General features: G+C 38.3%; 5 protein-coding genes and 1 pseudogene across 7 annotated transcripts in view; 4 read left to right on the forward strand and 2 right to left on the reverse strand.

Annotated features, from left to right (window-relative positions):
• Positions 1 to 4,163, forward strand: part of LOC145785740 (ileal sodium/bile acid cotransporter-like) — an 18,797-nt gene extending 14,634 nt beyond the window's left edge. Inside the window, exons 8-9 of the mRNA XM_082597441.1 lie at positions 1 to 81; positions 2,531 to 4,163. The exon at positions 1 to 81 is cut by the window's left edge and continues 77 nt beyond it. Coding sequence (XP_082453567.1) covers positions 1 to 81; positions 2,531 to 2,774 — 325 coding nt within the window. The 3' untranslated portion in view covers positions 2,775 to 4,163. The remainder of the gene's footprint in view (positions 82 to 2,530) is intronic.
• A 1,685-nt stretch (positions 4,164 to 5,848) lies between these two features.
• LOC145785734 (uncharacterized) lies at positions 5,849 to 6,566 on the reverse strand. Its single transcript, XM_082597433.1, has 2 exons — positions 6,480 to 6,566; positions 5,849 to 6,333 (listed from the first exon to the last, which is right to left on the reverse strand). The coding sequence occupies exons 1-2, from the start codon at positions 6,554 to 6,556 to the stop codon at positions 5,862 to 5,864; spliced, it is 549 nt and encodes a 182-aa protein (XP_082453559.1). The 5' UTR covers positions 6,557 to 6,566; the 3' UTR covers positions 5,849 to 5,861.
• A 16,727-nt stretch (positions 6,567 to 23,293) lies between these two features.
• On the forward strand, positions 23,294 to 28,381 carry LOC145785896 (ileal sodium/bile acid cotransporter-like; annotated as a pseudogene).
• Positions 28,382 to 34,009: 5,628 nt separating this feature from the next.
• LOC145785662 (kelch-like protein 26) lies at positions 34,010 to 60,239 on the reverse strand. 2 transcript variants are annotated; one of them, XM_082597347.1, is made up of 12 exons: positions 60,017 to 60,239; positions 58,513 to 58,663; positions 58,044 to 58,208; positions 57,305 to 57,506; positions 47,326 to 47,467; positions 45,717 to 45,916; positions 44,779 to 44,909; positions 43,758 to 43,901; positions 43,371 to 43,501; positions 40,186 to 40,430; positions 35,373 to 35,596; positions 34,010 to 34,875 (listed from the first exon to the last, which is right to left on the reverse strand). In XM_082597347.1, exons 1-12 carry the CDS (start codon positions 60,089 to 60,091, stop codon positions 34,715 to 34,717), a joined length of 1,971 nt encoding a protein of 656 aa, XP_082453473.1. In that variant the 5' UTR covers positions 60,092 to 60,239; the 3' UTR covers positions 34,010 to 34,714. The 2 variants fall into 2 exon arrangements, with proteins under 2 accessions (XP_082453473.1, XP_082453474.1); XM_082597348.1 differs by having other exon boundaries at positions 34,011 to 34,875; positions 60,009 to 60,147.
• A 5,454-nt stretch (positions 60,240 to 65,693) lies between these two features.
• On the forward strand, positions 65,694 to 104,839 carry LOC145785476 (calpain-A-like). Its single transcript, XM_082597124.1, has 11 exons — positions 65,694 to 65,909; positions 70,503 to 70,661; positions 71,082 to 71,213; positions 76,205 to 76,398; positions 81,663 to 81,794; positions 83,882 to 83,999; positions 84,339 to 84,427; positions 85,718 to 85,891; positions 87,602 to 87,717; positions 95,639 to 95,775; positions 104,056 to 104,839. Exons 1-11 carry the CDS (start codon positions 65,739 to 65,741, stop codon positions 104,275 to 104,277), a joined length of 1,644 nt encoding a protein of 547 aa, XP_082453250.1. The 5' UTR covers positions 65,694 to 65,738; the 3' UTR covers positions 104,278 to 104,839.
• Positions 104,840 to 136,738: 31,899 nt separating this feature from the next.
• LOC145786014 (serine/threonine-protein kinase TAO3-like) overlaps positions 136,739 to 144,179 on the forward strand; it is a 19,844-nt gene continuing 12,403 nt past the window's right edge. For both annotated transcript variants that reach the window (XM_082597701.1, XM_082597703.1), the window contains exons 1-7: positions 136,739 to 137,154; positions 137,906 to 137,977; positions 140,592 to 140,693; positions 142,288 to 142,392; positions 142,801 to 142,952; positions 143,220 to 143,447; positions 143,792 to 143,858. In XM_082597701.1, coding sequence (XP_082453827.1) covers positions 137,011 to 137,154; positions 137,906 to 137,977; positions 140,592 to 140,693; positions 142,288 to 142,392; positions 142,801 to 142,952; positions 143,220 to 143,447; positions 143,792 to 143,858 — 870 coding nt within the window. In that variant the 5' untranslated portion in view covers positions 136,739 to 137,010. The remainder of the gene's footprint in view (positions 137,155 to 137,905; positions 137,978 to 140,591; positions 140,694 to 142,287; positions 142,393 to 142,800; positions 142,953 to 143,219; positions 143,448 to 143,791; positions 143,859 to 144,179) is intronic.

Consider the following 144,179-nt stretch of genomic DNA (forward strand, 5'->3'; position numbering starts at 1 on the left):
CACAGCCAGGCGAACTGTTGCCATAGAAACAATGATGCAAAATGTTAGTCTAGCCATTGCCATCACTGCTGTGTCTTATGAGTAAGTCGAGATTTGCTTCAGCAAGTTAATTTGCAACATCAATTTATGAGATAACTTTAATACTGTACTTACATATTTTGTTTTCGACTTTGCTTTACTGTCGTCTCACGCTATGACGGGTGCAGAGGTTTCTGGAGGGCAATTGTTCGGCCAGGTTGATAAACTCATTTATGCCAATAACCAACGAATGAGTAGCAGAGGGAGAAGAACAGTCACCTTCACGCGGTCCCTCCTGTAAGTAGACTGTCAAAACCGAACCTCGACCCGAAACGCTCAGAAAACTTTACTGGAACCGCTCTTTTCAGACCGCGACAGTCCCATCGTTAACCAGTAACGTCTTCCCACCATCCTACAGCTGAACGATGAAAGCATCACATCCAACAAAATCGATGTGGTCGAGCAGCTTGCTCATAAGAACCGAGCTCTTGTCCTCCTCCTCTTCCAAGAGACCCACTGCACTTCTGCAGACAAGCTTGTAATTCCACACTACTCACTAGTTGGGTCTACCCGAAGCAGGAAGCATAGCCTTGCCACGTTTGTCTACGAGAAATTGAACTGGACGCTCGCGAATTTCTTCGCCAATGAGGAAAAGAATGGATTTGCTTGAACATTGAAAGTTACTTTACAATATCATCAATGTTAGGGCTGCCATATGACCTTTTCTAGAAGGATTTTTCTACTTTTTTCATAAAAAATTAACTGGTTTCTGAGGACACTTAACTATATTTTTAAGTTTCTTGCTTATATAATTTAGGTAGAGAGGCAACTTTTTTAAATCATAAACAGACATACCGGTCGCTCAGCAACAACATTACATTTAACATTATAAAAATAAAAATAAAACAATAAACGAACGTTTTCGTTTAGTCATGGGCTACACTTTTCAAGAACTTTCAAACAATCCCGTTTATTGGCAAAGAATCTGATAAATAAATTTGTTTCGTTTAAACCGAAACTTTTGTTGCATAGACTTATAATTACCTACTGTCAGTTACTTGTTGTTACTTATATTCCATGCTAACAACCCCCCTATCCTCTGGTACCACGCCCAAAATATCTTTTGAAAGCAGCCTTCTGCCTTATTGACAGCACGTTGGAATAACCAGCGACAAAAGAAAAATGACAAATGGAGAATATGAAAGCATTGTAGAGTATACTTATGTTTCTGAAGAAATAAAATTCATCACCAACTTTTTCTGTGCTTGCTTTGACAAAGTACATAGTAGGCTATGTAGTTGTTATTCTTAAATTCGTTTTGATCAATAAAATCTGTCTGAAGGTAAGACAATGTGGCTTTTAAAAGATCGGAAAAAAGTTATGACAAAATCTTGAAACTATTGAGAAAGTCCAACCTGATTCATATACCAACCTTTCTTCCCTTCAAGCTAACACTCTTGAGAAGATCTCATCTCAAGTTTAACACGAGATGGCGCTCACAATGTGTATATGTAAAATTAGAGCTGAAAAGCGAGTTATAATTTTTCAAAGAACGTTTTATTAAGAGAGCTGATGTAAACATTAACTCAAAAAACAAACCATAGCTTACCATGAATCTTGTCTAGGCTTAGATGCTAAGCAATTTTACTCGCTCAAGTTTATATTTGCAATTAAGTGAAAAATTTAAACTCATGACAATTAGAAACCTCTGTTGCTAATATACCAAATATTTTATGTTTATTCATTAACCTTAAGCTAAATATTTTGTATCATAAAGTGTTAATTACAAAAAGTAATGGCTAAACCTAAAAGAAAAACACACTGATATAATAGATTTTAGAAAATGAAAATTTGGTGTGAACAAAAATGGGTGGCCTAATGAGAAAACGATTAATGGCCACTGTGCCAGATGATCCATTGAGGATGGGCAGGCATCCAATCAAAACTAACCAAGCGTCATACTGGGAAGGCGGTGGAGCTGTATGTGCTGGTTGCACTACCAAACCTGCAGGCACTGTACAGTGTGCAGTGTCATATGCGACTGTGTCTGGGCCTGAAAATAACGAACGCAGAAAACTTACATGAAAAAGGACTGACATTTATTTTTACATGAGTTTATGCCAAAGTAGGCCTATATCTGTGTTAGTCTAATTTTACTCTGCAGTGGAAACAAAAAGCAGACTTGCAACAAACTTCAAAATAAACCTACAAGTAACGTAGCTTCGGTAGGGAAACTTTAACAGTTTTCCCCTAAGATCTCACTGTATTTATTTTGCAGAAATGTAAATTTCAGTTCTTTCAGCGTTCGTTTTTCAGCGTTCTTGCGTTTTTCAGCGTATATTTTAAATTTTGGCTTCATGATTGATTGATTGTAGATCTAATTGAAACCAGAAAAACAAAGGCCACTCTTTGTTTTTTTTTATTAGTTTTACATATTTTACATATAGTTTTACATATTTTTTGCATATGTTTTACATATAGTTTTACATACTTTTATAACCTATGTTTGCAGCATCAGAAACCCGTTCCTTCGTCAGATTCTTCCATTCGTCTTTATTTACGGATTTCTTCAGATAGGATTTTTTGTAGTAGCTATTGCCTTTTACTTGATAATCAAATGGAGGGGCTGGTGTATGGTTCTACAAATTGAAGAGAAGGAAACTGAAAAAGAAAAGATTGTGAAGTCAGAGATGAAAGGAAAAGTCAATAACGGCCTTGAGATTGATACGAAAGACAAAGTGTCTACGATCGCCTGAAGCAGGCTAATGTACTGTATTAGGCTTATGTATGCTCCTGTGTACGATAAAACAAATATCTGCACTTTAAACACAACAAACTAACAAAAACTTGTGGTACTTAAATAGAAACATCAAAATAGGTGTACTTACCGTTTTGGTCATTTTGAATTGGAATTGGTTTAATAATTTTTGCATGTAGAAAAGTTGCCTATTAGCAAAGTTCGACAGAACAGCACCATAAAAGTTGTTAATATTCACAACGTTTTCAATTTTTGTGCGTTTAATTTGAACACACCGACACTTGGTGTCCTCCAGGGGCGTAAGCAGCACAAAGCTTTGGGGTGACAAATAAATATTATTGCACTTGTCAATAGATGCGGCAATGAGTCCCTAAACGCAGAGCACCACAGAGCGGTGTAGACTGTAGAGGGCTCTTTCCGAGGCTCTTCCACAAAAGTTTGAAAAAAATTAATCAAAATTGTATATTCTGAGAGTAATTTCAGCCTGAGTCAATAATAAAACTCTGTCAAATGATGCTCTAACAGAGTGTGAAATGCTTATTAAAACTTGTCTGGGGTAGAGGGACAATTGTCCCCATTGCCTCCCTGACTGCGCCCCTGGTGTCCTATATCGTGTAAACTGTAAACTGTAGACATTCATCACGCCGCAATATCGCATATCGGGCAAAACGTTCTGCATGGCTGATTTCAGCTAATTTAATGACATTTTGCAGTTAAAGAGTATTCATTTTGAAATTCCATGTTAGTTCTGTTTCTTTTCGCACTGACCTTTGCAAAGTAGTAAATTCAATTTAAAGTGAGATATTGTTTGAAATGAAAAACAGCATGTTTACATTAAGTCATTTACACCCTGTAGCATTAAATGTTGCAATATTCTGAAAGGTCCAGTAAAAATGCGGCTTTGCTTCAAGGACTTAAACAAATACATGCATGTTTAACTGTTTATTCTAAGTTTTAGATTGTATTGTTGAAGGCCTGAGGAAAAACTACTAAGTTCAAAATACGACTTCTGAGATAATTTAAAGCAGGTTAATGTTTTTTCAATGTTGTTTAATCATTTATTTTATTTCTATGCAAACATCAGCGTGTTTTATAGCGAAATTAAACCGTTTTGTTAAATTTGCTTGGGGATATAGGCATAAACCATCATACAACATATTTTGGTGAAAACTCAATTTCCACAAAATGTGACTTGAGTAGTTCTACAACAAGTCTTTAATTGTAGTTGCTGTTGCTTTTAACCTTCATAACTACGGGGCGTTACGATATTTTACTTGTGAGCTTATATTACTGTAGTTATCAGCAACAACAAAATGGCTACCAAGACTAACATTCATCTATTCCAGCTATTGCAAACATGCAACTGCAACTAAGTATAACCTTCGAAGTTACGTCATTTGCTTTAAAATATAATTTGTGTATTTGATATAAAGTTTGTTTGCAGAAAGACTGTCCTACATTTTGCTAGGGTAGCCATTTGTAGCCTATGTCTGCTTGCGCGAAGGGTTATTTAGGCCGGTTAGCCTCTGTGGCATTGCTTTGCCTAAGCACCATGTCTTTGGATGTAGTAGACCTGCTTCAAATTGAACATATTATTAGAATAAAATAGTTAATAGACCATGCCGACAATGCAGAAGGAGATCTAAAAAAAAAAATTGAGAAGTGACCAAAGTTTTAACAAAGTAAAATTTATAATAAATGAACAATGCAATGCAAAACTTATTGTCCGAATAAATAAAACGAAAGGGGTGTGGGGGCTTGCTCTCCAGAAAAGTTTGATAAATAAGTTACAATCTTGTTTCGGTCACTTTTTAGGCACTTTTAGAAGCAATATTCTTTTTATCGAGACTTTGTATGCAGCCAAATTCACCAAATTAAAATTGGATTGGGATAGACGTTTCGTTTAAAATTTACATTAGCCCACCATTTCAATTTTTTTTTATTTACAACCACCAAAAGAGTTCAATAATTTATTTCTCGAAAGTTTGTATAATGTGTTGTAGCCTTTCAGCAGGGTAGAACTTCGAAAATTTTGCCTGAGGTTTCCCTATCTTCCCAGATAACATTTTCACTTCATAACTTATCTCAATTAGCTAATATTACATGTGCTTTATTGAAAAAAAGTGTTTTTTTATCAATCCGATTTTTCGCGATATCTAACCGAACAAGATTTTTCGCGATATCTTCAACTTTTCTAGACACATTTTGTGAATGACATGATTTTATTTTCTGTAAACACAAATTGTACAGTTGACGAAAACTTTTGAAGTTTTCGTAGAAACATTTTCAAGTAGTTTTATCAACATAATTATATATTGCTGAATACGCAAAATGGTTTCCATGTTCTGAATCTTCTTTTCCAATGTCATTCCAGTTTCTTGAAAAAACACAACATAGAGTGTCGTTAATTTTTAAACTAAAGATAAGTTGTTGCTTTTCTAGAAGCCAAAAGGTGAGTGTTCTGCACGACACTTGGCGGCATCTAGCGGATGGAATGATTTACAAACCATAAAAATTCGATCAATCTGATTAACAAAGTTTGCATTAATACTTCAAAGCATCTACAAGTATGTAAAGTTGCTTGTGGGATGAAGTTTTTAAAGAAGCATTTTCGTCTGATGATGAGCATTCCAAGAACCCATTTTGTTAACTTAAGAAAGTTAATCTGATCTTAACTCTTTTCCTTTCACATATATTATTGAGGTGAAATACCAGTGTTACATCATTGTGACGTAGGCTAGTTACTATCCACGCTTTTGTGACGATTGAACAACTTTTCATGACATCGCAGCATTTGATCAACTTTCATCAAGTTTATTGCTTGTTAGATCTAAAGTTTCTAAGTATACAGTTGATAAACTTGTTTGAGGCTTTCACTAACTAAACATAGTTCGAACTTTAAAGTAACGTTAGTCTTTGTGAATACACATTTAAAAAAATATTTGAAGCAGCGGTTTTAAAACTTTTTCATACTTAGTGAATTATTGTCCGTCAACTTGTAGCTTAATGTCCATTTACAGATTCAACAAATGAATATGAAAAACAACTGTTTCACTATTTCTAAACTTACCAAAATATTCGTTGGTTAATAACCCTCATCAGCGTCAGCATCCTCGTCACCAAATTTCCCCTGTTCATCACCAAATTTCCCCTGTTCATCACCAAATTTCCCCTGTTCATCACCAAATTTCCCCTGTTCATCACCAAATTTCCCCTGTTCATCACCAAATTTAAACTGTTCATCACCAAATTTACCCTGTTCATCACCAAATTTACCCTGTTCATCACCAAATTTCCCCTGTTCATCACCAAATTTAAACTGTTCATCACCAAATTTACCCTGTTCATCGCCAAATTTCCCCTGTTCATCACCAAATTTCCCCTGTTCATCGCCAAATTTCCCCTGTTCATCACCAAATTTCCCCTGTTCATCACCAAATTTCCCCTGTTCATCACCTCGGCGGCGGCAGTTGTGAATACATCTGGCTCGTCGTATGTGACAACGCCGATCGTGTCTATGGCACCGTATTCGTAGGCATCGTTGCAAGCAAGACGGTCTGAAAAATAAAAGTTCAGTGATCAGGCAATGCCATCAAATGCGACATTTCAAAATTCTACAAACCTCATTGTGTAGTTTATAATTAGGCAAAGTGGGGTTTAAACAAATTAATAAAGAAACTAATTTTAATTAAATGTTACAAACCTTCTTCTTCTTCTCATTGCGTCCGCAGACAGAAGTAGCACGGCAAAGAGCAAAGCGAAGACAACCAACTTATTCATTGTTGATAGTTTTGTATTTAACTTAATGACAATATTCGACTTGCCACGACTTATAAAGCTAGAAGCGGGATGTTCAGGGCAAAACTAATTTTCCTGTTCCTGTCATGATCATTGATTTCTCGTTCGGTAGCTAAACAACAACTGCACGGACAATTGTTGATAGTTCTGGAGGAAATATTAAAGATTGTACATAAACACTTTATCTGCAAGCTCGTTTCAACATATTTCGATATTGGTGAAGCATAGAACTTATTGTTGTAAATTTGGGTTTATTCTACATATGTTTCTACATTATGGTTTCTTTGTTCGGCCAGTGTTACCTTGATTGTTTTCTCTGTTCGCACCGCTTGGCTTATCCAGCAGTGTCAGCACAACCCAATTAATGGTCGTCTCACATATTGTTACACTCTTTATTCGATTGAAAGAAAATACTGGGAGTTACCGTGTACATTTTTACGTTCATCCATAACAACTCTGCCGTGATTAGGCAGAACCTAATATCCGCCATTTTCAAGTTTTCGAGATAAACGACTTTTTGTTTTTATAGCTGTAAAATTATCGAGGTAAAACACTCGAAGTTGACTTTTGGAAGGCTGGAACGGAGAACTAAACAAAGTATTTAAGAATGAAATTTGAGCCAGGGTTTTGTTTGTTTATTAAAACATGGCATATATTTGGTTTTGCCAAATAACTAGTTATAAAAAAAGTATTAGGTTTGTATAATAAAACCTAATATATACTCTCGATGTTTACTTTAACCGCCTTATTGGCTTATTTAATGTTATGTTTTTGTGTGATAAAGCCTCATATAAGCTAAATGTTGGCTTTGACCACACTATGTTGGCTTTGTAAGCTTAAATCAAACTTAAAGTACAGGAAAGCCTCTGCATTTCTCCCAGAACTGTGTATCATTTCGTCACTGTAATCTGTAGATAACTTGGCTGATTTCACAGAAGCCTGCTAGGTTAAAGACTATCGCCGATTTAAAATCAGTTGCTGGTAGCCTACTTATTAACCATGCCTTCATTTAAGCCAACCGTACTACATTGGCTCATTGGCTACACAGCATCTGGTAGCCTATACGGTTGATTAAAAATGACCAAACACACTGAGTAGCGTACTCCCGGGCCTCTGCTTTCAAATCTTAATAATCGTAAGCAAGCTAAGTTATTTAGCGTACCGTAAAGTCAACTAAGCCATCAGTACACCAGCAGGCTACGAAAAGTTAAACTGATCGGCGAGACGTAAATATAATGAAAAGAAAAGCTAATTTGTTCGGATGGACATTTTTAGGCTAGCCTACATAATTAAGCATACTAAATGCTCAACAGAATTTTAGCCCAATCTACTTTATCGAACGCTTTTAAACCCGCTTCATGCAACTCAAGAGATGTAAGATGTGGTGAAGTAGCCTGCTGAAATTATGACTGTCACGTGACGATATCCTGTTACGTGATTGGAGTAGATGAATATGTTAGGTTTCAGAAAATTATTCTTGCACAGATTAGAATAGGTTAGGTTTTACATTCCAATTATCTCGAAAACCATACTGCACTGGGCCACAAATTTTTGTCAGGAGATGCATGAAGTCTTTAAACGTAGAAAAATGCAACAAAGTCATTTTCGACAAAATGGCGGATATTAGGTTTAACAAAATCACGGCAGAACTGTTCAGAGCTGCAATAAAAATTTGTTGACGTCTTTTTTGGGAATTCATTTCATTTTCACCCAACAATGGCCTGCTGAAACCGTGTAGATTATACTTTCAACAGCCGCTGGGTAGCAGTAGAGCCAGTTATCACACCAACCTCTGGAGAAACAACATTCACTTTATTTGTTTGTCATTAACCTGTGTTCTCCGAAACCGATAGACTAATATCCAGTTGTTTGAGACCAAACTGGTCTTAAGCAGCAGAATAATTTTCAAAATGTTTACTTGTTAATAATTTTTAATTTTTATGTTAGTTGTCACTTAGTGTTAAGCATTTTGAAACAAGAATTTGATCGAAAATATTATTGGCAGTATCTGAATTTATTAATTTACAAATTAATTGCATTTTAAATTATGTTTTTTGTTAAGTTTACAGGTATGTATCCATTTACAGTAGATGCGCAGCAGCACATACTTAGCATTCATTTATTTTCTTTGAAAGTGTAGTGTTCTTTGTTATTTACACAATACAATGTTTTATAACTCTTGCAATTTGACACGAATAGTCGCTTAAGTAGCAACAATGCAATATACCAATTTTACTGTCTTGTCTCACAGACTAATGTGCTAATCTTTTGCCCTCTAATAGATCATTATTGTACAAAGATTAAATTTTGAGATGACGTCATTATGGCTTTTTGTGACCTCATATTGACGTCATCGTCACAATTAAATCTGAAGTATCTTTCTGTCAGACTAGACCCATTGAGAAATTTCAAAAGATGTGTATAGGTTGCCTGAAATAAGCAAAATGCATTCTCATTTCTAGTGGCGCTGAATGATGCTTCTTAATGTCCCCACACTTCTCAAAATTATGCCAACTATTGAAAAGTTAATTTTCACTTGAGAGCTTTCTGTAAGGCATTAGATCAAAGTATTTTCAGAAATAAAGGGATCAACTGTCAGGATCACGGCTTAATAGATCACAACTGGGTGATTTGGGCATAAATGGACATGTTTAGCCCTCTTGAGGCAGGGTATCCCATCATCTGAGAGCAAAATGGTTTTTATTTTCGAACTTCTCTTGGCCAAAATTATGGAAAACAATGCGAGAAGCTAAACAATTTGAAAATTTCTGATTTTTGAACTGGTCTACTGTGCATGGACATTGGACATTTACTAGATGAACAAAATAAATAACATTGTCCGTTCAGACACTGAGACACCATTCATACTTTCAGTATCAAAGTAAAAATAAACCTAGGTAGTGATCCAGGCGGGTGTGATGTTGGGCCACGTTTCTGAGCTTCATATCTTATTTGTTTGATTTTTGAAATCTAACGAAGCCACTTATGCACGCTTTAATACAGAATACAAATGGTGTATTTCAAGTGAAGTCACTTACTCACACTTAGCCCATATCATAATGGTTACGAAAACAGGAAATTAGCACGTGGTATTAGTGTTTACTACTTAATATACACTTTGTTCATTAAACAAAAACAAACCAAAGTTTGTTTTGTCCAAACCTGAATTTTTTTTGGCAACACAAGGATTTAAAATCCATCTTGCATTATATTCTTCCAAGGTCTAGGCCTGAGCTACAGCTTTGGAGCAGTAAACCTTCATCGTACCTTTCCTTTCTGGGTATGATTGTAACAGTGGCCTTCACGGCAAAAGAAATAATAATGTGAAAATTCACATGGGGAGAATTACAAGAAATGAAAACGCAAGGATGGATCTGCAACATCCAGTAGCGTTGATATGGGGGTCCAGGGGGTATGTTTTACTCAGGCTCAAGTTGAGTTTAGAGGCTCGTAACGTTTTCAAGGGGCCCGAGAGCTCGTAACTTAAGTTGGTACCACAGCATATTGTTTAGATATAATGAGTTTTTTCTGGACTTGTCTTCATTTAGGGCCGGAGGATCTCATTGTTACCCGCCTAAAATATCCTATCAACGGCTCTGGCATCAGGCCACAAGAGATCCAATACACCAGCTCAGGCACTCTATATGCCGACCTGGCTTGCCAAAGGCAGAGGGTGTCCTATACGACTCAATTAACCGCCTCCGGTGGTTTGGACGTGTTGAAAGGAGAGCAACGGATGGATTAACAATTGCCGAGATGTACTAGTTCTTAGCACGAAGGCCCAAGGAATGAATCAAGGTTCAAATTTTAGTTCATGTATAAAGTTAATTTTTTGCTAATGTGTGTAAAGAGGTACAGTAGTTAAGTTGGTTACAAATTTGTTAAGGATTTCTGTAGGAATTGTTTTTGTACGATAAGTTCATTAAAAAGAGCATTTTTTTTCAAGAATTTGGATTACAGATTTCCTTGTTTTTGATGAATCGTGTTTTTGTTTTTTGAAGTGCTGCTTTATAATATTTGTTTGAAGTGCTGCTTTATAATGTTTGTTTGAAGTGCTGCTTTATAATATTTCTTTGAAGTGCTGCTTTATAATATTTGTTTGAAGTGCTGCTTTATAATATTTGTTTGAAGTGCTGCTTTATAATATTTGTTTGAAGTGCTGCTTTATAATATTTGTTTGAAGTGCTGCTTTATAATGTTTGTTTGAAGTGCTGCTTTATAATATTTGTTTGAAGTGCTGCATTATAATTATATAATAATATGAGGACCCGGAATGGTTTCATGGAAGCTTGGAACTAAGAAAACACGAGTATTCTTTAATGTTAATTTGTTTAGATTTAGGCCTATGTTGTTTGGAAGCTCCAGGCTCCAAATTATCATCTCAAAGGATTTGATGATGAGAGGCACAGTTTGGGTTCTTTAAATTACGTCGACGTATTATCCACAGCAATTCCAACCTTGTTCATTTAACTGCCATCGTCCTGATATGATAACGCTGCCCATGCATCCACCTCAATCAACCATCCAAGTAGGTGTTCCAGCAATTGACTTCAAGGCACCCGTTTGTTCCAGCTGAGATCCAACTGCTAAACTCATCCACCAGGCTTCGTTTCATTAGAACACCTCTTCCAGCTTTCCAGTGTGGTCAGGGAACGTCGTGAAGCTGGGGTAGTAAAAGGATTGACCCTCGGCCCCAGCAGCTCAAACGGCAAATAAAAAATTATAAATAATCGATAGCTTGCTTGCAGCCGGCATTGATGTCTATAGGTGACAGCACACTTTACGGCTTCACGGCTTGCATCACCTTTCATAGGCTTTATCTCAATTCGATAAAGTTGAAATGTTGTTTGCTACCAATTAGTCGCTCCAACTTCATCATTCACAGAAAGGATTGGTGGTTTCAAGTATTGATGATGATGATTATGTGCCTGATCTGATACAGACGTTGGCGATCATGGTCTTCCAAACTTCTCTGTCATTTGCCATTCGTATAAAATCGTTCGTTTTAACTGTTGTGTTTGTGGCCCATTGATTCAAGCTGTTTAAATAAGTTTATCTTTGTCGACCTCTGCTTCGTTTTTTCTGTATCATCCCCAATAAAGCTAATTTTTCCAAATCTCCATGTCTGTGAATATGACCTACAAATTGCATCTGACGCCTTCTAACTGTTGTTATATAACTAACTAGACGCTCTCCTTTCTGCATTTGCCAATTTCATAACTTCGTCATTACTCTTCTTTTCAGTCCAAGATATCCTCAACATCCTTCTGAGAAACCACATCTCAGCAGCCTCTAGTCTTTTCTTCATATCTTTACTTATTGTCCAGCATTCACATCCGGTTAGAATTGATTCTACATATGCTTTTAAAACTTTACTTTTGGTCTTTATTGTCATGTTGCGATTCCTAAAGACTGTGCTCATTTTACTGAAAGTATCCTTTGCTATGGCGATTCTCTTTTTAATTTCAGTGTCACTTTTGCCATCGGAAGTTATAATGTATCCAAGATATTTAAATTTATCATACTGTAACACCATTGAGTGTTAGGTTGCAATTTGGATAAGTTTTGTTTTTTGATACCGTCATGCATTCTGTTTTTCTTGAATTTAACTCTAAACCATTGCTTTACTGTTATTGACAACAGAATTTAATATGTCCTGTAGATTGGTTGCAGATTCTGCTATCAAGACTGTATCATCAGCGTATCTCAAGTTTGTTATCTTTTGTCCGCCAACCTTTACTCCATTCATATTTTCGATGTCTCTCAAAATCATCTCACTGTAAACGTTGAAAAGGTCTGGAGATAGGACACATCCTTGTCTGACGCCACGTTGTATCGGTTTGAATTCGCTAAGATCGTTATTTATACGTATTGCAGCCGTTTGTTCCCAATAGAGGTTTCGTATGACTCTGAGGTCTTTACTGACGATATCTAAAGAATGCAGTATATGGAATAATTTGGCATGTTGAACCTTATCAAAAGCTTTAGAAAAGTCTATGAAACACAGATAAAAATCCTTGTTCTTTTCTATACATCTCTCTGTTAACATTTTTAATGTAAAAATTCCATTTCTGGTCCCTTTGTCTGGGACAAATCCAAACTGTGCTGTTGAAATTTCCGGTTTTAGTTTTGGACTCAATCTCATCATCACGATTCGGAGTAGGAACTTTGTTAGGTGACTCATAAGGCTAATTGTTTTGTGGAGTGAACATTCTGTTGCTCTAGTTTTCTTTGGTAAAGCTATGAATATGGAACGTACCATATCACTAGGGATGTTTCCGGTGTCATAAATATGATTTAAGATCTCAGTGGTAAGGTCTAAACCCCACTCATCTAAAGCTTCGATAATTTCAACTGAGAAACAATTCAAAGTAGTTTTTATTCAAAAAACAAATATAGTAATGCGCCCCTCAAAGAAGTCTTACGTTGACCACTGCCCCTGTCTTTACCAAATTAAGATTAATGTTTATTTGCAAAATTGTTTTGTTTGCTTTTGAATCTGTCTTGCAGTTGGCTACACACATCAGGTATAACCATTGCAAACATATTGTCACAATAATTACAATATGTTGTAACATAAAAATGAAAAGTAAATATCAGATTTGTCTGCTTGCTAAGTTGTATGATAAGATTAGCCTGATTAAAGTATGCACGCAATAAAAGCATACGAATGGCGTGTTTCAAGTCAATTACAGTAAGCTATAGTATACACTTAACGTCGTGATGGTTGCGGATACAGGAAATCAGCACACGCTAGATTAGAAGAAGCACACACTAAAAGTTTTTACCACTTAAAAAGTCCATCTTTTGAAACAGAAACATCCGCAATGAAAGTTTGTTTTGTACAGACGGAAACTGTTTTTGGCGGACGCTGTTTTGAAATCAATTTTGTGTCACAATTTTCGAATGCTATAATTGCTTCTGTGTGACATTTTACCCTAAACTTTGAAACTGCATATTTTTGGCAGCCGATTTTAGCACGAATTGACAGAGATACCCACTGGCAAATGTGGCTGTAATTCAGGCGTCCTATGAAGTATCGCTACGACGTATCTAAGTGAAAGTGGTTTTTCAGCTCTTCTGCATATGAAAACGAAGGAAAGAAATAGAATGGACGTGGTAGACGACATGAGATTGGCTCTGTCTAGCACGCAACCTCGAATTTCACGGTTAGCTGCAGACTTACAAGGTCAACCATCGCATTGATTTGTCAATAAATGCAAGAAAAACATTTTTAGTGCTGCCTTTTGTTGTACTATTTGTCAATAGTAAGTTATACTTGCATTTAGGAAAGAATATAAGTTGGGGGTCGCGGTATCTACGAATTTTTTTTAAAGGGGGTCACCAAGACAAAAAGGTTGGGAACCACTGACCTAGAGTACTAATTGTGGCAAACGCACCACCATAACAAAATCATCTTCAGTGAAGTGAAGAGAACATATACGACTAGTTTTGTATGGCCCGTCCCACTTTCGAACACTTGAAGAAAACTTTGACCGTTTTCTTCTCAGCACCTTGTTTTGTGGGAAAGCGTGAAAAGACAGCACACGGTCTTTGTCACTGACACTGTCACATAAACAGCAATTTGTAGGCATTGCCTCAACCATAAATTAAGGGTACTGTTTGTGAGATACTGTTGTTACACTGCAAATGGCTATAGCCAGTTTAGGACAAATAAAAAATTATCAAAATTGTAGCCCTACGAAACAGCAATTTCAATTGAATTGAGATGCTGTTTGATAAAAATGAACTCAACCTATTTGCTCTAAACCTGATAGTAATAATAAGTTCACTTTTTCATTTCGGTAATTCTTAATTTGCACATGCTTTAGACCAACAGAGCCCCACACATTCACATTTTGCAGTAGTCGTACTATACCTTACCATGTAACCACAGAGAAAGAATGTATCCTTACCACTTATGGTGACGTCACAGCGGTGTTGTCGTTTTTATTTTCGCATTTTCGCATTGAGTATTTTCGCATTGAGTATCAGATTCGCCGAAAGTCAACGAAAGTTTACAAGCGTGTAGCTTAGTAGCCTGTTAGTATTTTTTACAATTTGCTGGTGAGGGAAGTTTGTTAGTGTCATCTTTTTGGTGTCTTAGGTAAATTTAGCGAATTTATTTTCCTGTCCGAGGCACTTTAAGTTTAGGTAACAATTTGTGATGTAGTTTGCGTTAGGTTTGTTGATTTTTTCTAGTTGTCAGAATGTAGAAGTAGACTATATGTTGCAACAATTTGTTGTAGGCCTATAGCTGTTAATTTGGGCGTTCTCATTGCATGAAGGGAATGTTGATTCATTTCCCTATCTAATTGAAGGCTATTGTTGGAGAACAAAAACGAGGAAGGAATAAACAAGTACAAGTGAAATGGTTAGGTTATCCACCTGAATTCAACACTTGGATCAATAAAAAATATTTAATTGCTGTGTAACTTCGCTTACAATTTCTTCGCTTGTGCAGTCCAATAAAACAAACTGTTTACAATTTGTGTGTGGTATATTTCGATAATACAGAAAACAACACCGACGGTATAATATTTATTTACACGATTTATTAACGCTCCAAAATTCATCACTAAACAAATCGGGTGAGGCTTGAGGTGGAGTTTCAACCTCCTCAAACAAGTCAAAAATCTCACAGAGGCATTGGGCGTCACATCCTCGATGCTCACATCTCTTAGAATCCCACTCATCAGTAGTTTGAAGGGGGACTTCGATGCTTTCTTCTTGAAGAAGAATCGAATCAGCTTCTTCATCACTTTCGTCCACATCAAATATTGGAGAAGGGGCTAAGGAAGGATCAAAGAGGGTGGGTAGAGGTGGAATGCATCCTTCGCAATCGGATAGGTTGAACCTTTCAAAAACACCTTCTCCTTTAGGGGTTGAGCTATCTAAAGGGATAATATATCTTGGGCTGTCGGGTTCATTTTCGCCATTTTCATCATCACCATTAATCGGTTTGAAGTGTTGGGGGAAAAACCCTTTTGAAGATCATCATCATCCCGTCTCATCACACGCTGAAGCGTTTCATAAGACATTATTTTACCAAGTACTCCTTTTGTGTATACAAACATCAGAGTAAAAAAAAATTCATCTGCTCACTCTTTATAGAACACAAGCTTTGTTTTGCCCACCTCTATTATGTTATGAGCATTTTTCAATTCCCTGCTTATTTCATAGTGCCTTTTTATCAGTATCCTATCGTGAGAATTATGAAGCGAACCCGGTTACACAATTATATCACTTCAGAAATATGAATGTGGTGAGCTAATTTCTGTGAGAGTGCCATTTGTGGGGAAGCGTGACCTAAGTTCCGTGAAAACAGAATTTAGGTTTTGAATTCTGACATAAAATCAAATGTGCTTGTGGCACACTGAAAAATTATAAAATTAAATGTGTTTGTGGCAGGTTGTTACCGGTTAATACCGAGGGTTATTACATTTAAGGGTTTTATCTTACATATAATACTACTCAGCAACTTTGCCTGATGACATTTTGCATTAAAGAGATTTCACTTTGGAATTTCATTGTTAATTTTGTTTGTTTTCCTACTGACCTTTTCAATGTTGTAAATTCAATTTAAAATGAAACATTGTTTGAAATGAAAAACAACATGTTTACATCAAGTCAATTATATCCTGTAGCATTACATGTTACAATATTCTGAAACGTCCAGTAAAAATGCGGCTTTGCTTGAAGGACTTAAACAATTAGCCTACAATGCATGTTTATGATAACTTTTACATTGTATTGTAAAAGGCTAATTAAAGGCCTGAAGAAAAACTACTCAATTTCAAAATACGACTTCGGAGATAATTTAAAGCAAGTTAAAGTTCTTTCAATGTTGTTTAATCATTTATTTCTATGCAAACACTAGCGTGTGTTATGGTGAAATAAAGCCTTTTTTTTTTGCCTGAAGGCAGACATTGACCAATGACCATCATACAATATGGGCTATTTTGGTGATAACCAACTTCCACAAAATGTGACTTACTAGTTCTGGTTCTACAACTTGGGTTTTCAATTGTAGTTGTTGTTGTTTTTTTACCTTCGCAATTACGGTGCGTTAGAATTTTTTACTTGTTAGCTTATATTACTGTAGTTATCAGCAACAACAAAATGGCTACCAAGACTAACATTCATCTATTCCAGCTATTGCAAACATGCAACTGCAACTAAGTATAACCTTCGAAGTTACGTCATTTGCTTTAAAATATAATTTGTGTATTTGATATAAAGTTTGTTTACAGAACGACTGTCCTACATATTTTTAAGGTATAGTCATTTGCAGTGGCTCCGAGAGGGGGGGAAAGTCGGGCCAGTTTCTCCCCTAGCAAAACATTGCAAAGGAAAAACAAGTAGTTTTTTGTTTTTGCACTTTTGAGGGGGGCCCATTTTTAGTATTAAAGTAAAAATGTACCAACTAAAACTTAATCAACAAATTCTTAAATGAAGTGCGTAGTTCCAAGTATTTCTCAATCATTGTAAATGTCACTCTCGATGTTTCTCATCAAGAACAAATCATTTTCGTGTTAAGGTAGGCGATGTTGAACAGCTTCAAGACGTAAAATCTGAAGCTGGAATGATTTTTGTATCACTGAACGGTTTCGATTGTACTGATAGTTTCAACTTGAAAACTGGTGCTGTTTTAGCTAAGCGTGAACTATTTTTGCTTGACAACTGAACCTTAACTTCAAAATCTGCTTTGGCCAGGCATAGGATGTTGTATCCAATATAAGTTATCTGGGAAAGTTAAAGGTATCAGTCCAAGCACGATTAAAGAAAGTAAATCCTGTATATTTTTTGTTTATGGATCATCATCATCACCTTCGCCTGCAGAAGATTGCGCATCAACATGAGTTATTTGCTTCCAAGAGTGGCGATTTTGAGCCAGCTCGCCCAGTGTCGCCAAATTGAGTCCGGTCCATGATTAGATGTTGTCTTGCCATCGTTTTGGTTGTCTGTCAAGAGTTGATGCAGTTTCGTTTAAAATTAGGCAAACTTTGTTTTAGAAACATAGAGACTGAAAGCATCATTCTCAATATCGTGACGTCACATGCGTGCCAAAGGGGGGTTGTAACCCCCAAACCCCTCCTCTCCCTTGGCTACGCCACTGTTTTGAACGTTGCCATTCTGTTGGCTTTTATTTTCCGTGTACTTTTGCATTATCAACAGAGATAATCGGAAAGAAACTGAATCAACTTATTGTGAGTACGTTTACCACATTAGACATCATTTTGGTATTTGAGGTATTGCGGAGCTGAAGTCCGAGAGAAAACAGAATTTAGCTTCAAATAAGGAATCTTCGACTGCGAGCAATGTCGGCACTCTAATTTGTAAATCATGACACAACTTTATGTCGATGTAATTCGAGCCTCAAAAATCTTTGTTCTGTATTTTAAAAGTAAACAAACACTGCCTCTCTCGAAGATGCTCAAAGTGCCCCTAGTTGCAGCACACACGTAATAAAGCATAGTCCATGAGCGCTATGGATGACCATTGTTCCTACCTTGACATCGACGCTTCTATAAAATGGTTTGATGAAGTTTAACACCAGCTCAGTGGCCAAGCAATTTTTCCTTCATCTCTAGTGCAAGTAGATCTGAAATCGATTCCAGGTCGGGTCAAACCGAAAACTTTTAAAACAGTAGCCTACCGATTGTGTTTATTCTTGCATAACGCATTGAAGATAAATCGGGCAATAATGTGATGATATCGTAAACCTGGTATAAAATTGAAAACTGATCCCTGTTGCTAAAAGATCACAGCAGTTGTAGAGCAACAATAAATAAAAATATAACATTGTTTCGTTTGTTTTGAATCCTTATCCTCGGACTGACAAAACCTTTGATAGGTAGTTTCGCATATTTCTAGAGGGTTTTGGCACAGGAGCGATTACCAAGATTGACGAGTGAAGTTTTTTCCAATTGCTGAAGTGTTGTTTCCAGGGAATTACTCCATCCATTAAGTGCTGCTGAATGAAAAGCAGTCCTTGAAATGCGTTGCTCAAGCGCTCACTCCGAGAGTCGAACCAGCGCCGGTTTATCTTAAAGCATTTTCATTCTCGAAGTCACGCCCTAACCAACTGATATTTCGGGGCGCGTTAACATGTGAAGTGAAGTTAAGAGGTTTCCAGTTTACTTGGTGCGTAACGTTTTCTTTGTTAAAATAAATTGAAACGACGTTATCTTTTGGAAGCAGTGATAGACTCATGTGCTCAGTGACAAACAGCAGCCGGAAAGATATTTGATGTGGAAGGGGAAAGATGTCAAGTATAACAAAAACTTCCTTTGACAAGGAATCACTTTTTAATGAAGCTTACAGTCAGATTGATAATTCTACACTGAAGTTCACATAGGTTTTAATAATCTTATTATAATCCTGATTATGTCGCTCAGTTCATTATATTTATCACATAAAATATATTTGCTTTAGACTTAGCATTCATTGGTCATATCATTGAGTTATGATTAATGTCACACAAGCGTGGGCTACTATACCATACCACCACGAAATGGTAAGAAGCAGAATTGTTACAATGACCTATCTGTTGCTTTGTGTTATAAAAACAATGTTGTTTGTAGTCAGGACGGTATTACTGCGCAGTTTGTAAATATAAGTCAAGTGCCTTTTTTCGTGGACTCTACCTCCGAAATGGCCCGTTTCGGAGAATCCGATTCGGAGAGGCCAAATTGGAGAAATGCCACTTCGGAGACAGTCTTTTTTAGAGAAAAGAGAGATTTTGTAAGGATCATTTAAGTAGGTTATTGTTTCAGTGAGGTAGATGTAAATTAGCTGATATCTTGCGGGTATAGATCATAGCAATATCTAGCAACAATTTTTTTATAAGTTAGGCAATTAACCTGACCTATATCGATGATGTCACAGTGGTGGACTGGTGGGCCAGTCATGCTGGTCACGTTGAAGAAATTCAATTTCATTCATCTGATAAAGAAAAGTAGTTGTTTACTAGTTTGTTTACTTAAAGAAAAGTTTACTAACCTGCGGGTTAGTAAAGTTAAGGTATTATGTTCTAAGGAAGCCATTGCCAGATTTGCCACTGGTGTGTCGATCGTGGTAATGATTCATGTGTAACAATTTTGAAAGGACAATTTGGAACCAAATTTTTGCATACATGTCTTAAACCATGATGGTTTTGCCACCTTTTCTTTTTGTTGACTCTGTTACTGTGTTTTTATTTCCACAATATCGTTTTTCTACATTCTGACAAAGAAAAATAAATTGAATGGAATTTAAAGTTAGCGAAAAATAAAAAGCGAATTAAAATCTATTTTTGAACTAATAAATTAAAATATTTGCTCACATAAAATTGGCATGTGTAACCTACTGCGTTACATAGCCTACTATTTCAGCCATCATCACGCTTAATCAAACGTGCTAATACTTGTTTACAGTCCAGTAAATACAAACAAAATAACTTTTACATGTGAGTCCTCACTAAAATATTATTGAAGCAAAAACGCTATTTACTGTACAATACGCGTATTGCAAGGAGAAACACTTAGTTACATGATGATACTTTATAATGTAATTAACTGCATTGAATCCACGTTTGTTGACGGTTATTTACATTCACCGGTGCTTTCCAGCTAGCCCATTTTACGCTCAATCGATGTAAATGTGAATTATTTCCAGCTCGGTGCCACGCATGCGGAAAGAATATTAGAGACTTGTCGAGAGATCAAATTTCGCTATTTCGTGTATCGTGTATACACGACATGTGTAATTGTGTACATATCGTATAAACGACATTGATGATATCGTATAAGTCGATTTTTGATGTTTTTTTCCACAATTTATACATTAATACACAATTTATACGGCACTGCCGATGCTGTATAAATTGTGGGAAAAATTCGGCAACCATTTTTATTCAGTAATTTTCTAGCCGACAAAACTGCGCTGTTATTTCGTCGATTCAACGATTAGCGACAGCTATTAGGTGTAAAAACATGAAGATCGGCTGACGGATATCATCAGTGACGAAGGATTGCCAAGCTGTAAGCAAATATAATTTATTATTCAAGTTCAATGGGACTTGATTCTAGGTGGCTGGTAATGCTCAACATTGCCAGATTTCAACGTCCTCAGTTGTCGAATTTACGTAAATATAACCAATTTTGTCGGCGGACATATTCTTCCTGGAATAACCTACTTCAAAGTTTGGTTGCTTTGTCTATATCAGTTTTTCGTCTTTAGATGTACCTCTAATGTGAAATTGGGGAAATGAAGCAAATATCGACAGAAATCTGCCTACATCTCAAGCAACAGTTGTTTCCGATCTTCGCATCTTTCCAAACAAACTGAAGTCAATGAACAATTTTCACGTCTAAGCACTGTGGTCAAACGTTGAGTCGATATAATAATGTCGCACTTTTGCCGGCTGGATAATTACAGAGTAAATAGATTCTCGGCAGTTGATGAGCCGTTACGGTTGTTAGTGTGAGAGACAGAACGCAAAGTGTGACGCGAGATTACAGTGACGTGATTATCTCAAGCAGAGCAAGCCTTGTTTCTTTATTATAATTTACATCTAACTTTGGCGATTTGACTGCTGTCCAATAAATCCATTACAGTTATAGATATACACATGATTCGAAGACAAGTTTGAATTTGTTGGATAGTCAGATAAACTTTCTTTCACTTGGTAAAATATCTAAGTGACAGCATGCGTATCAAAGGCGTAACAATCGTTCAAAAACCGCGGGCACTTTATGCCCCCCCAACTCCAGGAATACCTTGAGAGCCCAGTCTTAATACGGTTAATGGGGAGGCTATAATTTTTTGTGGTTTAATTTTTGTGAATAAATAGATGCAGTTGTAAGATTTTAGAAATCTCCGAAAAAGGGTTTCTTCGACAAAGACTGTCTCCAAATTGGGATTTCTCTGAACCGGCTTCTCAGCATCGGATTCTCCAAATAGTAGCAGACCGATTTACCTCATGCGAGTCTGTGTGTTGCCAACGTAGCGCAAACTTCAACATAGAATTACTCATGGAGGCTTAATTAGTCTACTCAAACGAGGTATTATCACAGACATGTTTTTTAATGAAACGACATATCAAAGCCAAAATGAATGTTGAAAAAGTATTGACATGTACCTTTTGATGTAATTTTCTTAACCACTTTTTGCAGGGTCGTCTCTTACAAGACTTCGCAACTTTACTGAGTGCTTAGTTGGGCCACCTGGTGATAAAAATCTAGCGACTGAGATAGCAACACAGTAAGTTTGAAACCAAGCTCTATATGGATTATTTACATACTACGGTAATTAGGTGACAAAGCATGCATCAATTCAGTCTATGATTAATTTCTTGTAGACTGCTTGAGGACAATTACCTTGGTCCCCCGAAATTGCTGGAACACAGCACAGGCCACCAGTGTTGTACGTTGACTCCGTCAATTTGACAGCGTCAACTTTTTGTTGACGCTGAGGCTAGCGCCGTCAGTTTATTTTTTAATTGACGGAAGTGATGGCGCCGTCAACTATTTTGCCAATTTTAAGCGTCACGGGCTATGCGTCATTTTTGCTTTTCACGAAAAATCTCGTTTCACAATGAGAGTTTCACAATGTATTCTGGCCAGCGCGACTCATCCGAATTACCCGCTTTCGCGTTGGTTATAATGGCTCCCTGGAATACAAGCGGAAGACGTTCGCCAAATGGTGATCACTCATATCGTGAGCAGTATCGAGAACGAGGGATCAGAGAGAGAAAGCGAAAAATCAAGAGCTCTATGCCTCTGAAAAGAGCGATGTTGGTGCAGTGGGCCTCATTAAAGGATTTATATATGCTAAGCCATCACAGCACGCTTGGAACAGTGATACCTTTCCGAGTGGGATAAACGTTTTCAAGACTTGTTTTTGAAATACAACACACCAATACCATCCAGCGCTGCTGTGGAACGCATGTTTTTACTTGGAAAGGACATTATATGTCTCAAACGCAGCAGATTGTCAGACAAACGTTTTGAAATGCTTATGCTTCTACAAGGAAATAACTAATTAGCTAAGCAGCTAATTACAATACAGTCTCACAACATAGGCTAATACCTGGTCTATTTATAGCTATTGTTAGCCTAATCTTGGTTGAAATACTTCCGTTTTGTGATATCTTGGCCAAAATAGCGCTAGAAATTAGTGCTGACGCTGACGCCGTCAATTTATTTCATTGACGCGTACAACACTGCAGCAGGCCACACACAGGCAAACGTTCCCTTGTCGCAATGCTAAAAGTGGAAAGAGTTAGGCCTACCGATGCCGTACATTATTATCGTCCACTGTCATGATATTTGCTTAAGATGTTTTCTTACTTTTATAACTACACTTTTTTACTTTATCTGTTATTTTTCTATAGTAGACTAGCCTATTTTTTAGGCTACCGTACTATTTTTAAAATACCCTGTAACAATAATATGTCAAGGATAGAGAGGAACGGAAGATTTGGATGATGGGATGAAAAACAGCCTTCGATTCTTCCATCATAAACGTTTTAACACCGTATGAAGGCATACAACCTTCGTAAAATAAGTTTACCAGTAAGCTAGTACCTAAAAATTTCCATTTAATTCTTACACTGAGATAATTCGATTTTCAGTTCGTATTAAACTCGACTTTGCAAATGAAGAGCGGACAACATGCTATACATTCTATCCAAGTTCATCGACACTTCATATACAACTGCAGAAATCACGTAACATGCCGATCGAAGAATATTTTTTAGATGGAATGGAAGATGGAATGGAAGATGGAATAGAAATGGAATGGAAAAAAATCTCAAAATGGAAGGTGGAAAAAAACTTTTTAACGTACCCTGGCCGTGCTAACAGTTTAACAGCCAAAGAAGGCAAGCCATTGGTAAAACAGACTGCTTGTCTTTTACCAACGCAATATACTGTAGATCATAACTATTAATACAAAATTACTTAAAGTAAAACAAGATTTAAAACAAGAGTACGTACTCTCATTTCAGGTGAATTACAGCTCTCCTGATGTTTGGCCTGGGTTGTACTACAAATCTTAGGGCTATGTGGAATTATATGAAACAACCAAAGCAATTCGTTACGGGTCTTGTTCTACAGCTCGTTTTCAATCCTTGTGAGTGCCTGTGAGGTCAATGGTTTGTTAGTCAACTGTTGATTGAAACAGATAACTTGTTTCAAACAAGAATTCGAACAAGCAACGTAAGTGTTTGTTCATATACTTGACATTGTCGTTTTCGCGTTGTTGTCTTCCCAATGTCGTCTTCGTGTTCGGAAACAGCAAAAAATTAAAGGGGCTGTAACATGTCTGATACGAAATACTTAATCTTCCGAAACAAGGAATCCTTGCGAACAGGATATCTCAGTTAGAAAGACGCTGTTGGTGTAACAGGGTTAGAAAACAAATGAATGTTGGGTTTGCAAGATCTGAGTTGAAGCTTTTGTAACTAAGGTTTGCATTACGATTGTAGGTCCTCACTGCAGCAACACCCATCACATAAAAGATAAGTGCAAACTTCTTACCCTCACATTGATAAATGAATATTTACCAGCACAAACTTTTAATTTCTAGTCCTTGGATTGGGTCTTTCCCAAGCATTTCAGTTTACATAAGCGCAGACAATGGGAGCCATCATCACTGCTGTGTGTCCTGGAGGAGCGTACAGTAATATAGCAAGCTACTGGTTAGATGGTGATATGAATCTTAAGTAAGAAAGATCTGTCTTTTAACGAAAATTGCGTGAATCAGTTATTTATTTTGTTCGAATGCAAAACAAAAAGTACATACAAAAAATGAAAACATACAGGTCTTTATAATTACAAGATTCAATCAAAAGAAATTCACAAGAAAATACAAATTGTTAATTGCCTTTTCAGAGGTCATGTAACACGTATTGTTGTTTCAGTATTATCCTGACATTTATGTCAACAGTGCTGGCCATAGGAACCATGCCGCTGTGGTTGTACGTTCTTCCTTTAATTGTTGATATCACCAATAAATGCTTGAAAATTCCATTTCATGAGATCGGTGAGTAAATAACAAGCAAGGCACTTGTGTGATCTAAATGTATTGATTTTTGAAGTTCATCTTTATTTCGTAAATATGTTTTGTCGCATTCCAATGAGTACGCTAACTAGTTGAGTCTTATTAGCATAAAGTAGCCAGTCTCCATGCTGAAATAACAGTAGCTGCTGGAAAATTGATAAGCCATGGACTTAGTGTTCTTCACTAGAAAACTACCTCAGACAGTAACGGATCAAAAGGGAGCATTTCGTCACGTGCCCCACAAACACTGAAAAAAAACATGTCATTTTTTCTATGTTCTTGCAAACCTTGTCTCTCGCTCTGCTTGCTCAAATGCTCCACCATGCCATATTAATCAACCCATTGTCATATTACAAGACCGTTTTTCACAGTCATCAACACAGCCATTTCTTACATTAAATCAATGCAAAATGTAAAACATAACTTACAAAGAGCAAGTGCATGTATTTATGTTTTTCATTTTTATCTTTTTGGGGGATGGGAGGACGCTGGTAGCACGTGTCTTAGTTGGAGTACGGGCAGTAGGCTGCGGGGAGACTGTCTAATCATCACCCTGCGTGCAGGCAATTGTGAGGATGTAAGCTATAGTGCAGCTGTTGAAAAAGTTTATCAAAATTGTGTCCTCTTTTTGGTGATAAAAATATGGTAGCCCTATAACATCACGTTACATTGTGTTCTTCATGCATTTTTATATTCCATTGATGTGCAGGATATGCCTTCCTCGTTATTGTGGTACCAATCATAATCGGCCTCGTAATAAAACACAAATTCCCCAAAGTCGGCAAGATTTTGACAAAGGTAAGAGAAGTTGCTTTCTTGTCTTACATCAGTGATAGGTAGCATACGCTTAAGTATAGCTATGACAGACCAGCGCATTTTTTTAAATACTAGCATCACCTATAAGGAAACGCATCATTCTCAATTGGTTGCACGGGGAAGCCAGCACAAAATTTCCGGGTGCGCAAATGCGCATTATTGCACATGTCAGTGGGCCCGCCAGCGTGTCGCTAAAAGCGATAACCCCGTGGCGTTTTCTCCAGAAAAAAAAATGATAAAAGTACTTTAAAATTGTGCTTTTTGAAAGTTCTTTCAGGCCAAATCAACAGCAACACTCTGTCAAATGAAGCTGCGACAAAGGATAAAAAGCAGAAATGTCTAGAAATCCCTGGTAAAAAAGTTTATTAAGTTAAATAAAACCAAAACAGCTGCAAGAATAAATAATGATTGGTTCAATGGTAGGCTCAGTTTGTCAATAGGCTTTCACACAAAATACAGCAAATTAATTATCTAATGTTTATTTTAGGTCTGAGATATAGGCTAGCCTGTGGGGTACGCAAAGAGGGCATTGGGCCATGCCCCCCATCTCATTGGGCCATGCCTCTCAAATGTTGATTTTTTTAGCGTTGTTGTGATAGTGCAAACATATTATTGTTCAAAAGTGGTCTTGAGTAACAGCGCTGTATTATAACCACCCCTTGTACCCCGGCTGAGGGGAAGGAAGTTGGCAGGAGTGTTTAGAGACTTACTCGTTTCAGTTTGCTTGAATTGCTTAAATCACGCAAGGCCTAATTTACAGCTTCCAAAACTGCGGTTAATGGACCCATATTTCTGTTTAGCGGCCAAAATGTGCCAATGCTAATCAAAATTTAACAATACTAATACAAAAAATCAACATTTTATAGCTAAACTGCATCCATCGGTTTTGTATTTTTGATCATTATTTGGAATGACTATTTTAAATCAGCGATACCAGTAAATCTACAGTATGTTATTTTGCTGGAGTTTATAGAAGAAATAATGCTACGCTCTTGCTTTCCTGAAACATGTCTTTCAACGGTTGATAGCAAAACATATCCAAAAGTAAATGCTCGTGAAACGACGAAGATGTTTAACAATGGCATCCAGAAGCGTTGACCGTGATGTTTGTGATCAATTGATTGTGAAGTCAGTCTGATGTTTGTCATCCGAATTCACAATCTTTGGTTTGATAAAGATTTTAGGCATCTTTACCGAAACGTGGATGCCCACTAGTAAATTTCGGAGGGAGGGGGAAGGGGGCGAGATGATGCTAACACAGCCCTGTAAAGTACACCTTCTTTTTCGATATATATTCAGAGTGCGATAATTTTTATTTAAAGTACGGTAATAAATTGCATTCGATATTTAAACTTTCCCAGAAAGGTTCGATTTATGCTTTAATCTGAAGACATTGCCGGTTAGTCGATACAATACAAGCTGAGTATGGTAGGCTAATCTTACACAATATGACTTATGCTACTGGTTGTTATTAGCAATTGGGCATGTTTTCAATTCGTTTTCGTTTCGGTTCGGACAAACTTCGAGTGCGTCCTGGCATCCCCTTTCGCCTATTTTTACCAAATACTAAATTCAACACAAAAAGTAAGTGGTCTCACCACACACAACGGCTCCCGGTACGCTGCAGAAGCGACAATTAGGAGTGAAACGCTTGAGCCCGCAGGCAGACCACGTCGCGGAGAATAAAGAAGAAACAACGCAAACTCAACGCCAGCACAATTACAAATCAAGAGGGCAATCGAGCCCCCGGAACAGAAGTAATTTCAAGTGCTCTTTAGACCAGACAAAACGAACATAATTTTTAAACAGTTTGCAGATGGATGTCTTCTAGAATATTTGACAGTTTAAGGCAGCTTAATTACCGGTTCTTGCATGTGGCCTTTATTTATCATTTTATTCTACATCGAGCATGGAGATTGTTCTTTTTCGTAACTTGTTTCAGGTTTGCGTTGTCATTGCTTCTCTGGCGGTCATTGGCTTCGTCATCGTCTTCTTCGTTGCAATCAACACGTCACTGCTTGACAACGTTTCATGGAACATTGTTATGGCAAGTAGCCTACCCCTACACAATTAGGCCTACATAGTTTTATAATTTTTTTTCTTTTTATGTATAACCATCAAAATTTCTGACTTTCAAAATGATCTCATTTACCGTAATTATTATACAATACTGCAGAACTCGCATATAGTGACACCTTTCAAAGGACCTTGGAAAAAGTGTCAACATAGCGAAATGTCACCATAGCCGAAGTCACTATTACTGTGTTTCATTGTTTTCAGGCAGCAGTTTTGATGCCGGTAGGTGGCGTTTTATTCGGATATCTCGCGACTCGGATGCCTTGGTATACAATCAGCACCTCAGCCAAACGAACCATCGCGATTGAAACTATGATGCAAAACGCCTCTTTAGCTGTAACAATTTCAATTGTTTCTTACGAGTAAGTGTTACAAAACATGAAAGCAACTGATGGTTTTTAATACGGTGAAAATAATGCAAAGATATTAGTGGTAATGTAAACTAAACAAAGTTAGGAGGGTAGGTCGATGTTAGTTGTGTTGGGTGTAAACACAGACGACTTCTGTGTAGATTCGAATGGGCTGAGCTGACAACCAGCCCACATCAGTATACTTGTAGACCACCGCAACGTTTATTCCAACATGGACATATAATCCGTAAAAGTGCAATTTTACCTTTTCACATTTTTTGACTAATTTTTGTTTTTCAGTGCAAGAAACCCAGATTTTTCTCAAGTTGTTTTGTTTGCTATTTTGTACGGTTTTGTACAAATATTGGGGTGTGTCGTTTTTGTGCTGGCCTACCTTTTCCTCAAATGGAGGGGCTGGTGTATGGTTCTACAAGTGGAAGAAAACAAAAAAGAAGAAGAGAAAAATGTGAAGTTGGAGATCAGAGAAGAAGAAAACGGAAGCTGTGTGATTGATTAGAAACTTTAAACATCGGGAACGTTCAGAATAAAAAGCACTAACTCGTAGGATACAAGCCTAACTTTTGTGATGATATCCGGAAACCGTCTTTTTAGTTTGTTTGACTTTTCGTGGGGAAGGCTAAATCTAAAGCATAATGAACACGTGGGATCTCCGTAGAATATACGCTTGAATATATTTTTGCTTCTTGAGATGTAAGATACGCATCGAATCTCGCATAAATAATCACACATCTCAAGCTGTTCGTTGATTAAAAACTTCATTTGATTTTCGATTAGTTGCTGTTTAGCGATTTAACCCTATCTTAATACGAGCTGTTTTCGTACGTGGAAAGTTCGACACGGGCTATTTTAGCTCCGTGCTAATTAATCGCTAATAACGGGAGCTATGAAAATCACAGAGCCACAACATTTTGCAAGATAATAGCCATGTGTATTGTGAGTATAGAAATTAAAATTTTACCCCACAAAATTATTGAAATAAAGTGTTTGAGATGAAAAAACGATAGAAAGTCGGTTATTATTCTAATTTTCCAAAAATAGCTTCAAAATTGACCGTTCGAACGCATATTTTTGAATTACAACATGGAGTAATATGCTAAACTAAACAAAAATTTACTTTTCTTCATAAATATAAAGCATTTTTGGCCGTTTTTACATTACAAAGCAATTGCACTAATATTTATAATCTACCATATAATTTGTTTGCTCAAATATCAAGCAGCGAAAGGTCAACTCTGGTTTACCGCTCTTGTCCTGACCTAATTCTCATCGTAGAGAAATAAGCACAGCTTGATATGTCCTATCGTGGCATTGTGAGTGCTAACAGCTTATAGATACTTTGCTTATGTCGATACAACGTTCAGCGGTGTTGCGATACAACCTAAGAAAGTCATGCGTTTGTTTCAAATTGCATTCCTCTTGAATGAATGCTTTTTTGTTACGCAAAACTTTCGCAGGAAATATCGACCGCTTTACAACGGTTCACCGTCGTTAGACGTTGAAACAGTACAAACATTTGATCTGTGAAAGCAATGCCTATCAGCGAAAATGGAAACACATAATGTCATCCAGGCACTGTTTATTGAAAATGAAGACATGCTGCTCGTCATTGCATTGAGAAAAACTGGCTTATCAAAATTCTTCGAAGACAAGAAATTTCAGTCACAAAAAAAATATGACTTGTGCGAAATGTTGTACAAAACAGACCGTATTGCAAGTGTAGTAAATTAGCACCGTCAAGTATAATGGTAATGAAATTGAACCGCACAGCTTTATAAGTAATATTTCGATCAATTTATAGATAGAAAAATACCCCGCTTTTGAATAAAACGGTGATGACCAAATACTGTGATTAAAATATATAATCCCATAATCAACGATAACATGATAAGAACAAATCTTATGATAGCCCGCTATTTCATTATGAAAACCACTGGTAATAGCAAATTTGAGTTTGCTGTTAATCTATGGTTTCGTCCCAAAAATATTGACATTGTATGGCGGAGTGACCCACGTAGAATAGGTACATCATCCAATCGTCTAAACATGTGTGGTTTGACTAATGACATGGCTAGCTGCCACCCCTCCACAAAACTTTCGTCTCCATTGGCTTGTGAAAAGGACAACTCGCGGTTCAAGTAACTAATGGTCATCGCATTGACCCGCGCAACGTCTAAAATGTAAGAAAATGCAGACACAGTCCATTTTGCTGACTTCGGCTTGACGCTATAATATGGCATCTTCTGGTCGACGACATCAGTCCCTTGGTAAAATCGTAGAGCTTGATTATTGCAGGTTGTTTCTTTCCGTCATCTTTGGTTAATCCAAGGATTGGCTGCATAGTTGATAAGACCAGAACATTGCGTTTACCGGTAGATTTTGGTTTGACTGCGTACGACGTAACGGTAATGTGGTTTCTCGACTGCTCCCATTAAATTTTGGTACTGAAGGCTTCCCAATCAGTGAGAGATTTTAACTCGCTAACCCCTTTTCTCTTGCTTTGCCATTTTCCAACTAAAGTTATGTTTTTGTTCCAAAGCCATTCTGCCTAATCAAGTGAAGTGTAAAATCGATCAAGGGATATGTTTCGTCCTTGAAGCGAAGAAACTCTGTCCAAATTGTGTACCAACGTTTCCACATATTCCATAGTGGAAGTCAGATAGTGTGGTCCTGGTACACCTACTGGCTTACCCGCATAAGCTATGGCGGTATAGGTGAATGACATACGCGCACTATTTATGCTTCTTAGTAACAAATCATATTTAGCAGGCTTATTTTTTGCCTGAAGCTTATTGCCTGAAGGACACACCAACGCGGGATGGAAACAAAGTCTCATCCAGTGAAAGGAAGTCTTCTGGTACTATTAAAATCTTTTCACAATTTCCAGTAAAATATTGGAAAAGTTCTCTGATCGCTGTAAATCGGTCACTTTGCCAGCGACTGGCCCTTCTGCTTTTATCATCAAAACGAATATTTGCAGACAGAAATTTGAATCGGTTCAACGACATTGTCGCACTAAAGGATGTCCATATAAATGGGAAAAGCAATGTTAATTCGGTGAAACGTTCGCTTGAGCAGTCCTCTAATATACCACAATCCAATGAATGTTTCTAGTTCCGTGGCATCAGTTTGCTGAAAATGTGAAGCATGCCAAGATGTTCGTTGAGCTTCCGATATTCGCGATAGCCGCTCTCGTATACATGTGCTGGTGCTTGAAACAATGATGTAGATCATCTCTGCTGTAAATAAGAAACGCCATGCATCATACGACGTCGTTGCATATTGATAATCGCGCTTTACTCCTGGTAAACTGTGAACCACATTAGCAGAGTTTTGTCTTCTTCTTACTGATGGTTGCTTGGTACTCCAAACAACTTTCACTCTACTTCTTTGATCAGCAACCACCGACATTCGCTCCTCTTCCCGGTCAGACAATGTATGGTAATTTTCCTCATCCAAGGCGCTATCTAATGAATTGACGGCATGGCTCCTACGACGTTGGGACTGCCTATGTCTGACGGTCACGACCTCATCTTCGTTACTCTTGTCAGATGTTAGCGGACCACCTTCACCATCAGATAAAGACAAATCAACATCACTATCCGAAAAATTTGCATCTCTTTCATCTTCGGTTGCTAATAAATCTGCTGTTTGCCTTGCATCATAATACACATTCGAAACCATAATTTTGAACTGTGGTATAAGGTACACACGGGCCGCTTGCTGAAACAAAATGACTTCATTTTACAAGAAAAATAAATCCAACATAGGGTGTGAGAAGATTGTTTTCTTCAACTGTTCGTGTTTTGAGCAATTAAGAAGTTAAATTCAATAATACAATAATTGGAGGAAAGAGCACACATTCGTTACAATTATTATTCAGACGCTATACTATCCCTTGCTGGCAGAGTCAGCCATTTGCATTGATTCAACGTTGGCAGATGTTGAATCGTTGTTGAGTGACTGATTTTGATAGCCGAGGTGACTCAACTACTGTATCGCATTTTTCGCTCGATTTTGCCATTGTAAAAACATAGCTTCATTTTTACTTTTGACAGACGATGAAAACAGCAGTTTTCGAAACGTTTGAATAAAATGTTCGCTAATGCTAATGCAAGGGCTTCAGCATCTTCTAAGAAACCTATGACTTCGGCAATGTCGTCGAACAAGGGTAGAGCACATAAAAAGAAAAATCGTAATGTTTGATTTGGAGTTTTGATATTCATAGTCCGAATTTCCTCTAAATCCTACAGTTATGCTCCGAAGTTTATTACTTTACTTCTGGCCTTTTCACTATCAAATTAATTGGGCCATAAAACATATTTTTTTCATGTAGTCTAATGATGTAACCTGACTTGTAATATCGCCATGGTATTATGTGCATTTCTACATTACTCATGTACGCAACGTTGGTCTTTAGCATACTAACATATCGTAGATGTCGTTTTATTTGGACAGTTGCTCATAGTACTCTCAGAGCTAAATATACTGTCAGATAATCTATATCGCACCTTTAGAGGAATTCATCATTGCGATTTTACGTAATTCAAGAGTTTGCCGCAATAATGAGGAATGCTTTGTGTCTTATTCAAAGTATTCTTCATTTTATAAATAACAAAGTGCCATGAGACATCAAAATGACGTAGAATAGCTGTAAAGTTTATAAGTTTTGCGCAAAGAAATTAAAATGAGCCAGGATACTTTGTTTTCTGTCCGATATAAACTCATCTATATTTGTCTAAATAGGTTGAATGACAGTGAATTGGCATAATTTGACGGTTACAACCGATTACACAAATATGTGAAACGTATAATGATTTTTAGCAATGATGGGACCGCTTGAAGTACCTCTCATTTTTCATTGTAGGGACGCTATGAACTCATAACGAAAATCAATGACCTAGAATTCATTACACCGTGGTGCTGACAAAACACGTTATGTATGTAGCATGACAGGTGTTATATTATATTGTATCGACGCTCTACGAGATAAGTATAAGTGAATATACTTATCTCGTAAATCTAAGGTACGATAAGGCGTTGTGAAATCAATAATCGGGCAATTTTGTTATAATTATGGGAATACAACATGCATCAAAAAGAATCAAATCAAAAATAATTAAATTTGGGCTTCAGCATCTTCTAAGAAACAAGCGTATTTATGACTTCGGCAATGTCGTCGAACAAGGGTAGAGCACATAAAAAGAAAAATCGTAATGTTTGATTTGGAGTTTGTGCGATAGGCTACAACCAAGTAAGCAACATATTGTTACAATAATGATCAAGCATTTCACGTTGATTCAACGTAGAAATGCGTTGACGAAATATCAGGGACAGACATTCTTGAACGGAATAAAACTTGTTTATTCTATCTGGAAAGCAGCGAAATGTGGAAAGCAGTCGCAATTCTAAGGGCATTGTTCGAACACACGCAAGATTGTAATTAAAACCCCACAATCCTATTTTACGCTTTTGCGGCAAAGCAATGCCTCGGGGTAGGATTAGAACGAATGTCCTGAAACGATATATTGGATAATTGGATCACACAGCGGGAGAAAAACTTCCCACGACAATTAACTGCTGTAATGTAGGCAGTTTCATGAAAATGTCTAGCCACCTGGGACAAAATGCTTATTGTGAAGGGCAGAAAGGTAGAAAAAAGACCAGTTTAGGTTTAAAAAATTCGCAAGGAATAAAAACTAAAAGTCAAGAAATTTCACATTTCTAGCACATTTCCTTCTGTGAAATATTTCACTACTAGAGTGGGGCGTCCTCATTTGACCCCGTGTCGTATTAAGATAAGGTTAAATACTATAAAAAATAAAACATGTCAACGTGTAAACCTCCATGTGTTTCGTGGCTCTTAGGTTGAGCCAGATAATTGTAGTTTCACTCAAGGATACTAGTTCCAGCATAGCAACTCTGGTCAAAGTAATGTGAGCAGTTGTACTAATGTTCCTCACTGGTGCATTGCGTCATAAACAAGGACTGGCAATAGGTAGGTTATAAACTCATGGTCCATAGTTGTATTTTCAAAAAGTTCAGCAGTTTGTTATAAAAACAAATATTAGGCTATGCGTCATTTGTTCAAATCCAATGTTTAGCGCTAAGTATAGAAAAAGTTCAAAGAATGTCACAAAAAAAAATAAATTCTTTGCAAGTGTGCTGCTACAGAAAAATGTTAAAATTATTAGACAAACATTACAAACGAAGCATAAGAAAAGTAAAGTGCAAGATACTGTACAGTGTATGGGCAAACGATTTAGCAAAACAAAAAATGAAATTTGCCAGGCGTATTTTGAGAGGATCGGCAGGACAGCTACATCAATTGGTTACTGAAGGTATGGTGGAAGGAAGGAGGTGCAGGGGAAGGAAGAGACGAACTTGGGGAGATGATGTGAAACAATGGCCAATGGGTTGACTTGTAATGGATAGAAGAAGCAAAAAAATAGTTGAGAAACGTGACGTATGGAAGCAAACGACAGCCAACAATCGGCTTGGTGACGGCACATGATGATGCTGACAGAAAGAAAAACGTCCATGTATGAAAAAAAAATGAATAACTGTAGGCCATGCGCATTGTGAAGTTAGAGATAGGCCTATATTGAATAAAAACATCGTGGTTCTGTATTTTTAGCTATTGACTTAAAAACGTTTTGTAGGTTAAGAAAGGTGGCGTTTGGTTTGATGAACCTTTCACACCACAAACTGACCGACTCACGTTTGATTGGCTGGCATCGATACCGTTGGCCTACTCTGCAGCGTATCCTTACAAAATCACTCAATACAAAGTTGTGGTGGGGATACACAATCATGATTAGTCAAATTATACTTAGTTTGTATAAGTTATTGCAGGTCCTAATAGTGGGAGGGGAAGAGGTGTGATTCCATCTATCCAATCATCTTTCTCTACGTCGAAGCATTCAACCGTGTCAAGATTCTTGATTGCGCCATCATCACAGTGTTTGCCGCCAATTATGTAAATTCGAGGACCTAAAAATTCAAATGTTTTCAGCTTTGTAAAAAAATTATCTTAAATAAAATTACACAAAAATCAAAACTCGTTTCCAATCCACAAAGTTAGTTATAGCCCAATTGAACGTCTCCGAAATTTTATGATAAGTGGTTAAAAATTATTCATCCGTAGACTTGCAAATACTCCGCGATTTTAAAAACTTGATAATATTTGACCAACAAAAGTAAATCTCCGATAACAATAGCCCGTCCTATTACTGGAGAGCTATATCGAAAAACGTTTATTAACATGCATAGGAAAATCAAAGAAAGTAATTTCCGGACCATCGCGTGATTAACTGTCTGGCGATTACATGATTGTATGGTCGTTGGACTTTTTAACAATATGTTGAAAAAAAAACGCAAAAATTAGTGTTATACTTGTAGTCATCAAAACAACATCACTGGTATGTTCTAAAGATTGTCTTTCACCATTTTAAAAAGAACTGAACGCTATAAGTTTGTTTGCTTCTCACCTAGAACGGCAAGTCCAGCGTCGTGTCTCCCGACCCTCAGAGCTGTGATTCCCTCCCAGACCTTGCTTGTCTCGTTGTAGATGTCGACGTCATAGACGCTGCTGAAATTGCTGCATTCCATCTCCGCATCCAGCCAGGCTCCCCCAAGGACATAGATGTGCTGATTGCAAACCGCCGCGTTGGCGAAGCATCGTGGAAAGCGGAGCGATGGCATCAGCTCCCAACTGGAACAAGCAAAGAGCGAACCATCTTTTTTGTTTTTGTTTATTTTGAGATAATTAGCAACGACAATAAGCAATCGGATCAATGTCGTTGAAAGTGATTTCAATTGGTGCAGTGTATAAAGTGGATTGTCAAAATCACTATTAATGCAAGCATAGCGTATAGGCTACAACGATCTTCGACAAGTGAGTTCTAAAAGCAATGGAGGAGAAAACTGAAAGTATGCGGCATAACCAATATTGTAGCGACATTATCTTCGGGCACAATGTCAGTTAAATCTGAATAAGATTCATAACCTTCTATGAAAATTGTGCTTAACCTTTGTCAGGCGGCAAAGGTAAAATAGTAATAATTGCGTTTTTAAATTGTGATAACTATTTTAGTGAAAGCCGCATTGACCTGAAATTTTCTGACATCTTTTCATTTTTAAGTTACAGTTGATTGCGTAGGACAAATTTCAGAAAAATTCTCTACACGTTTTAAAGATAGGGGTCGTTGTTTTTACACCTTTAACAAGCTGAATAGGTACAATTGTACCTTCGCATATTTGGCATAGAATTAATGCAAGAAAACAAAACATTTCTTTTATTGTTAAAGAAATAATTTATTGTTGTAACAAAAGAATACAAAACAGCTTATGTACAATTTCAACGATAATTTAGGAAGCTAACTGCTCTTGGCTGATGCAAAAATAATTTAGGAAGCTTTTTTACTCATTTAACAAAAAGCACACGTTGTTTTGCATGTGAATGTTTGTTGCAACCAGGTGGGTTGCAAAACCTACCTAACTTTTCCTATAGTTTTACGTTGTTTCCGCTTCTAGTCTCGGCAGACACAGCAACTGCCAACAATCATAATAATATGATATACTGTCTGAGTAGTGTATTGAAGCGTTTGGACCAATAAAAACCATTTAGAAAGTATACCTACGCTAATTGTCATGCAGCATAATAATTTTATCTAAGTAAATTCATCTAAAAACAGTCCTATTTTGGCCTAGTTTAAGATTACTTCAGGGATTTAGAAAAGTACAGGATGACTAACTACGTGACAAGCGAAGAGAGGGTTAACCCTTTGCTTTTCAACGTTTTTTTGGAAGTTAACTGCTCAAGGGGGGGCCGTTTTTGGATCAAATTCAATCAGCTGTTACGTGTTATCCGCTGATGCTATTTGAACAGAAGTTGCACTGGTGTGAAAGCAAATCATTTGTATATAAGTTTGAAAAGTCATTATTTTAAAATTTTATATGTTAAACTTGATATTTCAATTTTTGCAAAGGTACCCAAAAACGACAATTTTGATTTAACTTGCCGCTATTTAATTACCGTGCTAATCCGATTTCATGCAAACTTCTGAATAACAAAGAGCTCGATCGAACGCACGAAGTGTGTGTGCGGTGTGCCGAATCATTGCATTGATTAGAATTTACGACTTGCGAGCAAATCTTATTGTAAGCTACTCACTGATTCTAAAATAGTTACAATCAAAGTAACATTGTTACACGAATTTGAAAAAAAAACAAAACTGCGTTTGTTGTCTTACATTTTTATCCTAAACTAATGCATTCCCAAACTCATGGCTAGCTTCTAGTTTTATGGAACCAAATTTCTCATAAGTAACACCTTAGCCTGCTTGAATAGCTGTTTACATCTTCGTTTGTGTATTTAGGTCTACAATTGAGTTTGTAGTATGAATATTTTTAGTAGAGAGAAGACAGTTGAACAAGTTGTTGAAATTATCTGAAATTTCTAAGTTCAAATTAGGTGCTTTTGAAATTGTGGATTTGTGTCAAGTCGCATCACAAATATCATGCAGGCCACATCATAAGTCATTTCGCTTACGGGTGTTTATAAACATGACTCATAAATTACATCCACAAAAAATACAGCATTTATATCAACAAAGCTAAGTTCGAAGCTCACTTTTTATTGAAGATTGTGTCAATCAATTCGAAATAATGCAACAGCGAATTGCCGCCAGCGTCGAAATAATGCAACAGCGAATTGAGGAACGTGCGTAAACAAAGGAAATGTGAAATAACCCACAGTCAGCAAATCTACATAAATTTAACGTTTACAAATGTTGAATCAATGTAAAAGGACTGGATTGCTGACTGGGTCCTTATTGTTTGAAGCACTAAAAATACGCGTAATATCGACAACATCAGCAAGGCAGTGATTATGTTTCTGGCCAAAAAAAAAAAAATAACTTTTGACTTCAAAGATAAAAATGATTATAACGAAGCTTCAAAGTTTGTCGTAAAACATTTTACAGAGATACAATAAACATAATCATTTTGTGCCAGATTGTGAGAAGACTTCCTAGATTCTTTCCAACCATTTGCATGATTGCAAATTATTTTCTATAACTCTATATTGCTAAAAAATGGCTTCTTTGTTGAAACAACGTGGCTACAATTCTATAAGAAATTCTTAGGCCTACTACATTGAAGTAATGAAATTTTTTTTGTGATTTTGCTGATGACGTTTTACAATATCCGAGAAGTAAAAAATAATAATGATGAATTATTTTATAAAACCGTGGTTTGCAAGTGCTTCACAAAAAATTGTTGAGGGAAAATTTACTATTAGACGTAAAACGTTTGTAAAAGAAAATTGTCGGTTTACGTATTTATAATGTTTATTGCGCTGTTATCGAATTATAAACTGCCTGTATTGTCTACCTTTGTGGTTGCCGGCCAGCTTAGAGCAGCATGCAAACCATGCGTTTTTGGTATTTGCATCGTGTTATGATTCTCGAAAATCTCCCACAAGGTCTTTATTTTTATCGTGATATTTTTGTGCCTTGTCTGTCCTGAACTTGAAGTCATTGTGCAGCACAATCCACATCGGTTTTTAGACTCAGTCTTCATTGAAAATCTTTTGTGTGGTGCATCATTTCAAGTAGTGTCTTCCCCTAAACTGTTACACAAATCGCCCAGAACCAGAACCATCGTGTTATCTTACAGCAGTTGAGAGCCCGTTATTGTATGTGTGGAATTATTACTGTAGATGTCTGACTAAATTCATGCCAAAGTTGAGCAAATTCTGCTTTCGGGATCCTTGCCGTTATTTACGGTATTTTTTGTTGATAAGTTTGGGCAGCATTTTTCCAAGATAAATGAAGACATCGGTATTGTTCGTCACTTAGATTTAGTTTTCTCAGCATTGTTTATTCATTCTTTGATCCACTAGTTTGTCCCACTTTTGGTATAATCGGATCGTTTATAGCCTAAATGGCGGGTCTTCACAATAGCCGGCCTCTTATACATTGGCGCAACGTATTCAGATGTTGAATCAATGATGAAGAAAGCTGATTTGTTGTTTGTCTTATGTGACGCCTAACTTTATGCCTCGTCTACAGTACAAAATATTTTGTAATGTACATTGTGTACATTGTACATTTTGTTTGTAGGCCTACATTACAAAATATTTTGTAATGTAGATGAAGCATTATCATCTTTATTTTGCGCTCTTTGGAACAAAACACAGTGCACTGTGAAACAAAAATACAGGACATAACAACAAGTAGGCGACATAAATCAGTGAAGGGACGCCATCGAGTTAGCTGCTACGTGTAAATGAAGCCTATCTCATAATTTTGAGTATCTCACAATTACTGTTTGCAAAAACGCTATTTCTCCGGCTTCTCCCAAAAGCATTTGCAGTGATACATTTCCTCAATTGCAAGTTTTGTCAATGAGAGCATTTCCATAGAACGTTTATTTCGAAACCAAGTTTTCGTGTCTTTATCCAAGAGAAGATTTCTTATTGTAACGTTTTTTATTCGTCAATGAATATTATCTGCTTGAAACAACTGTTTTGAATAGTTTGTGGCCTCCATAGTCTACTATTTTGATCGTGGATTGCTATTCTTCTTTGTAGAGCTGATAACGCAAAAAACGTTTGCTATTATTGTTTCTAATTAACAGCTTTGCGATCACTGGCTTTTCTTTGTAGCATAAGAAATAACGCGCTTTGTATTATTGAGGTCAAACCAAACAAAAGAAAGCAAGAGAATGCTTCTCTCTGCTCGCGCATATCGATGCACGAAGCAATTATGAGCTTATGGCTTGTCATCGCAATGTAATCCATTTCACGCTTTGCTGGAAGTTAGCTAGAAATAGCAAAAATTCACCAAAATCTTGAATTTACAAGAAAACTACACAACTTTTAGCATCAAATTTAATATCATCAGATCCGCCTGGCAATTTTAGGAAAAGTCAAGAAAAACCAAGTGCATGGCGTTACTGTGCTTCAAATAATTAAAGGAAATATGAGGGGGGGGCCAAATCCGGCCTCCCTTTGAGGAGCAAAGTGTTAAACAAACGTGTTGCCGAAAGTGCTACGGAACTAGGCTACTTGTATCCAATCTGATATGACCATTTCACATAATTTTTCACCTGTCTACTGTCTAGGCAAATTCACTACTCCAACATTACAGCGCAACAGATTTGACTTATAGGCTATCTTCACACGTGATTGGACGTGCAAACCGCTTCGAACTTAGTGAAAAAGATTATTCAAATCTAGTTTGTGCAAATTAATTGTCTGTGAAACGCTTCATTGTGTAAAGTTCTTTATTCACTCACTCTCCATATTCTTCATCGTAGGCTTCCACTACATCCAACACAACCCCACTCTTATGGCAATAACCTCCTATGGCCCAAAGTCTGTTGTTGAACCTGCATACAGCGATGCCTGCTCGAGCACTGGACAATGAGCCAGAATACTCCCAAGCTCCGGGCTCAATAGAGTAACGCTCCACATCTCTGAGGATTCTCTGCTTATGATCCTGTCCTCCAATGGCGTATATAAATTCACCCACACAAGCACCCTGCGGACAAAGCAATCACGAATCAATTGAAATCTGTCAGAAGTAAATTAGCCGACCAAATGGCTACCTCAAGGTACGACCTGATTTGTTACATTCTACAGACTTTTTCAGATTTCGCCAACTTTTGGTAAATCTCTGAAAGAAATCTTCTGAATTTAATATTTAAACGTCGTTTTTACTTTCATCTCCAGGTGAAAAGTCGAATTTTAACATTTAACATCACCAGGGTTTGAAAACCAAAGACAATTGGGTTCGGAAAATTTCAATCAGGCTGTAAGCCACTTGCTAACAGTTTGATTGGAAGTTTTTTAACTTAGTTTTTCTCATATTTTACTGCTTCCCCAAGGCAACAAAACATCACTACGAGTGAACAAAAAGCAAAACGCTATGAAGTTTGAGTCAGACAGTCGCGGTAGTCAAAATCTGCAAAACGTGACAAACCCGACCACACCTCCTCCGTCCTCCAGGTAACCATGCCGACCGTAATGAAAATAAATCTCATATCGAACGGAACAAATACCAAACTATCACTGGATAGTTCAAATAGACTAAGCAGGTAGGCTAGGTAGAATGCTGAAAACGTAACCACAATTTAGTTTCTAAGGAGCATAGGCGATGTACCAACAAACATCTGTGGGGTTTGACCCATGATAGACACCTTAAATAGAAGGACTAGTATCTGATATGCTCGGTATTTGGAACTTGGGTCCCAAATCCAAACTTGGGTCCATCTAAAATGTGGTATAAATTATTCATAAAACTTTGCTTTTGATGTCTTTTACAGAGTTTTGGGGGGCAAGGATTTCATTTTTCACAATTGTTTTGTTCTAAAATATCAATGAAAGGTCTTTTGAAGCTTATTAGTCTCAAAAATATTACAATTTTGGCAAAAATGGGTGTTTTTTTTTACTTAAGTCAATGGAACAAAAATTAAATTAATATAAATTTTACACACCTTTTCACTATCTTATATGATGAACACCTGCAAAGTTTGAGTGAAATTTATTGAGAAACACGAGAGTTATAAAGCATTTAGTTTGGAGGGGTCTGCCGAGGGGGCACAATTTTTTTACTTTTGGCCATGTTTGAGGTCCTATTACTGCTTAAGTAAATTAGGTAAGAACCTAATTTTTTTACAGGTGATAGTACTTCTACCAAATATTGAAAAAATAACATCGTTCACGTTGTCACTTTAAAAGGTCAAAAGTCAAAGACATCCAAATGTGGCCGTTTCCAGCTCTCGGTCAAAATTTTTCAAACTTAACCTTGCCAAGACCCTGTTTTTGATTGGTTTTGGCTGACATTTAGTAGAAATGTTGTTTACAGGATTCTCCATGAACTGAGAAAATTTCAGTACAAAATATTAAAGGGGTTGGAAGGTATTTAATGTGAAACATGGGTCGAAATGACAAAAAGCAAAAAAGAGGTCCTTTTAATATTCCGGTTACCCATGACCCCAGTAAAAATTTACACTGAAAAGTCATAGAAAATCTTGTAAACAACATTTCTATTAAATTTCAGCCAAAACCAATCAAAAATAGGGTCTTAGCAAGGTGTTAAAATTTTGGAAAATTTTAACCGAGAGCTGGAAACGGCCACATTTGGATGTCTATGACCTTTGACCTTTTAAAGTGACAATACAAACGATGCTATTTTTTCAATATTTGGCAGAAGTACTATCACTTGTAAAAAAGTTAGGTTCTTACCTAATTTACTTAAGCAGTAATAGGACCTCAAACATGGCCAAAAGTAAAAAAATTGTGCCCCCTCGGCAGACCCCCCCAAACTAAATGCTTTATAACTCTCGTGTTTCTCAATAAATTTCACTCAAATTTCGTAGGTGTTCATCATATAAGATAGTGAAAAGGTGTGTAAAATTTAAGAAAAATTGAATAGGTTGAATTTCTTGACTGTGTGAATTGACACGGAATGGCCCAATGGTAAATTTTCAAGTGGCTGGTGGCTGATCAAGCTCTCGTCAGATTACATTCTAAATTTGCACAATTAGTTTTAGTAGTAATTGGCAAGTTTTCCAACCCCAAGCTAATAAAAATCTTATAAAAAGTTTTTTTCACTCCACCCTACTACACAGCTGTGTATGTGACCTTTGTTAAACGGATGCTGTTTTACGATCTTCATTGTAGAGTGCTTCAATATCACGCCAGCGTGCAACATGCATTTTCGCCTCTTTCATGAAAGAGAGTTCTTTATTGTGCTCAGTTGCAATTTGTGAAAAGCGTTGCAATTAGTTGCAATTCACATTTCTTTGTCATGCTTTCGACGGTTTCAAACTTCGTTACGCTGCTGACCAACTTCTTAATTCAACTGTTTCATCACAAACCATTTATTTGTGCTGCAATTCATTGACAAACATTGCTTGCTCGTTAACTGCAATTGTTGTGGATATTTTCAATAGATTTAGCAACAGTTAGCCATAATAGCCTACAGTAAGTCATAGTTAGGCCTATGTTTGCGCAATTTGCGCAAATTACGCATACATAGTGTTAAGATTTTGGGACCCAAGTTTAAAAACCCTAGATTGCGAGTTACGAGTCCTTCTATTTAAGGTGTCTATGCCCATGATACAAAAGAAGAATCCACAAAGGATACAAGCGGATTTATAACAAAAACTCTTGGGCCAATTTAACACTTACATTATGGCATTTATGGGTCAATCTGATAGAGATTTAAGATGGGATCAGCTCCTTTTCTTAATATAATTATCTGTATTTGAGCCTCTGGCATCAAATTTCTTGCATTTTGGATCCATGTTTTATGATTTATGTTTTGATTTTCAAATGTTAAATTGTTGGCTATGATAAACAAAACATAATGACTGCCCGAGAAATTAGCCTACAAAAGTTCGTTCTTTTTAGTATATGTACTGCCGAAGCAAGTACGAAATTCATTCTTTTTATCTAGAAATGTTGGATTTCATACCTGTAGCGACATCCTCGGCGAAGACATAGACTCAATCTTACACCACTTGAGGGAGCCAAGACCAAGTCGGTGGCAAGTAGAGATAGGGCAAACTTCCGCTCCAGGGCCGGTCAGCGAAGGATCCGAGCCCCCTAAACAAGGTCATTTGAAAAAGAATACATACAAAAAATTGGGTTTACATATGAAGATGTGCAGTATCTCCTTTTTTCACCCTTTTACTTTGTCAACTTGTCAACTTCTTAGATTAGCCAATGTGATGCAATGTAGATATCCATTAAAGCTGGACTTTCCTATCAAGTTTAAAATGTTTCATTCTAAGAGCATTGCTTGTTAAAAAAGAATCACCTGACAAAGCACAACGATTGTGAAACATGCAAGCAAAGTTACCTAGTATGTACAGTGCTCCTTTGCAGTAAACAGCAGCATGGTGGTTTCGAGGTTGCGGCATTCTTGCAAATCGAAGCCAGTTGTTTTCTCTTTCCTCGTACTTATACACTCCATCACAAGCAACTTTCTGTTTAGTGTCGATTCCTGTCACGATTTAAAAAAAAAAAAATTAGACAAGATCACTGACCATAACCTACCAAGTAATAGAAATAGAAATGCAGCAGTCAGATAAAAATCATCAAAGGTCAGTTGTAGGTGGAACAAAATGCAGTTAGCACCATAAAGATTCGTTGTTATTTATGCTTCATACATAGAAATTACCATACAGTGGACAACCTCTTTTACAACAAGTGTAAGCAATGACGTGGAAACTCCAATTTTGCTTAACAGGAAAAAAGCAACTGACAAAACTTAGCACCTTCGTTGAAAGAATCTTGCATTTATGTAGAATCTAAAACGCCAACATCACAATATATTTGCATTAATTTGTACCTTTGTAGTCTTTTTTGATTTTTGACGACAAATATTAAGTATTTTGATATTAAATATCTTAAAATACCTGCAAACACAAAGCAAAAAACTAACACTCTTATCAACAAAATATGTCCATTTATTTGGCTATTGGGCCGCTTAAATGAATGACTAGCATCGCTTTTGCGTAACCCAGAATGAAAGAGTAAAAGATGCAAGTACAGTAGCTGCATACAAATATTGCTCCCAGCAAGAAAAGCAACAGAAACAGAATCTGTTCAGAAAAGAAAAACCTCTGGCAAGAGAGGGAGATTGTTTATTTGCCTATCAATATTGCAAGTCAAACACATACCGAGGAAATATATTACATGTAAGAAGGATGAAAAAACCTTACGCTTTTCTGGTCAGAGTGCTTCTTGTATAAAATAGCATGAATTTTTAAATATTAATTAGCCTAGACAGTTTAAAATAATGCACATATAGCCAAAAGATAAAAGCAATCCATGCGATACTTATGTAAGCCACAAACAGTGCAGTATAACGTAGTAACCTCCAGATGCCAAGATGTAGTCCGGACAGCAAGAACAAGGTCGAATGGGGCAATATGGAGCATCCTTTTCTCTTTTGACAAAGCCCCCATTTTCGTCTACTGCCCATTCGTCATCATCTGAGTCGTAGCATCTAAAACACGGGATATATTACGTCATAGAGCAAACAGCTCACCTGGCAGTGAATGGAAGTCTACAAGTGGTTAAATGCATATTCTTTGTTTTTTGTTTAAAAAAAAGAGTTGTATAGGTATGATTTTCAAAAAATTATAACGTTTATCAATTTTTAAAGTGCCACTTTAAACTTTCTTAAAAATTGTTAATGGAGTAGATCATGTCCACTTTGATTGGAATTAAGCATTAAATACGTTTTTATTGTTTAACTTTAAACAGTTTCAAAAAAGAAAAAAAAAACACTCAATAACGTCCAACATAGACTTTTTCATGAAGCTGATAATAAACTTTAGCCCTTAACTTTTCTAGTTTATACAGCGGGTAGCACCTTAGTATTGACCCGTCGGGGTTAGAGTAGACCCGGACCAGTGTAAATTTATACTCAGTTCAAAGCAACCTAACAACACAATATATCTCCTCGCCAGAGGCGTATCCAGCACATAATGTTGGGGAAGGCAAATAAGAATTACCGGTATTGCACTAGTCATTGAACCCGGCAACGAGTCAGCGAAGCACCTGGAGGGGGTTTAGGGAGTCTCCCCCAGAAAAGTTTGAAAAAATACCACAAAATTACGCATTCTGAGAGTACTTTCAGCCTAAATCTACGATAAAACTCTGTTAAAAATGCTATGATGCTAACAAAGGCTAAAATGTTTATTTGAAATAATTCGGGAGAACAAATGTATCTTTTGCCACCCCGTCCCCTCGACTACGCTTTTGCTCCTTGCAAATATCATCACTAGCATGGAACAAAAATGTGACTTACTTCAATGTTCCTATCCTTGGCTTCTGTCCTCGCGGTGCTTCCATTGTGTGCGTCATATCTGGAGTAGCTCCCTGAGCGAGAAGACAATGGTATCTGAATGCTTCCAAAATATTCACCCGACATTTTTTCTTCCTCATCAAGTAATCTTTTGTTTCCACGTGCTCTGCCAATTGCTGGGGTGACAACAACTGCAATCTTACCTGAACAAAACAATAATAGCGAGGATAAGATTTGAGTCATGTAAGGGCATAAATTCGTTGTAATATATTGCATCGATGTCTTTGTGACATGAAGACAAACTTATTTTTCTTCAGGCCAGAAACTATATTTGTGCCAACAAAGGTTAGGACACAATGAGAAGTAGTTTGCGTTTGATATGCATAATAATAATTACAATACGGTCTCCCTTTTTGTTGATGAGACCTATCAGCAAACATTACGATTATGTTATGCATTAGCAAGGGTGCATAGTATTCGCAGTCGGGTTGTATCAATCGTGTCAATGCATAAGTAAAGCTATCAAATGCAAAGCGAGTATTTAAAAAAAAGTTTGTGAGAAAGAATAAATTGTTGGAAGCATTCTTATCTTTTCCGGTATAAACTGATACTATGGAGCGTGAAAGCAACAATGCGCGAACGAGGTAGGCATGGTGTAAATAAACTTTACAACAGCGATTGCCAACCTAGAATGTAAAGGTAAAGGTGAGTCCCATACTTAAATCCAAGCATCGTGGGATGAGAAGATAAGGTTCTCATTATACTAAGCTTTCGGCACTAAGGAGAGTAGGGTGGCCAGTTCCCGTCTGTCGACCGCCTTTACTTCAGCAATTACGCCCACCCAATTTATTATACCCTGGGCAGAGGTGAGCGGTGTTTGTCAACAACCAGCAGAAGCGGGAGTCGAACCAGGATTGCGTGATTAGAATGCGAGCGCCTTACCCGCTGCGCCATTTCACCGCTGCGCCATCCCACCTAGAATGTACGGACCTCAAAACGTATGTGAAGTCGGCTGCATTGACAAGTGGTGAAACCCTTGGTTCGACGCCGCTTAACAACATGCGACTGTATCTTTGCGTGACACTTAAAGGCATGCTTGAAGATTGGCTTCCTTGCCTTCCCGTCCACTTAATTTAAATGTTGGACTCCCGTGAGTAAACATGGATACAACAAAGAGGTATGTAAAAAGTTTTTATGAGGTACAAAAATGTATTGATTTAAAGAAAAAGTAGTAAAATTTTAGCACTAAAAGGCATAGGCTACAACTATTACGTAAGACCGGTTTTGCTAAACCTTTGTCCAAGGTCACTTTCATAAGTACCGCATCCACAGGCTTGATAGTTTAGGAATTGGTCAGTGACTACACAATGTTGGAAACCACCGCTTCGTAACTATCAAAGAACAGTATAGGACTATCAAGAGTTTTGAAATTTGTGACATACGATAGTTTGATAGGAAAAAAAGTTAAGCACAAATGCATCTAAACACATAGACAATCAACCTGGTAGGCGTAGGTGTTTATCAAGCCAACGCATCTGTGTTACGTAATTTTTCTCTTGATTGATGAAACAAAAACAAAACACTGTCAGTCAATTCTTCCGATGTTTCTCACCTTTGAAAGCAAGTAAGGGGCGTGAACAAGGTGTGTCTGATCGGCTTCCAACCATTTGCAGAGAGCATTGAAAACCTGGAACTCTTCTATGTTGAGTCTATCATCATCCAGCAGGCAGGCCAGTGAATGTACCGAAGCATCTCTAATGATGATAACTCTTTTATTTGGCGTTTGTTGCAACAACGTAGCTACAGTAGGCTACCACTGAATATTCGAGAATTGCACTACCTTGCTCACATACAAAATGATAACTTAAAGGTTACGCAACACAACGGGTCAAGTACAGTATCTAAAATCTAGGGTCTAATGTAATTTGTTTTCCGTCTGTCTGTATCTTTTCCACACTATTGCTCGCTGTGTGTTTCTTGATGCTTATAGTCAGTTAGTTAGTTACCTTCAAGAAGTTTAAATTTATTGGAATTCTATAAATATTTTCAGATTCCTGATGAGGGCTTAAGTTAAGCCGAAAACGTTTGACTGTTAAACTATTTGTAAATATGTAAAATATATTGTTGTAATACTCAACCCTGTGGTATTGGTATCTAAAAGAGGAAAACAATAATTTGTTTTGCTCTACTTAGGCACTTCTTCTCTGAGCAAACATGTTTAGACCATCTTTTTGTGTTGTACCGTATGTTCTCTAACATTTCGTAGCGTATTCAATGCAAAACAATTTTTAAAGGCTTGATAAGGGCTGGATGTATAGCTGAAAAGGTTTCCTAGTTTGTTTATATTGTTAAATGTTCTGTTGTTGCTGCGTCATGTCTATTTATAGTTGAAAAAAGTAACCATGTGGCACGAAGCAGCTAAATCCGTTTTCGGGATTTTGCTTTACTTCGGTACCACAAACATAAGTTGTATCAACAGAACACAAGGGTAGACTTGCCTTCGCTGGGTAACCCAAGATTGGGAGCTCTTACCTGCATGTAAGGCAACATCGACCAACGGGTATGAGGATTAGTCACCCTTTTCCGGCAACCTCTCCACCCAAATTGTTTAACCCTATCTTAATACGAGCTGTTTTCGTACGCGGAAAGTTCGACACGGGCTATTTTAGCCCCGTGCTAATTAATCGCTAATAACGGGAGCTATGAAAATCACAGAGCCAAAATATTTTACAAGATAATAGCCATGTGTATTGTGCGTATAGAAATTAAACTTTTACCCAACAAATTTATTGAAATAAAGTGTTTGAGATCAAAAAACGTCAGAAAGTCGGTTTTTATTCTAATTTCCCGAAAATAGCTTCAAAATTGACCGTTCAAACGCATATTTTTGAATTATAACATAGAGTAATGCTAAACTAAACACAAAATGACTTTTGCTCATAAATATAAGGCATTTTTGGGCGTTTTTACATTACAAAGAAATTGCACTAATATTTATAATCTACCATATAATTTGTTTGCTCAAATATCAAGCAGCGAAAGGTCAACTCTGGTTTACCGCTCTTGTCCTGACCCAATTCTCATCGTAGAGAAATAAGCACAGCTTGATATGTCCTATCGTGGCATTGTGAGTGCTAACAGCTTATAGATACTTTGCTTATGTCGATACAACGTTCAGCGGTGTTGCGATACAACCTAAGAAAGTCATGCGTTTGTTTCAAATTGCATTCCTCTTTAATGAATGCTTTTTATTATGCAAAACTTTTGTAGGAAATATCGGCCGCTTTACAGCGGTTCACCGTCGTCAGACATTGAAATAGTATAAACATTTGATCTGTGGAAGTAATGCCTATCAGCGATAATGGAAACACACAATGTCATCCAGGCACTGTTTATTGAAAATGAAGACATGCAGCTCGTCATTGCATTGAGAAAAAATTGACTTATCAAAATTCTTCGAAGACAAGAAGTTCCAGTCACAAAAAATATGACTTGTGCGAAATGTTGTACAAAACAAACCGTGTTGCAAGTGTAGTAAATTAGCATCGTCAAGTTTAATGGTAATGAAATTGAACCGCACAACTTCACAAGTAATATTCCGATCAATTTATAGATAGAAAAATACCCCGCTTGCGAATAAAACAGTGATGGCCAAATACTGTGATTAAAATATCTAATCCCTGCTCAACGATAACATGATAAGAAATCTTATGATAACCCGCTATTTCATTATGAAAACCACTGGCAATAGCAAATTTGAGTTTGCTGTTTATCTATGGTTTCGTCCCAAAAATGTTGACATTGTATGGCGGAGTGACCCACGTAGAATAGGTACATCATCCAAACGTCTAGACATGTGTGATTTGACTAATGACATGGCTAGCTGCCACCCCTCCACAAATTTTTCGTCTCCCTTGGCTTGTGATAAGGACAACTCGCGGTTCAAGTAACTAATGGTCATCGCATTGACCCGCGCAACGTCTAAAATGTAAGAAAATGCAGACACAGTCCATTTTGGCGACTTCGGCTTGACTCTATAATATGGCATCTTCTGGTCGACGACATCAGTCCTACCCTTGGTAAAATCGCAGAGCTTCATTATTGCAGGTTTTTTCTTTCCGTCATCTTTGGTTACTCCAAGGATTAGCTGCATGGTTGATAAGACCAGAACATTGCGTTTACCGTTAGATTTTGGTTTGACTGCGTACGACGTAACGGTAATATGGGGTCTCGACTCCTCTCAGTAAATTTTGGTACTGAAGGCTTCCCAATCAGTGAGATATTTTTACTCGCCAACCCCTTTTCTTGCTTTGCCATGTTCCAACTAAAGTTATGTTTTTGTTCCAAAGCCATTCTGCCAAATCAAGTAAAGTGTAAAATCGATCAAGGGATATGTTTCGTTCTTGAAGCGAAGAAACTCTGTCCAAATTGTGTAGCCTACCAACGTTTCCACATATTCTATAGTGGAAGTCAGATAGTGTGGTCCTGGTACACCTACTGGCTTACCCGCATAAGCGATAGCGGTACCGTATAGGTGTATGGCATACGCGCACTATTTATGCTTCTTAGCAACAAATTCTATTTAGCAGGCTTATTTTTATTATATTGCCTGAAGGACACACTAACGCGGATGGAAACAAAATCTCATCCAGTGAAAGGAAGTCTTCTGGTATTAAAATCTTTTCACAATTTCCAGTAAAATATTGGAAAAGTTCTGATTGCTGTAAATCGGTCACTTTGCCAGCGATCGGCCCTTGTGCCTTTATCATCAAAACGAATATTTGCAGACATAAATTTGAATCGGTTTAACGACATTGTCGCACTAAATATAGGATGTCCATATATCTGTGAAAAGCAATGGTTAATTCGGTGAAATGTTCGCTTGAGTAGTCCTCTAATACAGGGCTTCTCAAACTATGGGTCGCGACCCCAAATGGGGTCGCGTAATGAAATTTTGGGGTCGTAATGAAATTCTAGTGCCGGTGGGTTGTAGTCTTGCCATGATGTCGATTGACCGCAACCGTCGGTGCGAACTGTCGAACGATAAAATATAATCAATCGTAACAATTGATGCATTGTTACGCTATCATTGCTGTAACGTGCTGACCAAAGTAACCTTACCTCTCGCATTATGATTTCAGAGTAGCTTATCAACTAGTTTCTGAAGGAACCAGTTACAAGATTAATTGACTATGGATCAGTGGTTAGGTTCCGTAGATTCATGCGGTAACAATTGCAAGCACAAAGAAAACAATTGATAAGTCAGAAAGAAAAAGAAAATATAATGATCAAAATGATCCGTTTTAATGTCATTAACGTGGATGTCCCCATAATGCAACAAAACTTTAATTGCAACAAAACTGTTGGTGTTTTATTTAAATCCAAGATGTTGAAACTTGACTTTAATCCGATCATATATTTAAATGAAAAACGTATCTGCTTTGAGACCTAGTGAAATATTTAGGAGTAATAATTAACGACTTGCAATCCGATGATGAAGACATGAAACGACAATTACGGTCGTTGTATTGTGCTGGAAACATGTTAAAAGCAAGGTTTTCCAAATGTTCGATTGCTGTTAAAAATGTGTTGTTTCGTTCCTATTGTATGCCTTTATATGCCTGTCAACTATGGTGCAACTATCTTTCATCCAGTAGTAATCGCTTACGTGTTGGATACAATAACTGTTACAGAATGTTGTTTAATCTGCGGAGACGACGCAGCATCACCTCTGCATTCGTTGATAACAATACCACAACTTTTCAAGCTCTCATTCGTAAAAATTATACCAGTTTGTAACACAATGTAACTTGTTTTCCAATCAATGAATTTATGAAATAATGCCAACAGACTGTTACTATCAATCTTTGTATGTGGTGCAATGCAACTCAGCTCTCCACAACTTTTCAAGCTCTCATTCGTAAAAATTATACCAGTTTGTAACACGATGTAACTTGTTTTCCAATCAATGAATTTATGAAATAATGCCAACAGACTGTTACTATCAATCTTTGTATGTGGTACAATGCAACTCAGCTCTTCGGAGTTGAGTATCTGCTTTGTTTCTACATTTTATGTTTGATTGTAAAATGGACCATGTTGAGTCTGATGTAAATAAATAAATAAATGGGGTCGCATAGAAATATATTTTTCAAAATGGGGCCGCAGAGCAAAAAAGTTTGAGAAGCCCTGCTCTAATATACCACAATCCAATGAATGCTTCTAGTTCCGTGGCATCAGTTTCCTGAAAATGTGAAGCATGCCAAGATGTTCGTTGAGCCTCCGATATTCGCGATAGCCGCTCCCGTATGCATGCGTTGGTGCTTGCAACAATGATGTAGATCATCTCTGCTGTAAATAAGAAACGCCATGCATCATACGACGTCGTTGCATATTGATAATCGCGCTTTACTCCTGGTAAACTGTGAACCACATTAGCAGAGTTTTGTCTTCCTCTTATTGATGGTTGCTTAGTACTCCAAACAACCTTCTCTTTACTTCTTTGGTCAACAACCACCGAAATTCGCTCCTCTTCCTGGTCAGGCAATGTATGGTAATTTTTTTCATCCAAGGCACTATCTAATGATTTGACGGCATGGTTCCTACGACGTTGGGACTGCCCATGTCTGACGGTCACGACCTCATCTTCGCTACTCTCGTCAGATGTTAGCGGATCATCTTCACCATCAGATAGAGGCAAATCAACACCATCCGAAAAATTTGCATCTCTTTCATCTTCGGTTGCTAATAAATCTGCCGCTTGCCTTGCATCATAATACACATTCGAAGCCATGATTTTGAACTGTATTATAAGGTACACACGGGCCACTTGCTCAAACAAAATGACTACATTTTGCCAGAAAAATAAATTCAACATAGGGTGTGAGAAAATTTTTTTTCTTTAATTGTTCGTGTTCTGAGAAATGAAGAAGTTAAATTTACAATAATTGGAGGGGGGAGCAGACATTCATTACAATTATTCAGACGCCGGATTAAAAGTTTTTCTTGTGCTAATGTAATATGAACTGCCCAGACCTCTATACTGTCCCTTGCTGGCGGAGTCAGCCGTTTGCATTGATTCAACGTTGACAGACGTTGACTCGTTGTTGAGTGACTGATTTTGCTAGCCGAGGTGACTCAACTACTGTATCGCATTTTTTTCGCTCGATTTTGCCATTGTAAAAACATAGCTTCATTCTTACTTTTCACTGACGATAAAAACAGCAGTTTTCGAAACGTTTGAATAAAATGTTCGCTAATGTGTCAGCTTTGATAGTTATTCTCCGAATTTCCTCTAGTCTAAATCCTACGGTTATGCTCCGAAGTTTATTACTTTACTTCTGGCCTTTTCAAGATCAAATTAATTGGGCCATAAAACATATTTTTTCATGTAATGATGTAACCTGACTTGTAATATCGCCATGGTATTATGTGCATTTCTACATTACTCCTGTACGCAACGTTGGTATTTAGCACACTAACATATCGTATAGATGTCGTTTTATTTGGACAGTTCTTCTTCTTGCGTTTGAGGCCGCCACAGATCACGTTGTTACATCCAGGCACAGCAGCCAATGGATTGTGTATTCATCGAGCATTGTTAGGTCCACATGTCTATCTTGTGGTCGGTATACAGGACATTGATAGATAATGTGGTGTGCAGTTTGAAAATCTGAGCCACACGCACAAGATGGTGAATCGGCGAGGCCCCACTGGAACATGTTGCTGCTGAAACGGCCCACTCCAGTCCGCAGGCGATTGAGCTTCACCCATTCCTTCCGGGGTAGTTCTGCTCCAGGTGGGGTGTTGGTATTGGGAAGGACTGCGAGTTGGGTTGGTCTCGCAACTTCTCTCCATTCACGGTTCCAAACTTCGGAAATGTGGAAGTTCGATTTGCAGATAGCTGCAGCATGTCGGGAGAACGGGCGTCGAGATTTCAAGCGCTGGGGCTTTTGGGAGTGCGAGTTTAGGACAATCTGGTTGAGGAGGTGGTCATCCCTTGACATAGCTTGTAGGACCAGGCTGTGTACGTGGTTTTCCCTACGAAGTCTACCTGGGGCGATGCCTGATAGTACCGGCAGAAAGTCAGTGGGAGTTGGAAGCAGGCAACCGGTGATTATTCTCATGGTGGTGTTGAGGGCAGTGTCAATTTTGGAAGTGTGTACGCTGCGGCACCAAGTGGGGGAAGCGTATTCGGAGGTGCTGTAAACAAGTGCAAGAGCACTTGTACGGAGTGTGGATGTACTAGCACCCCAGGATGTTCCAGCTAGGCATCTCAGCAAGTTGTTGCGTGCTGATAGCTTAGCATGAAGGGCTTCAGCATGGTGTTTGTAGGTTAATTGTCGGTCGAGCTTCACTCCTAGGTAGGTGGGACACGGGTTGTGTGGGAGTGGGTTTCCGTTGAGAGAGACTGACAATTGGCGCGTTGATTCCATGTTGCAAAGGTGAAAAGGTGTGACGGTGGTCTTTGCCAGGCTCAGTTTCAGCATCCACAGCTTCAGGTAGTCTGCGATTAGGGCCATGTCATCTGTAAGTGCTTCCTCTACCACATGCCAGGACTTGTCAGAATTGAGTAGTGCCAGATCATCAGCATAGCCGTACTGGCGTGACGTGGTCTCTGGCATGTCACTAATGTAGATGTTAAATAGTAGGGGTGATAAGCATGATCCTTGCGGAACACCGTTTTTTAAGCGACGAGGCCGGCTGCACTGCCCGTCACTCGTCTTAAGCAGAAAGGTCCGATTTGCCAGAATATTTGCGAGAAATCGCACTACCTTTTTGTCTGGGATCATGCGGAGGAGCTTTAGGGTTAGCCCTTGGTGCCACACAGTGTCATAGGCAGCAGTGAGGTCTACCAAGATTACTCCTGCTTTGTTGCCCTTCTCGAAACTTTCCTCAATATCCTCGGTCAGCTTGACTGCTTGATGAGTCGTACAGCGTCCGTGCCGAAATCCAGCTTGTTCTTTTGGTAGCTGGGGATCAACAACTGGCTCGAGTCTAGTTAGCAGGAGCCGTTCCAGGATCTTGTATGGGACGCAGAGTAGTGATATTGGGCGATAGCTCTTGGGATCATCAGCTGGCTTGTTTGGTTTAGGTACTGCCACTACAGTTGCTTTTCGCCAGATTTTAGGTATGGCCTGGAGGGTCAAGCAAGCAGAGTAGAACCTTTTCAACCATGCCAGACATTTGGAGCCACAGTGCCTCAAGAATTCTGGAGGGATGTTATCGGGCCCTTGTGCTTTCCCGCTTTTAACTTGTTTGATGGCAGACGCAAGTTCTCCGGTGCTGAAGGGGGCTGACAGATGGCCATCTGCGCTTGGGGCGTTCCAGAGCCTGCTGCATTCCTGCTTCACTGCAAGGGCGTGCTTCTTGTTTGCCACTTTACATTTGCCATTGGCTAGGAGCTGTTGTGCTATGGCGTTAGCGGTTACAGGGCATCGTTTAGGATTGGAGGTACGGCCTGTAAGACGATTGAAGGTTTTCCATGCAGCTCTGCTTGAGTGGGTGAAGTCGATGCCTTGCACTGTGTCTTCCCAACGCTGCTTGCGTTTTACGTTGAGGTGTTCCAACAGATCAGTGGCAGTCATGGATGTCTCTTCACTGGTTTTTGAGGCCAGGAACGCATCATAGCGTTTGTTGCATTCTTCGTCCCATGATGGTATAAATTGACGACGGAATCCACGGGGGATGGACTTCTTTGCTGCCACGAGCAAGGTTTTGCAGAAGGCTTTATAAGACTTCTCCAGTCCGTCAGAAGTTGGTTCTGGGAGGTGCCGGGTTTTCTTTTCAACCAGGAGTGTGAACTTGGTCCAGTTTGCCTTGCGAAAATTCCACCTCGGACAGTTTGGACAAGTTGCTCATAATACTCCCAGAGCTAAATATACTGCAAACGTGTTGCAGATAATCTATATCGCACCTTTAGAGGAATTCATCATTACGATTTTACGTAATTCAAGAGTTTGCCGCAATAATCAGGAATGCTTTGTGTCTTATTCAAAGTATTCTTCATCTCATAAATAACAAAGTGCCATGAGACATCAAAATGACGTAGAATAGCTGTAAAGTTTATAAGTTTTGCGCATAGAAATTAAAATGAGCCAGGATACTTTGTTTTCTGTCCGATATAAACTCATCTATATTTGCCTAAATAGGTTGAATGACAGTAAATTGGCATAATGTGACGGTTACAACCGATTACACAAATATGTGAAGCGTATACTGATTTTTAGCAATGATGGGACCGCTTGAAGTGTATACCTCTCTTTCTTCATTTTAGCGACGCTATGATATCACGACCAAAATCAATGACCTAGAATTCATTACACCATGTTGTTGGCAAAACACGTTATGTATGTAGCATGACAGGTGTTATATTATATTGTATCGACGCTCTACGAGATAAATATAAGTGAATATACTTACAAGAATCTAAGGTACGATAATGCGTTTGGAAGTCAATGATCGTGCAATTTTGTTATGATTGTGGGAGTACTAGCCTACATGCATCAAAAAGAATCAAATCAAAAATAATTAAATATGGGCTTCAGCATCTTCTAAGAAACAAGCGTATTTATTACTTCGGCAATGTCGTCGAACAAGGGTAGAGCACATAAAAAGAAAAAATCGTAATGTTTGATTTGTAGTTTGGGCGATAGGCTACAATCAAAGTAAGCAACATATTGTTACAATAATGATCAAGCATTTTACGTTGATTCAACGTAGAAATGTATGGACTAAAAAAATCAGAAACAGACTAACGGAATAAAACTTGTTTATTCTATCTGGAAAGCAGCGAAATGTGGAAAGCAGTCGCAATTCTATGGGCATTGTTCGAACACACACAAGATTGTAATTAAAACCCCACAATCCTATTTTACGCTTTTGCGGCGAAGCAACGCCTCGGGGTAGGATTAGAATGAATGTCCTAAAACGATATATTGGATAATTGGATCACACAGCGGGAGAAAAACTTTCCACGACAATTAACTGCTATAATGCAGGCAGTTTCGTGAAAATGTCTAGCCACCTGGGACAAAATGTTTAAAGGTAGAAAAAAATACCAGTGTAGGTTTAGAAAATTCGCAAAGAATAAAAACTAAAAGTCAAGAAATTTCACATTTCTAGCATATTTCCTTCTGTGAAATATTTCACGATTAGAGTGGGGCGTCCTCATTAGACTCCGTGTCGTATTAAGATAGGGTTAATCGACAGTAGGAGACAACGATAGATTAGTTACTTAGATTTTTGAGCTGTCATTTTCTGAAACATCGATCTCTAGTGCAATTGCTATATAGGACTATTTTATCTGTTTGATATAATGGGATGCCAAACAAAAACAAGCCATTGTATTAATTGAACAACATGAATCTTGGTGGGATAAAGATTACAAAAAAAACGAGATCTGAAGATTAAAATTGCGTCTTACAATTTTATTGTTGTCAGCCTATCCTATGACAACGGCAATATCAATTTGACTAAAAGGCAAAGCATTGAAAAATGGAATAAAATTATTTAGTTAAAGTTTGTGTCTAACTATTAATCTATGAACTGTACGTTATAGTAAGTTACTTAACATCAAACTTGTTACTTACAGAAACGAAAGTGTTTCCACAACCTCAGCAAAGTGCCTTGCAGCAAATACTTGTACGTTGCCCATGGTTACTAAGTCACCTTGGAGACGGAGTTCATCCATGATCCCAGTGACAGTGAGGCTCTTGTCTCTGGGCAGCTTCCAGCCGTGTCCTGGGTTCTTTATTTCATCCATGTCCTCTTCACTCAATTCTCCACAACAAACTACAAATAATGAAAGATTGATCATGAAGAGAACGACATCTCTTTCCCTTCACATCATCATCGGACTATATGCAAATGTCAGTTTGAGACTAAACTTTTACAACAGAATTTCACTTTAATTCCATTTATAGCTAGTTGGTGCGTTCATGAAGCAATAAAGTTTACATGCAAAGAATTTTTTTTAAATGGTGCAGAGATTTCTCCATGGCAAGGTGGCTGGTCACCTTGGCCACCTTGGCCATGGAGAAATCCTTGGTATTTTTACTTATACATTACAAGCCAGCCAGAACTTATGGCAGCACTTTATGACAACACTTAATGGCAGCACGTGGCAGCGGTTTTCCAGCAGTTGCTGTTAGTGTTACAATTGTTTGACTAAAGAACAAGAAAAATACAGATATCTACTTAGAGAAGCTTTTTCTTGTTCATTTGTATATTGTTGAAATTAGCTGATACTGCATGTATGTCAAATGAATTAAGATAAAAATGCACAATGATGACTTAAGGCAAAAATACAAAGCTTGACAGAATACTAACGAGTGTCCTTTCTGTCAGCGTTCATTTTATTTAATTCCTTCTGTCTCTGAAGATGCGCTTCCTGTACTTTGGCATTGTTGTAATGTGGCTGCTTTTGAAGATCAGTCAGTCTCTTCTTGATGCAAACATCGTTATAAGTGTAATTACCACTTCTTTTTGCATTGCCTGTGAAAGAAAAATTCTTTAGCATTGTTTTTAATTTTCAAAGATTTAATAATTTAAAGGAATTAATTTTTGTCTTTATTGCAACAACATGCATCACAGGTGCAACTCAACAGAAAACTGGGAACAATCGCGTGCTCTGGAGCGGTGTCGAATCAACGTCCTTTCCAAATTTTCTCACTGTTTGTGATTGTCAATAAAATTAAATGAACTGAACAAAACTTGTTTTCATGCCACACTCAGAAACTGAAACTAACGCATGCTACTCTTGCAATGAAGTGACATATTTTATAAGAAAATGTTTCACCGCTTTGAGTCATTGCCAACTCCCAATCCAAAACCTGCCGCATGATGGCGTCAACCATAGTTTGCATTTCCAACCGGCCAGCCGCAAGTATCAAAGGTCGAGCCGAATCCGGTTTGATTCGGATATCGGCTGTGTACATGAAGTGCAAGACCTGAAAGTGATTACGTGACATGAGAACTCCATCATTGGACAAAGAGAGCTCCTTTGAAAGCATAATTCTTGCAGTTTTACATAACGCACTTGCAGAGGTTTTGGACCACTGACTATTACCCGAGATTAACAAAGATTAACAAAATGAAGTTTTCGATACATTATTCTATCCACTAGTTGCCATTGAATGGAGGGTAGTCCTTGAAATGCGTTGCTGAAGCCAGTGCCGGTCTTAAGGTATTTCGGGCCCTGTGCGGAATATGCTTTGTGGGTCCCAATGACAATGATCCAATTCCAATTCAGTAGCGTACGTAACTAGGTATTTTGAAAGGGGATTTGGGTTTTGACGGCCGGCGGGCGATGCCTGACGGCGTGTTTGCCGAAGGCGACACCCAGCGGCGGGGGATCTGAAAGGCCTCCCCCAGAAAATTTTGAAAAGTTACTTTGAATTTGGTGCATTCTGAGAGCATGTTCAACAAAATTGTGGGTATGAATATTACTGTAAAATGGTGCTGTGCGGTGGCATAGCAAAAGGATAAGATCATGTTTTCTTCGGAATTTTTCGGAAATAAAGCGGAGTCTTTATGTTTTCTTGTTGCTAATTAATTCCTGGCTGAGATATTTGAATGTTTGCTATTGGCAAAACTCGCTCTTTGTTGCATCGTTAAAAATTAGACAAACTTTGTTTTAGAGCCATAGGTTGATTGCTGTTTTTGCCAGATTATTACATTGGAGATGACAGAAAATTACTGCATTTTCTGAGTAAATTGCGGGCCCCCTAATTTGCGGGCCCTGTGCGATCGCACGGTTTGCACACCTCAAAGACCGGCACTGCTGAAGCGCACATCCCGAGAGCCGAACCAGCGCCGCTCAATCGTGCGGTTTCTTCATGCACGAAATTGGCGATCAACTTGAGCTAGTCGGGCGGACTTGGACGTATAAATAAGTGTACAATTATTTTAAGGTATACAATTGTTTTAAGGTATACAATTGTTTTAAGGTATACAGTCTTTTTTTCCGTGCAAATTTTATTGAACTTCAAAGATAATTCCAATAACTCATCGCAATTAAAAAAATCGCTAAAATCGAGGAATCGGGATTTTGCCAGATGACCAATCCTACTAATGAAGTATAATTAAAATACATATTTTACAAATGTTTTGCAGATGTAACAACAAAATAGTTTTTAACAGGTGCTTACAGCTGTAACTAACTTAGGCTATATTGTGTCATGATTCAATGAGCTTGTTTCTGTCAATCAAGAATGTGTTTTTGCAAGCAACTTGAAACTTTGCAAGTTTAAACAAAATTAAACAACAAATAAAAAAAAAGATATCTGTACCAACCTTCTCACCTGTGAGAACAATTCACTGCTCATAAAATCTACAATGATTTCCTTCTCGCAGAGCATCGACGTTTGCACCGACATGGCTTGCTTTTTAACGAAGGCATTGCGGAAGAAAGCACTAACCGAGGCGGGAACAATCGAATGACAATGAAACTCTTCTCCTTTCACGTTGATGGTCACATCACAGAGCTTTTGTGCTTTCCACAACCGCACCAAGTTGCGCCAGCTTTTGACGCAATGTTTGTGGCTTACAGAAGTACAATTTCTCCATTGTCCTAACGACTTTGACCGATCACCAAGCTCCATGATAGAGGCAGCAAAGACTGTTCATTACGTGGATTACAAATTTATCATTTTTTGAGTATTCGTATCATTTTTGTAATGTGATGTAACAATTAAATCATTTGTTGATAAAAAATATGCTTTTATGCATTCATAAACGAAGTCCAAGTCTAAGATCCTATGGAATAGTTTCCGTGTAACTAAGAATAGTTTTAGGAAGAAATTAGGAATGTGTTCGCTCGTTGACCTTTGCACGCCGATGCTTGACATTTATTATATTAAAAACACAGGAAGCGGTGAACGCGAATACCAATATAGTCTTTCGCTGTTTCCTGTCTGTTGTGGAATCTAGATTGTTATGGTGCTACTTTATTCACATTGTTTATATTTATACCGTATAGCCTACTATTCTCGCAACATATGAAATTAAAGTTTCTCTCTCTCTCTCTCAAGATCAAGCGGCGGTGGTTTGGCTCTCGGGGTGTGCGCTTGAGCAACGCATTTCAAGGACTGCTCTCTATTCAGCTTCATATGGTGGATGGAATAATGTCCTGGAAACAAGACTTTAGCAACAATCGGAAAACTTCACTCTGCCAATCTCGGTAACCGACCCAGCGTCAAAACCCTCGTCAAAACCCAATATAAAGTAAAAAAATGACTGGCTTTTGGAGATTTTTTCATAGAAACAATGTATGAAAAAATCAAAGGAGAAATCATTTGACCATTGCGAAAAATATCAAGCCACGTTGATACGGACAAGAGTGACATCAACACCAGCCACGGCTTCGAAGATGAATTTTTTGGTGTTGTGGTGACATCGAATAAAACGTCAGTAGCCTACGGAAAGAAAAGTTAACTGTGAAGTGAAGGTTTTTTTTTCAGACAGAGGGAAGTTCTTGAGCTTTCCCAATGCCGATTTATAATGTTTCTTTATTAAATTTTACGGCTGATCGAAACAAACTTTGTTAAGACGAAACAAAATCCTTCTTAAAAATTTTTTGTTCCGAAACGAAACGAAATGAACAAAAATAATTTTAGGTCAAAACGAAATATTTTTGCAGAGAGCAGACCATTGCTTTAGAAGTAAACAAGAAATTTTAAACATCTTATTTTGCAAAAAAAGTGTGGCAATAAGAAAAGAGGTAAATAGCCAACTTCCTTTCTCTGCCAAGCAAAACAAAACACCAGATTGCAGAAACCTTAACAACCAAATTTGGTAAAAAAAGCTGATGTTTGTAGGGACAGTAGAATATCGGGATGCGCAACTACATCCGCTTTTGGCTTATCCGCAACACTAGAAGGGTTACGATTTTTTCTGATTTACAAAATAATGTACATTTTATAGGTTATATAAGAAGAATGAAGTTGGTTTTAAAGTAATTTAAGGTTTTTAGTTGAAAACAAGCGAGCAACAAAGCGTAAAAAAAAATGTCAAATTGGCAATTGACCCTTCTAATGTTGGCGGAACAACGGAGTTGCGCGTCCCGTAATCTACCGTCCCTAGATGTTTGAAACAACTCTGTTGATGATGTGTGGGTAAGCCGGTGTCAGGTTTTGAGAAGTTTTTTGAAATTAAACAAAACTTCTACTCAATACAAAAACGATGCAATAGCCAGTTACGCCAATACCTTCCAGCGCTGCAGTTGAAAGAATGTTTTCAATGGGCAAAGACACATTGAAACCAAAACGCAGCAAAATGTCAGATGAACACTTTCAGATGCTTGTGTATCTTCGTGGAAATTCAAAATAAAACTTGTTTGTTTCGAGTGGTTTATACCGTGTGAATGTTTGGCACCTAGCAAACAAAATGAGTTTACGCTAGTGCTTGCGTTTACGCTGACGGCGTCAATATTTTTTGTATACGCGTACATCACTGCAATTTAGCCATCATTGGGAAGCGAGTTTGATTCACTTTCCCTCATTGCAATGGACACTGGCTAGTTGTTGGTATCCACCTGCGTTACCAACAGCGTTGACATTCGCTTTCGAAATCGCCTACTGGCATTTTTTGTAAACAAGTATTTTCTCTTTTAACATCCCCACCCTGCAGCATTTCTTTCATTCGTTTCCGTTTCCTGAACTTTCCTCCATTTAAAGTAAACCATATCACACCAAATCAAAAAATCAATTTATTAAAATATATAGAGCTTTCTATTTGTTTCTATTTGAATAAGATTATACTGAAGAAGCCTCACTTGTGTAGCGAAAGCTCTATATTTTAATAAATTGATTTTTCTGATTTGGTGTGATATTGTTTACTTTATTTCAAATGTTTTGTCATACCGCGCATCCCAGATCATCAGTTGATTTACAGTCGCGCTCAAAAGTTTAAGACCACCAGTCAAAATTTTGGATTCTTACAATAATCTATTGAAATCATCTTAAATGTTATCTCATATTGGGTTTTATGCCATTACTGCACTGTTATGTAACAGAGCCTTCTGTTTAAGCCATTATGAATGAGCTATTTCTTTCAGAAATAAAAAATTTAAACTCTTTTTCAAGATTTGTTGCTGAAAAAAATGGGCAAAAAAGGAGCTTTTCAGCTGTGGAGAGGTCAAATATTGTTATATTAAAGGAAGAAGGGTACTCAGAAAGAAAAATATCCGAAAGACTAAAGTTCAGCAAGACAGCAGTCCATCAGGCAATAGTTAAATTTAAAAAATTTGGAAGTTTAGTGGACTTGAAAAAGGGTGGTAGACCCAGGGTCACCAGTCCAAGAGATGACCATGTGATGAGGAGGATGGTAGTGTGTTCACCCACATACTCCAGTAAAAAAAAATAGATCGGCTTTGTTGTGTAAAGGTACAAATGTAAGTACATTACCATGAAAAGCCGTCTTAGCGATGAATTTGGCCTCAAAGCATGTGGGTGAACGCACTACCATCCTCCTCATCACATGGTCATCTCTTGGACTGGTAACCCTGGGTCTACCACCCTTTTTCAAGTCCACTAAACTTCCAAATTTTTCAAATTTAGCTATTGCCTGATGGACTGCTGTCTTGCTGAACTTTAGTCTTTCGGATATTTTTCTTTCTGAGTACCCTTTTTCCTTTAATATAACAATGTTTGACCTCTCCACAGCTGAAAAGCTCCTTTTTTTGCCCATTTCTTTCAGCAACAAATCTTGAAAAAGAGTTTAAATTTTTTATTTCTGAAAGAAATAGCTCATTCATAATGGCTTAAACAGAAGGCTCTGTTACATAACAGTGCAGTAATGGCATAAAACCTAATATGACATAACATTTAAAATGATTTCCATAGATTATTGTAAGAATCCAAAATTTTGACTGGTGGTCTTAAACTTTTGAGCGCGACTGTATAAGAAAGTTTGATGAAAAGTTTAGGAACGAAGTTTTGTTTTGGAATTTTGCTGTATTTGATATTTCTCCATCCACATTGTGATGCAGTTCTAAAAGTGTTTTGGACGCGTTGGTGATCCTCGTTATCAAACACAATTAGCTGAAATCATGGATCGACACCAGTGGCAGCTTGAAATCATTTTTCTGTGCTTATATTTCGATTGGCATATTGGTAAAAACTTAAGTTTGACTGAAATATAACTTCAAATTCAATAGCATCTTCATGAAACAACCTTGTATATTTTATTTCGAACGTAGAACGAAACGCAATGGTTTGGATCTCGAAATGAAACGAAACGACATTCTTCACTCAGAAATTGCTTTGAAACAAAACGAAATTAAGACAATTAAGGAACTTTGCTTCGAGACAAAACAACAAATTTCGAAATTTCGAAATATGTTTGTTTAAAACAGCCTTATTAAATACAACACTCCCATTCCTTCCAGTGCTGCGGGGGAAAGAATTTTTATCTCCGTTGGAAAAGACGTGCTGAAGCCAAATCGGGAAGGACTCAGCTACTCGCATTTTGAAATGCTTGTGTTTTAGGAAGATGCATAACAATGAACTTCACCTAATACGTGTTTTGTGAAACGACAAATGATATTATTCGTTTTCAAAGTCATTTTGACGTCATAAACTGCTTCCTATGTCAGTTTAGGTTAAGACAAAAGTAGCGGGAAAAGTAGCGGTAACGCGCACTACTTTAGCCCGAGTAGCAGTAGCAAGTAGCTCCAGCTTTTCAACCTGAGTAGCGGTAGCACGCACTACTTTTAAAGTAGAGGATGCCACTTTTGGACTGAATTAGAAGCTTCTTCCTTGTTTGAACCTTCTTCGCCACTTCAAGGGTCGAGGGGCTCTGCCTTTTACCACCCTTAGGTAGTGGCGGCGACGCGGTCTAGATGTTTGGGCTAATTTATTTCCTTCCGATGTAAATAAAGAAAAATATTTTCTTTTCCGACTGCATAATGGTCTGATTTAAAAGTCTTTCCGCCCGAGTAACACTTTTAAGTTCAGGCATGCTTATTGTATTATATATTAGCTTGCACCTTTGTTTGTACTTAATGAAAGCGTATATGTACAACCATTGTGGGCTGCTGCCTTGCAACCTTGCAAACATTGCCGATGCGTCAGAACACCTTTGCTCAGAAGTGTCTTTACAAAAGCGGATATTAGCACAGCGCCAATAACAGTGTGGTTGTTGCAAGCCGAGACAGGCTTGCCAAGCAGATGGGAGAGAAACATTAAGTGTAGCAAACGGGACAATGAAGCAATAGAAGGGGAAAGGGGCATGGCAAGTTGAGCATGTAGGCTGTCTACTCTCGTCACCAATCGTGCTTTATAAAGTAGGCCATAGTCTAGCTTACGTTTTATTTTCTGCTTAGTTAGAGGATTGTCATATAAAACAAATGTAGCAAAGTTGCATAGTATAGTTTTGATGAGCAATGGTACACCGTGTTTGCTGGATTGTTGTCAATTTGCTTATTATGATTGAATCTGTCTTCGTTTGAAAATAGTTGAATAGGCTTCATTTGATTGCAAAACAATGCAGATCTTCCGGATGTATTTGATGTAAGCCTAAACAGCAAGAACACGTTCTACAATACAACGATAAAATAATAAAAATGATGAACTTATTAAATAGAAGCACTTTGTTTTGTGTCACTTGGTACTAGATTATATTGATTGTCTTGTATTAATACATCGTTGTTACATTTAACCTCTGTCTTTCTTATTCATGCGGGTAGGTTTAAAGTTGGAGGTTAGTAGGTTGCGTTTGTAAGAGGCAAAGTTACAGTCAGCGGGGATAGTTTCACTTTGCTAGTTATCTCCTCATTAGCGTAGCAGAGAAAGGAACGTGGAAAGGAGTGAACTCTTGTGCTCATGCAAACAATGAAATTTTCCACTACTCGTATCGGATGAGCATTTCCATTTTCAACAACGTTAGGCCAACTACGTATTCTCCTTGGTTGATAAATGGCATTCGTCAAACGATGTATTCGTTGAATTAAAACTAAAGTGTAGTTATTTTAAAGTTACAGAAAGCGAATAAAAAAAGTTAACTGTTACAACACCATATACAAACATGGGAAACACTCTTTTCAACTCCGATGAAGAGGAAAGTGATTTGGAGTTTGAGGAGACCACCAGGGATCTCGTACTTCCTCCTGAACCAACCGTATCAGAGGACACACATGCTGAAATAATTGAAAACATGGAAGGTTTGTCGTCTACTAGCATCGGCGATGCTACAAGTGTAAGTCAATTATATTTGTTGATCTATCCTTGCTTGGTTCAAATTTTTAGTTTGGAATGTTTGTACGAACAGAAGATGAACCATAACTCATAAAAGCTCTTCAAACGTTCAAGTCAAAATCTTTAAAATTTGGTTAAAACTTATTGCAACATCATTGCACGAAGGATTGAAAAGTGAGCAAAATCATCACTGCGGCTATTCTTACGATGAATCACTGCTGTATATTAGAAGATAAAACACCTAAGACATGGATTCTTACGGCCGGATACGATAGTTGCTCTCAATAGCTTGCAATATTCACGACTGTGTGGCTACAATACGGCACGACTCATTGTAAAAACACTTGTAAAAAAGTACAAAAGTAGCTTATTGTTTCTGAAATGTGGAAGTTTTTTCAGACCCGGTAGGTTGTAGGCCTACCAAGATTTGTAACAATAAACCAGTCTGGCTAATGCAAATTTTGGGCGTGGCCCAATTTTAATGCATTTTTTGTGCTTTGGCAATGATACCGATAAAGTGATGACCTGAGCCACTTGGCGTTTCAAAGCCAAAATGAAGGTTTGTCACCACCAAAAAAGTTTTTAGCAAAGGAAGTGGTTGTTTATTTCTACTAGTACTCAAGTACTCATCATTCGTGAAATGATAAAGGTAACGATATGGTTTGAGTCACTTGGTCTCAAACAGTCAACCTGCGAAGCGTTCGAATGACCAATGCTTTTTGTAAAGCAGATGCCTGTCCACTCGTGAGGTGTCGCAACGCATTGCTGCACGTTGTTTCTTTGTTCTTCTGTCGAATCTTTTCGAAACATACTTTAAGAACCATTCTATCATTTTCGAAAAGACTCCAGCAGTGAAACCTACATTTTATTTCCAACTAGGTCTACAGTTCTTTCCATTGCTGCAACTCGTTAGTTCAGTGGTTTGGCGCCCGTCTTAAAGACAAGCTGCGCTGGTTCGGCTCTTGAGGTTTGCACTTGAGCAACGCATTTCAGGACTGCTTTCTATTCAGCGGCACCTAGTAGGTGGAATAACTTCCTGGTAACAACAATCGGAAACTTCACTCTGTCAATATCGATGACCGGCCCTGCGTCAAGAGCCTCTACCAGTATGCGAAACTACCAGGAATAGACTATCAGGGATTTTTTCAGTCCGCTGATAATGACTCAAAACCAAAACCAACTAACTATTCCTTCTTTTTTGCTTGAAGTAAGAGACAGAATGTATGACAGGCACGCTACTGGCATTCTGGTCTTTGATAAATACGTTTAGAAGAGACAAGTCCGTGCAAAGATAAAAGTTCACAGAACCAATGAGACAAAAATCTGATCGATTTTTTACCAAGGTTCTTACAATAGAAGACATTCTTTCGTACAAGACACTTTACGTTGACGAAGAACAACAACTGCATACAGAGTCTTTGTTTCAACCTCTCTAATCTCATTTGTATAGCGGCCCATCATATGCGGAAATAAAGGTTCCACCATTAGAGTCCCTCCCCCACTAGCAAACGCCCCCTGGGCAAAGTGGAAAACATTGAATCGACTCTGAACCAGTGTTGGCTGTACTAAATCTGCAATGGTAAAGTGGGGCTACAACACATTCCCAATAGCATGTATCTGTGGCACCAAGCCCCAAACAGCGCAAAATATTCTTGTGTACCTTCAGCTTACCACCCAGTGTAGTAAATGGGACCTTCCAATATACAACTCCGTCGCAAAATGATTTTATCAACCTGTTGTGTATCAACCAAATGTAGAAGATTCGATAAAAAAAAGTGCAGCAATAACGAGGCCCCGAACACACTCAACAAAGATGATTCCGTGTTTTAACATAATCATGAAATCGATTCTGTTCTAGATCTGTGTAAACATTTCACGCGGAAGTTCTTCAATATTTCTCATAAAAAGAGCTACAACTGACGCGATGTCTCAGAAAACAACTTCTGTTGCTGAGTTTACAATTAACTGGATGATGATGTCAAACTGGTATTATGATATCTTCGAAAATTAATGCTTATGACTTATGAGACATTTAAAAGAAACACCTTTCAACCGGACGTTGATAAAAAATATGTTTTCATTTGGTTTGGAAAATATGCCTAATACTTTACATTGGGTTGGATTTCAACAAATGGGGAAAAAAAATGTTGAGACATATTATCTTTGATGCATAGTAGACAACATTTTTCTGCTTTTGTTGTTTCAATTCGTTAAAATATAAAGAGAAACGGTAAATTCACTCTTTCCTATACTCTTTATACAAGACACAAGTGTCGGTTTATGTTTCAAATCTATGTTTTCGAAAACATTGTAAGCAACGAACCAAACGAAGTAAAAGAACAATATGAAACTAAAAATTATTCAGCTTTTCCGGTAAACCATTTGATTCCTTGATTCTATGTCACTAAACAACAAAACCAGGCTTTCTACGTCTCAAACCATTCTGATCACACGCGTGTAACATTTTAGCTTTTTACTTGCAGAAGATTCTGAATTTGAAAGATTTTCTTTTCATCTAGGACGATTATGTGTATCGTTCATTTTTAAAGTTTACTAAATTTGAGGTAAACATCCGCAGACGGAGCACTGCCAACTCCTTGGCACATTACCGTCGGAAACGACATTGCGTTGAAGATTGCAATGTTGCCATTGCCAATGTTGAAGGTTGCCCATTGCCCATTTTCTGAAAAAATTGCTTAACGTCTGTTATGTTCGAAAATATGTTGCTACCCTGCCCACAGAAAAGTGTAGATCGATCGCAAATTGATGTTAGTGGAAAGAATAAATTTTCTGTTTTGACATCATGATTTAACTTTCAAAATTTTACCAAATTGCAATGGCAGTGTCTATTGATCCATGTCTTCTCATTACCAGCTACTGATGAAGCCCTTTATTTGTAATAGGGCTGTTCAAAACAAACTTTTTCAAGTCGAAACGCAATCCTTCTTAAAGATTTTTGCTGCGAAACGAAACGAATCTAAATATTTTTAGGTCAAAACGAAATATTTCTTAATTTCGAAACGAAACGAAATATTTTTCAGCTAGCAGGACATTGCTTTAGAAATCAATAAGAAAATTTAAAAATCATTTTGTGCAAACAAAAGTGTGGCATCAGGAAAAGAGGTCGACAGCCAACATCCTTTCTCAGACAAACATGACAAAACACCAGATTGCAGAAACGCAAACAACCAAATTTGGTAAAAGACCGGGATGTTTGAAACGATTCTGTTGATGATGTCCGGGTAAGCTGGTGTCAGGTTTTGAAAAGTTTTTTTTAATTAAATAAAACTTCTACTCAATACAAAAAAGATGCAATAGCCTACAAACAAGAAAAAGAATGGACACAGTCAACGGAGGTGATAAAATCGTTCGAAGAAGTCACGTGTCCAATGGCATTCATGATCGTTCCTCTGAGAAAGAGCATGTCACAAACCCTTGATGTGTTCAAGGATGCTCGATTTGGTGCCACAATGTTACCAGCAGCAGACCACAAACGCTCGCTTGTTGTGGAAGTGTCTGGTAGGCTATAGGAACAAAATCTATGCCAATTTAGCCATCATTGGAAAGCGAGTTTGATTAACTTTCCATCATTGAAATGGACAGTGGTTTGTTGGTATCCAGCCGCGTTGCCAACAGCGTTGCCATTCGCTTTTGAAATCGCCTGCTGGCACTTTTTCTGAACAAGCCTTTTCTTTTTTTTTCTCTTTTAAACTGTTTCCGTTTCCTCAACTTCACTGTATAGCCTACTTATCCTATAGATAATATAGTTTCGGGAGAGAGTTTGCTTTTTTATACCAAAGACAGGCAAGACACAACAATACCACAGGGTTGAGCATTACAACAGTATATATTTTTTACATATTTACAAAATAGTTTAACATTCAAACGTTTTCGGCTAGACGTCCTTCCACTTTGTGATGCAGTTCTAAAAGTGTGTTTGGACACGTTGATGAACCTCATTATCAAACAAAATCAGCTTAAATCGTGTGTCTCGACAGCAGTGGCAGCTTGAGATCATTTTTTGTGCTTATATTTTAATTGGCATATCGATATGTATACGTGACTGTGACGTATGTGACGGCAATGCAACTTCAAACTTAAGAGCATCTTCATGAAACACTTTACTTCTAAGCCAGCAAGCCCAGCTTGGGCCTAGTGAAAATTCTAGTGGGTATCTATAGGCTTGTGGGCATACCACGTGGGTTATTTATGAGCCACAAACAAGTCCAATTTTTCTTGCTTGTTTAATTACTTGCTCCAAAAAGAGCCCCATTCCTTAATTTCAACTTGTTGTTATTTCTTTTCGTTTGAAAATTAAATCAGGAAATATGAGCGCAAATGTGGGTTGAGTCTGGGTAGCCTATTTGTAAAATTATCCAAAAATGGATGGTAGATGAGTTGCCAATATTAAAAAAAATGTTGTTACAAAACAACCATACTTTTATTGGCTGTAAAAAAAACAACTTTATCAGTGTTATTTTAATACAGCCAATAATTCAAGTTTATTAAATAGAGCTTTCGCCACACAAGTGTGGCTTCGTCAGTATAGTCTTATTCAAATAAAATAAGACTTGCTTGTTTGTATTTTTATCAGGATATTGCTGAAATTAAAAAATCAATAGAGAAAAAAAGAGAAGAAACTGGAAAAATATACGTCTACGAAGATGCTACCTTTCCTGCAGAGGCAGCTACTCTCTATTATTCCACAGAGGCTCCGAAGAACTGGAACAATATCGAATGGAAAAGACCACAAGTAACTTAGAAAATAAATAACTAAATAATATCTGATAGACTTTTCGTACAGCAAACAACAGAGAATCTTGGAAACTTTTCATGAAAGAGGCAGTCAATGCTTGGAATCAAGTGCGACAATAAAAGAAGAAGACTTTTCGTAAAGAATTTCATTGTTCTTCCGCAAATATTCACAACTAGTCAACACAACAGCACATGATTATAAATATTTTTAACTTTGACTGAATATAGGCTTACTCATTTGCAACTAGTCTACTGTTTGTTTATGGTTTATGAGGTCAGAGGAATATTTCGTTTGGGTTTTGTTAACTGTTCGTAAGCAATATCGAACTATGATTCAAAGAAAGCACCTAGCCTACATAATGTAAAATGAAAATTATGACAGAACAACTATATTATTTTGCTTAATTAATCTTTGCAGGAAATTTCCAGATCGCCCAAACTGCTGAACGACGGCGTCAGTAGTGAGGACATCGTGCAGGGTTTGCTTGGAGATTGCTGGTGGCTGGCTTCATGTGCCGCAATATCCCGTTCGCCCAAATTCATGAAGAAGGTAAAACACACAAAAACGTGTGTTTTTGTTTTTATTTCAATAACCATAAAATTACAGCAATAGAATCATTCAGGCCTTATCACTATAGCATACGAATTGATCGCCTTCCTAAAACGATTCCACAAGCAGGCAAGCTTGTGGATGTATTGTAATTTGTAACTTTTGTGCAGAAACACGTTTGCCAACGCCAAATTGAAGTTAAAAACTAGAAATTACCCTGCAATGAAAGAAAATACCAATAGGCTACACAAAGTATGCAGATGACCTGCACGCATATGTTGTGCAATAGGGTGGCTCGTTTTTGAACTTTTTTTTTAAATTCTCTCGGGGTAGTGGGGAAATGGTGCCAATGAGTGAGAAAACGCTCATGACAAAATTTGAGATTTGTAAAAAATTGTCTTCAGCCTCCTCATGGGGCCCAAAAATCGAAAAATGGGGTCAAAAACGCATTTTTTTTCAAAAATATTTTTAGTTTGGGTAGATAAAATATTGTTTAGATATATCTAATTAGCCTAAGAAAAAAAATTGGAGTCATTTGAACTATTCCTTTAGCTTCCTCACAGCTTATGAAAATTTTCATTTTGCTGAAAATTTCGCATTTTTGTGGGTGGTTACATGAAACATAATTGAGTTAGACATTTTGCCAGCTATAAAACGTCATTGTTTTTCTCTTTATAGACCTGCCCTGAGCTGTTGCGTCATTTTTTAATGAAATTGGGTTAATTTGGTAGGAAAAAGTGACGTCTTTTATGTGAATTTACGTCATTGGCGAAGTTTGTAGTTATGTAACCACAAACAAAAATGCAAAATTTTCAGCAAAATGAAAATTTTCAGAAGCTGTGAGGAAGCTGAAGGAATAGTTCAAATGACTTCAATTTTTTTTTTAGGTTATTTAGATATATCTAAACAATATTGTATCTACCCAAACTAAAAATATTTTTGAAAAAAAATGCGTTTTTGACCCCATTTTTCGATTTTCGGGCCCCATGAGGAGGCTGAAGACAATTTGTTACGAATCTCAAATTTTGTCATGATTGTTTTCTCACTCATTAGTACCATTTCCCCACTACCCCGAGAGAATTTTAAAAAAAAGTTCAAAAACGAGCCACCCTATTGTGCAATTCCAGCACTGTGTTTGACCTTTTGCTTTCTGCCAAAGTCTGCAAGTGTTTTTGTTACAGCGGCAATGCGGCAGTTCCGTTATATGCCACAGACTGCTGTGCAATTTGTGCAGGATGCAATGAGTGACTTGGCGGGGTCGGTCTGTGGTGCACAACAGCTCTCCTGATTGCATCGAATCTTATCAACCGCTCTGCCTCATGTTGATGTGTTTGGCTATCAAAAATAAAAACAAACTATAACAAGAAATAAAGTAAACAATATCACACCAAATCAGAAGAATCGGTTTATTTAAATACAGAGCTTTCGCCACACAAGTGTGGCTTCATCAGTATAAACTGCAACAATAATAAAGAATGATATACTATTAAGATGGTTATAAAATTTAATGAAAGTGTTAAAAAAGTAGATAATATAGTAAAGAAATAGAAAAGATCAAATATTATACATAACTATAAGACTTTAGGTCAATACACTAGATAATAAGATGATAATTAACATGTAAAAATTCAAATCTATTAAAATTGTAATTGGAGAGAACTTTTAACTATAAAACTAGTTTCTACGTATTGTAGCTCCTATCATTTGTCTGACTTGTCTGACTTCTAACGATGACATAACCTACACTATTTATTATCGTGATAGCAAGGAATAAAAACAAACTGAACTGCTAATTCAAAGAATGTTGAGATGCAAACAAACTGAACCGCTAATTTAAACAGAACTAAATTCTAAGAATGTTGAGATGCAATGACATTGGCATAGCAACGATAGGTTAAAAGTAAAAATGCATTTCAATAATGATGTCATAATGAAAATTTTATATAAGAAATGAATTAAAAATGAACAAGGGAGTAGTAAAGAAAAAAACGTATTGAAATGTTTAAATCAATTAGTGAAAGAAAAGAACATCTAAATCTAAAACGAGAGAATTAGGAAAATAGACAAAACAAGAAGGTCTAAAAAGTAGTTAGTAAATTATAACAAGAAAGTTGAAATTTTTATATAGGCCGAAGTCCAGATAGGCTACATCTTCAGTGTTGTAATATGAAAGCATCAAATTTCATTAAAGCTTTCAATTCACCTGAAGTGTCATTGGGGAATGAAACTGTTTCTAGCTTCCTTTCAACTGGTTGTCATCTGCTGCTGGAGCAATACTGTAATCTGCATGGATGAGAGAAATACTTCGTCTTCTTTTATCGTCTCGTACTAATAAAATAGGTGGTAACAGAGTCTAATAGCTAGTGTTGGGCGCGATAACTCATTTTTCAGTTAAGCGATAACGATAATCGATAAACGAAAAATGCCTAAAGCGATAACGATAAACGATAAATCAAAAAAAAGTTAAGCGATAACGATAAACGATAAAATTATCGCCGATAATGTCCGATAACGATAATTATTTTTTCTTGATTAGCGCTGCCCCATCCCATGCAGCACGAACTGTTTTTATCAACATGACGAAAAATCGATCATAATATACTGTAAAGGGACAAAAATTTTTGTAAGGTATGCATGAATAGAATCGCAACAGTGCTTATAATTATACCTTCAGATACCAGTTGGATGCTTTTATCAATTAAGTTACACTGCCGCTTACGTGCAGTAGGCAAAATAATTAAATTAAATGAAAATACCATAAACAATGCCAAACTTTGTATTTTGCCTTCTGCTTAAAGGGCTGTTTACAGCAAAATCAGCAATAATTGAAAAAATTCCAAAAAACGCAAAATCAAACGAAATTAATATCGGAACAACAATATCGGATTTTTCAATGTTAAAATCAGCCATTTAATGCCAAAATCTCTCTGATAAACTCCCTGAGCTTCCGATCCTCGGATTCCACTGAGTGAGTTTGCAGCGCTTCTCCACTTCTCTGGCTGAATTTTAAATGATTTTTCATTCAAATTCACTATAGGCTATTATTTGTTACGTTTTTGTCTCTATGGCCTCTCTTTATAAACCGATTTCTTACTATGTTGATTAGTTATTTGTTAACTCTGATTTGCAAAATTACCATTCAGTATTCATAATATTGTTGCCCCACGAAAACTTATGGTGTTTATTATGTGATCGGCTTTTTTATGACTTGTTCATTAGGTTAACATTTTGGTGCTCTCTCCTATTGGGTAGGTGCCCCCCCTCCATACTTTTTTCGCTCTGGCGAGAGCACTGAACTATAGGCCTGCTGTATTCTTCTTGCATCTTTTCTCGACGGTCATACATAGCCTATCTACTTCATACTTCATACTTCCTACTGCATGACTAATTTTCTTTAACTTTAAACAGGAACAACTTTTAACTTGCTACGCCCCTAATCTAAGCCTATGCAATAAAATCCCACTCTCCAGAGTCTTGATCTTGAAAAGTGCGGTAAAATGCACGATGCTGCAATCAGAGTTCTCTTTCTGCTGCAATGCTTAATTGAAAGCGGCCTCGTATTGCGACACTTTCACAAACCACTTGCCAATTTCTTTCGCTTCTCTTTAAAGGAAGCTGTGGCGCCTGTGCGCTTACATTTTAATTGTAAAATTCACTCGCGATTGCTGATTGCAGCAAAACAACAAGAGAATTGCTGCATGCATTTCATTGCATTGCAATTTGCAACTCTAAAAATTATTGTGTTGTCAGGGCCGTCGCTACAGGGGGGGGGGGGGGACGTGCCCCTTCCCTTGACAACGACCTTTGCACACACACTTCAGGCACTGAAGAAGAACTGGTATTCAATTTTAGTTTCATTAACTAGGTGGCTAGTAAAAATATTACTTTTCGTGGTCTTTCCACTTGTGTATTGATCCGAAATAAAATTTATCGGCGATTATCGGCGATAATCAAATATTGCCTTTGGCGATAACGATAAACGATAACTGAAAAAATAATTGAGCGATAACGATAGGCGATAAAAATTTATTATCGCCGGTAAATCATCGCCGATAATGCCCATCACTGCTAATAGCCTACTAGAGTAATAGAGTAAAGTTACAAGAGTCTGTTTAATTTTTGAAGTATTTTAAAGTAATTTTGCACACTTGCAGAGACTTTGAACCACCGATGCAGGCCAGTTCACCAAAATTCCCATTGTTGAAATGTTTTGTCTGTGAAATCTTCTTACTAAACCTACTATAGATGCCGCTAAATGAAGGTCAAGCCCAGGGGCGCCGTAAGCGGGGGGGGGGGGACAGGGGGGCGGATGCTTTTAACCTAATCATAATCTTTCATTTTTGCCTCAAAATAATATTCACGGCACTAAATTATGAAACACACTAGATTACATCATTACAACATAGCATGATGCCCTTCTTTGTATACCGGACACTTGTAGGCTATCATTACTCAATAGTAAGCTGATAGATAAGCATTATCGCTATATCTTGTCTTAAAACTTAAAAAAATTGGCCTTTAAGTAAACAAAAGTGCCTTTTTTCATAATTCTGCCCCCCAGTCAAAAATCGTTCCGGTGCCCCTGGTCGAACCAGCGCCCTTTCATCTTGTAAATTATTTGTTTATGAAATCAGACGCTTAACCGACTGAGCAATCGGGGCTTTGTATATTGTATGATACTGCAACCATAGCAAAAAATCAAATTAAATTGGTAGCAGCTTTGATATTGTCTCGGTTTTCCAATCACAATTAACCTGTAAATAACGCTAAACCGATATCCTGCTTGACCGGTGTGGTCGTTCCCGGTATCACAGTTTTCTGGTTGCTTTCGACCTGCACACGAATGAAACTGGCACTTTTGTGTTAAAATCAATGCCAAGAGATATAGGCTAACGCGCCATGGCGTCATAACGCACGCTTTGAGAGTCACTGGTCCACATTACCCAGACCCACACTGTGGCAATCATAAAATGAAATTTGTTTTACTTCAGTTAGTGCCGGCCAATCAGAACTTGAGTGGACCCGACTACGCGGGTGTGTTTCACTTTCGGTTTTGGAGATTTGGAACCTGGGTTGACATCGTAGTGGATGACTACTTGCCTACAATTAATGGAAGGCTGTGTTTCGGAAGATCTGCTGACAAAAACGAGTTCTGGCTTCCTTTGCTGGAAAAGGCATACGCAAAGTAATAGAATCCATAGTAATATGCTACTTGTGTTTCAAAATTTATTTTCTATTACACATTGTTGTATTTCCAGACGTTTAATATAAAATAAACAATAATAATTGTAGCGATAGCCAACCAAGTGAGAAAACCATTTACCTCTTGTTACTTACTGATTCAGTGTATAAAAGCAACGCAATATATAGTAAGAAAGAAACGCAAAACAATCAACTAAGGAACGTGGTACAGAACGCTCAATTGATTACACGCGCAGTGCGGTAGTAATCAATTCCAACGCCTGTACCAGAAAACGCTGAACTGTGATTATGTAGTGACGCTGGTCACGAGTTACATATATTCAACGTAAATAAAATGACGACTATAACACCTCCCCCGATAATTTTTATACACAAAGAAAAATATGAACAAGACACCGAATTAAACAATAACTCTCAAAGTCCGAAACGGGCCGGAGGTCTGCGGCGACGGCTCGACCTTCGTGGGTTGTGTGGCCCGAATCCGGTACAGTCGGTGTGTCGTCCGAATCCGTTCGAGCTGAGGTGGAGACAGCGGAGGAGTCGACTGTTGGTGCAGGAGTTTCTCCCGGCTCCTGGTCCTCCGATGATGCATAGCGAGGTTGCATTTGGTCCATATGGCGCCTCCACGTCGGACCATGTGGCAGCAGACGTACCAGGAAGATTCGGCTACCCTGTCGCTTAATCACCTCGGCTGGAACCCAACGAGGATCCTGGCTCCGTCGTGGAGTGAATGATAGCGCGTAACAGGGATCTCCCGGTTTGAAATGTCGTTTTGAAACTTCAGAGACGTCCGTGTTGTGAGGGTTTTGTCGGGGTACCACTTGAGACGGTGTGGGGAGAAGCGTGTCGATCTTGGTTCGAACCTGACGATTGTTGAGTAATTGGCTTGGAGAGTAGCCACTCGGAGTGGGCGTGCGTCGATATTGCTGTAGGAATTCCAAGACGGCTTGTTTTGGAGGCAGGGAAGATTTGCGAAGTGCTTGCTTGAACGTACGTACGAGGCGCTCCGCCGCTCCATTGGTTTCCGGATGGTAAGGGGCACCTGTGATGTGCACCATACCCCTCTCCTTACAGAAAGTTTGGAATTCTGTGGATTTAAAAGTAGTAGCATTATCGGTAACTATAGTATGGGGATAGCCGAAATGAGCAAAATCTTCTTCTAGCAGGTTGATAGTAGCTGTTGACGATAAGGAAGTAGAAGCATGAATACATGGGTATTTAGAAAAAGCATCAATGCTGAGTAACCAATGGTAACCCATGAATTCTACCGCATAATCTATGTGCAAGCGACTCCACGGTGCTTCTGGAACCGTCCATGATTGGACCTGGGTTTTAGATTGCGGTTGATATTCGCCACAGGTACTGCACTTGTGACAAAGTTCCGCTATGTCTCGATTGATGTTTGGCCAGTAGACGGACGTCCTTGCCAACTGCTTCATTCTCTCAATGCCGAAATGTCCTTCATGAAGCAACTGAAGGACGGAAGGACGAAGTTTGGAAGGGATGACCACTCTGGAACCGTAAAGTAGACATCCGTAACAAGTAGAAAGAGAGTCTGCGTACTTACGGAACGGTTCGACCGGGTCTTGTGGAGAAGACTTAGCCGGCCATCCTTCATGAATGAAACGCATTACCGTGGAAATGATAGGATCTTTAGAAGATTCTTTACGCAGTGAGGCGGCATTTGGGGTCTGGACCTGCAAATCCAAAGCATCGATAGCGCAGACGATATCAAAGTCATCCGCACTTTCCTCTTTATCGAAGACTTTATCTCCTCCTGCTGGTAAGCGACTCAAAGCATCAGCGTTTTGATGATCCTTTGTCTTCCTGTACTCAATAGGGTATGTAAATTGCGACAAAAAGAGTGCCCAACGAGCCAAACGATTTACTGCCAAAGAAGGTGTCGATTTGGTCGGGCCAAAAAGACTAAGCAATGGTTTATGATCTGTGACCAAAATGAATGATCTACCAAAAAGATATTGATAGAATTTCTTTAGCGCAAAAATTATCGACAAAGCCTCTTTCTGAATTTGACTATAGTTTCTCTGAGAGGCTGTTAATACTTTTGAAATGTTTGCTATAGGCCGTTCTGTGCCATCTGGGTAACGGTGAAACAAAGTAGCACCAATGCCCACACTAGAAGCATCACATGCGATACCTACCGGAAGTGACGCATTGAAATGTGTAAGAACCTCATCAGTAGATAGATGATGCTTCAGCTGAGCAAAAGAGTTTTCCTCTTGTTTTCCCCATCTCCAAGGAATGTCCTTTTTCGTGAGATGGTATAGGGGTTCTGCTACAGTAGAAGCGTTCAACGGTAGAAACTTCGAATAAAATTGTAAGGAACCTAAAAACGAACGAAGAGAAGATACGTCAGTGGGGGCAGACATCTCCAGTACGGCGTTTACCTTGGGACCTTTGGAGATGCCCTGCCTGGACAAAATGTGTCCGAGATACTCTACCTGAGGTTGTGCAAACTTACACTTGTCTTTCCTACACCTCAGGCCTTTTGAGTGAAGTCGATCGAGGAGCCGTCTAAGATTCTGAAGATGCTCCTCAGCAGTAGTGCCACTGACAAGAATGTCGTCTAGGTAGACTGCAACCCCTGGAAGGTCGGCTGTAAGGTCGTCCATGATCTTCTGAAAATAACCTGGAGCAGAAGATATGCCAAAAGGTAAAACATTTTGTAAAAGTACGCCACGGTGAGTGCTTAATGCGAGTCGTTTTCGACTGTCAGGACCAAGTCGAATCTGATTGTAGGCATCAGCCAAGTCTATCTTGCTGAAACCGTACCCACCACCCAACTTTTGCATTAAGTCTTCTGGTAAGGGTAACGGGTGACGATGGGTCTCCAGGGAAGGGTTCACCGTGACTGAATAATCGCCACATATGCATAACTTGGCCTTCGCTCCTGAAGAGTTTGAAGGCTTACGGACTGGAACAACCGGTGCGTGCCCCAATCGCAAAACTGAACTGGTGTCCATACACCACGTGCAATGCCCGAATCATAGGCTTGTGCTAAGTCCTCCTTTAGCGCGAAAGGTACAGGCCTAGGTTTGAGAAAAACAGGTTTAGCATCAGACTTAAAATCTATGTCTAGTTTATAATCTCGTAAGCACCCGAGTTCAGGCTTAAAAACATCTTTGAACTCATCACATAAGAGGGAGCATGCTTTCTCCAGACTCTTATCAGGCTTGTCGTATGACTGGATACTCTGTAAAGTAGAATAGTTAGACAGAAGGAATTTATCGATAGAAATTCCTAAAGACGAAATTGCATCACGACCTAGCAAGTTCAGTCCTTTGACTGTCGTGACTACAAAAGGAATATTATCTGACCTTCCCGTGGAAGGACAAGTTACCTGGGCCGTGAAAGAACCCGTGATTGGTACTAGATGCTTGGTAGCAGATTGGAACTGCGACACTGGTGCTTGCAATTGAGGTGCGCCTACCCGAGTCCAGACGTCGTTGGAAAGGAAATTTCCATTTGTAGCAGTGTCCAGTTCTAAGTGTGTGGTTACCGAATTAATGGAGATCGGTACTTCCAACTTTGAATTTCGAGGTTTTCTGCAAGAACTAGAAAGCATGTTAATTTCCTCGATACAATTTACCTTAGAAGGTTTGAACTGTCTAGCTTTCTTTCCACAAACACTCTGTAAGTGTCCCATAATATTGCAGAAATGGCAAGTGGCTTTCTTAAACCTACAGTCATTGGCGTTATGGTTGGAATTACCACAGCGATAGCATTCTTTATTTTTAGAAGAAAAGAAAGTACCTGTAAGTTGCCTAGTTTTTGGAGGTTTGCTGATGGTCCTTACTTTCACAACTGTTACTGGTGGAGTGCCGTAAACAGTTTCTTTGGCCACCTTGGCTGCCTCTTCGGTTTCTGATGCAACCTCCACCGCACGTTTGAAAGTAAGTTCATCAGCTCTGATTTTGAATAACGCCTTAAGCACCGCCTCGTTACCTATTGAACAAATAAAACGAGTACGTAAAGCTTCGTCCAATGGATTTGAAATGGACGAGAAGTCACAGGTGGCAACTGCCTGGCGTATGCGGATGGCTAGTTCTTGAACATTTTGTAGATTGTAGGTGATTGATTGGTGAGAAAAACCTGCGGCATTTTGTCTTGTGCGACTGAATGTGCTGCTACAAAGGTGTTAAACCTCTTCCAATAGTCTGCCCACAGTTCAGTGGTGGCATCGAACGTTACGAACTTAGGTAAAGATACCTGCTGTTGTATTGTTGTTGGTTGTGGTCTTGAAGTTTGGGCTCGCATTTCTCGTAGTTGCTCCATGAGTAGTTTCGTCTGATCTTGGTGACGTTGTTCTTGTTCTTGGTGACGTTGTTCTTGTTCTCGGTGACGTTCTTCTTGTCTGGCAATTTGCTCCTTCGTCTGGCGTTCTTGGTTGGCAATTTGTTGTTGCAGGACTTCGATCAGTTTCTCCATGTTTCTAAAATCCTGTAGAAATTCTGTAAAGATCCTGCCGGCGACGCCAGTTAAATGTCTGTTGTATTTCCAGACGTTTAATATAAAATAAACAATAATAATTGTAGCGATAGCCAACCAAGTGAGAAAACCATTTACCTCTTGTTACTTACTGATTCAGTGTATAAAAGCAACGCAATATATAGTAAGAAAGAAACGCAAAACAATCAACTAAGGAACGTGGTACAGAACGCTCAATTGATTACACGCGCAGTGCGGTAGTAATCAATTCCAACGTCTGTACCAGAAAACGCTGAACTGTGATTATGTAGTGACGCTGGTCACGAGTTACATATATTCAACGTAAATAAAATGACGACTATAACACACATTAAAAACATTAATCTTCCAAGAAAGTTCTTCTCATCTCAAAAATTTTCTCTCTGGCTACGTCACTGATGAAAATGCGCGAGTCATTTGTTACATTGTTGATCGAAAACGTGAAAACAGCAGGAAGTGAATTTGCACAGGTGTTCATAAAAAAGTCAATAAAATAGTTTAATTTTCCGCTTTTAAAGACATCTTTCGGTTTATAGGCTACACAGTGGGGTGGATAAGTGATGTAGGCTACCACCGTACTTTAATTTGTTTCATTGACATAAATTAGGTTCATTTCTAGCACTAGTTGTAGCGTTCAAAACGTTGTAACTAGTGCCAGAAACGATAATTGTCCGGATGAGCACCCTTCAGTACTCAGATAAATTAGGTTTATCAGAGGTGTACTAAATTTAAATCTATAGATTGTTGATCACATTTCAGACTGCATCACTCCTACCAAGCAATTGAAGGCGGATTCACTCAGGATGGTATGGAGGATCTCACAGGAGGGATTGCTGTCACCATACAACTCGGTGATAAAGCACCGAGCCATCTCTTTCGAACTCTTAACAAGTTTGTGATTGTTACATCACCATTGAATTATATCTTGTGCTAAAACAGGCTCACTCTAGTTTGTGTTTTTGTAGGCAACTGTGATCAATGTTTTCTTCTAAATTTCATTTCCGCAGTGCAGACCGTTTATAATTCGCCGCATTTCACATTTTGTGACATAGGAACCAGGCCCGCAACCAGCAAATATTTTCGGGGGGAGCATTAATTTTTATCAAAGAACAAACATTAAAATGATGCATTGTGACATTTTTATGTTAATGTCCACGCCCATTGATAAGGGACAAGAGTGTGTGGCACTACCATGTTACGGTTCAGTGGTCATAACCTATGTCAATCACGTTTTTGTTTAGTACAGCATTAAAGGAAACTAGCCTTTGTAACCTTTTCTCATTTAGCTATGACTACCCAAGGAAGAAAATTACGATAATACAGTAATGTGTTCAGTCGATTACAAATAAAATACAACATTTGTAGGCTACGAACTGCATTGGCACGACTGGAATCATAAATGAATCAATAACATATAATCATATATTATTATTTACATCAACATAAACAAACAGATACATATGAATAAACTCAACACGGTAATTACAAATTACAATCCTGAAACATTTTGTTGGCTCAACAAGTTTTTATGTTTGTAGGCCCAAAGAAGTTGACTTTGCAAATGCAAAATGACATTTTAATTTAGAGCATAATGTCTAACTTTCTACTTGATTTGGCAAGTTTGTTTAACACCAATTCCGCGCTTGGAATTTCAGTACGATGGATTTGCATGAGAGCTAGTCCAGAAAGCCTGTCCTGCCCCATAGTGCTTCTAAGGTAACTTTTCAAGCGTCGTAGACAGCTAAATGTTCTTTCTGCAGAAGCAGTTGTGACTGGAAGTGTAGCCAAAATTATCAAGAGTTTGTAAATGTTTGGATAAAACTCTTTTTGGGATTTTATTGCTGACACCGCATCAATCGCACTTGCTGGCCTGTCACTTTCATGAATTCGTTTCCACTTAATTTTCCACCTGGCAAGTTCATCTATCATGGCTTCGCAGTCAATGTCTCCTTTGTAAAATTGTACTGTATTGTCAATGTCACTAGGCCTATTGTTGAAGCGACATTTCTAGGTACAATGAGTTGAATTTGGGCAGCTGTTTTAAAATGCTCATGAAATCTTCGTATGGCTGTACGTGTACGACGTACGTCTATTCATAGTACATTTCATACTGCATAGAACGCTTAAAAATTTTTCAAAAAATTTTTGGGGGGGCAAATGCCCCCAATGCCCCCCCCCCTGGTTGCGGGCTTGATAGGATCTATATATAGGCTAAAGCTGAAATGCACTTTGCTATAAGTTCCTGCGTTTGGACTTTTAAATTTCCCAAATTATGAAGGTTTCAATAAGGTTGTTATGTGATTTAGTAACCGAGAGCAATGACGTAGCTAATGATGTCATCACGCCGTTCTTAAATGATTTTACAGGGCCAAGATAATGGGATCTAGCTTTCACACACCGACCTATAAGGTCAAATATTCCACCGTTTGTTTATTTTTTCTACCCTAAATTTTTATTACAAAACCTATTTTAATCAACGCTTGGTTTACAATGGCCTCGAAGCTGACCTTGATGGCTCGAAAGTGACCTAAAATACGCGGAAATGAAGGCTCCACCATCAGAGTCCCTTCCCCCAGGAGAAAACGCCCCTGGTTGAAGAGGAAAACCTTGAATCGGCTCTGAACCGGTGGTGGCCGTACTAAATCTGCAATGGTAAAGTGGGGCTACAACACGGGCCTAGCTACATATATATCTGTGACGCCAAGGCCCAAACAGCAGACCATCCGCTTTGTGTGATCCAGCTTTCCACCCAATGTAGCAATCGAGACCTTTTAATGTACAACTCCGTCGCACAAGGATGTGTCAATCTGTGGCGTATTAACTAAATTTAGAAGACTTGATAAAAGAACACCTGGTTTTGTTAGTTTTGTTAGTACTTCAAAGTTGAGCAGATTGTGCCCCTCCATCTCCTGGCTACGTTGCTGTCAAGTAGTGCATAACGTACTAACTGCAACTCAATTGTGTTGCATTCTATTCAGAGCGTTACGTCACAATAGCTTTGTCTGCGGTGGAATCGGTGGAGATTCTGGCAACACTAGAGACAAAAAGACGGGATTGATTAACGCACACGCTTATTCCATTCTGAAGGCATCGAAAGTGAGTAACATAAAGGTTACTAATATCAGATACACAATTAATGGAAGGTTGCTTGAAGGTTAGGAAAATATGTTTGAACGATTAAAGTGGTAATGAGGTTAATATTTTTACTTTACCAAACGACAGTCATTTACAATAAATCCTTGCCGAGAACTGCTGAAATAATATTCGGTTTACAGCTTAGCATAGCCTACCTCTTGTGTGGGCAAACAGAAGAAGGTCGATCATGAATACAAGTTAAAATTTAGAGCATGAATACTTGAATAGGCTACATTTAGGCCAAAGCTAACAAAAAGCGTAGGCCATGGACCAAAACTAAACTTCAACATGTTTGGCCAGATTAAATACGACGGAGGGAAAGTGAATCTAGTCAAAGTCAGAAACCCTTGGGGAAACTATGCAGAGTGGAAAGGGGACTGGTGCGATGGGTGAGTAGTCAACATCATCATCTACCAGCTCATCCATTCCATCACCCACCAGGACAAGAAACAATAACTTAAACTGGATATCAAACCTCAATCGTCTTATAGGCTACTGTGTGATGTGCAGTCTGACCATAGAAAGAGCTCAACACCTGCTCTCCTGGGCCAAATCGAAACGGGCTTTTGCCTGAGGATTGGTTTCTTTTATGTCGAGTTTTCTTTCTCCATCCTATTATTATTATGACTGCTCATTCACATCAATATTGGAACTGGCAAATTCAATCCACAACACTTTTCATTAGGCTGTCATTCATTATTAGATGTGTGCTTCCCTCTGTTTTGTTTTATTTTTTTCTATTTGTTTTTTGGGTTTTGTGGCCGTGCTAACTACTGATATATAGCCTACTACATAATTTTTCATTCAGGCACGTTTTAAACCTTTCAAGGTTTTGCCACCTTTTCCCGTTCATTAACGTGCTGGTATAGGTCTATATCGATTTTTGTAGTTAGTAGTACCTTTTTCGTCCCGGACGCGTTAATGATGAAAAATAGATTGATTGATTGATGATAGTCTATTATAATAGGATTTACTTACTTCCACGCAATTATTCTGTGGATTCCGACCACATTCAATACTAAGTCATTGGTGGGCTTTTCATAAACATCGTGTTCCTGAACAACACAATAAGATAGTGCAGGATGCTATACGTGAACCAGATATGTAACTTGGGAGCTACTGTCAATTTTTTACAAAACTTTAAAATATCCCCCTGTGTTTATCAATAGACAATACCGTTATTACACTATTTATAGAATGGGAACCATGGGAACCATTCAAATGGGAACCATTCAAATCGTGACTTGTATAAGCCATCCTTTAATGCTGCAAACGCTGATAATGTCTTTTTTGTGGTTGGTAAAAACTGACCTGCTGGCACAAATCCAGAAATGAAAGAATCACCTTGAACGAGTTGGTTATAGCCTTGCCATCAGAAAGACCGTGTATCTAAGAACTAATCATAGCGACAGTGATTCGATTTATACCAATAACAAGACCTCCAAATTCCCGCAATGAGACATTTCGATAATTATCTCTTTCCAACTACCACTGCTTATAGCAACCTGAAAAGCGAAAGCAATTCCCGAATGACAGCAACCTGGATAACATTGTGTCAATTGACCAGTAAAGTTGACTTCCTTATTTAGCATTCTGGCTTCCCGAGTTAAAGCACTGCAGCCTAGTATTTGCGCTGTGTGGTCAGTAATCTCATACTTCATGCGATTATGTTGTCATAGATCAAAGAAGTGGGAAGCAGTGGATAGTTGGACTAAACAAAAACTGGGTTACACCAACAAAGACGATGGAGAGTGGTGGATGGCCTTTGACGACTTTATTCGTTACTTCAGCGACGTCACAATCTGTTCTATCGGGCCAGATTTTGACGAGGACGGTGCTCCGGTTGGAGACAGGTGATTCTTTGCGATTTAACCCTATCTTAATACGACACGGGGTTTTATGAGGACGCCCCACTCTATTAGTGAAACATTTCACAGAAGGAAATATGCTAGAAATGTGAAATTTCTTGACTTTTAGTTTTTATTATTTGCGAATTTTCTACACCTAAACTGGTCATTTTTCTACCTTCCTGCCCTTCACAATAAGCATTTCGTCTCAGGTGACTAGACATTTTCGTGCAATGTTAGTTATATATATGTTAATGTTAGTGCAATATAAATGGTAGTGCAATTACTTTGAAGTGTAGAAACGTTTAAAAATACCTTATATTAATGAGCAAATGTAATTTTTTTGTTTAGTTTAGTTATAATTCAAAAATTTCAATATTGAAGCTATTTTCGGGAAATTAGAATAGAAACCGACTTTCTGAAGTTTTTTCTTCTCAAACACTTTATTTCAAAAAATTTGTTGAGTAAAAATTTAATTTCTATACGCACAATACACATGGCTATTACCTTGTTAAATATTTTGGTTCTGTGATTTTCATAGCTCCCGTTATTAGCGATTAATTAGCACGGGGCTAAGATAGCCCGTGACGTGCTTTCCGCGTACGAAAACAGCTCGTATTAAGATAGGGTTATGGTCGAAACTTCAGCGAATAGGTATCATAAAGTGTAGTTAAAACTTGAACATATTTTGCAAGTCAAAGAACTGCTGAAATTTACTCCATTGGTAAAATTGTGTCCAACATGTTTCTCCAATGAAAAAAATTTATATTTTTCTGCCATACAATATGATGTTCCAATTTTTGTTTTCGACATAACCTATGGTAGTCTATTGTATTGTCATGCAGCTCAATCATCTTCCAAGGTCTGGTATCTAGCAATAACAACATGTGATGTAATGTAAGCAACAATTAGTTTACATTTCCTGTTTCTGCAACCAGAGTTTCCAGGTAATCCTGGAGGAACTCGAAGAGTGTTAGTTTGAAATTCGGACATTTTAGAACAAATAATGAAAATAAATGCTTTATTTATTGTCCAAAACTTCACTAATATCACAGGAAATTGAACTATTTCATAAAAACAAATGTCCGAATGACTTGTTAGCCGTCGGACACAGTATATGAAATTAGGTCAATCAATCGTTTTTTGTCCGAATTTTAGGGCACCTGGCAACCGTATCTGTAACCTATACTCGGTAGGCACTTTAACGTATTCCACTGCACCAAAGCAGTAACGCAATCATGCGTGACATAGTCTACGATTCCTAGCGAATCAGCTGATTGCAGTCATGTGACTCAGCAAGTGATATTGTTAGCGTTCTTTTCGAAAGTTTTTTGATATAAACTAGACTAAGTGAACGAATTGCCGTCACTATAGCGTAGCGTAGTCACCATAGTGGATCAGAGTTTGGGCTTTGGGAGATATAGTCATTTCGATTGCTTGGGTTCGATTTCCACCTCCGGTCTTTACTTATTTTTCTTCTGTAACTGAAGTGACTGCAAAAAGAATCTTTGGCTGCAATCAGGTGGTTGGTTTCAAACATCAGTGATGTCACATGTCACGCATGATTGCGTTACTGTTTTGGTGCAGTGGAATACGTTAAAGCACCTACCTTTATAGGCTATACTCACCTGTTACATAGTTTAATATTTTATATTGAACATAATTAAATTGAAGAAGATGCAAACCTCTTAGATTTGTATTGGTAAAATATTTCAGATGGTATGTATCGTACATTCATGGAGACTGGGTCTTTGATAACGCAGGGGGGAGTAGGAATAATGTGGTTTCTTACATCACAAACCCTCAGTACTATCTGGAACTGAAAGAGCCAGGTTAGTAATAGAAGCTTGTCCAAAACAGAAAAAGTTCAATCAATCAATCAATGGTTTATTTGTTAGTAACAGGAACATAGTAGGCCTACATGTTTGAAATATGCAAGTAATATACACAATGTAAAAGTTACAAAAGTTCTCATACCGACAGGGAGACAACGAGACGACCATACGGTCTACTACAGGGTGCGGCAGAAAAACCTACCACATTTCAAACTAGGAAAAAGAAACAAATTTATAAGCAATCAAAACATTTATTGTCTCATCTCAAAGTCGAAAGGTTACCATTTGATGTATTTCGCTCATTTCGCTAAAAAGCCTCAATGCCGAGGCGTGCTTGCAAGCTGAACGACTGGGAGATTGCAAAATTGACTCTTTTACAGCAAGGATGTTTGTTGGAGTGCGAACACTTCGAGGCCTTCCAGGTGGCTTTCGCTTTAGTGCTAAACCCGTAGGCTACCTATGAAATTTTTGACCCAGAGTCTTAAAATTAAATTTCTTAGCGTTCGAGTCACAGATTCCCCATTTCTAATGAAATCTTCCACAATAAATGCACAGTGTTCACTGTTCTCCAGTCCAGGCCATTTTACATACAGATACAAAATTTTAAAAATTTGCACAAAACATTATTTACTTATAAAAACTAAAACCTGAAACACAAATGGTAATTCCTTTTCTGCAAAATTTTAATTCAACCTCTTGTCAGACTGCTACAGCTTTGGTACAGTAACAATTTGAAATGTGGTAGGTTTTTCTGCCGCACCCTGCAGTAACTTGCCACCCTACGGAAAAGACGATTTTGCCATTTAAAATACAAGAGAAAAAAACAAAACGTTAAAACGTTTCAACATTTTCGCACAAAAAAACATATTTAAGATAACGTAGGCTAGGCCTAAACACAAAGTTCCAAGAAGCAAGCAGAGATTAATCAGTTTTCCAACTGAACACCCAGCCAGCAAGCCCATATGGGCCCCATATACTATTTTAATGGGCTTGTGGGCATGTGGGTTCTATGTGGGTTTTTGTGTTTTTGCCATATGTGCCCAATATGGGCTTTCTTGCAGAATGTGTTGCTAAATGACAAGGTGGAATATAAAACTTCCAATCTTCAAATGCGTGATCATATAAATGCATTTTATTAAATTTAGCCACATAAAATTATTGATCATGGGCTAAGCATGAAGTATTGATGGGCTTCCCACTTTGTTTATAGGCAGACCATGGGCTGCCCACTTTGTTTATGGGCAGACCATGGGCTGCCCACATTTTTTATGGGCAGAACATGGGCTGCCCACATTTTTTAAGGGCAGACCATGGGCTGCCCACATTATTTATGGGCAGACCATGGGCTGCCCATATTTTTCATGGGCAGGCCATGGGCTGCCCACATTTTTTATGGGCAGACCATGGACTGCCCACATTTTTTATGGGCAGATCATGGGCTACCCACACAGTGATTCAAAGGTTTGTGGGCAACCCATACTAATATGATATACACCTCGATCAGCATTTCTCTAGACTTTGAGATTTTTTAGTTGTCTCAAACGACTTTTATTGATCTTTTAAACAAACACAAAATGAAATTGAACAAGCAAAATTACTGGGGGCACCTTGCTATGCATTGCGCAAAGCTCACTGCTTGCTGTTGGAGCACTTTGGCAAGGTTTGCAGTAGTACTATTTTTGGTGCTTACGTACCACAAATAGGAAAATATCACATGAAGCTATATACCTTCATGGCCACTCCAGTGTAAACGGTGTGCACTGTCTGCAGTAAGTGACGCTCTTGGCTTATAGTCCAGTCAAATTAACCAAAAAAACTGGAAAACCCGGAAAAAAATAGTACAAAGCTAAAATTTTGCCACAAGCATCAGTGCATGGTCTGAAACAAAATATCAAAAATCCGCAAAAATCCACCTTGGGCAAAAAAAATTATGGGATTTTTGAAAAAACAAAATTTATAAAAAAATTATCAAAAATAACTGAATGGAAATATAGGCAAGTGATATATGAAATTGAAGCTAATGATGAGGCAAATACAATAAGGATAAATTTAGGTCAAAATGAAGTTATTTCAACGAGGTATGGTCCTTTCAACATAAAAAGCCTATACATTAAAACAGGGGTTACCAAACTTTCTCTGAGGGCCGGATTGCTACGAGATTAACGACTGCGGGCCGGATGCAAATTGCGAAAAGATATACAAGTAGCCTACTGTATGTAGAATCTCCATTGACTTGAATTGAACACAATAAATAACAAAGTCAGCGGTGGAATAGCAAAGTTGTGATAAAAATCGAAAGGTTGCTGGAAAAGTTATCCCCTGCTGCGATACACTACAGGGCATCGTGCTCTTGAAAAAACATTACATCTTTCCAAATTTGGCCTAGGCTGTCCCCATTTGTGGTGGCCTAATGATAAACAGCAACGTCAGTCCTTTACAAAAAATCTGGTAACTTTTTCCCTTAACAGTAGTGCTGCTGTTATTTCCGCAGCACGTGGCGGGCCAGATGAAATCAGTTTGCGGGCCGGTTCGGGCCCGCGGGCCGTAGTTTGGTGATCCCTGCATTAAACTAATAGGACAGCAAATATTTTCGTCTTACACATTAAAGATATCAAATATATTTCTGTGTATCTTAACAGGAGTAGTAGTGTTTTCGCATTCTTCTGATTCAAGTGAAAGAGGCTCAATATTTTTACACATTCCTGTACAAAAGGTACAGGCTGAAACACACTTCAGTCCATTCCTCTTGCAGGAACATGCTGCATTGCACCCTTTCTTGCATTTACACCTAATAATGTTCAACAACTCTGGAGGTGCTGGTTCCATGTCCGTCATGATAGGAAAGTATTTTCCACATACAATCTTCCATCCCCAGTTTTCAGGATTGATGACCGTAGCAGGGATAGGATGCTTCCATTGCAAGACCTGTAGATGCACCCGCTGTGCATGATACTTGGCAGCACATTCTGTTGGCGGTAACTTCTCTGGACGAACACCAACAATTGAAGAAGCGACTGCAGACATGTAGCGATTGTATCGTAGCTCACAGAGTTTCTCGTCCTTACCACCATACATTAAGACAAACAACTTCTGACCTGCAGTTGAAATTTCTTCTACGTTAGCGTTTGTTGAATAGAAAAGCTGGCTTATTGATCTGATCTCCTCTTTACTTTTTAGATGTTTCAGGAGTGCCACTTTTCCATGTCCAAATGTAGCCGAGGTGGTGTCACAACCACTCCATGCATGCAGAAATAAGATGTTTTTTACTATTTGTTGACCTATGCTTTCCGCAATGTCAGGAATTCGGAACATCTGCAAACCAACTTTCGACTTTTTTGTTGCGTGTGAGAAAAAATATATGTCATGTAGTATATCCTGCCCATCCCAGTGGTGAATGAGCAATACAAGAATGTCAGTGTCATCTGAAACAACCACTGTGTTATGTCCGGCAGTACAGAGTGTTAATCCTTGTTTCGCTATCATGGTGTCTGCATCATTGTCACTTTGGTACACATCATAACCATGTTGTTCCAGACCTTTCATCAACATTGCTATGAACTGAGTCTTGTTTGAGTCATTTTTTAGAAAAGCCTGCTGGTTATCTGGAACGATGAGATGTTCTGCAATCTTTGTGTAAGCAGCTGTTTGTCCACCTTCTCTACGGATGTGCTCGTGATCCTTCGTTGAAGCTGCGTATCCATCAAAGACAACAGTAGAACCACCTCCATAATTATTTTTCATATATCCCACATACTCACTTACAACTTCCTTGTATGAAGAAGCTGCTTTCCAATAGACACGATGCAATAATGCGCCGCCCTCCATCTATAACAAATTTGGCATCTGTTAACTCGGAAGCTCTACTGGTGGCACACCTTCTTTTAGAACGGAGGCAAGTGATGATTTCTTTCCTTTTCTCATCATGTCATCCTTGAACAGAGAAGTTGGTATAGGAGCTATCTCATAACAAAAAGGGACTTAATAATGTCACTCCTTTCAACTTGAATCAACAATCTGGAAAACAGCAGCATCGGATCTATGTGTATGGTGTCATGTGTATGTGTATGGTGCAATTTTTGTTCCTTTTCGAAGATTCTCCAGAGTCCTTACTTGGTCAGCTCGCTTAAAGGACATTTCCGTGTAAGACTTGTTGTCCATTTTCTTCTGCATCATGATTCCAACCTCTTCCACAATGTCGCAATTAATGCCGTCTTTCTCATCTGATGCTTGTGCAGATGACAAGGATCGTAGAGCCGGGTCAGTGGTATCGGGTTGTGATTATGTATCGGGTATCGGATAATGGGTTGTGATTCTGTAACCACGTGATCATTTTGCTAATGTCTTCAGAATCACGTTTAATTCTGCTGACTCCCATTTCAGCGTGTTGTTCACTGGTGGCCACGTGCAGTTCAGTAAAATCACTCATGGAGTGATGGATTCCAGCACACCGGTGCATACTATAGATCCATAAAATCCTAACCGCTTCTGTAAATCTACGTCCCCGTGTCAGTCCACCTCGGCTTTTTAGGGTTCTCATCAAGATCTGTTCTATCGCAAGGTCTGTGGAGATGCCACATCAAAATTTGTCAGACCTTCTAACAGTATGATGTCCATGAGCTATGAATTGATTGTACAGCCATGGATGACTTTTAGGAAGATCGTGCATTAGTTGTAGATACAATCGACTAGATTTGGCATAATTGTTGTGGCCTGTCGCTGCAAACAGATTTATCATTTGTGTAGTAGCTACAAGGTGCATGTTCCAGTCGCCAGTTCTTTCTGCTCTAATAAACAATTTCAAAACAGAAATGTAGCATACTGCAAATATTGCAACCACAGTTTAGCTGTGCGCGAAACATTTGACAAATATTGCTTGTAAAGTTCAATTCCATTTTGCAAGCGGTCGAATGACGTCGAATGCGACAAGTGAAGCAGTAACTGCAGTGATTCTAAGATAAGACGATGATCCTGTAGCTTCTAGCGACGTAATCTTGGCAGTTCCAGTATTCATTTAACAGATCAAACCTCAAATAGAATATTACTCAACTTACTCTTATTCAAAACAATCTTATTGAAAGAGAAACTAGAATCAATAAAACAGGATTAGCAGTAAAAAATAATGGATATGTCACATGCCTATGTTGCCATTCGGTCATTTTTGATAATTTTTTTATAAATTTCCTTGTTTTTTCGAAATTGCCATAATTTTTTTTGCCCAAGGTGGATTTTTGCGGATTTTTGATATTTTGTTTCAGACCATGCACTGATGCTTGTGGCAAAATTTCAGCTTTGTACTATTTTTTTCTGGGTCAAAACCTAATTTGACTGGACTATTATGCTGATTGAGCACTTCACTGGGGGCACCTTGCTATGCATTGCGCAAAGTTCACTGCTTGCAGTTTGAGCGCTTTGGCATCTGTCTGCGGTTATATATATATATACTTGATATACATATGGGCAGCCTGTATTAGATTTATGGGTTACATATGGGCAGCCCATATTAGATTTGTGGGTTGAGTGTGAGCAACCCACATGAAACCCATAAATAAATATGGGCAGCCTATATGGGGGCAATGTGATGCCCGCGGACACAATGTGTATGGGCCCCATATAGGCAGCTCACATGGGGCCCGTACATCAGCCCATATGGGTCCCCATGTGGGGCCCATATGGGCTTGCTGGCTGGGCATGTTATATTGCATATGAAACTGACAAGTTGGTTAGTTAAATCAGTGTTTCTTAAACAGGTGAATGGTTCACCCCAGGGTGAACAAAATTTTTGCAGGGGTGAATCAACCAAAAGGGGTGAATAAGGGTGAACACTGAACAGTCAGTAATGGATGATAACTTGGGAGCAGGGCGGATATTCCGGGGGTTCAACCTGTTCAGTGAACAGGTGAGAATTTCCAAAAACAAAATCAATTCCAAGTTTTTCATTTTTTAATCAAAATTAATTGTTTTTTATAAATTTCGATATTTTTTAGTGTTTGATTCTTTTATAAATTTCAAAAACTAATGGTTTGATGCTTTAGTCTTTGTGAAGTGTTCTTGAAAGCGAAACCAACCGACATCTTCGAAGTACGTTAGCTTCACAGTAGACCACCATTGTCCAAGGGTGAATGAAATCTGGAAATAGATGCTAGGGGTGAACAAAACTGAAAAAGTTTAAGAAGCACTGAGTTAAATGAAGCACATAATTGTGAGATTATGAGAATAGACTATTTGCGTTTGGACTGAGAAAACCTCCTTGCCAACCAGTGTTGGGCGCGATAACTCATTTTTCAGTTAAGCGATAACGATAATCGATAAACGAAAAATACCCAAAGCGATAATGATAAACGATAAATCAAAAAAAAGTTAAGCGATAGCGATAAACGATAAAAGTATCGCCGATAATGTCCGATAACAATAAATTTTTTTTTCTTCTTAGTTAGCGCTGCCCTATCCCATGCAGCACGAACTGTTTTCATCAACATGACGAAAAATCGAACATAATATACTGTAAAGGGACAAAACTTTTTGTATGTTATGCATGAATAGAATCGCAACAGCGGCAGTGGGTATCGAATCTTCAACCTTTTGATACAGAATCAAACCACTGAGGTAACCGCTGTGCTTATAATTATACCTTCAGATACCAGTTGGATGCTTTTATCAATTGAGTTACACTGCCGCTTACGTGCAGTAGGCAAAATAATTTAATCAAATCAAAATACCATAAAAAATTCCAAACTTTGTATTTTGCCTTCCGCTTAAAGGGCTGTTTACAGCAAAGTCAGCAATTTGCAACTCTAAAAATTATTGTGTTGTCAAGGCCGTCGCTGCAGGGGGGAGCGTACCCCCTCCCCTGACAACGACCTGAGAACACACACTTCAGGCACTGAAGAAGAACTGGTATTACTTTTCATGGTCTTTCCACTTGTGTGTGGATCCGAAATAAAATTTATCAGCGATAATCAAATACTGCCTTTGGCGATAACGATAAACAATAACTGAAAAAAAATTGAGCGATAACGATAAGCGATAAAAATTTATCGCCGGTAAATTATCGCCGATAATGCCCATCACTGTTGCCAACTCAACACAATTGCGCAATTCTGCAAGATCCACATGCGCTACTTGCAGTGGTTTAGAAATAGGCTACCGATGAAGACCCGCCATTGAGATTGACAGTTTAAACTTTTCTCTTGTTGTCATTATCTGATAAATTCTTTCTGGTCTTTTTCGTCTTTCTGTCACTAGGTGCATTCTTTTCGTCATCACATCACTTAAAGTTCGTTGCTCATTGTGCATACCGCGTCCAACTTGAGGCTAATGCGGCATTCGCTGATGGTAGCCTTTTCATTTTCTCTGAGGTCCTTTTTTGCAAACAAGATTAATGTTCAAATGTTAGGCCTACATAGCCTAATAATACAAAAAATAATTTCAGATTATAATAAAATTAATAAACCAACAAATAAAACTTTGTAAAACTATTGTTTCACTTTGTGCAATTCTGCTCTGATAGTGATCTGCAATTTAGGGGTTGATATGGCAGCAGTGGCCGAGTGGTTAGCGCGTTGGGCTCGCAGCCGAGAGCCTGCATGTTCGACTCCAGCCACCTGCACTTGTTGCTGTTGTTTCTCTGGGCAAGAAACTTTACGATAATTGCTTCTACCCAGTGATCGATTTCGAGTAATGGGTAGTACCAAATTTAAGTCGTAAGTAGAGTAGACAACCGGAAACAGACATTGTCGTCGGCTGCAGCGTGGGTCAGGTGTACGTCGGAAGGCGTACACCGATGCATAGCGCTCAAGTCCGCTTTCCCGCAATGCAGAATAAAGATATGAAAACATATTCTGCTTTTGATTAGTTACTTTTTTTTTAATTCGTTGCACTATTCTCTTGGAATCTGACTTAGTCACTTTACAATGTTCAGATGATTTTGACGAAGAGGAGGACGATCCTTCAGAGAAAGGTAAATGCTCAGTTTTGATTGGTCTCATGCAAGAGTATAGAAGAGAAAAAAGAGAGGAAGGACTGAAGAACTTACACCTTGGACTAAACCTATTCAAGGTACGGCATTAAAAGCATACTAACTGAAATTTTCAAACGGGAATTAAGCATTAAAATGCGTAAACTGAACATTCAAGAATACATTTCAAAAAAAATTACAGAAAAAAATTTGTTTTCAATGGCGCTGGCAAGGCCCAAAGTCCAATGTTTTTTTTTTTTTCTTTTTTTTTCAAAATGACCAAAAAGTGCAAACACTGCTCGAGAATACGTCACAAAAGACAGCAATAACAAAAGCCACGTTACCACATCTGATGTTTTAACATCAGATCTGAGGTTTTGAGCAAACTGTCTGATGTTTTGATGTTGAAATCTGGTCTCGTGTCTCGGCGAAGACTCGGCGAATGGCAAGCCAATATAAGGGGAGCAGCTGACTCGAAGACTATATGTCACTTCGCTGCTTCCTGTCGTCTGTTGTATCGCATCTGTGATCAGATGTGGGCAGTAACTAGTTACTGTAACTAGTTACTTTTTGAGTAACTGTAACGGTAACTTCGTTACTATTTTCCAAAAGTAACGAAACGCGGTAACTATAGTTCCTATTTTAGCACTTTTTCAATAGTTACAGTTACAAGTTACTTTTGTATTGAAATTTCAGTTTTTAATTGCCGTTTATTTCTCTACATGTGTTTGTGTCTTGCTTAGTGCGTGTTTGCTGCGTTTTGCGCAATAATGCATTTTTCTCGCAGATGTATCGGCGCAGCACTGCGCATGCGCGGTTCTACTTTTGTTTTGTAGTCTGGTGGAGAAGGGTTGCCATATTGGCGAATTTATCGCTAAAGTCCAGAAATCTGGCGATTATTTAAGACGTTTAGCTTCATATTTATGATTTGGCTCTTTTTTGGCGATTTTTGATAACTGATTTGGCTAAATTAATTGTTCTTGGCGATTAATCAATATGTACCAAAGACAGGCAAGACACAACAATACAACAGGGTTGAGCATTATAATAATATATTTTACATATTTACAAATGAGTTTAACAGTCAAACGTTTTCGGTTTAACTTAAGCCCTCATCAGGAAACTGAAAATATTTATAAAAATGCAGTAAATTTCAACTTCTTGAAGGTAACTAACTAACTGACTATAAGCATCAAGAAACACGCAGCGATTAAAAGCAATTTGTTGATGCTTGTAGTCAGTTACTTAGTTACCTTCAAGAAGTTGAAATTTATTGCATTTAGTGTAACGCTTGCAATGCCTCTAAAACGATTGTCTGACATTAAAACCAGCAACAGCATTGCTGATTGCTTGCCGTTGGTGGACGTTCTTGTGGAAGCAATACAAACCAGATTTGGTCATTGGTTCGAGGACAGCGACTTTCAGCTTGCGACTGCATTCCACCCACAATTTAGACTTATCTGAGTTTAATGCCTGATCATTAACGATACTGCTGAATTGAAGACCAAAATAAAACAGAACATGCTTCAAGCAATTGAAGAAGCAAACTGCTCTGCTGAAGAAGGGAGTAGGCCTATAGCAGCGACACTGAAGTGGATGGTGGTAGGTAGAGCCACGTAGGACTTTTTGCACCACTTTACGCAAAAACCAAGAAAAGAAAGCAATGCGCGTTGAATCTGTTACACGAGTATTTGGAAGCGGACCCTGAGGACAAGTTAAGCGGATCCAGATTCACAATTGGACCGATGAAAAAACTGTTTTAAAAACATAACACTCCTATTCCGTCAAGTGCTGCAGTAAAAATATTATTTTCATTGCAGCACTTGTTCATCACCAGACTTTATTCGTTCATCCCCGTCGCCGACACACGCTCCATCGACCTGACACTACCAAGACAGGCATGGGTGCGCCTCAACCGTCTCCGTACGGGCGTCGGGCTTTTCCGTTCAACCATGCACCAATGGGAAATGGCCTCTTCCTCCTCCTATGAATGTGGTGCCGAGGAACAGACCGCAGACCACATCATTGATTGATTGATTGAATAAATCTTTATCCTCGGACTGGGAAAGCTTCTTGCATAACTTAATCCTGGCAGTTTCGCATAGGCCTACTTGTAGAGGCTTTAAATCACTGACGCAGGCCCGGTCAACGAGATTGACAGAGTGAAGTTTCTGATTGTTGAAGTCTTGTTGCCGGGAAATTATTCCATCTATTAGATGTCGCTAAATGGAGAGCAGTCCTTAACATGCGTTGCTCAAGCGCATGCCCTGAGAGTCGAACCAGTGCCGCTTGATCTTGAAGCTTCTTCGTTCCAGAAGTGACGCGCTAACCAATTGAACTATCAGGGCGGACATCATCAATGACTGGAGCCTAACATCTTCAAGCCACCTAACAGAGTGGAAGGTCTGCGTGTCATGAATGATGAAACCAAAGACTGGCTGCTCTCTAGTAGCCTTCCAGTGTAGTCCGGGAACATCGTGAATCTGGGACGGTAAAAGGATGGACTCTCGGCCCCAGAGGCTCATACGACGACGACGATTGGGCAGGGACATTTTAAAGCCCAAAAGGGCAGGCCTGAGTGACGAGCACTTTGAAATGCTCGTATTTCTCAAAGGAAATAAACATATAAGCCACTGAGTATTTTTTTTAAATAAAACCTTGTTGGTTTGTACTTGTGCTGTTATGTTAGCATGGTTGGCTCTAACACTATATATCAAATATTGCGGTTAACCTGGACTTGCATGCAGAGCTGGCCAGGTGCAGAATTTTATGTTCAGATTTGTGAGCAACTGAAAGTAACTAGTAACTGTAACTAGTAACGGTAACTAGTTACTTTTTAAAATCGGTAACTGTAACGGTAACTCAGTTACTATTTTGGCCAAGTAACTGTAACTGTAACTCAGTTACTTTTGAAAGTAACTTTGCCCACCTATGTCTGTGATCGCAGTGTACTGCATGTTATCGCAATGGTCGCAAATAAAAACACGATTATTATTATTATTATTGTTTTAATGTACATACATACATAGTCTACAGTTAAATCGCCGGCAGTAACAACTGTTGCGTGATCAGCTGATTGCTCGTCTTTTGTGACGTAGACTGTACAGTCGCACGCTTTGCTGCTCAGGCCGATTCTGGTTTTGAAAGCTCTGACAAAAGTACGCGCGGTATGCTGATCAGACCGCAATGGGGCAAAATTTTATTAAAAATCGTTTAATGGTAGCAAGTTAAACACAAAGAACGTGGAAAATCGCTAAGTCAGGTTTTTCCTTTAGTAGCCTATCCCTTTAAGCCTAACTGCGTTCTTATCATGTTTTAACTAAATGCCTGGTGAACATCCTCGTTTAATTTTGCATTCTTTATGTTGCTCAAGTTTAATGAAGAAAATTTCTTATTGAAGTTCAATTGTTGACTTATGCTGAATCAGCAAACACAAGAATTAAATTCAGTGTCAGAAAAATCGTTTGCTCAGTTGGAATTATCACGCAGACGCGGTGCTGGGTGAGATCTCGTGTAAGTTTCTGAAACCATCGGTTTAAATGTAGCCTAAGTGGCGATGGAAGTGGCGATGGGGATAAAATAATGCATTCAGTCAAAATGTTCAGTAAAATAAAATGTATTTTAGCAAGTTTTGATACTTTCTTATCTTCTTTGATAGCCTACAAATAGTTAAACAATTCCTGCAACTATAGCATCCCCACTAGAAAGCTGCGGTTACCATATTGTGTTTCAGAGTTACATGAGAGTAAATTGCTGTTGCGAACGCGAACTTCGGAAAGATTTATAATATGCAAATAACATCAAATATAGTTATAATTCACTAAAATCCTCTACAGCCTCTTTCACCCTAAAAGGGGGATCATCAGAAGGTCCTTATTCCAATATTTTTTTTTTTTGGTGCTATTAATAGTATTTTTTTGTGGTATTAATAGTATTTTTGTAGTATTAATAATATATATTGCTTAATATGCAAATGAGGTGTCAAGAGAACTAGGCTCCAGGTCTTGGAAAACTTCATAAACAAATAAATATAAGTTATTTTGCAACGTATACGATTTAATAACCTGCAAATCATATACAGTCATCATTATTAATAGGGGGGGTGTGTTATTTGACGAATTTCACGATGGCAACGTGGTACGGTGCTTAAAATATGCGGAGTAGTATCTAAATCCGGAATATGAAAACAATTATCATATTGCACCACCCTAACCCCCATGCACATGACCCCTGAAAAGGGGGTATCCATAAATTCACCAAAATATGAGTTTTTAAGCCTTTTCACCAAACAACGTGTATTTTGGCGGTATTTATGGTGCTCCTATAGGGGTTTTCGGGGTCTGTGAGTTCAAATATGGCATTAGAAATTACCTCCAAAAATCCAATATAATGGTAATCCAATATGGCGGCCAAAATGGCGCTTAGAATGGGTACTTTCATCAAGTTTAACCAAACATAGTCATGTAATATGTCGAATTATAGGTTTTCGGGGGCATAGAATACGAATTCATGATTATTTCAAACGAAACATAAGCTGATAACAACATATTTTCAAACTTATGACGTATATGTAATTTAGTATAAAACACAGTATTCAGCTCTTTGTTAGATTCATACCGTCAAGAACAGAATTTAAATCAGTCATCGTAACATCAGCTTTGCAACTCAAATTACTCAGGTAAGCTTTCAGATTGGCTCCATAAACAGAAGATGGCAAATTTTTATGGTCTTTCAATAAACGAAAAATGTCACTTTGTTTTGGAACTGAGAGTGCAGTGTCATGGGCGTATCTGATCTCGAGGTATAACCGCTTCTGTTTCTCAATCTCTGTTATACTACTATTTAGAATCTCATCCACAACAGAGTCCTTTGTAAAAGGACCGCCTTGTTTTTTCAGTTCGTTTAAATCATTATTTCGTCTTTTATCAAGTGCTACATTAGCTATTTCTTTGTCGGCGAAGCCCTGTTGTTGCAAATGCTTCTGTTGCTCATCCCAGGCTTTCATTATGACGGGAATCGTAAACTTTGCAATGCTGCCATATTCTCGGAATGAACCAGAAGATTTGGATTCTATCAAGTCCTGTGAGTTGGCCTTTACTTGAACAGTCGACGCACACTTTAAGTTCTTGGCGCCTCGTTGTTTGAGTTCATAATTTATGAATCCTACCGCCCGTTCTGAATCCAGATTGTGTATAGGGGCACTTTTTAGTTTTTCCGAAATCATTCTTGACAGAGCAATCTCCGATACCTCATCTGAAAGTCCAAATCCAAATATGTCCCCTTTCTGGCGTTGGAAACCATCCGCTAGTTTTGGTAATAACATAGTAAGAATCTTAATCACTTCAGGACGTGTGTCTTCAATTGCTTTACTAAGTGACGTACGGATATCTTGGCTGTATGTTGTCTGGTTGAAGCGTTCCAGGGAAATGAAGTTGAATGCAGGCTGTTCGAGATTGAACAAAGCCTGAGCATCGGTTTCACGAAGGTTTTTATAAAGTGTTTGGAAAGCTTCTGTTAGCTTTGAATACTTAGTAGTTTTTGCCGTAGTGAGGGATAGAAAAGGTTCTACCAGATGCAATCCAATCAGTGCTCCTACAACGTACATTACTCTCATGAAACCTAAATCTAGAAAACATCTTACAATACAAGCGAGCTGGTTTGTTACTTGCTCAAATTTTTTAGAAATTTATTCACGTCTTGAAGATGGTGAACAACTACAGCGCAAGTGACTGTTAACCGATTAAATCTTATATCTTTTAAACATACGGAAAGATTCTTTTTCGGCGCTATGAAGATATCAAAATCCACTGCTCTGTTCCAAGGCTTATGATCGAAGTCGTGGTTTACGAGCCTTGTTATGCAATCGAGTGCTTGCTCGGTCACACTTGAATGTGTATTACTTGCTTCAACGAGGAATTTTGAATAGATTTTGTCCTTTCCAAGAGCGTTCTCTATCTCTGCCCATAACCTCGTGATTATTCTATTGAACATCAATGTTGGATGCACATTACAGAAGAGGTGATCAGGGATGTGCCCAGTCTCAAGTCTTTCAGCTACAAGTTTCTCTACCTCTAGATTGTGCGAAGTCTGATCAGTAAGAATGAAGTCAAGTTTTTCAAACAGAAGTTTGGTGCTGACTCCACTAGCAGCTGATAACAAGTTTAACACGGCAATCTTCAGTTCTGCTAGGTTTTCACGAGTCTCGGATGCAATTGGCAATGTTGCTAGTGGTCGAAACATGCCATTTACCGTTACACCCTGAACTGAGAAGGACCCAGCTCCTTGCTTTTTTGATCCGTCATTTGCATACGTAACTGCAGATTTTTTTATCGCTGTCCATCATCTGTTTTACGATTTCATCTAACGCCAAAGCTTCTAAACTTCGCCCCACCTGTTTCACGTTGCGCTTATCAGGCAACGTATCTCTGTCTATTTCATCGGGAGACTCATTATGAAGTTTCCATTTTCGACCAAAAACCTTATTGCCGATGGTCACAACGGCCGCTGCCGCCTGTGTTTCTGACATGTGGTTGACGCTTTTTAATTTGTCCATTGCCTCGTAAATCTCTGGACGCACTTTTCGTTCACCTAAACGGATGTGACGATACTGCGCTGGCATGTCATCATGTTCATCAGATATACTGAGACCAAAATTAAGCTTTCGTTTCTTTCTGTGTCCTCTTGAAACTTCCTCGAAATCACTTACTTCATACTCGCTTCGGTTTTCTTCAGCTGATTGTTTGGAGGAGCCACTTATTCCAAGTATGATTTTTCTAAGACAGCCGTCTGGCGCGATCTGTCAATACTCTGCATATCCTGAGGATATTGCAAAACACAATGCAAAATACCAAGCATAATTCATCAGTATGAACATATATAAATACTCAGGTATATTCATTGCGCATACCAGGAAAGAATAAGCCTACTTTTGGGATCAAATTCGTATTCTACACCCTCGAAAACTTATAATTCGACATATCACACAACTATGTTTGGTCAAATTTACAAAAGTACCCATTCCAAGCCCAATTTTGGCCGCCATATTGAAATAACGCCATATTGAAAATTCTTAGGAATTTTCTAATGTCATATTTGAACCCACAGACCCCGAAAAGCCACATATGAGTAAGATAAATACCACCAAAACGCAAGTATAGTGGGTGAAAAGGCCAACAATCTTATATTTTTCTGAAAATAGGGGTACCTTATTTAGGGGGCATGTACATGGGGGTTAGGGGGATCGTATGTCGAATTTTCATCAATATTCTAGATTTTGATACTGCTCCACAAATTTTTAGCAGTGTACGGTATGAATCGACAATTAACACCCCCCCCCCCTATTATTAAGCTCCTTCCTCTAGTGGAGGGGTGGAGGCAATGAAGCGCCAAGTTTTTCTGATGACATTTTTCCTTTGCAGTTTTGTAATCAAGTCCTGATCAGTCTAATATCATTAGTTCAAATTCTTAGTGGTCTGCCCCTAGTCAAGTCTAGTCAATTTATTTTATTTCAACAGCGCCATATATTAACAAACAAGCAAAGTAAATTTAATTGTCAAAACAATGCATTGTAGCCTACAACTCTTGGTTAGATTATGGCTCAATCAGGATGGTAGCGAAAGACCATAAGCCAGGGATGTCCAACCTTTTATTATAGTGGGCCGCATTGTCACTTGAAATAATTCAATGGGCCGCAGAACCTATTAAATTTCAAGAAAAATGGGTACATAAAGAAACAATTATAAACCATTAATTTTATCGTTGAAAATAGAAACAAATAAAACGAGTCACGAGGCTACCCAAGTTCTAAAAGCGTGCTTTAATTCTTCGAATCTTATAGTTATATATAATCTTGTTGCTTACATACTATAGGCTACTATTACTGCGTCCCTAAAAGCTGACTGGTAAATTTTAATTAGGCTATGATTCAAAGTTCAAAATACTACTTGGAGTGAAAATGACTAGCGGGCGCACAAAAATCTCAGGTGGGCCACAATGTGACCCGCGGCCGCAGGTTGGACATCCCTGCCATAAGCAGTCATATAGTCAGCCACCACCCCATAACAATAAATCTAACTACACATTCATACACACTAGTGTGCAGAGGCAGGCACACTATTTCTGTGTAGCTATGTATAGAAGCGTTTTGTAATTTAAATTTATGTAGAACATCGCTCAGTTGGTTAGGCTACTTGATAAGGGCTAACATGAGTATGGCCGAAAACTTTTGCAATTTTTAGTTTATTTTTAGGTTATTATGCTAAATGCCGTCTAGTTGTTAGGTTTCATTTGTCCATGGTTCAAGAAAATCACCTCTTTACCAAAATTAAAGTTTTGCAAATTGACTACGCCTTTGTTTATGACTCATTTGTATCCTTGCGCAGGTTAACAGGAAGCCAAGCAAAAAATTGGACGCTCGATTCTTTAAACGTCACAAAGAAGTAGCTAGCAGCGGAACTTACCTCAACACTCGTGAAGTCACCATCACTGCTGAGCTTGATCCCGGACATTACGTCATAGTACCTTCAACGTTTTACGCTGGAAAGGAAGGCAGCTTCCTCATCCGCATTTACACTGAAAAGAAGATTGACATAGAAGAGCTGTGAGAAAGAATCACAGGGGACACGATGCTTGAGAAAACCTGACATTCTATTTTTAAAACATTCTTTGAAACACAAACATTGAATTTGTTCATAAATAAACAAGAACTTTGGTTTTAAACAACTATTTATATCCAGAAAGAGAAGTTGCTGTAATTATTATGTTACCGGTGTGTTTAGCCTACATATGTAAAAAATCGTTGGAACTAAAATCTAAACCAGTCAACCTCATATGAATAGAAATATTTATTTTATTGTAATCTACTGGGAAGTGAAAACAATTTAATCCCCGACAGCTTGCAGTTCCAATGTGAATGTGTGCATATTGCATAGCCAACAAACAAACTCACCACGTCGCAAGCATTTGTTTTGCAAGCGTAATATAAATCAAAGGATGATTTGATCTTGAAACATAAAAACTTGTCTATTGAAATTAACGATGCTGTGTGGAATAAATGTATGACATATACGCAAGGAAGCCTACAAGAGCTTGTGTCGCAGCAATCGCCTATATACAGTTCAGTTTGTTTTTTTATTTCTAGCCATCACAACGAAATACAATATAACTTATGCCAAACATAGCAGAGGTCTATAAAAAGGTAGAAGTGACAAAACGTGGACATTATAACGTGCATGATACCAATGTAGCCTATGTAATAAGGTTCGTCCGCCCCCTTAGCTCAGTGGTTACACGCCCGGCTCAAGATCACACGGGGCTGGTTCGACTCACGGGGTGTGTGCTTGAGCAACGCATTCTAAGGACTGCTCTCCATTCAGCGGCACCTAGTGAATGGAATAATTCCCCGGCAACAACACTTCAATAATCGGAAAACTTCACTCTGCAAATCTCGGTAACCGGCCCTGCGTCAAGAGCCTCTACAAGTACGGTATGCGAAACTACCAGGAATAGCCTATCAAGGCTTTGTCAGTCCGAGGATAAAGATTCAAAACCAACCAATGCAGGACAATCAGGATAATCAGTCGCAACACCTTAAAAAAATTGTTAAAAATTTCCTAAAACAAAAAGAGAAAACAAGGCAATCGAATTTGTTTTTAACAATTTATAGGAGTAAAAGAATAAAAAAAAAAAAATACAAAACAAAAAGATCGGCCTAGGTACGTTATCAAATGTGTTGATTGAGGGGAATACTCTTGATGCTTTAGCAGTTTAGCTCATCATGAAGAGCATGGTAGGCAAAGAAAACCCCTGAAAGAAATCCTACCACGGGCAAAGCCATTTCAGAACATAACGCACCAGGCAGGCGCGGATCTAGGAGTTTTTTTCGGGGGGGGCCAGAAAATTTGAAAAGCAATTAAACAGAAAGAAAAAGATAAAGCAGATATGAACAATGATACTACGACAGTAGCGTAGCCAGGAATTTTGAAAGGGGGGGTTTTGACGGCCGGTGGGGGGTCTGGGGGGCAGCCCCCAGAAAATTTTGAAAAATTACTTTGAATTTGGTGCATTCTGAGAGCATTTTCAACAAAAATGTGGGTATAAATATTCTTATAAAATGGTGCTGTCTGGTGGCATAGCAAAAGGATAAGATCATGTTTTCTTCGGATTTTTCGGTAATAAACCTAAGTCTCTATGTTTTCTTGTTGCTAATTCCTGGCTGAGATATTTGAATGTTTAGTATTGGCAAAACTCGCTCTTTTAATGCAGTTTCGTTTAAAATTAGGAAAACTTTGTTTAAGAGACATAGATACTGAAAGCTTCATTCTCAATATCGTAATGTCACACGCGTGCCAAGGGGGGGGGGGGGGTTGTAACCCCCCCCCCTCCCCTTGGCTAAGCCACTATACCACTATACTACGACATATACGATATGCCATAAAATAAAATAGACATTAAAAGAAACAGCCATTTCATCAATTGTGAATGTTTGAAAAATACATTTTGCTTGAATAAAAACTGCTAAGCATGCAAAGTAAACTTGAAATCTGGTTTAAAACCCTGTATGCAGTGTCCATGACCAATTGGATGTTTGTATGTTTGCAAGCATAGACGGCAATTGATTGAAATTATAATGAAGGCTAAAAACTATAAAACAGCCATTCAAGGTTTCAGATTGTTTCAACTGACGTCATTTGGTTCAGCATTGGTTTCAGCTGAGTCAGCACCAACAAATGTTGCTATTAAAATGCATTTACAGTTGTATAACGGAATAAAGGAGTCTGATCGATGCATGATTTTAACCATAATAATAACAAAAAATTACCCCCCCCCCCCCCAGATAAGTTAAGTCCGCCTTGGGACAAATATCAGCTGTTTAGACGTACATCAAACGATTTGATGCGGATACATAGAATTTCAACAATAATTCCTCACAATATTTCGGGGGGAGCCCGGGCCCCCTGGGCCCCCCCCATAAATCCGCGCCTGGCACCAGGCCTCGCAAGAGTTGCAAAAGCGATACCGGTAGGCCTACAGTAGATATTATTAAAACAGCATAGAAATATAAACAGTTCGCTGAAGGCGTTTTTTAATTCACGTAGGCTAGAATAGTCAGTTAATTGTGTCTCGCTTAGTCGTAGTCATAGGCTATATGCAATATGTAGCGTAGGCCATCGCAGGAGGCGAAGTGCTGCATGCACGTAATGTTATAAGTAGGGCAACCAATTTTTTGACCTAAAAACTTGAAATTTTGACTTTATAATTTACAAATTTTGACCTAATTTTGACCAATAGCTTTCTGCGTTTGCAACCCAAATGCGAAATACAAAGCATATTAGAAATCAAACCGTTAGGTAAGGATATTTTCTTTTCTAATGAAATATGAGAAAAATGTGGAAGACTCAAGGACACCACATCTATCGAACAGCGAACAGGTATAAAGAAAGTCACTCGAAAAACTGCAAAAGATAAATATGGAGTGTCTTTAAATATCCCGAAATTACTGAGAGGGTTTTGCACTATTATACTTCAACATCAACTAATGTTTCACATTATCGCCTTTGAAGTACCTGTCTCTCGCCAAAATTTTTCCTAAAATAGAGAAATAGGCTACAGAAGTTGCTTGGGAGTTCCTCAGTAGGCTATAAAAATGTAGTGAAATATCATCTCGTCCCATTTTCACAATGCACTTGATGTCATTTCTTGAGATTCTTGCTTGAATATATTTTCCAATTCGGCAGTCATCAACACCAAAGTTAAGGGACCTCATTTTCTGGTAAGCTTCTTGAATGGTGTATCGGCTGTCTTCCATCTTCTGAATTGAATCGAACAGTGCGCTGTACTGCTCCTCTATTTCTACAAGGTGAGTAGCTAAGTTGGGAGCTTTTACAGCATCTTAAGCACGCCGCAGCAAGACACCACCATCATGGAAGTCTTCCGCAATATTCCTTACTTCTGGTAGACTTCTTGAATAATAGTAAGCAGCTTTCAACCAAGTAACCCATCTAGTTACATTTGGCTGTGGAGGTTGGCCAATGGAAGTAAAACTAGCTCTTCTTGACCTGTTTTTAATGGTCACTGCTTTAACCCTGGCAACCAACTGATCAACAGCAGGGTAGTTGGCTAATATTCAATCGTCAGTAGTGGGCGAAACAAGATTATTACCTCAGAAATTGCAACAAATCGATTATTACGTCAGAATAGCAACAAAAATTGCAACAAAAAATCAGTATCTGTGTAGCTTTTAATAAAATATCAATAGAGAGAAAAAAAACTACATTAAAAGAAAATTTTGACCTAACCATGAATTTTGACTTTTTTTTTACTTAATAACTTTGAAACTTCTCTTCGTGTCAGCCTGAAATTTAGTTTGTGGACGTTTTATGAACTTTGAGCAAGGCAGAAAAATTTTGACTTTATTGACTTTTGGTTGCCCTAGTTATAAGCCCTCTTCTTTAAACATCTCTGACAGAAACTAAATTAAAAAAACGTTTAGCCGTCGTCACTCGTCAGTGTACCGTAGCCCAGCAGTCCAGAGTTAGAAAGGCAGCTCCCTCGACGACGTGGGCTCGACTTACTCCGTCCACCACATTCTCTCTTCTTCAATTATTTATCAAAGTTCAAAGCAAGAATCAACTCTCTGGCCGAGCGCCAGGCCCAGAAGGATCCCAACGACTGCAGTCAACTGGTCTACATAAAAAACGCCTAATGTTCAAAGCGTATATGGTCAAAGCACTCCATCCGATGAAGAATTAACCAAGTAAATTATGTACGCAAGTGATATGACCATGGTCATACGTAATAGCTAAGAGGCTATAAATCACAGACGCAGGCCCGTTCACCGAGTTTTGACACACAAGTAAAGTTTTCGATTGTCGGCGTAGTGTTGTCTGTGAAATAATCTAGCCACCAGTCAGCGGCGTAACTACCCGTTGGATCTTGTGGATAAATCCAGGGGCGGCACATTGCTAGAGGGCGGCAAAATGTGATAACGTTTTAAAGTTTAAACGAACAAAGACAGTCACGTTAATTTATTCTCGGAGAGACTCAGACTTAAACGACCTAAGTTAACACTGATCTAAGTGAAGCCAAAAAATTAAACAAGTTAGGCTATGCCTATAAACTAATTTGTAACTTTTTGAGATTGTGCCTCACCATGCGGTATTTGTGACGGTTTAATGATATTCATGCTGTTGAAGTAATGATAGAATGTCGGTTGTAACTTGTAAGCTATAGCATTGCTCAGTCAATTTAGCTTTGGTACGGTAGTTAAGTTCAGATTAGTTGTAAGTTTATTTCACTTCTTCTTCTTTCGTATGAGAGGTTGGTTTTCTGGACTAGCCTACATTTCATTGGGGTCAAATGAAATGTTTATTTCACTTTCGGGAGGAGACAGGAATGGACCGTGAGGTCATCGAGTCAACTGTCACCTTTACCATCTGTCTGTAGTAGATAGAGGGGATTCCTCCATCTTCATCTGTGAAGATGGGTTAGGTTAGTGAAAGGTTTAAAGTTTCAGGTCTTAAATAGATCACTTAGCTTAACTCAGCAAATTTGCAATTATGGTTATTGTTTTTAACTAATGCGCTGCAGATTCCAGAACAAGATTTAAGTTGCAATTTTTTTAAGTTAATTTTTGCCTATGACAAGAGTAAAAGAAAGTAAATTTTTTTAGAAAGAAAAAGAAAGCTAGACAAGAGGAACTAAAAAGAATAAAGGCGAGTCATTTTGAAGTTCGTAAAAATTGCCTCTGCTAAAAAGACAGAAGAGATTAGCACATTAAATCTCTACCTCAAGTTGAGACGGAAGGAGAAGTGTAGACTATACCTCGAGCAAAACAATAACAAAGTGATCATTGAAAGCCTGTGAATGAAACACTGTCAGATAAAGATAAAACAGATCAGGCCCGGATTTAGGGGGGGCAGAGGGTACTGGTGCCCCGGGCCCCCCGACTTTTAAAGGGCGCCTCTACGTGGAAAAAATGTGATTTTCTGTTGTTTTTTTTTACAGCCATTGAAGTTTCTGCAAAATGCTGCGCAGTGCTGGATAAATGCTGCTGTAGACGTAGAAGTGGTTTTTGCACGGGGAGCCCCCCGATCTAAAAGTGCTTGGGCCCCCCATCAGCTAAATCCAGCCTTGAAACAGATGCTGTCTATTATTTTCATGACGATGTGACTACTTGGCCAGAAACATTAACTCATAATATGAGAGTTGAGATGATCAAACTAGTAGAGCCCGAAAGGTTTCAGAATAAAGAAAGGCCATTCAAGCCAGCGATTAGAGTAATTAAAGGAGACAAAGAATCCTTCAGCTGTCTGAGTAAGAAGCGGTTTTATTTTGCACTTTCAATAAAATTAAACAAAACTGCTTTAATTCTTCTGTTGTGTGGAATTTTAATTAGCTTTTACGACGGTGTCAGGGGGAGTAGGGGCGGCGTTTCGTGCAAAAATCCAAGGGCGGCATACTGCGTTGCTACGCCACTGCCACCAGTTGCCGTTGAATGGAGAGCAGGCCTTGGAGTGCATTTCTCAAGAGCACACCCCGAGAGTCGAACCAGCTCCGTTTCATCATGAATTAGCTTCTTCGTTCGTAAAAGTTAAGCGCAAAGCCGCAATTGAGCTATCGAGGTAAACATCTTCGTTTTTAAACTTCATCACAGCTGTTTATAAGTCTTCACCTCCACCAGTTCCTGGTGAAGTTTCAATGACGGTGCACATTTAGTTTCGATCACATGTGAAAAAGCAAGAAGTTGGCTATTTTTGTTGCTGAAATTCTCAAAATATTGAAAACAGTCGGCGAAATCTTGCAACATTCTATCGAAAACTCTAAAAATGAATACGATTAGAATTCGGCCAACCTAGCTCTATATTTCCACTTCGTTGTCCATCAAAGCCGCTATCAGCTTATAATTGAGGAAAATAAAAGACGTTTCGCTGCTGGAGATGATTTTTGAAGAGACGACATTTGCTGTAGAAAACCACACGTTTTTATGCATGAAACACTGCTTTTTCGTATAAATTTGACTTCAGAATTCATACAGATGACAAAGTTAAAAACATTCGGTTGGTAACGCCAGAAATAAGAGGAAGTCATTTTTAACCAAGCAGAAGTTTTTATTTTTTAACCAACGCACTCTTCAACAAAATATATGACACCGGTGAAATTCCAACTGATATGACAAAATCTATTTTCATTACAATCACGAAGAAACCAGGCACAAGAGAATGCGAAGAACATCAATAAGCCAGGATTGGACTGCAACTGCAAAATTTATGTACAAATATGTGCACAAAATGCTGCCCCGGGCCTTTGCTGGCTGCTTTATTTTTGTAAACGAAATTCACCATCATAAAACCCGTCAGAACCAAAAGAATGATTTATATTTGCCTTCTACAACGTCAAACTCTGGTAAGAAGATGCTATGTTTTAATGGAGTGAAACTATGGAATCAAGTACCAAAAGAAATAAAAGAAAAGTCTTATAATGTTTTTAAATTTAAATATAAATGTTTATTAAAGCATTTGTACAATGATCACTCCTGAAACGTATCATCCGCTTATTTCTCTACACCGTTTTTTTTTTATGTTGCCCTGTGTTATTCCATTGTTAATATATTATGTAAAGTGCTGGTATTGTGCTATATATTATATATGCGTTAATGTTCTTAATTTTGTGTCTTTTGTTTAAATGTTTGGGTGGTAGCTGACTTTGGTGACCTTTTGGTCTTTCGCTGCCATCCTTGTTGTGCGAATTATTTGTGTTTATTGTGTTTTTGCTTTTTGTGTCTTTCTTTTTCGCCAACAAAACAAAAAATAAACTGAACTGAACTGAACTGGACTCACCGTCATCCTCGAAGACCAGGGTAAGCCAACACGTCATGACGTTATTAAATTTCACACGTCAGTGAGCAGCAGCCCATCCCACGGTGGTTTTTCGGAAATGGAGGTAAGGAGTAAAGACTAAAGAGGTTTTGTTATGAAAGGTTAGCTGGAATTTCGTTTAGGCATGCAAAAGGTAGGTTGATTAAAAGTTAAAACTTTAGCCACACATTTTCTTTTGCACACACTTCTTTACAAGTAGATTAGCCTAGGTTTTGCATTTCTGAAAATATTTTTCTTAAACGTAGCATATCTGTAGTCAGTCTGCCATGTCACTTCAATATCAGCATTTTTTCCTTTTTCAGTTTTTATACTTCATTTAGTATATGTACAAGGTTTGAACAGAATAATTGTAACAACTGTAAACGCAAATAAGTTAACTGTAAAGCAGTACTTAATAACTTAATACAGACTTGTCTTTTATGCCTGTGTCTACATTTGCTAGGCCTGTGTGTCTCAGAATGGGCCAGCTTACTTAATGTAGAACAGGAGCTCTTCATCTTTCAACACTGCCAAACTGGTAAAAATAGAACAATTCTTTTAAGGACTGGTAACCAATTGTTCACGTCAGTCAATTTGTTGAATTGCAATATGTCTGACTTTTCTTTTTGTGTAAGGTGCTCTTCAACGGGTGCAACCTAGTTCGCACCCTGAACAGTTCAAACCCTGAAAAGATCGAGAGAAAAAATTAAAAAAAGCCGAAGTCGCTGATCGCAGTGTAATAGCACATAGCCAAACTCGCTGATCGGAGTTTCCGCAAACAAACTCGAGGGTTAGGGTTAGCGGAAACTGCGGAAAAATATTTGCGGAAACTGCGATCAGCGAGGGTTAGGGTTAGAGCATAGATTACTCTACGGTTTGGGTAAAGGTTACCGGAAACTACGGTTAGCGGAAACAGCGGAAAAATGTTTGCGGAAACTGCGATCAGCGACTTTCGCTTTTTTAATTTTTTCTCTCGATCTTTTCAGGGTACGAACTGTTCAGGGTACGAACTAGGTTGCATCCCTCTTCAACACCCATAGTGCGTTTTTGAACTGGGTCATTTGTTTTTAAACTGGGTCATTTGAAAGTGGTACCGGTACCGCTTCAAGTTTTGAGTACCCCAAACGTTTTAGTGTCTGCTTAAATGCAAGGTTTTAATATCTCTTTCCCAAGGGGGTGCAAAGTAGTCTGAGATACAAAGTACAAAGAAATGTGAAGAAGGAGATACAATTACAAAGGTGCACAGCGATTGCCTTATTTTCACCACAATGGAAGGGCAGTGGTTGGTACCATGTTAAAACATGCAGTTCTTTTTATAATCATAGGTAGCTAGAAGACAGTTAGCAAATGCTATATAGAGCATATTTAAAGAGTACTTGTTTGGAAAGACAGTTGAAAAGTTACCAATAAGATGTTTTTCTTGAAGCCTTTACTGTAGGCTAGATATAAAACAAGTATAGGGGTAGGTGAATTAACAAGTAACTATGAGCATGCAGTGAATATCCAGGCTTGATACTAATAGCATAATGCAGGTTATCATAACAAGGTTTATTAAATTACTATAGGTACCAATTGTCTTTTTGTTACAAACAGAGATCATTTACGATAAACAGAAGCCCTTCTATTGTCAGATGTAATAAAAGCCTTTGTAAGCAAGGTATTGGTAATAACAAACAAAAAAAGACTGGAAAACAAAATTGGACATGAATTAGCTCCAGAACAGGCTGGTTAGTGGTTATAAACCCTGCAAAGGTACAAAAGACACAATATTCAATCTTAAAATGCTGATAGAGAAACGAAGAGAACGAAACCTTTCTACTCTATTACTACTTATGTTTTCTAGACTATCGAAAGGCTTTTGACTCAGTGAAGCACCAACAATTAAGGACAATTCTGAAAGATTATGTGGCTTTCCCACACATCTGATCAATTTAATCCAAAGCCTGTATACTACTCTAAAAGCAGCAGTAAGAACTGGAAATGAACTCACCGAGTGGTTTTCCATTGGAAAAGGTGTCAGACAAGGATGCATAATTGCATACGCATACTGTCACCATATCTTTTCAATCTGTTTACTGAACACATAATGAGAAAAGCTTTGGACAATTTTGATGGGTCTGTGAAAATTGGAGGAAAAATCGTAACCAACTTTTGATGTGCTAACGACATAGTGTTGGTTGGTGGAACTGGAAGCTGGGTTTTTTTTTTTTGCTGAGACTTTTCGGTCATTTGTCCGAACTGACTTGAAAAAATTCGGTCAATTTTATTTATTTCGGTCAGTTTTGGTCATATATACAGTCAAACTTCGATACTATGACACCTTGCTATTATGCCACCCTCGCTACTATGCCACTATTGATCGTCACCAACTAAATTCAATAGAAAATATATTTACTATGCCACCCCTTACCCTCGCTAGTATGCCACATGAGAGTACAGTATTACTGTATTAACGAAACAACAAACGCTACAGACGAAATGATTAAACGGCTGTAAAACGCCAAAGTATATGTATGTGCAATGTGCATGTAATGTGTTCTCTCAAGTTATCCACCGTAGCTCAGCACAAAACTCTGAGGAATCGTCAGCTGGTGCATGTTCTTTCGACGGATTTCGTGCACCTCGTCATTTAGCCGATCGCATGCTTGCATCACACTGCATGGGCTTCCCGCTTCTGTGATGCATGAACTTCCGAACAATGCTCCATCTCGATCGAAATGATTTCCTCCTCAACAGTTATCTCATCATCTTCGCTTTCAATCGGCTCCTCGGCATTACATTGTCACGTCACAAGGTTGTTTTTACAAACTCTCGCTACTATGCCACTTTCTCCCGGTCCCAAAGGGTGGCATAGTATCGAAGCTTGACTGTATAATATATTTTTTCGGACATTTTGACCGAATTGACTATATTTTTTTCGGATATTTTGCTAAGAAATCGGTCAATGACCAATAAATGACCAAAAAAAAAAAACAACCCAGACTGGAAGTGCAACGGAACTGCATGAACTTTTGAATAGGGTCAAGTCAAGAAGTGAAGAATATGGTTTGCAATTACATCCCACAAAAAAAAAGTGATGGCCATCAGTAAAACAAATAAAATTTGTCCAAGCTTATACATTGGTGGAATTGCTGTTGAAAATGTAAGTATGTAACTTCCGCTATCTGGGCAGTGTCACAACAGACAGTTACAATGATAGCACAGAAACTATATCATAAGGCAAATCACAAATAGCAAAAACAGCTGTGACTTCATTTACAACTGTTTGGAAACAGGGGTCAATTGGTAGAACACAAAGAAAAGATATGCTGCAAACTCTTGTTTTTCCAAAATTTGCCATGTATGGATGTGAGATTTGGTCATGCCAAAAACATGACTTTTAAAAGTTAAAAAGTTTTGAAATGTGGTGGAGGAGTCTGTTACATATCAGCTGGATGGAAAGAAAAACAAATGAATTTGTTACTCAACAAATAGGCAATGACTGGAGTCTGATTACGGTAACAATATTAACATCAGAAAATTAAGATATTTTGGACATATAACAAGAAGCAACTCATTGGAAAATTTAATGTTGACTGGGATGGTGCAAGGCAAACGAACAAAGGGATGACAAAAAACGAAATATTTTGACAATATCAAGCAAATTACCAGAATAAAAAATATGCCAGAAGTACTAGCTATTTAAACAAAAAACAGAGCAAAATGGCCAGGGAGTTCACATGGGAAGCCACGGCTGATCAAATATGATTAATCTGTTGAAGAAGAAGATCCTCTTTAAATATCCTTGTCTTTCTCAATCGTGAACGGCATGTTGATATTTGAGGAAAGATTCCATACAATATACAAAGAAGAGATTTTTATATGATTTTTCTAAATTCACATCTCGATGAGTAGTCAAGTCATTGAAGAATAATTCAGCAAGTCGCTTTTGCGATGGCTATGGTTCGACTAAAAGTGATGAGAAAGTTTGATAGGTTTCATTGCATTATTGTTTGATAGAATTTGGGAGCATACTACAGGCCTCGAAATTTGTACTTTTTACTGGCGGTCATGCATGTCCTACCGGACTGGCCCTTTCAGCGGACAGTTAATATCTCAACCGGACATATTTTTTGCATGTAGATTTTGCACAAAATTACGCTACAGTATTGTGTAGTCGTGTTTGTAGAAGAAGATTTTCTACAGCAGAATAACTCTGCAATGGTTGATGGCTTAATCAACCGACCCTGAAGTATAATATACTGCAGCAGATTGCTTGCAAATAAATCAGTGCGTTAACGACGCAATAAACACAATTGAAAACAACAATCCAAATTTCCTTATTACAAAAGCAACTACGATCACTTATTCCGTGGTTTTCGCGTTATAGAATCGTTGTGCCAAGCGATTACTGCCTCAGACAAATGTGTCTAACACCCTCCCTTCTGTGCAGAAATTCTATTTCTATCAGTATCAGTGTGAATAAGGTTGCCACATTCGCCTAAGCACGTGCGGAACTCAGCTGAAACTTGCTTCTCTGTGACGTTTCTAACAAACGATCAATGTAACGCAATAATCTTCATTGTTAAAATTAGAATAGCCTAAAAGTTCAGACAACTTCATTTTAAGGCAACATTGCAAGGCGTTGAAATGATGTAAAAATGGCTACTTTTGCCATCAGCTCGTTAACCACGCCACTCTAATGTGATCTTTAAAGCAATTGCCTGTACTATTATTGTTTCAGCTCCGTATTTGTTTGCGTTAAACAAACAATTGTGACAATTCAAATTTAAAATATATTTTTGCTGCATTAGCTCTATTTTTGTCAAGAATTTTGCTGCGGTTATTAATGACCAACCAATGAGTCGGCTTCGGCAGACATTCGAGGTTATTCCGGTTTCCGGAGGTCATGTCTGCCATGACCGCTAGATATTTCGAGGCCTGATACTAAACACAAAGAATAGTCATCACTCATCAGACCCTTCGGCATGCAACAACTCAGCAAAGTCAGCAAATGAGATTTACTTGCTCAGTTTGGACTTGCTTGGTCATTGCTTGTTAAACCGATTTTGCTGACTTGTAACATACCAACTACCAAGCTTGGGTTTGCTCAGTTTGTTACTTGTTCCATTTCATCAGTTGCCAACTTTAACCACTTGCTAAAATGTTGCTAGCTCAGTTGTTACTTGCTCAACTGCCATTTGTTCAGTTCGCAACCGCTGACTTGTAGAAGTCTTATGAAGGATATGGCAATCTTTGGTGTAAAAGAAGCTATAGTGAAACCATATTCTAAATGTTTTATGTCTTTTTTTTTCTTTTTTTTTTTTATGTCATAATGCCTAACAAACTTCCCTTTTCTTTGTTTGTTAGTTCCTTCTGTTAACACATCAGCATATTTTTTACAGTTTGCTGTAACTTTGAAGTAGTTGGTCTACCGTATCATCACTTTAAAAATGTTTCTATTTGTGTTCTCAGTATGGTACTATCTATTAAAGAATCGCGAAACGCCTTGTTTATGTGCCTTCTGTACTGCGGAATGGCCTGATTCGGTGAGTCCGATCCCTTATTTATACCCTTATTATACGGGGGATTTTTTCAATTTTTTTTTTAATTATTGGGTACCGTAGCCTAATTATCATTGCCGTTTTAGGGGTTTGGGGTTAGAGGTTAGGAACTCACCAAATTGGACTCACCGAATAGTAGCAGACCCCTGTACTGAGACAACTTGAGTTACAAGTCATTAATAAACCAGACTTACGAAGAAGTATAGTAAAGTACAATTTAGCTATAATAACACTTCTTTGAAGATCCCTTCAGGTCTCACCATTTATAAGTGAGTTCTATTGTAATATCTTCTAAGTTTGCTTACTGGCCTAAAGTCTATCTCTTGGTCTTTCTGTATCCTTACAGATGATGATTGAAATATAGATTTGAGGCAACATAAAAGTAGCGATGTGCGCTTACAAATTATGTCTGTTAGTTTTGCCAGTTAGTGGAATCTTTTTTTTTTGTCGTATCCAGGCTTATACCAGGTGGTTAAAGATTTAGATTAAGTGGACGGGAAGGCAAGGAAGCCAATCTTCATGTCCACCTTCAGGCATGCTTTTAAGTGTCTTGCCAAAGACACAGCCGCATGCGCTTGAGCGGTGTCGAACCGGCGCCCTTTCGTTTGCCAGTGGAATCTGAAAAGATTATTAGCCCTACTTTCAGAGACTTGCATGTGATATTATAGATATAATATGTTGTGATATGATAGAGAAAGTGACAAAACATTACACTCAAAACAGGCTCATCATTTTAATAAGTGTGCTAAAGTAATTTACTTCAAATACAGTAACAAAACCAACAAAAGATGCTCATTAATTTTGTCACTCAGCATGTCTACTTTCAGATTAAACATAGAAAGCTCACCCATGAGTTTCACCGGCAGGCTCTTGCGGCAAAACATCATAGAAATTGCTTAAAATATGAAATTTTTTGTGAAACATGTCAGAGGCTAGAGCTTAATCAAAGCAAGGCCACACATTAAGCTTTTCTTATCTTTTTGATCGATATCATATTATATAGTTTGTTGCTGATTGCAATGTTTGTTGCTTTACATGGAACATTGGCTATCACAGCATCTGTTTTGAAAACTGTTTACATCCTGCAAAAACAATCTCTAACAATACTTTGTGATATTAACCAAAACAGTCAATTAGTCAATATGATTTCAATACAAATAGTTGGTTGTCTTGCTGGTATAATTGACTATCCAAACAATCTGAAATAATTGCCATAATGAGTCGTTTCACAGCAATTGGTCATGCTAGAAAACCTGTTTCTTGCTACAAAAATCAGTTTTTTTTAAAAAGCATCTATTCATCAAATCACTTTACATTCACAACTATGAGAAAGCTGGAGCAGTGTTCCATTAGTGAAGTTTTGAATTTTGTGTGTCATTTTACTAAGCAAAGCCACAGATAGCTTCATTGCTTAACAAATTTAGACAGTTTGGTTTTATTGCATACATTGTATTAAATCTCCTTCACAAAGTTATCAGTCCAATTGAATGAAACAGAATATACTTTTGAACCACAAACTTTAGAACTGTAGATATTGTTATTATTTTTATAGGAACGCCAATAGTGAATATATATTTTTTTTAATACTTTGAATAAATACATTAGCCTTTGTTTCTGAAACTTTCTGCTATGTTTACACTCTATCAACACGTAAAGTTAGTTGAGGTAGTTGCATGCCTATAGATTAGGGTGTTGCAGGCGCCCCATGAAATTTAAATCTTGGTTTCATCATGCTTACCTTTTTTGTGGTACTGTGTTTAGATCAGTAGACCACAAATATGAAGTTTCATAAATTTTCATCGACGTTTACCTCCACCGCCAAGGCCATTTTGAGGCCTACTTTTTGAATTTTTGCATGTTTTCGCCACTAGAGGGCAGTATATAAGTTTTGAAATATCGGGGGCATATTTAAAAGATGCTCTATGATGTTCTGAATTGTTAAAAAAAAAATTGTAGAAATGGGATAAGTATATCCAAAAATATTCAAGTTTTGTCACTAATTTTTTGCACAATACTGCCCCCAGTGGTGAAAACAAAAATTAAAATATTTTAAATTGTTATGGAACTTGCATGTACCCCCCATTTTCGTGGGTAAGGAATTTGATTTTAGCAATATTTTTGCATAATATTACCACTAGAGGGCGGTAATTCTAATTTTGAACTATTTTTCTGTAAAAAGACGATATTGTTGCATTTCTTGAGCTGTGCTATCTGAAGAATACAATTTCATTGCTTATGCACAACAAAATTTATTCTATCGTAAAGAAACTGCATGCATGCATGTATTATATTAATAAATCCAAACAGGCAATGTGAGTCTTAGTTAACACAATTTCGCAAAGGCAGTTGTGCATCTTCATTGTGTTGATAAACGACGCTTTCAAAGATTTGGTATCTTTCTTTGATCCTCTTCCATCGCTCGAATATAGTTTTGCAGATTTTTTTCTTGTTTTGCTAGATGAAGAAAGTCGGATACCAGTTTTACCCTTCTCTCTGCTGAATCATTGCAGACTCTGAGTGCACTTATGATATATACCATTAGCAGAAGCATAGCCATCATCTATTTCCCACTCTTTCGGATGTTAGACAAGAAAAGTTGTTGAAATGTGCAAAAGTTCAAAAAGCATTTTGCTGCTGGCATTTGCATAGGAATACAATAACAATGAGTTATCATTAACAATGTCTGGCAGCTCTGGCTTACCAAACCTGTTTGTAACCTGGCCATGAAAACTTGCATTTAAACGCAGCAGAGTTCCAGCCAAAGCTTCTTTTTCATCCATAGTGACTTGTTTGTCCCATAGAACTAAGGGGATCAGCTCCTCAGTTACATACCATGTGTGCCAACCTAAAGCTTTTAAAGCAGCAACACTGATAGTTTTGTCTACTGCATCATAGCTTTTGATATTACTTACCAGTTACAAATCTTCTCAGGATGCTGATGCAGCAATTAGACAGTTGAACCACCATCCATTAAATACAAAAGTGTAAAAGTCAACAAATCGCTCTAATTTTTGTATTTGTGACTTGGAAATGATTCCTTGTGGTAGAAAGTCTTGCAGCATTACTATCTTATAGCAATGGAGCTGCTTTCCCATCTACCTTGCGCGATGGACTGCACCACATTTCATGAAGTTGTACTGTTCACTGTTGATTCCAAAAGTTCTTTGTAATCACCCCTCTGATAATTTTGAATATCTCTCTCAAAATTTATAAGTGCTTCAACTTTTCTGCTTTGAGTTGTTACAAATTCTCCCAACTCTTGAGGATCTTTGGTGTGCAGTTGCATGGGGGGTTGCATCGAATCCTTTGTTCCAGAATCTTTCGAATAGTTCAATGCCTGGAGATCTTGACGTTTTGACTTTCAGGGCTTCCCACACATGAGAAAGTATAACTTCTCCAATATGTTTATTGCATGCTAGGCAGAAAAGTGGTTTGTCTAGCTTTATTTGAAGAAATATACATGCAACAGAGAGATGGCTTGAAAAAAGTTTTGAGTGTTGTTGTTTTAAATTTTTCTTTTTTTTTAGGCCATCTCTCTGCTGCATGCATTTCTTTTCAATTAAAGCTAGACAAACCACTTCTCTGCGTAGCATGCAGAGAACATATTGGAGAATGTGGTGCAGTCCATCGAGCAAGGTGGATGGGAAAGCAGCTATTTTGCTACAAGATAGTAATGCTGCAAGACTTTCTACCACAAGGAATCATTTCCAAGTCACAAACACAAAAAAATAGAGCGATTTGTTGACTTTTGCATTTTTGTATTAATTTGATGGATGGTGGTTCAACTGTCCAATTGCTGCATCAGCACCCTGAGAAGATTTACAACTGGTAAGTGACATCAAAAGCTATGCTGCAGTAGACAAAACTATCAGTGTTGCTGCTTTAAAAGCTTTAGGTTGGCACACATGGTATGTAACTGAGGAGCTGATCCCCTTAGTTCTATGCGACAAACAAGTCACTATGGATGAAAAGGAAGCTTTGGCTGGAACACTGCTGCGTTTAAATGCAAGTTTCCATGGCCAGGTTACAAACAGGTTTGTAATGGGTACAGTAAGCCAGAGCTGCCAGACATTGTTAATGATAACTCATTGTTATTGTGCTCCTATGCAAATGCCAGCAGCAAAATGCTTTTTGAACTTTTGCACATTTCAACAACTTTTCCTGTCTAACATCCGAAAGAGTGGGAAATAGATGATGGCTATGCTTCTGTTAATGGTATACAGTATATCATAAGTGCACTCAGAGTCTGCAATGATTCAGCAGAGAGAAGGGTAAAACTGGTATCCGACTTTCTTCATCTAGCAAAACAAGAAAAAAATCTGCAAAACTATATTCAAGTGGTGGAGGAGGATCGAAGGAAGATACTAAATCTTAGAAAACGTTGTTTATCAACACAATGAAGATGCACAACTGCCTTTGCGAAATTGTGTTAACTAAGACTCACATTGCCTGTTTGGATTTATTGATATATTGTAGTACATGCATGCATGCAGTTTCTTTACAATAGAATAAATTTTGTTGTACATAAGCCATGAAATTGTATTCTTCAGATAGCACAGCTCAAGAAAGGCAACAATATCGCCTTTTTACAGAAAAATAGTTCAAAATTAGAATTACCGCCATCTAGTGGTAATATTATGCAAAAATATTGCTAAAATCAAATTCCTTACCCACAAAAATGGGGGGGTGCATGCAAGTTCCATAACAATATAATGAGTAGTTTTTAAGATATTTTAATTTTTCTTTTTACCACTAGGGGCAGTATTGTGCAAAAAATTAGTGACAAAACTTGAATATTTTTGAATGTACTTATCCCATTTCTACAATTTTTTTTTTAACAATTCAGAACATCATAGAGCATCTTTTAAATATACTTCCAATATTTCAAAATTTATACACTGCCCTCTAGTGGCAAAAATTCAAAAAGTGGGCCTCAAAATGGCCTTAGCGGTGGAGGTAAACGTCGATGAAAATTTATGAAACTTCATATTTGTGGTCTACTGATCTAAACACAGTACCACAAAAAAGGTAAGCAAAATCCGAGAGGGTTGGGGCGCCTGCAACATCCTACTATAGATCCATCAAATATCCAATTTCTTTGTCAGTGGGTGCCAGAGGTTCGTCTTCAATCTGCCTTCTTTTAGTTGTATGTGTACAATTATGGTTTGCATAATCTTCTTTGGCACGAATATATTGTCTTGTTCGAATTTAGGGATCATATTTGCTTTTTCATAAAATGAGTTTTTTATCAAACTCACATCATACAAATTTTCACTGCATGCCTTTAAAAGAAAATTATCAGCTTGTATTTGGGACGTAAAACTTTCGAAACTTCACTTTTTAGAAACCTTGAATTGGTTCAAAAAAGGTTGGGCGCCACTGGTGTGCTACTGTGCATTGTGTGCAATGTAGTAACGGCATGGAAATAGGACACTGTCACATAAAGTTTTGTTTCACTGGTGTTTGAAAACTTGACTATGAAAAACTGTTCAAATCATTAATATTTTTTCATATTTCAGCATTTCTGTTGCTGTTCTCTATGATGTAACCAGGAACAATGTGGTTGTGTTGTGAATGTTTACATTCAAATAATGCTTGGTCTGAGATGAAGAACAATGATTATATACTGATATTTATATGGTTTCAGAAATACTCTTCACAATGTTTTATTGAAAACTTGCCAATCAGTTACTGTACAGTACGGACGTAGCAAATGGTTATGTATCACTTTTTACTTGTTTTTATTGTACGTCTGCTCATGGTAAATGTGATTAAGTGACTTTTCTGTTACATATGTATATGTTTAATGAAAATAATTTCTGTTTTTTTTTTGAAGTATGCGGGTAGCTTCTGGGTAGGAGGGTTCCTCAAGACCTATTCATTATTTACTGACTACTTTTTGATGTTCTCAGCATTAGTTAGGTTTGCGTTTCAACATTTTTTGCTGGCTTTTGCGAGTGCTGCTACTTTACTACGGCGTTATAACTGCTTCTATCAGGTCAATTTCATCTATATAATTCTCACTTTTTAAAGTTTTAGTAAAAATTATTGCATTAGAACCTTATGATACAATTGGTAGCTTGTTATATTTCTGTTGCCATTGTTCAGTTGTGAATATAGTTGCAATGTAGTGCGCTTGATCAGCCACTACCTTTGGTAAATAAACTTGTCAACTATATAAGTAATTTATCAATCATTTGCGAACGCATTTCATTTTCATGATCGCTAATGCTGCACAAGTAGTAAACAAGACAGGCGTACTTCCAGTGAAAACTCTCACCGTATCATATCATGCTGCGGGATTTGTAGTTGTGTAACTTGTGTTTATAATATTAGAATCTGCTAGTCTTTTTTATGCACTATGGGCATGAGATTAGAAATAACTCACCTTTAGTGATCTGCTTTTAGAAGGTGACTGCGTATTCTGTGCCTATTGAGCTCATTTCCTTCTTCTAAAGCAACTGCCACCGGTTCTGTCCAAACTTTGCATTTTAAAAACTTTCCTGGCAGGCTTTTCAAATTTGTTTTTACTTTAACTCTATTTCATAGTAGGTGAATGTCGATTGTCATGCCCCATTATCCCATGCCTGATCGTGATTCCATAGTATGGAATGATACTGTACATAATTTTCTACCACACCGTTGCATAATGTTTGTGATGTCATTTATTCAGTGATTTTAATTCTCATTATGATGCAGTGCAAGTTTGTTGAAGAGGTGTTGTTACAGCTGCAAGACGACCTTGCCGCTGAAGCATTTTATCAACTAAAACCGATCCATCATTCCCCGATACAATAGCACCCTTTGTTGACAAAACAATCCGGTTCAAGTGAAAACCCGCGAGGGCATACGTAACGCATGCCCTCATTGCGGATGATCCTATAATTCCTGACGTTGCATTTTATTTGTTTCTGAGTTGAAAATCAATAAATAGGATAAATGCACAACGGCTGCTAATTTTCCAACGTAAAATTTCAGATCTACTTTAGAGTCTTATTGGCTTGATGCCCTGATGGTGTACTTCCGTCTCCCGGTGTATGTGGAGTGGTTGAACTTTCAATTCGAGTCTGCCCTGCCGAAGGCATCTGGTCTTGTGCTGCTGTTGCTTCGTTGTTTTGTATACTTGACAATTTGCACAAATTTGTGTTTGTTGTTATTAATTCAGACTTTTTACTCTATTCCGATTTGACCTTCAAGAAGTAAATTGCTGCGGCTTTAGCTTTGTTTTATTTCATGCTTGGACCAGATGTATTTAGAAAGTGTAAAGAATTTCTTTAGGAGATCTATGTACCCAGAGTCAGTAAGGCTTGCTGCAAGTGTCCAAGTAGTGATGCTCCTGCTTGTGCGTTGACTTCTTGTCTATTGCATTTTTATGTCGTTGAAATGGAGCGATGAAATAGATTTTTCCTGAGTAGATAGGAAGGTAATTGCAGCTGTCGTGCGTTAGTATGGTTAGCAAAATTATTTGGCTCATCCCATATCAGCCAACTTGGCGACAAAGTGTCATCCGCAGCAACAATTTATTATCAATAACAAGAACGCTAAATTGAAACTGGCGTGGTTTCGTGTATTATGGTAGAAGACCATAAGCAGTAGTTTTGTTGTATTGTATATTATATATGTTTTACAGCTGGAGTTCCCAGACAGCAAAACTATTTTTTACATTCTAACGTCTGCAAACGTTGAATCAATGTAAAAATTGTGGGTTGAAATATCAACGAATGAAGGGAAATTCATTTACTTTTAAAGGCACTCGATTAAAAAGTCATAGTAAAAATCGTCAAACGATTGCTATCACTGTTTTTTTTTTAAGTTAGTAGCTGTGTTGAGATGTTCTACCTGCCTTGTGCTATTTTATACTTACTGGTTGATATCACTTGTTCTCTTCCAACGTTGTGTGACGTAGAATGTAGGTCGTGACATGAGAGTGCAGACTTCGTTATCAGTTTTTTTTTTTTTTTTTTTATCATCTATTGTTAAATTATTGACTTTTTGCTGAATATCAGACATTGCTTGCTTCAAGACTGAAAATGTACAGCCAATTCCACTTCATGTAACTTTTGATTGAAGCAGATTTAGTTTTGAATAGTATAAACTGCTCATGTTAAAACATGGCCAACCTGCCAAGTGACCAGTAGCATGCAATATAGTATATATACATCCCGCTTCCTGCATGTTTTAATTCAATCTTCAATGTCATTGCCATTAGTCATTGGAAAAAAGTGACAAACTAATTATGTATTGTCTATCAATATTTCCTGCTATGATTGAAATGTTTATGACACTGCTTTGTTACTCTGTTGTAAGCCACTATCGCTGTACTAAGGTGGACACATCGAATGTTATGACATCTCAAACGTGATTGGTAGTTGGTTTACTCCTGGTGCTATTATCTTTAGATTTTCACATTATAACTGGTTTCGTAGGTTTTCTGCACCTCTGTATCGGCCAGCTTGAGTTTGCCAAGTTCACTTATTAATACCAGCTTGCAACTCCGAGAATAACGTAGCTCCAGCTTCACGCTGTAGTATCATTGGACGTCCCAATTCTAATTGTGGGCTCGTCTGTACTGTCAAATCTGGGTCTGCTACGATTCGATGAGTTCCTAACCTCTAACCCCTAACCCTAAAACGGCAATGATAATTAGGCTACGGTACCCGATAATTTAAAAAAAAAATTAAAAAAATTACCGAATAGGGATCGGACTCACCGAAACAGGCCATTCCGGTCAAAACTAACAGGTTAAACACTTGGGATGCATTGATTATACAATACTGTAGAATTGTTTTCTTCCGAATAGAATGGTATTGGCCTGCTATCTTCAGTAAGAATTGCCCGCAGACATACTAAAGAGAATCAGCATTAATTTTGTTGATACGGTACTTAACAGATTTTGATAAGGTTGCGGTTTATTGGCAGAGGTGTATAATGTACAAATTGTACAATGTACATTAGGGTGCATCATCTCCCCCTTATTTTGGAAATTGAATTTGTTCCATTGATAAATGGTGTCCATTTAAGGTAAAATGACACCAAAAAAATTTTGGTGGTCAGGGGACCCTCCCTACCACCACCTCCTGACCCCCCTAGATCGGCTTTTCAAAAATCGCCATAACTCAAAAACCCAACAAGATAGACATATGTTGTTTGGTACCAAATTTGTTGTAACTACTTGATTTAATGCAAATCTGCAGAAAAAAAACTACATTTAAAGAGTCTCACCCATTAGTTTCTTAGGAGGCTACCAGCACAGATGTGTAAATAATTGTAGTGTACAAGAAAACTCACATGCAACAAGCAGTTGATAACTTGTGCTATTTACTTTGAGGTTTGTGCTAATTTACAGCAGACACAGTTACCATAATTACTGACATAATTTCTCCATAGTGCAATTTCCATTGATGTGATTAGCTAAGTGATAGGGCAGTGATATCATTTCAGTCCTCCCACATTTTAGTTGGAATTATTTCTTCACTTTGTATTTTGTTCTCCCAGCAGTAAGCCATGTTGCTAACATAAAGTTAAATTCCAGTCAGTTAGATTTTCATGTTAATCAGTGATGTTTGGGTATATAACAGTGCTAGTTATTTAGAAAGTGTTATAACAATACAGTATAATATAACGTTTTTTCATTAACAGAACTAGTTGCTATAAAGTATCTTATTATCTAATTGCTATAAAGTATTCTATTTCTAGTGATTAGTTCAGTACAGACTTGAGTGTTTGCGTAGTTAAGCTGTGCATCACGGCTTCTACGAGAGCATCGGCTGTTGATATGAATGCACGCAGTGGGACGATTGGGAGCTCTTTATAGTCTTCTCTAGGTATGTCATTGTTATCTTTTTTTGTAACCAGCTGAGTAGCAAGATCTGTGGCATGTTTTTTTAATACATTTACAAAATTTATTCCATCAGGTGAAATGCAGTCAGGTTCATTTAAGCAAGGAGGAAGTCACAAACTGTCTTGAGACACATGACTAATTGACTAAAGTAAGTTCGAAAGTTTTTAAGCATTGTAATTTCTGGAGACCTGGAGGTTTTGATTCACAATACGTCAAACACACTGCCAACAATCAGCTCTCCAATGTGCTTTCTGCAGGCACATCACAGCAGTGGCTTGTCTAATCTATTTTGCAGCTCCACACAGCCTCCTGACCACAGACCAGTGTTTGTAGATGTGGTATCGAAAACCATACTTACAGCCCCATCTAAAGAACAGTTCCGGTCACTTAGTAAGTCAGAAGTGAAGTCCCCAACAATACTCCCAACTGACCGCTCATCGTCGGGGCTAAACGTTGGCACACCAAGCCGTTTGATCTCAAGATCTGTTAATATCAAAACTGGCATTATTTCATCCTTCTTATACTTGTCTTGAAATTGTAGAAGCAGTTTGGAATCCCAATGTATGTTATACAACAACGGTGGTGTCCAGTCTTCTTTGATGATTTTCGACATGCTATAATTCTTTTGTCTTTTGTATCAATCACATGCCGTGTATGACAATGCAAATTTTGATAACAACTGTGAATCAGTGAGCTCTTCTGTTCCTGAGTATGTGCATTCTATTCATGAAGCTTTGTAGAAAAGCTGATCCAGCTGCTGGTGAAATCCCGCATCTCGTCATAACTTTAACAACTGAATTTCTTGCCAGGATATTATAAGGCACATCCAGAAGCACACCAGTTTTCAATGTTCTCCTGTGTGCATCTGATTTTGTGCTATAGCTTTGCACATTATCATGCCCTGATGTTGCACTGTCAGACGTTTATGATGACCAGGAAAAAATGTCTGAAGGCACCTTTTCAAACTGACTTCTCAGTGCATTAACTGCAGCATTCCTTCTTTGATTCAGTTAGTCTTTTTGTACTGTTTTTGCTTACTTTTTAGAAAATTTGATCGGTCATAACTTCCAATAGTTGCTGAATACTTTCTAAATAACTAGCACTGGTATATACCTAAACATCACTGATTAACATGAAAATCTAACTGACTGGAATTTAACTTTATGTTAGCAACATGGCTTACTGCTGGGAGAACAAAATACAAAGTGAAGAAATAATTCCAACTAAAATGTGGGAGGACTGAAATGATATCACTGCCCTATCACTTAGCTAATCACATCAATGGAAATTGCATTATGGAGAAATTATGTCAGTAATTATGGTAACTGTGTCTGCTGTAAATTAGCACAAACCTCAAAGTAAATAGCACAAGTTATCAACTGCTTGTTGCATGTGAGTTTTCTTGTACACTACAATTATTTACACATCTGTGCTGGTAGCCTCCTAAGAAACTAATGGGTGAGACTCTTTAAATGTAGTTTTTTTCTGCAGATTTGCATTAAATCAAGTAGTTACAACAAATTTGGTACCAAACAACATATGTCTATCTTGTTGGGTTTTTGAGTTATGGCGATTTTTGAAAAGCCGATCTAGGGGGGTCAGGAGGTGGTGGTAGGGAGGGTCCCCTGACCACCAAAATTTTTTTTGGTGTCATTTTACCTTAAATGGACACCATTTATCAATGGAACAAATTCAATTTCCAAAATAAGGGGGAGATGATGCACCCTAATGTACATGCAGAGATTAGTATTCTGAATTATTCTAGATTCAATTGATGAAAGAGAAAGACTGTTCAAGGATATTTGCTATTTAGGTTATTCAACCTTGTGGAATTGCTATGCTGAGCATGGGTCTGCTACTATTCGGTGAGTCCGATTCGGTGAGAGCCTTTTTCGGTGAGAGCCCTATTCGGTGATTTTTTTGAATTTTTTTTTGAAGATTATCGGGTACCGTAGCCTAATTAAAACCCCTAACCCCAAAAACCCAAACCCCCAAAACTCCCAAAAAACCCAAAAAAAACCCAAACCCCCCAAAAAAACCAAAAACCCAAACCCCCAAAAACCCAAACCCCCAAAAACCCAAACCCCCAAAAACCTCAACCCCCAAAAACCTCAACCCCCAAAAACCTCAACCCCCAAAAACCCCAACACCCCCAAAAACCCAACCCCCCCAAAAACCCAAACCTCCAAAACCCCCAAAAAAAACCAAAAACCCCCAACCCCAAAACCCCCCAAACCCCTAACCCCTATCCCCTAACCCTATAACGGCAATGATAATTAGGCTACGGCGCGCAATAATTGAAAAAAAACTCACCGAATAGGGCTCTCACCGAATAGGAAACTCACCGAATCGGACTCACCGAATCGGGCCATTCCGGCTGAGCATAGTGAGCCATGGTTACTTGGTTAGTTCCCATGAATCCCATGTGGTCTGTTCGCTTACCGGATCGCCAGGTTGCTGTTTGACTTTGTGGAAGTTTAAAGGTAGTGCTTAATCAAATAGCACGTTGGCAACACATCTAAGGTAGTTATTAAAAAGTTTAAATAATACGCCATGACGGAAACGTGATAACATTCAAACAATATTTGCCTAATTATACACAACTTGTCGTTGAATAGACGTTTATCTTGCCAGTATCGAGTGGTGCGTTTGTTGGTAACTTATCATTACTTGTGTTTGACCAAAGCATAGGTTTCTAATTATTGTACAGACGGCACCAACTGGTTTCATGATAGCCCAGAGGTATGTTTATAAATTACGATCAATTTATTCTTTTTTTACTTCAACTACAAAACCTCTCGTTTTACTTGCTTTTAATGTTGTTAAACGTCATTACAAAAACCGAGTTGGTATCGCCTGCCATGCAGTTTCTTCTGCAGATTCGTGATCTTGGGTTGTTAGCTTGTGTTTATTTGTAATTGTTATTATACCATCATGAAATTATTGGTGGCCACCCTAGTGGAATGTCTTGTTCCTGCGAATCTAAATCATTGCTACTTGTTCTCATTGTTGCTAAGATGGTGTGGTTGCTGGTTTCACGTTATGAGTACACCAAGTGCGATGGTTTGTTGGTTTGTGTGTTCATCCTTGTGCATTTACCAGGTAAACCCCCTTGTTGGTGATTTTTTCAGATGTGTATGCTTTTCACCAATTGTTGAAATAGCGCTTATTGCGACTGTCGATGTATACATCCATTTTATCAGTTTATACTTAGAGAGTTGATATTTTGCTAGTGCCTAAATTTAAATAAACAAATTTACTCTTTTTTCTTTCCGTTTAGGTTTGTTTATTGGCTTTCGTGTTTTTCAGCATGGCATCAAGTGGGATATTTAGTTGTGCAGGAAATTGCTTCTGTTTGAGTGACAGAACGTTCCACCTTACAATGCCATACAATGGATCTTACCGTTTAACCAGCCGAGTATCTTGTAAATAAACGCCTTTCATACACAATAGAGCCAGTTGGTGAGACTTTTTCGCTAGCCAACACTTTATATAAATTTCTTGCTAAAGGAAAATGAAACTTGGTTGCCCAACATTGTATTGTCGGCTGGTATCGTCTGTAGCCACTGCTGGCTCTACAACAGTTGGTCAACTTATCTTGAGCTTGTGTGGTGTACCAAAGGTCGTGCGACGGAATATTTACTAAGTTAAATGAAATTATAACGTGTTTTGACAGCAGATTATTGCGATCAAATCGTTACAAAAACGCTCTAGATTTGCTGGGTAGCTGAAAGGGCTTCTCGCAATTGGGTAGAAACAATGTGAAAAATTGGTGCTTTTGTGGAAAGGATTTCATCTTTATATCAAGAAAACGAGTTTCTTTTATTGAGATTACTTAGTACTGTCATAAAGTGGCTTTAAGTGGCGTTAGAAGTTTTTAGACTATTGAAGTATGAAGTGGACACGTTATATTATCCTGTTATTGTTACTTTCGAACTGGTTAATTCGAAAGTCGAAAGCAACCAAGACAAAAACTTTTGTGCTGAAACGAAATTTTAAAAATGTTAAATGAAATACACCGCATTCCATTTGTAGAGGCCTAATCTGTTGCCCCAGGGCCCAGAGACGCACTACCTTGACTCCGTGGCTGTAGAAATGCCTCGTTATTTTCTAATATTCATCTCCAATCTCCATACCATTGGAAAAGATCAGTTTTCTTAGTTTTTACGCTCTTGCTCTGGTGAAGTCATTTCGGTGATTTCATTAGCGAATTTACTTTAAAAGTTAAAGTTTGCAACTTCCATATTTTTTAAATGAGCTTTTGCTTCAAAGAAACGTGGTCCATGGATTATTATAGGTGTCATATATTTTATATGCTTGGTCTAAAATATAATAATAATAATGTTAGTTTTTATATAGCGCTGTATCCATCGCAGAATGCGTTGCTCCTCAGCGCTTTACAAAGCAGACAGTGTCAATGCAGCCGTATAGAGGCGCAACTGAGTACATTATTACCCGAATCCACTTCATTACTCAGTGCCAAGCAGAAATTAGATTCAGTACCATTTTTAAAAAGTCTTTGGTATGACCCGACAAGGTATCGAACCCATGCCTACCGATTCAGAGGCGGGCGCACTAACCACTAAGCCACCGAGCCAAATATACGTACAGATTCATAAACTACTTACATTAATAAGATATATATATTGAAGAGATTGATTGATGCACCAAACTTACTTTATCAATAAATTGAGTCACTATTGTTGAGCACTGCAATCTGCACCGACGGCCCACTTGAAGTAGGAATAAAGCCAGAAGAACAAATTGAGTTTGTTTCTGCTTCATGGAGAAGAAAACGTTTGGAACTAAATGAAATCAGCGTATATTCTTCATGTTTTTGGCGAATATGTGTTTCAGAAGGGCCATATTGCAATATTGCATTCACTGTGGTTAGAGTTAATTGCAACAGAAGTGCGTCGCCATTATCACCATAGGAAGTGCGTCCAGCTGTAAATGCAATGTTACATTTGTTGCCCCATCCCGAATTAAAAATTCCTTTTTGCCATTTAGGCTACGTGACTAGTAGAGCATTCATATTCAGCAAGAAGGACAGGTGCTTCGGTAGTTTCTTTTTGTTTTGTAAAATCTTCCTTTGACATTACGCATACTGACGAGATCCAGTTTGTTGGTTAGCCATGAATATATGTGATCAAACTATGTATACATACTTTCTTGACGTATTGTTGTCATTTGTTTCATGAAACTATCACTTCCAACCAGACAATCAGTCTTTTTTACGTTGATTCAACGTCTACAGATTTTGAATCAGTTTGAAAAGGGACTCATTTGCTTGGACTGATATATTTCTAGCGCTTTGCTTGTTTCTATGAAGCTGCTGTGCGAGTAATTTCATCTTACCGTGACGACTGATCTCATGGCTAAGTTTTTCCTTTTCAACAAGTTTTTACGTTTCTTCAACTGTTGCTTGTTACTCTTGCCCAGACTTTTAATCTGCATTAAAGTTAGCTGCTAGTTTTGTGCTTGGTCAGACTTTTGTACCAAAGACTTATTTGCCTCATACCTTGTGAAAATATAATTTGACGTTATGGCAAACTTTGCCAGTCATGTAATTAAATCATCTCATGCAAGCGATAGGTTTTATCGTATAATAGTTCGTTTAAAGCTCTGTTGTCAAAGTAAGTGTTCAGAGAGTTTCAACCATGAGTTTTAGTTACGGCGCTCTTGCGTTTGCCAAGCGAATCTTTCTTCATGCTGAAGGACTTTGGCATCATTGATGCATATGTTTTCGTTTTTTCGGCGTTAAATCAATGCAATTTTGTTGACTGCGAAGTGATTCTTAATTGAACCAGGTATGTCTACCACAGACAGCGATTAGCACTTCTGTTAAAATTGGCGAGCGTGACTTTATGTGTTACATGCACAATTTTTTTTGTCACGCTTTTTCACAGCATGTTTGTTTTTCGTTGCCGAAATGAAAAATTTGATCTGCTAATCACATAACCTCTGTCTGACAACTGAGCTTCAACGCTTTGTTTTTATCGTTGAACATGGATCGGTTGGTTCTGTCAGTTAATAATGCAGTTCAATTAGAACTCATGCAATGTAGGCCACTTTGTAAACATGCTTAGAATAGTTGGCATTGCTTGTTTTAAAATATAACCCTTGTTCCATTGGGACAACCTGAGCTCGTGTATTCTTTTGACGTGTCGGTATTAAACTATGACATATTGTACTCTCAAGTTTGCGCTCACTAATCTGGCTAACCCGCCTTGTATTAGCACTTATTTGTGGATGCTGTGTGCATAGTTTGATTATATATATATTATATAGTTATATACTGTATGAAACTGACGACAAGATTTCCGTTTGAATTGTTAGGTAACCGATGTGCAGCCAATCTACTCTCTGATGGTTATAACATGTGGTGAAATTTCTACCTTTTATGTTGCATTTTTAATTTTAAAATTAAATGTTCTTCATTGTTGGTTGCTCAGCGACTTGTCATGTCATGAGTGACAACTGACAATTGTCATGCAGTGAGCTTCAATTAGAACTCCGAGCAGCACACTTGACAAGTGTGGTCTGTTACTGAGTTCAGACACCAAAAATGTTATAAATATTTAATTTGATCTTCTTCTTCTCTCGTTTGACTTGTAGCAGCTTAGATTGGCAATGCCTCCTCGTGCAGCCAAGATACGGTAGTTGGGTCCAGTTGTCGAATACCAGTGATTCCACTTGGGGGTCGTAAGATGGAACATTCGTGGAGTATGTGTTGCATTGTTTGTTCTACCGCTCCGCAGACACATATCGGCGAATTATGCAACCCCCACCTAAACAGATTAGCTCCAGTACAGCCAACGTCACATCTGATCCTGTTCAATGTGACCCATGCCTTTCTTGAGAGGTCTGCTCCAGGAGGGATGGAGAGTGCTGGCATAACTGAAAACTGGGGAGGGATATGTGGCAGCTCGTTCCATTCTTGGGCCCATGTTTCCATGCAGCTGAAGTTCTTATCCACAAGTTGTATAGCGTATCGATGGAATGGGCGCCTTGATGATAGGCGTTGAGGTCTGACTGGTCCATTTGTTTGGGAGTGACTGTGGAGAAGGTGTTGAGGATCGAGTCTCGCATGTAGAGCCAGTTTGTAAGAGGCTTCTTCCCTACGGACATGAGCAGGAGCAATGCCAGCCAAAGTTGGCAGATAAGCAGTAGGTGTGGGGCGGAGACAGCCAGTGATGATGCGCAAGGTGTCGTTAATGCATACATCCATCTTTTTTGTGTGTCTGCTGCGGTTCCACACAGCTGAGGCATATTCGGCTGAGCTGTAGACCAAGGCTAGTGCACTTGTACGCAAGGTTGATGCTCGGGCTCCCCATCCTGTTCCTGCTAGGCTTCTCAAGAGGTTATTTCGCGAGGTAACCTTGGCACGGAGTGACTCGATGTGGGGTCTGTAGGTCAACTGCCGGTCAAGTTTTACTCCAAGGTAAGTTGGGTTTGCAGTGTATGGTAAAGGATTTCCTTTTAGCGAGACAGACAGTTGACGCTGAGATTCCCGATTATTTAGATGGAAAGCAGAGATTGTTGTTTTCGACGCATTCAGTTTGAGCCTCCACTTGTCCAGATAGTCAGCCACCAGTTTCAGGTCAATTTCAAGTTTTCTTTCCACCTCATGCCAGTTCCTGTGAGCATATAGAAGAGCTAGATCATCCGCATAGCCATACTGTTGCGATGTAGTGCATGGGAGGTCACTTATATAGATATTAAATAGGAGTGGCGATAGTGTTGGCCCTTGGGGGACGCCATTTTTCAGGCGGCGTGGTCTGCTGGGTTTTCCCTCGTTGGTATGCAGTATGAAGGTACGGTTCGAGATGGTCTCTACCAGAAACTTAACCATGTGTCGGTCAGGAATGAGCTGTAATAGCTTCATAGTAAGACCACGGTGCCACACAGTGTCATAGGCTGCTGTAAGATCCACTAGGACAACACCCACCTTCTCACGGGCTTCAAAACCACTTTCGATGTCATCAGTAAGCTTGACAACCTGGTCAGTTGTGCATCGGCCGCGTCGGAATCCAGCTTGTTCTTCTGGCAGCTTTGGGTCAACGATTGGTTCGAGTCTGCTCAGTAAGAGACGCTCAAGTAACTTGTATGGCACACAGAGCAGGGAAATGGGCCTGTAACTTTTAGGGTTATCAGCTGGCTTGTTGGGCTTTCTAATGGCTATGATGTTAGCTTTCCTCCAGATCTTTGGGAGGAGCAACTTCTTTAGGCAGAATGACATGAGCTGTCGCAGCCACTCTCGTGCGAGTGGTCCAATATGTTTAATTAGCTCTGGTGGGATTTTGTCTGGGCCTTGTGATTTGCCAGTTTTTAGGTGTTTGATGGCTGCGTCTAACTCAGAGATGTTAAAAGAGGTAGATAGGAAACAGCTTGAACTGGGTACCTTCCATAGTTGGTTGATTTCATTTTTCACTGCTCTGGCATGCGCTTTATCAGCTCCTTGATATTGGCCATTTGCGAGAAGTTGTTTCGCTATGGAGTTGGCCGTTATAGGGCATGGCTTTGGTTTCGTGGTCCTGCCTGTGAGGCGGTTGAGCGTTGACCAGGCTTTCCGACTTGAGTGGGTGAAGTCTATTCCAGCGACGGATTCCTCCCATCTATCTCTTTTTTTCCTGTTGATGCAGTCTGTTAAGTCAGTAGCGGCTGCCGCAGCTGTCAAGCCAGGTTCGGATGACATAAAAATATCATATTTTTGCTGACACTCGTTATCCCAGGTTGGGATAAAATTTCTCCTGCAGCTCCTTGGGATGGATAGCTTGGCTGCCTTGATGAGGTGTTGACAGAATTTTTTGTATGCTGCGTCCACTCCTACGGTGTTTGCTTCAGGAATCTGGTTACATTGCTGCTCTACAAGGTCGGTGTACTTTTCCCAGTCCGCTTTCCGGAAGTTCCATCTTGGGATGTATTTGGTTGGTACTGGTCGAATTGGGTTAGAAGGGACAATCAGTGAGGGTCGGTGTTGGGACCGAGGGAATTTCTCCAGTACAGCACGATGCGGGAGGATTCCGCCAAGCTTCACAAAGGCCAAATCGGGGTTAGATGTGGTACCCCATCTGGCAGAGCGGAAACTATCAGGTTGTTTTGGGTCGTGCAGAAGCTGAGCCTCTACGAGGGATGCCCAATCTTCCAAAACTGTCCCATCAGAGTTAGTGATGTTATAACCCCATTGAATGCTGTGGCAGTTGAAGTCGCCAGCGTACATGCATGGGGAACTGAAGTTCGGGATCGAATCGTTCAGAAATCTTGTCTGTGGTGACTTGTAGACGTTAACAACGCATACGCTCTCGATAGTAGTAGCGACCCACTCTATGTCTGAGTCACTATCATCAGAAGAGGACACATGTGACCAATTTGCAGCACTGTGCACAAACGTCGCAACTCCATGGATTTTACTAAGAGTGTAGGAGGCAAGTTGGAAGCCCGTTATCTTCAGGCGCGAAACATCCACACAGTGAGTTTCTTGGAGCAGGATGGCAGTCGGTTGCAAGGGTTCAATCAGGTGTTCTAAAACTGTAGACTTGGCTCTTGAAAAGCCTTCCACATTGAGCTGCAGCAAGGTTATTCCTTCCCTTACGACATTCGTTGATGTCCGCCCTAATAAGGGCGCTTGATCGGGGTCGGAATTAATCGGAGACTGCAACTCCATTTGCATGTTGTTTGCTTCAGATAAGCTTTGCTTTCTCTTTGCTACTTGTCGGTTTGTTGTCATTAGTCGAATCCAGGGCTCACCACGTGGAGGTTGACAACTTGAGCCCTTGTTGACAATTTAATTTGATTATTTTGTGCTACTACAGGTTGTGCAGGGCAGTGAACTGAAGTTTTTATTGTAAAAATGTAAATGAAGTTATGCCTGTTTCAACGTTTCACAGCATGGGATTGTGAAAGCTTGCTGCACATCAAAAAAAGACCTTTTCCCGCCGGATAAGCGCTTGACCTTGTGCGATAAAGTCAATATTGCAAAACACTGTTTTAAACATAAATGAAGACGCATTGCTTGGTTTGAAGCGGCCATCTGTATAAACGCTATCTCGATGTCAAAGCCTTGTGGTTAGAGTCAGTTGCTCCCCACGGCGCAGGATGCCTTCTGATCGGTCTGGAAGCCAAAAGGCTGGAAGTTTAAAAGACCCGGAAATAGCAAAATTATTTTTTTCCGAAGATCCGGATAAACTTTTCGATGACTTGAGAGAAATTGGCCATGGGAGTTTTGGTGCAGTCTACTATGTAAGTTGTATCATAACTTCAACTGGCATCTCATCTCCTTAATATTTATGATTCTGTGTATCGTTGTTCATAAGCAACTGCATACTTACCCCACAAGTGTAAATAGAACGATCTGTTTCAGCCTAATGCTACAGGTTCGCTGTGGTAACGGCGGTTTTTCAGTCGTATTATCTACACTTGTTGAATAACTTACGACCATGCCGCTATAGGCGAAACTCAATCTATTACCTATAACTGTATAGGCTGCTACTGATTGTGATGATCAAACCTTGATTGCAAAACAGTTTGGGTAAAGAAGTAACTTTTTTAACCATAAACAAACACAACTGAGCAACAACACATTTAACTTTATATTATAAAAACAAAGTAGCAAACGTTTTCGGCTATTCAAATAGCCCTTATCAAGCCTTTAAAAGAAAAATAATTTTGCATTAAAGGTTTGATACGATAAGCACTATATCATGCATATTGCATAGCCGAAACCGTTTCTACTTAGTTTTTGTAATAAATATTGTGTTGTTGCTCACTGCTCAGTGATGTCTTTTTTTTTGCAAAAGTCATTGCATTATAACGTTTATACTTACCAGGTTATCACGGCCACTTAAGCTATAATTTTCATGTTCAGTATCATTAAGAATTGCAAACTTTATTAAAAAATGTTGATTGTTGCCACTTCTCTCGCGCTTCTTTGTCACAATGTTCAATTTGAATTTCAAATCAGTTTGTGATTTTTAGTTACCCGTTTTTTCAGGCTCGAAATGTTAAAACCAACGAGGCGGTCGCTGTTAAGAAGATGTCATACAGTGGAAAGCAATCTCTGGAGGTAACCTGGAAATGCTTCGACTTTTGAAATAAACAAGTAGATCTATGACGAAGCTTCGTTTTGGCTTGTCCACAGCTATGAAGGAAATGACATTTTAGTTTCGTAATATTACGTGGGGCTGTTTCTTTTGCATAATCCCATTTCCTTATGGCTATTGAAAATCATAGAGATAAATACATTTTGATGTTTTGGCAGCTTTTCGTTTTTACCCCCTGTGTGTTGTAATTGCATTTTAATAACTGTAAACTTAAAAAGTATTATACGCGTTTTCAATTGTGTGTAGCCTATGAAGATACCGTGTCCGTATATATAGTTATATATATACAACTATACATTATACATACTTTACTTTTGAGTGAAGTGAAACGTTTTTCATGTAAACAAGATAAATTTTTGACATTATTTACTCCAATGTCAATTGTCATGCAAGACTTCGTTAAGCTTTCTCACCTTAAACAGACGTATTTTCGTTATACTTTGGTGAAGTACGTAATTTTTTTTATTCAACATTTTGAAACTGAACTTTTGTGAGGGGAAGTTTTATCCAGAGCTTTGGAGCTGGTATAAAAATAAAACTGCTGTTGCTTCGGTATTCTGTTAGGAGCGTAGCTCCAGCTCCAGAGCTATTTCATACCACTGCTCCGAGTGCTCCGGCTCCATTACCATATTTTCTCCGCAATGCCCCGTTTCGGCGAATCCAATTCGGAATATCCGATTCGGAGAATCCCATTTTGATGACAGCCTTTTTCGGAGAAAACCGATTCGGAGAATTTGTAGGGATTATTTAAGTAGGTGGTTTTGTGTTTACCTTTCCATACCCATGCAAAAGATTAGGCAATTAACTTATAAGACTGGTCGACGAGAATTTTTTACAAGACAGACTAACAATCATTTCCAAGTATATAATTCTGGTGCCCACGTAAGTAATTCAATACTAATATGCAGCCAATGCTATGCTTAGTCAAAATTAGTATATATTGTCTTTGGAAGCTTAAACTGTACAAGGTAGCTTTCAATTTGCTGTCTGTTTGTTATTAGCATAGCTGGCAAGAGCGAATACAACAAGTGAAGTATGAGTGCTAGACCAAGTAGCTCATGATGAGGTTGATTGAACATCGAAACAAATTTTTGCTTCATTTGCGGAGAGTAGGTACATATTTACCTTTTGATTCTGCCGGAATGGCCCGTTTTGGTGAGTCCGATTCGGTGAGTCCGATCCCTTAACGGGGGATTTTTCAATTTTTTTTTTTAATTATCGGGTACCATAGCCTAATTATCATTGCCATTTTAGGGTTAGGGGTTAGAGGTTAGGAACTCACCGAATCAGACTCACCGAATCGGACTCACCGAATAGTAGCAGACCCTGATTCTGCAAAGCTGTCCAGTGTCCACCAGCCACAAGCTTGCCTCCGCTAATAAAATTAATTTATTACGTTAGGAAGCGATTGGCAGATTCGCCACTGATATGTCGACCGAGGTAATGATTCATGCGTAACAAGTATGGATATTGGATAGGCAGTTTGGAGTTTTAATATTGCGAATGCGAGTGAAGAGAAAAACATTCCGAATACCAACGGAATGGAGAAACGTTAGCTTGTGGAAGCCGTAACATGGCTGACCAGCACGGTAGTTTCGAAGGCCATTTAACGTTTGATAACTGTATTTTTCTTGCTGAGATTTTAGTTGAGACTTTTTCGTTGACACTTTACTTACTGTTTGACCACTGCTTTTTTGGTGAGAGTTTATTTATTGTTAATCATGAAACGCCGTTTGATAGCTGTTTTTTTGTACTTAAGTTGAGACTTTTTCGCTAACACTTTACTTGGTTAACCTCTAATATAAGCTAATTCCTTTGAATAAAGATATGCCGCTTTGGAATTTTAGAATTCTTCGAAAAAGGCTTTTTCCGATATGGAATTTCTTCGAATAGTAGCAGACCGCTTTTTCTCGAATACTACTTCATTAATAGTCGCCCTCGATCAGTAATCACCCCAAATTTAAAGTCTTACGAAATAGCAGACGCACAACAATTAACACTACCAGCCAACAAGTATCAATTTTGTGATGTGTTGCTGTTAAATTATGTGAAATCAGCCAATAGTAATAGCATATCATGAAATTAATTGGAGCTGTCTATTAAACAGCTGGCTCCAGCTCTACCTGAATTTTACATACAGCTCCACCTAGTTTTGAAAATGTAAAGCTCCGGCTGCAGCTTCAAAGCTCTTGTTTCATCCCTGATCAATTAGATAGAAGACAAAAAGTTAATCGTTGTGTTGTTTTGTTCTCTATGGGCTATTGTGAAGTATAGAACAACATTTACACCCTGGGTCAATTTATTTTGATGTGGACGGTGAGTGACTCCCACCGCTCTCAATGATGTCACCTCTTGAGACACTAGGCGATCTCTCATCTGTGATGCCGATAACGAAGTTAATTAATAGATTAAGCTCTCAAAATAACTGCTGTAATCCAGTGGGCGAACGTGAAGCAATTTCTTATCCGGGCTACGGCACCAGAAAGTACATGGAAGAAAGATACCTTTAGAAAAAGTTCAAATATTATATGTAAAAAAATTATATATGTATTAATTTTATTTTTCTATTCTTTGAAGAAATGGCAAGATATAATCAAAGAAGTGAAGTTTTTGACACAAATCGAGCATCCGAACATTGTGGATTACAAAGGATGCTTTCTCAAAGAACACACCGCTTGGGTGAGTAGAGTTTAGTGAAAAAGATCTTTGGATTTGTTAATGTTATTTAGTTACCAACCATGTCGTGCGACGAAGGTTCGTTTCAATAAATACACAAGTCATATGTTGCCATGCTATCGCATACGCTGATGAGTTGTAAACCTGAAGCTAAAACCATTCCCGATTATGTTTTACTACAGGCATGATTGCATCATGCATCAATGTGTCAAAAGTTGCCAAGTTGACCATATACGATTAACTGTACATTTTATTTTTTGTGTTTGAAGAGATAAAAATATTCTTTTTTTTTTACTTTAAAGTATTCCCTCATGCCAGATAATCGATTTTGCAGTTTTAAGATTTCTGTTTGTTGTTAGTTATCAACTATTTCACCCAGCGCTTATTGAAGAAATAATATCGTTAACTTTACTCCATCATCATGGCACACTGTTTTACAAACTCACTTTCTGGAAATGGAGTAGGCCTACTGTACTGTGTTTACCTATCAACATAGCCATATTTTAGCTTGCTTTGGTGATGTTTTTATCTGCCTGGTGGGCTTGTATAAAATACAGCTGCTGGGTGGCTTCGCTGTTCTCCAGTTACTTCGCTTCTTCTGCACGGCCTCCTGAAAGCTTGTCAAATGTACTAGAATGTTCAGGCAGACGCAGTTGTTTCTGTTTTTACTAAAAAAGTATTGCAACTTCCACCTTCCCTGGGAGCAGCCTTCTTTATTCACTTTTCTTTTTATTGTGCCATACGGAATGGCCCGTTTCGGTGAGTCCGATTCGGTGAGTCCGATTCGGTTAGTCCGATTCGGTGAGTCCGATCCCTTAACGGGGGATTTTTTCAATTTTTTTTTTAAATTATCGGGTACCATAGCCTAATTATCATTGCCGTTTTAGGGTTAGGGGTTAAGGGTTTGGGTTAGGGGTTAGAAGTTAGTAACTCACCGAATCAGACTCACCGAATCGGACTCACCGAATCGGACTCACCGAATAGTAGCAGACCCGTGCCATATACGCATGACAGTTTTTGCCGCATTCAGATTTTATTTCTTCTGTTTAACTGCACCTGGGCAACATCGGTTTGTCTCGTTAGTATGACGCAATAATGATTCTAACTTTTTCTCCCAGTTTTTCTGTGTCTGCAGAAAGTGCTGGAGGCTTAGAGCTGCAATCGCTAGTTTTCAAGAAACTTTAAGCATGGACTTCTAAATAGTAGTATCTGGACTGGAAACGCAGTGACCAACAAAAGGCCAAACAGTTGGTAGAACAGTTGGCCAACAGTGGGCCAACAGCCAAGTAACTAACCCTGTTGGCCCACTGTTGGCCAACTGTTGTACCAACTGTTTGGCCTTTTGTTGGTCACTGCGTTTCCAGTCCAGATGCTATTATTTAGAAGTTCATGCTTTAAGTTGCATTAGTATGCCTCATGCCTGTCTGCGGGCCTAAAATAACACATTGTGCAACAACAGGTGCGCGTCGTATAAAAATGCATCGCGGCCGTAGTCGGCCGTAGGCTCGACCATACACTGATTTCGCTAAGCTGTAGTTGCCGCTGTAAAGCGGTGAGGTAGAACAAAACATGTCTGATCTTCCCATGTCATCCTCAGCTGGCTATGGAATACTGCATTGGATCAGCTTCAGATCTCGTGGAAGTCCACAAAATTCCTTTAAAGGAAGCTGAAATATCTGGTATCATCCATGAAGCCATGATGGTAAGCCATTGATTCTCGCTCAAGGTGTTCGACAACTAGTTGGAATGTTCAAAGTTTTAAAATCCTTCAAATGTTGCATCTTTTGCATGTTAGATTTCATAATGGTGCAAGACTTTTGAAGATATCTGCAGTGCAGCTGCAGTATATGCATTGTCAAATCAATTTATTGCTGTTGCTGGATGTTCAAAGTTAATAATTCATTTTATTTTTTTCACCAAAAGCTATCAAATGCTAGTCTTTAATTGTATTTTTATAATAAAGGTATACGCAGTTCCTAAGAATGATACCTTTCACAAAGTAAACAAAAACAGAGGAGTAGGCTACTTTAGTTTGTCAAAACTATTTTACCCGTACCTCTACCTGTAGTGTAGGTTTTATTGGCTTCTTTTCTAGTTTTTTCGTCTTTAGGGACTCCACTATCTTCATGTTCACAATAAAATCCACCGGGACATCAAAGCTGGAAATATTTTGCTGACCGACCAGGGTCAGGTCAAACTGGCCGATTTCGGTTCCGCTTCAATAGTTTCTCCTGCTAATTCTTTCGTCGGTACACCTTACTGGTGAGTGCTGACGTCACTAGACACTGACTATTTGTCTGAACTATGCACTTGTGACTTTAATCGCGAAACAACAACTTGGTTTCACGTGGCATTGCAATCCTCCAGTGCGAAATAGTTTAGAATAGTTTGGAATAGTTTAGAATAGTTTGGAATAGTTTGAATACTTATAATAGTTATAATACGGAATAGTTTGCATCAATGCTTTTGAAATATATGATGACCTTTTTATTAAGAAGCGATGTGACATGTTTCTTGTACAATCGCTAGGATGGCACCTGAGGTCATACTTGCCATGGACGAGGGTCAGTACGATGGGAAGTCAGACATTTGGTCGATGGGAATCACCAGTATAGAGCTGGCTGAGCACAAGCCGCCGCTCTTCAATATGAACGCCATGTCTGCTCTGTACCACATCGCACAGAATGATCCTCCTGTTCTAGAAGATCCTGCCATGGAGGAAGGAATCCCTCCAACGACATGGTCGCAAGACTTCAAGTGAGGCTGTGGCTTGATTGGTGTCAATTAAACTTCACGCCAGACAAAATTCAGAATTTTTTTGCTGATTTTTGTACCTCAGCATTCAGCAAACAACACATAAAGACATACTGTTCGGTTGTTCACAATGTTTCTCTGCTGCGCAAGCTCTGCAAGTTTGATGCCTAAAATGTCGTATATCATTGTGATGCCTAAAATGTCGTATATCATTGTGATGCCTAAAATGTCGTATATCATTGTGAAACAAACCTATGAACCTCTTTTAAAAATCAACGAGTTTTCTACGTTTTGATACAAATAGACCAACAGTTGAATCATCTCATTAAGCATGTGAAATGTTGCAGAGACTTTGTGGCTTTGCTGCTTCAAAAAGTTCCTGACGACAGGCCAACATCTAATGAAGTTTTGCAGGTAGACATTGGTTGATAGATCCATCTTTTTTATTGATTTGTTCTATTTGTAGCATACCCCAGGCTGGTATTGTTACGCGTTGCTGGTGTGTGTTATGTTGTCTGCTGGTGGATTCACTTAGATAGACACTGCAGTTTCGTTTGTTTTTGTAATGTGATATTGGCAGCTCACTCCTCCTAGTCTTTGCTACCTCCCGAATGGCATTCTTGCTTAATGTCTGGGCAACTTCCTAGCTGATACGTGCAGCCATCACGTCAGTCTGAAATTTACAGATTGTCCAGCAACATTCTTAAAGAAACATTTTGATTTATATTTAAACAC

This window comes from Aplidium turbinatum, chromosome 16 (assembly GCF_918807975.1).
Source record: "Aplidium turbinatum chromosome 16, kaAplTurb1.1, whole genome shotgun sequence".
Taxonomy (NCBI): domain Eukaryota; kingdom Metazoa; phylum Chordata; class Ascidiacea; order Aplousobranchia; family Polyclinidae; genus Aplidium; species Aplidium turbinatum.

What these genes read in the sequence shown, in the direction of transcription:
- LOC145785734 (XM_082597433.1), bottom strand. Translation starts at nt 6,556, where the DNA reads ATGAATAAGTTGGTTGTCTTCGCTTTGCTCTTTGCCGTGCTACTTCTG. An exon ending in GCAATGAGAAGAAGAAGAAG is followed by an intron (nt 6,334 to 6,479) that starts GTTTGTAACATT and finishes TTTATTTTTCAG; the next exon opens with ACCGTCTTGCTTGCAACGAT.
- LOC145785662 (XM_082597347.1), bottom strand. Translation starts at nt 60,091, where the DNA reads ATGTCGGTGCAAACGTCGATGCTCTGCGAGAAGGAAATCATTGTAGAT. An exon ending in CGCTGACAGAAAGGACACTC is followed by an intron (nt 57,507 to 58,043) that starts GTTAGTATTCTG and finishes CATTATTTGTAG; the next exon opens with TTTGTTGTGGAGAATTGAGT. An exon ending in TACGATGAAGAATATGGAGA is followed by an intron (nt 35,597 to 40,185) that starts GTGAGTGAATAA and finishes TGCTTGTTCCAG; the next exon opens with TTGGGAGCTGATGCCATCGC.
- LOC145785476 (XM_082597124.1), top strand. Translation starts at nt 65,739, where the DNA reads ATGGGAAACACTCTTTTCAACTCCGATGAAGAGGAAAGTGATTTGGAG. An exon ending in TCGAATGGAAAAGACCACAA is followed by an intron (nt 70,662 to 71,081) that starts GTAACTTAGAAA and finishes TAATCTTTGCAG; the next exon opens with GAAATTTCCAGATCGCCCAA. An exon ending in CTCTTTCGAACTCTTAACAA is followed by an intron (nt 81,795 to 83,881) that starts GTTTGTGATTGT and finishes CATTCTATTCAG; the next exon opens with AGCGTTACGTCACAATAGCT.